Here is a 144,179-nt window from a genome sequence, read left to right as displayed (position 1 = left end):
GGTGACTCACAGCATCTCCGTCAAAATGTGTTACAAATGTAAATAGTCAACTGTCTCTGTTCAAGGAAAACAGGCATACTATTTACAACAGAAAGAATGTTAAATCTTATATGTGAAAACGGGCCTTGACTCATTCCTAATGGATTAAAAATAAAGAAAAAGGGGATAAAAACACGACAAGGATAATCCACTTAATCAGTCCGTACACATCAGCTGGGGAAGTAATTCTAAAACCTGACATTGAAACCATCCAAACTGTGCCAATTGTAAAATGAACGTCGTCATTGTTCAAACAACACCACGGAATCACCACAGAAACAACAGTGCTCTTTCTACGTCAAAGCATTACATCTCAAAACACAGCACACATGTGTGGTTTCGATTGTTGCCAAAATCCGACAAAAATTATGTCTTGTTTTAAAAAATAAGCACGTCGAAATAAAAACTCAAGACACAGAACCGTTGACATCAGTAAAATGACGAAGATGGATGACATCGCCTGAATGCCGTTCCGAGGCTTGTGTTCCAGGTGCTAATACCCATCATACGGAGGTGCTGACATGCACAATATCCACTTGGTTTATCAACTGTTTAAGACATTTTCTGGTTTTAAGCGTTTTTACTTTTATTTTGAAGCTGAACGTATTTTAAAATGTCAGTCTGAAATGTAACGTGTAATTTTTCCAACGTTATTGTCCGTAAGTAGGTCACGTCCTATCACGTCGTCTTTGATATTTTTGAGTTGTCATTAGGGAATTAGTATTGACCAGTGACAGTGGGTGGAAAAACACGCTCTGAACGCCATTTATGGATTTGATAAAATGCATATGAGCTATTAACAAAAGAACAAACATTGAATAATGTCTAGTTGTTTAATCAGCGCCACACCCGTGCCAATGGGCTTCACCAAAGTGGCAAACGTCTAAGACCTGCATCACTTCGGGCTTTCCACACACATCAAATGGCACACTGTGATATAACTGAAATATTTTTCAAACCGGCTTTCAATTCACTCACACACTCACTTATGTATATTTTCATATTCCATCGGAATCTATTTTAATACATGTACCAAGCGAAATAAGCTCACCTTCGTTAGGGCTAAGCTTCGCCTCACAGAATATGGTAATGCACTGTCACACACGTCGGTATCTCTGACCGGTTAAAGCAAATTATAAGTGATATTATATCTATTTATATATAAGTTAGATGACGATAGATATACACGGTACCTCTACTGGATAATGTGTTATACCAAACGCCGACGTGTGCCCATGAGCTCAAAGTGATATGGGCTGACACGATCGCCTGCAGCACACTAGGGCTAATCAACGGGGAGGTTATCCGTCGACTTATAATTATTTGTAAGGCAAATAGCTGCTGAAGCTTGTCGTAGCTGGGGTTATTTAATACGTCACTGATCAGTGTCATCAGAACCGCTATGCCGTGTCATCCTAGTGAAACATGTTGTATAACTTCACAGATAACGGCAGCTGTGAATTATAACTTATCACATACCCGACCTACTGGAGGAACCCGAATACAGCTGTTGGGGGAAAGGATGGATGCATTTTGTAATTTGGCAATTCGCGTTCGTTGAAAATATATCACCACATGAGTTAGTTATAGTGTTATTTTTTTAGTATACTGGACAGGCTATACAATTCACGAATGTTTAAATGTTAAGTATCCTAAACAGTGGCCTACTCTTCCCCCACCTTCGCTCTGAATCAGCATATGTTGGTCTTCGCAGGTTTGAAACGTAATACGAGAAACCGCATAAATACGTCTATATCATTCTCCGCGTGGCTTTAAAAATGAACGATAGAACTTGCATACTTTTTTTTGTCTCTCTGGCCTTAAACGTATTTCTTACATATTCTCCTCGAAAAAATACATCTTTCCGATTTCTACACACAAAACACATTCTGACGCGCTGTTCTATTTTGTTCGAAGGAAAAAATGGCACGGGGGGTTTCAAAATTGATTCTCTCGGAACAGATCTGGAGGACCTCGTAGCTCGTAAATTGTCCAAAATGTGACACCAAACCAACCAAAAACATGTTCGAACTGTCCTTCACCTTGCAGTGTATGTAGCTAGGGCGCTGGAACTGAAATACCTTGCTGATATAAAGGTGCTATTGTAGGACCATATCGGCAGTGAAAATGCTATTCAGCGGTATTTAGACACAAGCAAAGCTAGGAAATAGTTGTATTCTAACAGGAAGAATTGAATCGTTGGACCAGAAGGAGTATATTGTTAAAGGGGGCCTTGTCCGACTAATCCGAAGGTATATGCCGTAAACACATCGTGCGACAAATAGGCCACGATGTATAACATCACCAGTGGTCAGATGTCCCTTTGTCTACTGTCCGTAAACAACTTATAAAATGTATATAGATATAGTAAGTATATACGGCAGAACGTTTCACCGTTGGTGATTAACTCCCCGTGGTGATTGATAATTCCATATAAGAGTGTCGCTCGGGGATATATGGAATGACGAGATCATATTTCATAATTTCACGTTTTCCTTGTTTAATTTCTCATTTATCTTAAAAGTTGGTATTGTCTGACTAGGGCGTAAATGTAGGCCTAGGTAGGTGTGTGTTACACCTGAACGCGATATAGGTGTGTACGTTATTTACAATATATGCTTTACCTGTTTTGTTTTTTTGCTGTTTAACGTCGCAGTCGGCAGTATTACAGCTCTATGACGGCGGTCTGTAAATAATCGAGTCTGAACCAGACAGTCCACTGACTGACATCGTCAGAATCTATTCACGCAATTGGGACACGATGACCTGTATCAAGTCAGAGAGACCGCCTCCGCGGTCTTGTGGTAGAGCGTCCGCCCGTAGAGCGGAAGGTGAGGGGTTCGATGCCCGGCCGCGTATTACCAATGACGTTAAAAAATGGTACTTGTTGTTACTGTGCCTGGTGCTCGGCATTATTGGGGCCTGGTCGTCTCGAAGTCAGTACACTGTGCCTGAGTGTTAAACTGCGGCATGGTATCTCAGTGAGCTTGTACTATAAAATCGCCAGTCGGACTGGCACAGGCAACCACAAACACACGCGCGTACACGTCGCTATATAAGTGCAATAATCTTGAACGCGACGTTAAACCCCACCCCACCCGACCCCACCCCACCCCACCCCACCCCACCCCACCCCACCTCACCTCAGCTCGAGTCAGCGAGGCTGACCACCCGATCCCGTAGAGTCACCACTTACGACAAACATGGAAGAACGTGTAGATAGACTTTCATATAATGATGGGTATGAGTGGCTTAGTAGTTAAAGCGTTCGTCCGTTTCGACCTGTGTTCGATTCCCTACATGGGTACAATACGTTGTGATTGTAAACATGAGAAACCCATTTCTTCTGTCCCCACCCGTGATGTTGCTGTAATTTAGAGAAAAATGACGAAAAGAACCTTCATTCGAACTCGCTGTTACAAAAACCTATACAATCATGCAATCGGCTCACCACAATGTGATACACTTGTTCACTTGACTATCTAGTGCAGTGTCGACCCGGTGCCTGAGCGTTGCTTGATACTAAGTTCGTATTATTTTATTCTATAGTCGCCATTTCTCAATCCAAATGAGTATGCAATTTTAAGTGAAATCTTGCAATATCCATTTTTTATAATATAGGTGACGGAATAAGCCGAGTGGACCCGAATGCACCTTCCCGTAACCCGCACTACCACTAAGTTCATCACTCACCTATATCTACTCCGGTGTGTACAGAGATATGACGGGGAGTTTGTTGTTTAACGCCACACTCAGCAATATTCAAGCTATATGACGGCGGTCTGTAAATAATCGAGTCTGGGCCAGACAATCCAGTGTTTAAAATCATGAGCATTGATCTACACAATTGTGATATGATGACATGCATCAACCAAGTCAGCGAGCCTGACCACCCGATTCCGTTAGTCGCCATTTACGGCAACATGGGTTGCCCCTGCCCTATGACTCGAGACGATTAATGTGTTTTGTCAACACCACTAAATATCTGTCACAACTGATTTTGATGGAAAATTCTTTAAATAGACATAAACGACCTGTGTGTCTCTAAGTACATTTAGTGTCTGGGTGCACGGGTGGCCCAGCTGCCTAAGGCGCCGCAATTAACTGTGCAGAGTTGCGTCCCTTTGTTGTGTCATAGCAATTGATTCGCCTAGATTGGTTTTTAGATTGGCTATTATCACATCATCTCTACTATCTGCTGACTGCTAGAAGATAAACTAGAAATTCTCCTACAACGTTTAATACATCGGCGAGAGAAAAAAAATCATATAGCATTATATATATCTTTAAATAAAATAAAGAACATCTGTACGAGCTAAGGGTTACCGCATTCCCAAACTACAGTTGGTGTGGTCGGCTTAAATTATAATCACGAGAACAGTGTAAACCGCTTGGACAATGATCTAACAATCAACGTGGGTTTTTTCTGTTGACGGAAATGCTTTGGACACATGACCACATAAATGATGTTTGTATTTTTCTCGCGTGTACATGTAAGTTTCAATCTAACTGGTTGCGCCCAGACTTCTAAACAAACCCTGCCTTGCCACACACTCCGGTAACACAGTGTGTTCGCCTCTTCCAATATGGCGTTTAAACGTGTCGTAATCGACGCCGTCGAGAAACTTCACAGTTTTCTGCGAATGACAAAGTTCTATAAGGACTCGGTTTGACATTACGGCTCTCCCGTAGTCGGGGCCCTTGTTTGCAAGTTTCTCTCCACTCTGCTTGAATTGTTTGAATTCTTGGCGCGGCATATGGACTGATGGTTTTCTTCAGAAATTCGCCCCTAATCTAAAGAATAATCTTCGTGTTTGCGTGTTGCCCCGCCGTGGTAGCCGAACTTGAACTTGTGGTCTGACGGTTCAAGCATACACAGAAGGGGCGTATGCGTCTGTGTATAGTGGTACAGGCAAGGCACTTTTAGGGCGGACACTCGTCTACTGGCCATGCACGTGGAGCACATATAGGTATTTGGACGACACAAACCATTGTATTCCACGGAGGAGGATTCTGAACTTCGTGAGAACTGAATTGCGGGGCCACGATAGGCCATGATGTTGACGCCACTGTAATTAGCTATTGTCATAAATGTAATCAATTTCTTTTGTTTCATGTGTAGAAATGTGACGTAACTATTAATATTTAAAACTGGCTGGGTCTTTGTTTTTTATCAAGAAATGTGTTTTTGCGTATATAGTAGGGACTTTACACATGTCAAAAGCGCACATGTACAAACATGTTTTTCTCAAAAAGGCTTCATTTTTGTATGCAAGACACCTGGTTACATTTTTTTACTTTACCGGTGTCGTAATATTATTGAACACATGTAATATGAAATGTTCTGTGTTCAATGTTCATCATTAACATCATTAACCCCGCGGTCGTTTTGCTCGAATCTTTCTGAAATGACATAAATCAACACTCATTCATTCACTATTTCTTAGATGGTAACGATAATCATCAATTGTCATCAGTATTAGCATTGTCTTGGTGAGTGTTTGCATTAGGTCACGTTGACCGGTACTCCACAAGTAACCCGCTAACCACCATGACCCGCGGGAGAAGACGATGTCAGCCAACCCGGGTTTCTCTGCAAACATCACACTGCGCAACATATTCTACCGATGCGTTGCCCCTCTTTCAAGCTACTGACGTATTCCAAATATATTTACTGTTAAGTTTTCATGGAAAATTTGTTTTAAAAAAAGACCCTAAATTCTTTCCAAAATACATCTGAGGGGCAACGACGAAATGTGAAGTAAAAACTAAGTAAGAGTTTGAGATTCTGGTATTTTTGTCAGGTAAACAAATTTGCATTGAAAGCCATTGATGTTGAGTACAGCGCATGTTGGGTTTGAAATCCACGGAACGGATAAACTTTAATGAAAAGAAAACAGATTAACAATTTTGTTGTTGGTCTGAGATTGCTCCTCTATGGATCTCCGCCATTGCCTGTTAACCGGGCCCGCTTCGCTCGTGACACCGATGATGCGACAGGTATGGACGCTAGGAATTGTGAGTGAGTGAGTGAGTGTGTGTGTGTGTGAGTGTGTGTGTGTGTGTGTGTGTGTGTGTGTGATAACATGGGCTACATGCATTAAAATCCATTGACTTAGTTGATGATAATGTAGATATTATATTTAAGAGGTTCGGCTACGCTATTACTTCAGTGGAAGGAGAGTAAACCACACGTCACAGGGGTACTCATCTCACTGTGATTCAAAGCCCAGTTACTGCAAACCCAAATCGTCTTACATATATCAATCTAGCCATCCATCACCGATTCCCCCAATTACATGGAGACATTGTCTCAGTCCACATAGGACACAGACAAAAACAGTTAACTGCCCGTGTATCATGGTCCCTCACTGAGCGAGTGTGTTCGGTTTTACGTAGTTTTTAGCAATATTCGAGCAATATCGCGGCGGAAGATGCCAGACAAACGCCGGTTTCATAGTGCAAGCCCGCTGATATACCATGCCGCAGTTTACCATGGATACCTCTCTGAGAGCAGTATACTCCGAGCCGACTTGTTTTATCCCTGAGGGGGCGGTCGGGTAGCCTAGTGGTTAAAGCGTTCGCTCGTCACGCCGAAGACCCGGGTTCAATTCCCAACATGGGTACAATGGGTGAAGCCCATTTCTGGTGTCCCCCGCCGGTTCAAGGCGATTTGTTGTGTCATGTGACTGTCACGTGACCAAACCAGCACGCCTCAGATTCAGTTAATTGGCCCGAGACAGGCCGAGTGGGAATCAAGGTCTATTCCTTCACCAACTTGGTCAAGCTATCGGTAGCATTTATTTTTGGGGGTTTGTGCATAGTTCGAAGCATTGGTACCTCTGTCGCTACGGATGGCCAAATGCGCCCACTCCGTCGTCACATCCAAATGTTATAACGAAAGCTCACTTGAGCATTTCTTAAAGATAATGACAAAAAATGTGGACAGAGACCATTTTGAAACATTATCAACATGTTTTATCGTTTTGTTTTTAAAAAAGAATAAATGCTAAGATAGACATAACATAACCAACGGGGAAAAGAAAGCATAAAGTTGAAAATTATATTTGACAAAAATAAAATTACAAACGTTGTCGTAACGTTACTAGACTGACAACAGTCGCCTAAACATAAGGTCCCAAACACAACTATGATACCCATATCAAACACATCAACAGCAAATAACCATTTCTTATTTGTCTCATCTCAACCACCATCAACCATCGGTGTATATTTTTTCTTTTGTCCCCCAGTTTAAATGCAATTATTTAATTAAAAACATCACTGAAATACTTATTCTGTCTTTAAGATTTAATCGTACAATAAACGTGAAAACATTCAATCAATTGGTAGTAAATTTGTGAAATGTTATGCATATATACTTTATGGGTGGATGTATCTAAAGTTAGCTTCACCAGGTGTATAAGCAGTCTATATAACAGTGGGTCGATGCACCATGCTTCGCTAGGCGGGACATGCATCGGTCAATACCCAAACCATACCACCGTCATGTTCAGTGGTGCCGTTGCCGGGCGCCATGACGAGGCGTCACGTTCTTGTCCAAGTTAGACAACTGTGCAAAGAGGGTGTATGCCTACATCGTGGACATGTTGCAGCCAAATTGGTTGCGAAAAAAAAGCATTATCAATATTTTGACATTTGCACGATATCAGAGTACATCACGCAAGGAGAAAACCCGAGGTGCATTGACGTGTGTTCGTGTGTTGGTGCTTGATTTGTGTTTACTACAGGAACAGCCCGCTGTTTGTGACGTTATACTGCTCATCACTTGCTAGGGATCACCGCCAACATCAGTGGTCACAAATCAAGGGAAGATAAGCAACGTTGGCCCCGCAGAGACTGTGGACGGGTGACCGTTTCCGACAGCTCGACTCCTGGGAGTTTCTTGGGAATCGGTCCTCCCCCGCACTGAAGCACATGTAGCACATGTGGTGTCTCTTTAGGCAAGTGACATTGTACGACATGTGCCTCTGGTCACCCAGCAGTGAATGGGTACCCGGTAGGATTAGATGGTAATGTGACTGTTAACTGTTAACCTTCTAGTGCTTCACAAGAAGCTTGGGTTGTATACTCCCCAGGGTGCTGAGGATAAAAATCGAGGGCATACTGATCCATTGGCCGGGACAATTATAACGTAACGTGATGGGCGTTCAGTTAGTAAATGGAATTTGGATGATGTTTCCCCAATCAGAACGATACATCTGCGCCGCTCCCTTCCACCTACAAATATGTATGCATAAACACACAGACATCCATGTCCAAACGCTGAAATACGAGTAAGTATTGACGTCTATGTACCAAAAAGTGAATCGTTTACAGCCAAATCAGAAGAGTAGAAAAACTGTAAAATGTCAATAGTACAAAACAGAAAAACGCATATGTCTCAAAACAAAAGTGTGCATATCTCAACAGAGAAACAAATATGTAGAATTAAAGTCTATGAAAGTAAAATCTATCTTAGAGTTTCTACAACCATTTATAGTTTTGTGGGGGGCGGTCGGGTAGCCTAGTGGTTAAAATGTTCGCTCGTCACGCCGAAGACCCGGGTTCGAATCCCGACATGGGTACAATGTGTGAAGCCCATTTCTGATGTCCCCCTCCGTGATATTGCTGGAATATTGCTAAAAGCGGCGTAGAACCAAACTCACTCACTCACTATAACTTTTTGGCGTTCGGGGGTTTCTGCACGCGCGCCTCTGTCAGTGAGTCATGATTCACCCCCTCCCGACACTGGGTCGTTGTCAGCTTTATTATCATATACTTTTAACACAACAAAAAATGTCAAGCTAAACTTATTAATCGATCACTCTTTACCCGAATAACAGTGAATTTTAAGAGCAAACTTGACAAGACAAGATTATGTATCACCTTAACCCAAGTCAAAATGAATGTAGAGTCGCATGCGGAAGGCATTTACTGGATGAGTCAGTCGGTGAGTTTTGCATTACAAAGCTTGGGACAGTGGTTCGTTAACAGGTTTGCCCAGTTGTGTAACGTCTATTTAGTTTAACAGGGAGCCGGTATAGACTATTGTATCGTCTCAATGGTTAAACGCATCATCCCATGTTCTTTATGCGACAAGCAGTCGTTGCAAAGTTGCTGTCCCTTAGTCGTGTCAGGATCCATTTATCGTGTGTTTTAATCCTACATTCTTCGTGATTATAATATCCTAAATTTAACAGTTTGGGATTTCCTCCCACGTCAAGCGGAAACGTCGTGATATAGCCAATTATGATCTGTTCAAACTCGCCCAACGGCACTCACAATGAAATCAGAGATCACAACTCTTAAAGTATAATTCCGCTTTCAAACAAACATACGCAGATTTCATGTATTATACCAAATATTCAAATGAAGTATTTTTATGACGTTTTACAAAATGTTTTATTTAGTTTTGTCTACTCAAAAGAAGTATCCCAGTTGACTGAGGCAGGGGGATTAAACATTAAAGCAGAAAAATAGCCGCCTTATAATTTTTAAAACAACAGTACAATTCTTTTAATGAAAATAAATGTTGTAGACGTGCCATGAAGTTAGCATGTATTGTATGAGAATGAAGGGGGATCGTTTGCCTAACATTTTTTATATCGATTTTTAGGTTTAAGACGCTGACATGTTTTACAGTGAAATTTAAGGTTTTCACTTATACATTTCACTCGCCCTATAACACAACTACGCGGCTGTTGGGGCTGTTGACGTAACACATTCATGACATGTTTATGATTCATAAATGTTGAATGTCGTTGGTGTAGTCGGAGTTCCGCGATTACTTCAAATGAGACTCGAGAAACAGTAGTTCTGGAAATAGATGTTTAAAATTGTTGAATTCTGCACATAGCGATTCATTTCAAAAATAGATTACAAGATTTATCGAAACGTTTGCCAAGTATACCTGAGGACAACACAGCCGGTCAAAAACACGCCGGGAGTCTAACCCAGACTTAGCGTTAGTGGACGATGTTGTATTTACAAGCAAAACATCCACGATACGAAAACATCGACAAATGTATCCACATAGGGTCACGGTCAAACATGTTTCCATTGAGAAATTTCCAAGATCCATGGAGTCGTGTTTGGAGAGTCCATCCCTGGGTTGGGCGACTGCTAAATATGGTCAGTTGTACGCCGCTCGACCAGGGGGGACAATAGAGGGAGGGGTCCTGAGGCGTGAGGGCGGGTGACACCCTCGGCACACAGGGGAATATGAAGATGACATACACGTTGTACATACACTGCATAATTAGGTTACAGTTGACCATGGTGGTTGTAATTTGGTATGGGTAAAGAGCTTGCGCGATGCATGAGCCTTGGTACACTTTTAAGCGCTTAACACTTTGATGAAACCCAGAGCACAGTGTTTTCCCCATGGTATTCTGGATTGGAATTGATCTCCCATTCCGAGTTTAGCTTGTAGTGTCGGTTGGGGAATTAGGACTTAACTTGGCTGATTGTGTGCCATACTACCCCGACGGCCGGGATCGCTGCTCATGCTGTCAGCCACTGGTTTGTCAGACTCGATCACTGACAGAAAACCGTGGCGTGCCAGTAAAATAGGGACATTCAACATTCAACATTCATGTAGCATTCAATTTACACTATAAACACATTCTCTCAGGCAGACCACATTTACATGCCAAATGTTTCGGCTCCATAAACACGTTATAATGCAATATGCCCGAGAATGGGGGATGACATTGTACACAGAAACGATATAGGTGCGGTGTGTCATGATATAGAGCGACCCGACATATTCTTGATGACAACAGTGGCAAACTGCCTCATGTATATCCACGTACATTATAACACTAGACCCCTCGCTGCACAAAGCGTTCGTCTCGTCCCGGAATAACAATTTAGTCACGAATAGGATCCCCACTCCATTCCGCAAGGTCATCAAACATTCAACATGTTTTACAGTGAAACCTGACCCCCTTCACCTTCAGATGTAAACATGTCATGAGAAGTGTTTCTTTATCATAAATTACCATTAATATCCGTTAACATATGTAGGTAATGAGTAAGTAATGTTCAAAACAAGGTATTATTGTTGCATGTGTGTTATAAACACGCCGGTGCAGTAAGGCGAGGGTGAAAGGGCCGGCAGTGTATATATATATATATACCGTGTACGGTCGGCGGGCAAACAGGTAACGGCTACCTGTAATAAAGCTGACACACAACGCTCTGACTCACCTGGGGAAATACCTGTAATACTTATATACTTACAGACACATAACTGTCATATTCGTGTGTATAATATAGTCCTTAGAAGATCCGTCGATTCATCATGTTAGCCGATTTGCACTAACCTATAGCTCATAGCATCGCCTTGCTCTGTGTGTGACATTAATGTGTGTATAACTCATATTTTATTAAAATTGATTCACTGTGCTCAAGTAAGCGAAAATAATAACGTAACATAAGAAAGACCACCAGTGTTACATGGGTAGAGAAGTAACCATGTAACATCAAAAATACTTAATTATACTACTCAAAAGAAGTAAAAGAACATCCCTTTTTTATATGACTATGGTTAATCAGTCAATATGCAATTTTCACACTGACGATGGCCATAATAGAGCTATGTTTAGATTTTCATCCATATTTCTTTTTTAAAATGCGAGGAGGGAGCCGTTATAATTTTAGTTTTTAATTCAGTTTTTTCAAGGCACTTTTGAACAACATCCGTCAACGGAAATGATTCACTCGAAGGATAAATGTTTGACGGGTCTGCATATACTACTCAAATGAAGATAGGGGGCGGTCGGGTAGTGATTCAAGCGTTCAGTCGTCACGCCAAAGCCCCGGGTTCGATTCCCGACATAGGTACAATGTGTGAAGCCCATTTCTGGTGTCCCCCGCCGTGATATTGCTGAAATATTGCTTAAAAGCGGCGTAAAACCATACTCACTCACACAAAAGAAGATAGGGACAATCCGATTATTTTATACTACTATAGTTAATCTGTCATATGACTATAGTAGTAGTATACATCGTGTATTTCATCAAGTGAAAGCGGGAAACACATAGCGATTGTCTTCGTGATTTGTATGTATTTGGAAACAATCCCACAATGCGTAGCGGCTGTATGGTAGTGAAGCGTTCGAGGATTATATCTGTTAATTTCTATATCATGGCCTTAGTGAGTGGAATAGTACAGTCGCTAGCGCAGGGGCAATAAGGGACATCTAAGCCATATTGAAAAACAAGTATTTAGTCTCTTTGATACCACTGATCGGTGGCATGGCGCAGCATGCCTTACCATAAGCACATCTGGCCTTAACATAGGCTTCCAATAAACATGCAACCTTATCGTGTGGCATTGTATCTGACTGTACAACGCAGCATGCTCATGCAATAACCCAACAGAGGCATCCGTCTCAATTATCCTTGATTTATCAACAAAGGCGAACGTTTACTGGTTACTGCCCAATACAGCTAGCAGCTGTGGAATTTGGGAAATGTTGCGCTCTTTTGTGTATATTGGCGACTTCTGAGTCCCGACAAAAGGTACCTCGTTGACACGGCAGGTGTTGGGCGTAGGTCAGTGAACCTTGGATAGGGGGATGTGCAGGGGTAGGGGCGGGGTGTACGGGGATGTCACCCCAGTGTGTTTACAGCGTAGGGGTGGGGTGTTCTCTACAGGATGGATACAGCGTAGGGGTGGGGGTTGTCACCCCAGTGTGGTTACAGTGCAGGGGTAGGGGTGGGGTGTTGGGGGATGTCACTCCAGGATGGATACAGCGTAGGGGTGGGGGATGTCACCCCAGTGTGGTTACAGTGCAGGGGTAGGGGCGGGGTGTTGGGGGATGTCACCCCAGTGTGTTTACAGCGTAGGGGTGGGGGATGTCACCCCAGTGTGGTTACAGTGCAGGGGTAGGGGTGGGGTGTTGGGGAATGTCACCCCAGTGTGGTTACAGTGCAGGGGTAGGGTGGAGTGTTGGGTTGTTTCTTGCAAAACACTATACCGACTCAGTGAATCATAACGTGTACTTGGTCTGCAACGTCTAAAATATATATACGACAGCTACAGCTACTGCCGCCACCACGTCCATTAATTCAACACGACTTCGACAACTAATCATCTTATTAATCATACACGCTCTCAGTTCAACTGTACCTGGAATTCCTATTTCAATTTCTCTCAACGTAGATGTGTATATGTTTCATTCAATGTGTAAAATCACTCAAAGGACAGAAATTTTCACTTAGGAAATTAAAAAAAAGTCAAAATAATGAAGGCATTTTACACATAGCTGTAACATATATGTACATCGAAACCCCTTTATTAGGAAACCTCGCATTAAAAACTACTACTGTTTGGATATACATACATGTATCATTAAAGACGCATGTCACTGTTCCAAGGATTCGTTGATCAGTGCATGGGACAATGGCGATTGTTTCAATGATGAACGGAACAGGAAGAGAATCAGCAACATAAAGAATATGAGTGAGTGAGTAAATGAGTGAATGAGTGAGTGGATGAAGAGAGTTTAACGCCGCTTTTAACAGTATTCGAGTTATATCACGGAGTATTTGGGAGGAAAGTCCGAAGTGATTCACGTTTACCACCTTGGTGAAACCCAGAAACACTATCATTGTGCTGACAAACCTAGAAGCATAACTGGGACGAAGCGGGATTCGAACCAAGGATCATAGGTTACTGGGGTGTCGAGGGACGCAATTATGCATAGCGAACTCCGGCGCGTTAGACGACTGGGCCACCCCTGCCCTCTCATCAATACGTGTGCACACAAGATTAGGCTACCACGTAGAAACATAATTATACAATCAACATTTGGTGAGGATATTGCTTTTAGGACAAACACAGACACGTTATAAATTATGTTTATAGATAAGTAATGTTCGATAATTCACCAATGTTATTATGGATCATCAAATTATCATGTTTCTGAAGAGCGACTTTCACATGTCAACGGCGACATGAAGCTGGACGTTCGAAACACGGTGATTGTCCCCCAAATTTCATAAATGCAACTAAAAAAGCGAATCAATTATACAAAAGATGACAATACGCAATACACGAGAACAATAACGACAGCTATTTCTCGAACAGTTTCAATTTTTCATGTACTTGAATTGTGTATTCAAAATTTAACGATATTTAGCAATTAAATACAAAAGGAATCTGACAATTGCAAGCATGTTGTCGGCTGGCTCGCGTCAGATCACTGGAGAATGTTACAAACCTGTCATTCGGGCCAGGCCAGTATTGACCTTTGAGGAGGAAGCGTGTACGGCCGATGTTCAGAACAACCAACATTGTCAACAACTCTGACCTTCGGCCCTCCCAGCTGACCGTTGGTCAATAGATATTAATACACATAACCCTCACAGTGTCAAGACCAAGAGGCGTGTTAGCCAAGTCGTCATTACAAGACTGGTATATCCACATCCCTGCACTGTTTGATTTCACCTGGAACTTCGCGTCTTCATATTTAATAATTGGCCAGCTTGCCAAAGGAATTAACCATATTTACATTGTTTGTCTACAAATTACACTCCAAGGTCGCGGAAGAGTAAAATTGGCGCCTTTTCAATTAAGTGACACGAAGACACACTTGTGTTAATCTGTGCCCTGGATCTCCTCAACACCCCCCACCCCCACCCCCCTTCACCCCCACCCCCCACCCCCAACACACACCTCATGGGTTTATCAGCATTGTCGTTTGCTTGAAGGTTGGTGTCGTTATAGAAGGAAGGCATGGCTGTCAGACACTCATTAATAAAGATCTGATTGTCTTTAGATGATGACTCTTACCTGCTGACGGATTTCGTGTCGGGCTTGAAAAATTGTTGTTTTGTTCTTTAACGCCGCACTCAGCAATATTCCAGGTATATGACGGCGGTCTGTAAATAATCGAGTCCAAACAATCCAGTGATTGATATCATGAGCATCGATTCACGCAATTGGGATCGATGACATGCATTAACCAAGTCAGCGAGCCTGACCACCCGATCCCGTTAGTCGCCTCTTACGACAAGCATAGTCGCCTTTTACGGAAAGCATGGGTTGCTGAAAACCTCTCCTACCCCGGATCTTCACGGGTCGGGTTTGAAAAAAACCCAGAGATCGTTCTAAACAGAATTAAGGAAGGCCATGTGTTCTGATTAGGTGTCAATGCATGCTGTGTTTTGATAATAAAAACATCGATTCCGTATGATGATAATGATGATAATGATGATGATGTAAATGTTAGATGCTAATGATGAAATCGATTATTATCAGTGATACGGTGTCAATGAAGAAGGCGGCATTAGTAATGAGGACGGTGTTAATGAGGACGACGAAATTAATACAGATGGTGTAAGTTATAACTGTATTATTGAGGATGACGGTATTAATGATGACGACGATATGAATGATGATAATTGTAAGTTATGATGACGGTATCAATGACGACGACAGTATCAATCATGATGACGGGATTAATTATGACAACGGTATTAATCATGACGTATTTATGATAACGCCGGTATCAGTGATGATGACGGTATCGGTCATGACGCCCATTATGTCACGATAGATAAGTGTGAATAAAGAATTAACTGGAATGTTTAGCATTTGTTTCGTGACGAATACGTCCCACATAGCGACCGAAGTGATGAGGTATTCAACGTACCCCTCTTTTAATTTGCGATAAAAGGTGACTATACTTGTCGTAAGAGGCGACTAACGGGATCGGGTGATCAGACTCGCTGACTTGGTTGATGCATGTCATCGTATCCCAATTGCGTAGATCGATGCTCATGGTGTTAATCACTGGATTGTCTGGTCCAGACTCGATTATTTACAAACCGCCGTCATATAGATGGAATATTGCTGAGTGCGACTTTAAACAACAAACAAACACTTCCTTTCTAGAGGTATAAGTCTGTCTCTCTGTGCAGTGTCTAGCATATCGGCATATGCATGTTGTACCGGTTGGGCGTGTTGTGGATTGAAGGACAGCGTTTGTATAACACTAGCCACGTGCTGCGCGATGTCAGCTGATTGCCTTATCAACAAGCATGTGGTCAGAAGGGTGGACAACTTGACAACGGACCAAGAGATACTATTCCATACCCCCACGGAGTGCGATGCGGTAAAGGTATTAAAAACAAGGAACTTCCTCCATGAGAATTTGCATGTGAAAGGTGCACGGGTCGGGAGGTTGTGTGACCCATGACGATGTATGGGAACCGTGCACGGGAGGATACTGAATTTAAACCTATCACTCAGTTATATGTCTGAGCACAGGACTGACGAATGTAAAACTCACACAAATTACACGGCCATTGCTGATATCTTAGTCTATCGCCCAGTCCCTGAACCATAGTGTTTCCCGGTAGGGCAGGGACAGCTTACTCGGGTCCCCGGGTCGGGTGGGTACTGAGTAGGACCCGGTACCCAATTGACTACCCGGACACGTGGTTAGTCACGTGATTATATTGTTTAATGGCAAAAATTACCTTGGAACTCTATGGTTACGCTATAAGTGATAAATGTTCTCATTTCTTTCTGACTTTGAACACATTCCTTCTGACTTTATATGTTTGCATATGACAAAACATCAGTCAACGTAAGTGTATGCATGACCAGATCGGTTTATACGTGTATCTAAATTTATTTTGACAGGAGTATGGCGAAACTATTCCCAATCGGACGTGTTTTAACTATCTCTTCAGACCTACAGTGGGTACCCGGGTAGGGTCGGGTAATAGGGGGGTGGGTACCCGGGTAGTAAATTTTGACTCGACCCAGCCCTACTGCCCAGGCCTAACTGTAATGCTTAAAATGAAGCAAGTCTAGATTTTCCAAAGGTTCAGTCCAGGGCCCGCTTGCACAAAGCGATCTTAGCGCTAAGATGATCTTAACTCCCATACTTTAACATAGGCTTACTATAGTCTTAGCGCTAAGATAGTTTTGTGCAAGTGGGCCCTGAATCTCCCATGTCATGGGGGCTCGATTTAGATTTAAATGGATTCTTTGTTACTATCAAACCTATATTTTCAAAGTATAAGAGTTAGTCGATTGTTATCTGTCTGCTGAATTTTACGAGGTATGTTCTGCTGAAGTAGGATTATGATATGCTTTAACTGTAGGTGTGTATGATTAGGAGGTAAACAAACTGTATTTGCAATGTAGAGCCACGTTACTTGTAGATGTAACCGCGCTAAATTGAATTTGAAAAGAACGCGTGAGATTTCAAATGTCAAATGTTGCACAGTTGAACCTAGAGGTAAAGTGTCTTCATTGAAAACTCGGTCATTAAGTGTACCTCCATATGAGTTAACGTGTTAGCGAGAAGAGATAAACATATTTGACCAGAAAATAAGGTTCTGTTTAATATGCATTTACTTGTTGCTCTTCGTGATGTTTCACTGTGTCACTGCGCAGACAGAAAGTAGTTCCGGCATAAATCGGTATTTCACTCGAGTGAGTTAGAGATCGTATATTTCAGTATGTCATCACAAAATATACAAAAAATGATTCCATTAAACGACGAGGTATACAGATACTTTGAAATACTGAAACTTTGAAAAAAATGTGTTCAAGTGGTTGATAACAAGTTGTTTTTTTTGTTGTTGGTGGTTATTTTTGTGGTTTTTTTTGTGTGTCTCTCTTGCACTTGATCAAGTAAACATAAGTATGATAAAAAGGAGCTCCACGTGAAAATCCAACTTTGAAAGTCCGTGATTAATTAGCTTGGGTTTGAATTTCTTTATCTAAACTGTCGGGCCAAAGAAAGTGTACATTCGAAAACTGGATTTGATCAAATAATTACAAACGTAATCAATTTGTGACTAGGCTGAAAACAGTCGCTGAAACACAACAAACTCAAGGCCCAAAACACAACAATGACGCCACTATCAAGACATACATCCAATAACCATTTCTTGTTTGTTTCACTATTAGCCATCACCAAACGTAGATGTAAACTTTCTTTTGCCTGCCAGTTTAAATGCAATTATTAATTAGGTATATCACTGAAATAGAAACACAGCTTATTTTGCATTTAGAATTTAATCGTGCAATAAACGCGAGAACATAAAATCAATTGGTAGCACATATGTGAAATGTCATGCATATCACCTGAGATCAGCTTGAGTCAAAGACATTCTCATGTTTAAATATTCAAAATCGCTTCTTGAAACATTTGCTAATTCATTAAATTATGTAGATGTAGTGAACCACATGGAGCCTTACCATACCTTGTCCTTTATAACAACAATCTACAACTCGGAAAACACAACAGCTTCACACACATACAGGGACACTTAGACTGGGGATCGACATCATCCATGGTTCAATCTTTCACTGACACAGACATATCTAATTCCGTCGCCGAGACGTGGCAACTAATATATTTAGTGTCTGATAGTAAAACAATCATAGTCACTCAATCCCAACACTGACCATGTCGATGGAGTTCAGAGCTGTGTCTGGTGCTCCGACCCTCGCGTTGATAGGACAGTCACCATCCTCGCTCTTCGTTAGGCCCATGTAGGCATTGTACGGGCGCTTCTAGCGATAAAGGCCGGTGAAGTTGAATGTTGACGACAGGAAACACAAATTGTATGAAACACTACTTTAGGATTAAACTGGCACTAAACGTGGAATATTACTAATACGTGATTACAAATTTACTAACATAGAGATTCGTGAAAATGTCATTCACTGAGTAGTTGTCTCTTGTCTGTGATGCTATATTCATCACTGATTCATATTTGTACGTCTAGGTTTGTCAGCACTTTACCTGTGCTCATAGGTTAACATTTGTGACCTGCATTACTTCGAGCTTTCCTCACACTGTTACGGTCCTTGGACACGCCAGAAACTTATGAGTCGAATACCGGCTCGCCAAGATTATGTTTCTAAGTTTGTCAGCACCCGTGGGAGGCGGTCGGGTAGCCTAGTGGTTAAAGCGTTCGCTCGTCACGCCAAAGCCCCGGGTTCGATTCCCGACAGGGGTACAATGTGTGAAGCCCATTTCTGGTGCCCCCCGCCGTGATATTGCTGGAATTTTGCAAAAAGCGGCATACTCACTCACTGTGCTCGTGGGTTTCACCAAGATAGAACACATCTAAGACCTGCACTACTTCGAGCTTTCCTCACTCATGAAGCTGGCATGCTGTGATATGACTGAAATACTGTTAAAATCGGCGTTAATCCAACTCACTGTCATTTTAATCTTTTGCAAACGCATTACGACCTGAGAATTCAACTATATCGTTCAGACACTTGCACACAAGACAGTCTTTCGGTATTGTTAGCTCACGAAACGCAAGATACATAATGACTTTGTTATTTATGTTGGAGTGTAAGGTACGTAAGACATATGAAATTATATTTCATCATGGAGACTTTAGTTTCTTGTTTCACACCGCACATCACTATTTCATCTATATGATAGCAGCATGTAAATAATCGATTCTGCAGCGACAACCCAGTGATTGATATTATGAGCATTGACTCTTGCCGACGGATTACAATGACACTCTAACAGGTCACCGAGTCTGACCACCCCAGCCATTAGGTCGCCCCCTATGACAGCAAATGTTGCTGGGGGAAACGTCTACCCAGAATCCCCAAGGGGTATTGACTTCTATCGATGAAGCTACACTGAAATTTAATCATTTACAGTTCTAATTAAGAGATTGCACTTACACACAGTACGAAACAGAATGTAAAAATCACAGAAAATGGCTGCCAAATTGCAAATTTAATTAAATTTATTATTTAATGATGCGTTTGGCAGTATTCCCTCCCACGTACAATAACATCCAGAGTTTCCAGCAGTCAATGGGAGATCACTCTAACTAATTCTCGTGTTCCAGGTACGCACAGCGGAAAAATATTTTACGGGTGCTTCACCCTCAAACGACATTAACCAAACTTATTGTCTGTCAGCACAACAGCAGAAAAGACAAATGAGTTTATTCTGTGTAATGTGTCTACAATGCACATACGACCATTTGTTTTAAACGTTTACACACAGAGAGCGATTGCACCCAAACCCATACAGATAAGTCAAAAGAGATCTTGGACCCGAGCCACAAAGAGTTCGTAACGCTACGACTGACGCGACATTATAGTGTAACAGTTACGACAGTCGTCACGCTACGAAAGCTTTGTGGGTCGGTCCCTGTGTAGAATTAAATCAGCATCATACATTTCGGATATTAATATTGCTGAAAAATATACTGAACGATTCAAACATGGGGTCGAGAAGTCCTCTTACAACCACGGAATACACTTTACGACACCCGTCCCATATAACAAGGAAACTTTTGAAAAAGGGAGACCCACACCAAATGGCTTGGAATGACAGACAGGCGAAGCTAAACCCCCAGACTATGGCGGCTGGTAGTCCCAGGATTGTACTGAGCGCTGTGTACCAACAACGCATGCTCGCCGTGAACGCACAGCGCGCGCACTTCCACGTACAGTTGAACGACTTCACGTTATCCGGCTCGCCGAGAACATCTTCAAATGTCACCTGGAATATAGAAACGTGAGTGAGGTTTAAGATTGTGATAACAGGATATCAAACTGTTTCCTCCATTTCTCCAAGAATTGTAAAACGTATGGGTAAATATAAACTGCGCCTTGTACCACGTTGGTCGAATCTTGATAATTCCTTACCAAAGAAGCTGCCTTCGCTTCCTTTATTGTATAATTCTGAGACAAGATGATAAAAAATAACCACAAAATAATGATCAAATACATTTGTTTTGAAATACGGGGTATCTGATTACGTAAAATTGATACCAGAAAGGTGTGTGTCTTGTCCAATTAAGATACACCGTAAACTATCTAATTGTTTATCTATTCAAGACATTATTTACATGTTAAAAGCAGATATTTATGTTGTGTCGCATCTTCCCGAGGCAACGGCGTTAACTGACTATACAAATCCAGTTTCCATCGTTGTCAAACTAAGATAGGTTTCCAGCAAACGCAATGGTCGCCACTCTGCACAGCGGCCCACCCGTGTCCGCTGTTGATAAGAAACGTTGACCAGAACTCTATAAACATGACTGAGTCACTGACCACAGCAAAGTCATTCAGCTGGTTGATGTCACGATTTCCGTCTCCCGGCATCCCCTTTGGAATCTACGGCTATACCAAAGTCAGCTGCAATAATTATGATGATGATGGGTTCGGGTAAGAGTTCTGTTGTGTAAACACGCTCTGTAAAATACAAAACACATGGTTACAATGGTTTAATTTCAATCAATTTCAGAGGCACTGTAAAAATATTGCATTTTGTTTCATTACTGTCTCGGAAGAGAAGGGGCCATTGTGACCACGGATAAAGTGAACAAATAGGTCTCCATAATTACATTTGCAGGGAGTCTGTATAGTCTCTTTGTATAGTCTCCGTGACATATGTTATACCCCGTTCACATGCACAACATTTACTAACGTAAGTAATTTTGCACATGTGTAACTATATATGACGTGTGTATATGTAAATTTACTATGCGTTCACATGAAAATCAACTTAGTGTAAATAAAGTTTGTGACGAATATCATTTTGTGCTTGTATGCAATGCTTATAGTGATTTAAGAGCTGAAAACATTCCTCCTAAATATTTTACAACCCCTTCTAAAAATAAATTTAATGCTCTTATGTCATCCACTAACTTTAAAATCATACGAAATCTAGCAGTCTACGTTTACAACGCTTTTCGACTTCGTTCATTGCATACAGTCTAAATATTTATTTGTATATATGCATGTGTATGTGTTTGAATGTGTATGGATGTGGGTATATGTGTAAAATAGCGGTAATTCTTTTTTCTCCCTCTCTCTGTAAATAGTTCTGTGTAATAGGCCTACACTCAACACTCCTTGAAACCAAAAGAAATCACCGTCCGCTCAACTCTGTATATACGCATAAAAGTTGGCAACTGTTGACAATTTGTTTGGTGTTGGCAAAAGAACATCCTCTTACGTTAACATAAACGTTTACATTGCAACATATACACACAGTGCAAATTTACATTTACATTTGTACCTGCTCCAGACATGATGCAAATTTGCTCCTGGTGTAAATATAAACACAAGAGTAAACGCGTTCACATGTCAAGTATACTCACGTATGTATTTCTTCACACGTATGCACATATACACACATATGTGAACAGGGTATAAGATCCCGTCATCCTTAAATGCAATAATAATTACATGAAATTAATGAATGGGTAAGCATCCAAACCTACCTGCCTCCTAACGTTCAAGAAATGTGTAATCTAAAACGGTGGTATGACGTCACAGTGACGTCAAACACATAGTGGCGTCATACGCTTTGTCGTCGGAAGACCCATTTGGGAGCGACCATTTGATTTCGGGGGGGGGGGGGGGGGGGGGGCGGAAGTTGTTTTCTCAGCAAACTATTTTTTTCTGAAGCCATTTCTAACAAACTATTTTTTTGTAACATACAGCTGAACAAACTATTCATTTCAGATGGTAATTTTGCAATAAGATCTCTTCTAGATTGAAGAATCGTGTTGGCTCGTCAAAGTACGGTTGTTTTTAATCTTTGTATTTAACATGTTTTTGCTGTCAGAAATGAATCCAGAATGGAGTAAAATATTTTGAAATTAGAAGAGAAAAGCATGCTCAAATGTGGCGAATACGTCATCGGCGTCATATCTTCAAACTGCAATTAAAATGTCATATCGATCTACATCTTTACTCTATGAATAAATGCATTTGGTCATAAATTAAATTAATTTTACTCAATTAACAAATTGCCACAAACTCATCCACAGTACAGTCATCATTCCGTGTCAGGAGCTTCAATGTGTGCTTAGCTCCTCCCCAGCGCGTGACACCTTCGTTACACACTCGGTTTATAGAGAGCTCCGCGAAAGGGCTATGGCTGTGAGGAGCTTTCCGTGTGCACATGAATACTTCCGGTCTACAACCAGGACCTAACTTTAACGGCATGTCTTGAGTAAACCCAGGGATTTCATCCAGAATTTTCTTCATTTTATGGTAATTGACTTGAGCTATTTTATATATATTACATATTATTCTTGTTTAACCTTTGTTTTGTTATACAAGCGAGTTAACATGTCAAAAATCAGTGTTTTTGCGCTGCTGTTGACATGGTTGACACTTCGATCAAAATCTTGAAAGGTCTTGCCCATTCCCAGTGCACTGTTGTCAATAATCTACATGAAATTTCAGTTGTCGAGTAAAGGTACTAGCTATTGTTGGATTGAAGATTGACAATATTGCAAGATCAAACTCAAAATAATTCTTTGAACCAGTTGAACCAGTTTGAACCGTAATCTTGTTATGTTGCCATTGTTGGTTCACTGGTATGGCATACAACCCTATTCCTGTATTACTGTTCAATTCATTCTGGAACATAGCTGAAATCATCATGCTTGGGAGGTAGCTGTGGTGACCATATCCTTGCCCCTCCACTTGTTCTTTAGAGGGACAGGATGTCCGAAGCTTTGTTACCAACTCGCAGACGTCGTCTTACCATGTGACTAGACTTTTATCTGGTTTGTAAACAAACACACTATTTTTTTTTGGTTTGAGAACTGAATCAGAGATGTGACATCACCATAATCACACTTGGAAATTATGTCATGCATGATTTAAAAACACACAGAACTGTCGACGTACTGTCCCTTTAATGTCAGTGTTTCTAAATGTCACCAATGTATACCATTTCATTTCGCAGCTCACTTCTTTGACTACAAATCACAAAATTTTGGTTTTTTTCAATTTGATCACTTAAACATATAAACATGTCAATTGCTTACCTGTGTATGCGTATGCTTAGTTTTATTCAGCAAGGGTAACTTTGTTAAGGAATCCAGATAAAAAACAACCCACATTATGGGTTTTGGAAAATAGTATGGCAGCCACCACAAAACTACTGTAGGCCGAGCTGATACTATTAGATGAATAGATGAGGGGCTGCGGCAACCGCTGTCCTAGTATGTCCTTCTCAGATTATGAGAATGTGTTGCCATGGGCACAGAGTTGACGTCACACTAATGACATCTTTAGATCTTCATTTTGGAAAAGTCAGTTGTAACATGATGCATGATGACTTTGCATGAAGTGGTACAGAAATTCCCAGCTGTAGGCAGTGGTAGGCATGGTAGGTGAAAGTTAAGTCGTGAAACATGCCCATGATTAACTGGTCAGGATGGGAATTGATGCTGATGCTTTGAAATTGAGGACATTGGATGATTAAAAATATGAACCCGGATTCCTCCAGCTTGGATTGATTCAGATCAAGATCCTGATGATGCTTGGTCAGATCAGGCACCCTGTCTTCTTCAGAGTTCTCTGTGCCATCTTGTGTAGTTAACATGGTGAACATGGTAACTGTGTGCAAAGTTGGTGCGGGGGTAAAGAAAAATGGAATTGAAACCAGTCATAACAGTTGTATACTTCCTCAATAATAAGCATGATAAGATTAACAAAAACTGACCCATATTCTGACCTTAGTCAAAAGTGAACTGCCAACTCTCTACTTCAGAGGAATTTTGGAAATACTTTTGATATAATATGTTACAAGGAAACAAATAGCCTAACCATGCTAACATCTAGTCTGTGAAATGAACATATTGTACCGAAAAAACAGTTGTTCAACAATCTTAATAAAAATATAATAAAAGGGAGCCCAGAGACTCTTCATTTTCAGTAATCTAGACTTGCCAAACATTGTTGACTTGCATGGGCTGTATTTGCTATATATTTGTATCAGGGTCTGTAAGACAGACTAGGAAACAAAGTTTATTGTTTAATGTGAGCATGTTATGCTTGTTGACCCAGTTTAATAGCTTGCTCTGTCCTCCTCTGTTGTGGGTAGAGCATCTGCCCAGTGAAAGGAAGGTCAGTGGTTAAACACACTGGCTGTGTCATATCAAAGGTGATAAAAGATGATACCGGGGTACTTGTTACCCTGATGGCGCTTGGCATTAAGGGAATGAAACAAGGACTGGTCAGCCCATAGTCTGTATACTGTGCAGGCCTCAAGTTAACTATATGCAACCTATTAATCTATTAAAGACCATGGCAAGTCAGTAACACAATTGCAGCCGGGAGATAAGGTTAAGACAGCTAAAACAAAATTGTACCATGTCTTTGATTGCCACTTAGAAGTTGGCTGGACATGAAGACATGAAATGAAAGTTGTTATCCGTGAAATATTTCATGTCTTTTGATTTTGTGTCAGCAATTTTGTTATCATTTAGATTAATAACTGAGGTGAAACACCATTGGCTAGAGTGAGTAAGACTGATACTCTCATGAGAACCCATTTCTGTCTATAATCTCACCATTTCAGATATTTGAGAAAATATGAGACCGCACCATCATGCAAGGCTATCAGCAAGGTCAAGGTCAGTGGCCAGGAGGTTATGACAAAGGAGTGTCTCTGATCAAACAAAGTGGAAGGGCAACTGAAAACACACCTGAATGGTACAGAGGGAAGGAAACAGATTCCCCCAAGATGAGCATGGTAACCCATGCATTGGAGTCCCTGCAAGACATGCGTGGTGGTCAGAGTAGGAAACGCCCGGCGCGGGACTCAAGGGGAGATTCTAGAGCTAAGGATGCCAAGTGGACACGTTTTGACTCAGGGTAAATATTGTTGGTTAGTGTTCCTTGAATGAGATATCAGAAATAAAATACTTCATCCTCGCTTATCCAGTGTATTATGTTTCCATTCTGTTCGATAAATACTTGGACCGTCTTGTTTTGTAATAGAGTATTAATGCTGTCTCACTGTATTGTCAAGCCCTAACAAAACATACTGCCTGGTTTTAAAGGCATTATCTCCTTGATGTTTGTTGCAGAGGTCCACCAGACTCCACGGGTCAAGGTCAGGATAACAGCTGGAGGTGTACTAAGGTGAGTTCTTCACATTCGGGGGATGGTGGGTTGGCCTAGTGGTTAAAGCCTGGCCTTGGGATGTGAACCCCATACCTGATGCCCAGTGACGCCAGGGGTCACCAAAGGAAGAGGCACATAAGGCTTCCGTGTTACAGGTAAAGGTGAGTGAGTGAGTATGGTTTTACGCATATTTTAGAATATTCCAGCAATATCACCACAGGGGGACACCAGAAATGGGCTTCACATGTCGGGAATCGAACCCGGGTCTTCGGCGTGACGAGCGAACGCTTTAACCACTAGGCTACCCGACTGCCCCGTTACAGGTTAGAAATTCAGAAAGAAATTGTTGTGTCTGAATAAGTATACTAATATCATGAATATCCAAATTCATGTAATTTTATCTGATATCAACTTATAAGCAGCCCTCTAAGAGTATTTATCTCTTTCTTTTTTTCAGTGTAACAGTAAAAACATTGAAGGAAGGAACTATTGCATCCTTTGCTACTCATCTCGGGAAGTTGGTGAGTTGTTTGATATTTAATACTGACTGGCTCCGTGGGGTTTCCGGGTTAGAATAGATCCCAGCAACCTGTGCTGGTCCTAAGAGTGAGTGAGTGATTTGGGTTTAATGCCGCTTTTAACAGTATTCCAGTTATATCGCGGCATGTCAGCTTAATGTGGGAGGAAAGCCCGAAGTGATGCAGGTCTCAGACGCTTACCGCTTCGGTGAAACCCACAAGAACGGTATGGTGCTGACAAACATATAGAAACATATTTGGGGTGAACCGGGATTCGAACCCACAATCATAGGTTTCTGGCGTGTCCAGGGGACGCAACTCTGCACAGCGAATCGCGGTGCCTTAGACGACTTGGCCACCCTTGCCCCCATTTCAGTTTGGAAATGGTGGCCCAATTGGTGGTTAATGTCTGCGACCTGCATCATTTTGGGTTTTCCTACCACATTAAGCTGACATGCTGTGATGTAACTGGAATACCATTAAAATCGGCGTGAAACACATCTCACTCGCTCAATTTGACAATATTTTGCTTATATTTTCTTCAGGCATGAGGCTGAATCTGAATGAATACCCCAAGTAAACTATCAATGTCCAATGTGTATGATAATTGTGACAGTAAATAGTCAACATGGTCAGTGGCTCAAAATGGTATCTGGAGCCCAGTTGTGTTGTGTTCAATGTAGTATTATGCACAAGAAAAGATGGATTATAACTGATATTCATTTGTCTGTGTTCCAGGAGACCTACCTTGTGAGGGTCATCATCTACCTTCTGAGGGTCATCGTCTACTTTCTAAGGGTCATCGTCTACCTTCTAACATGTCTAAGGGTCATCGTCTACCTTCTAGGGGTCATGACCTACCTTCTAAAGGTCGTGGAAAGGTAAGATTATGAGAAATATTACCCACAAGTGTAGAATGACTGTGTGCATTAACTTTCAGATATATCCACATGTGCATTTTATCTATTTTCAATGCTGATTGGCCTGTTGTAGCCATATGACATCACAGTGCTTTAAAATCGATATGTTGTCATCCAGTGTTCATGTCGTCACAAATTGATAACATTACATCATCTGAACAATAGGCTGCCATCAGTGAAGTGTCCCTGTAGGGTTGACCATCTAACATGATTTTTCTTCATTTTGTCTCTTAAATTTACTTAAAATGTAATTTAGGAAAACGTAGTTGAAACTAGGAAGTAGGGAATATCTTTCCCTTGTTGTTTAACAGCATGCTCAGCAATGTTCCAGCTATATGATAGCAGTATGTGAATAATTGGCCCAGACAATCCAGTGATTGATATTATGAGCAGCGATCCATGCCCTCAGTGTCTGATGACATGCTGTCAACCAAGTTAGTAAGTCTGGCCACCCTATCCATCTGGTCGCCTCTCACCACCACCATAGGTTGCTGAGGACCTACTCCAACCTGGAATCCCCATGAGGGAGAACTAGAAGCAGGGGTCAAACAAGTTGGTCAGCTGTAACTAGTCTACATCTCACGTTGGACCTATTTATGTAAAATAGATAAGAGTTTAGGAGAGACAACTTGTCCCTGAAGATTTTGTGTCTGACTAATGGACTAGTGGACATGTCTATCCCTGTGAAGGACTTTAATATGTTAACATGTGGTGATGTTATTAAACACTGAATTATTTCTCTTTGTGACCGAAGGCTGACTAAAGTTTATTACCTATAATATTGGAAAAACAAATGTCACTGGCTTCCACAGGTCACATTTCACTTGTAAATATTTAATGTTATCACAATCTTTTGATTCATTCTTTCATTCCAAACTAGCAGCCATACACCCACCCAACCATCCATCCATCCATCCATCAATCCATCCATCAATTCCATCCATCAATCAATCAATCAATCAATCAATATGTCCATCCACCCATAAATCCATCAATCAATCCATCAATCATTCAATCAATCAATATATCTGTCCATCCTTCCGTCCATCTATCCGTCCATCCTTCCGTCCATCTGTCCGTCCATCAATCCGTCCATCAATCCGTCCATCTATCCGTCCATCTATCCGTCCATCCTTCCGTCCATCAATCCGTCCATCAATCCATCTGTACATTTGCTGTAGGTGCGTGAGGATAAGGCCAGCACGCTCTACGTGTTTGACCTCCTGCCGACAACAACAACACCTGAACTGTTCAAGTACTTCTCCCAGTGGGGAGGCATGATTGATGTCTACGTAAAGATAAGGGATGATGGAATGTGAGTACAACTTCTGATCAGGCCTGCGTGAAAGGTCGCACTGAAATCTGGGTTGAGTGTGTGAAAATCTGCGTTGAGTGTGTGAAATTGTCTCGTGGGTGAACAGGGGCACATTTTGAACAAAATCACTGCTGACCTGGTGGGCTAGCTAACCTTAATAGTTACTGGCCATTTTCAGATTACACAAGCTTAAATAAGCGATAGATCATTTTTCCAAAAATTTGATTCTACAATGTTATCAATAAAGTAAACCTAAATTGCAAATCATAAGTCAACTGTTACGAAGGAGGGGGGGGGGGGGGTCTCGCCAACCTCATATGGCTATAGATATGGACTCTCTTTTTCACTTTTGATGGTTGTACTAATGGTTGTTTTATTTTCATCAACTAAGAGGTTAATAAATCTCTGTTAAAATTTCAGCAAATTAGTCGTGGTGATAAGAATATTTTAGAATCTTTAGCCAGACCAAAACGTTTTTAGTCACAGGCGAGGAGGGAGGCAGTTTTTTTGCACACATTCATATGAAATCACAAGACTTTCCATGACCCTTACCCCTTGCCACATCACACAAGCACATAGATTTTAGTGATCATGATCCTAATATCTCTAGAGTGAATGATATGTTTATGCATTCTAAATCAGAGCTGGATGTGCAGAGTTCTAGTTGTAGGCTCTGCTAGTGTGACCTCAAACCCAGATTTACCCCATTTGACATCCATGGCCACAGCACACCATCTCCATACCGATGCCTGTCTGTGGTTTAACCTTGGCTTTCCCCACACATCAGTGTTTCCATAACCGATCATTGTCAGTAATTTACCTGTCAAATAGGCCGTGCCTGTCTGTGGTTTAACCTTGGCTTTCCCCACACATCAGTGTTTCAATAACCGATCATTGTCAGTAATTTACCTGTCAAATAGGTCGTGCCTGTCTGTGGTCTAACCATGGCTTTCCCCACACGTCCGTGTTTCCGTTACCAATAATTGTCAGTTATTTTCCTGTCAAATAGGCCGTGTCTGTCTGTGGTTTAACCTTGGCTTATCTCAGACATCAGACATCAGACACTGTTTTGAAATGGCACCTCACTGTCTTTCCACATTCCTGATTTTGAGTGTCAGCAAATGAGCAACATAAGTTTTGTTTGTTTGTTTGTTGTTTAAAGCTGCACTCAGCAATTATTCCAGCTATTTGACGGCAGTAACATGAGAAGTGAGAAATAAACACCTAGCATGTTCTTTCAGTTCTTCAGGAAAAGGCCTTGTACAGTACAGGCGCCGAGAAGATGCTCAGGCCGCTCTTGCTGCTGGTCCGCACTTCATCCAGAAGAAACAAATTATTGTCACGGTGAGCTCCAAAATACTTCTACATATGTACACGCTCTCCAGTACCCCATGGTTGTGGGCCCTAGAGATTGTGAGGCTCAATTGGTCCCAAGTACCCTGTGCTTGTCCCCCTGGGGGTTGTGAGGTAGAATCGGTCCCAAGTACCCCATGCTTGTCTCCCTTGGGTTGTGGGGTAGAATAGGTCCCAAGTACCCAATGCTTGTCTCCCTTGGGTTGTGGGGGTAGAATAGGTCACCAGTATCCCATACTTGTCTCCCTGGGGGTTGTTGGGTAGAATATGTCCAAAGTACCCCATGCTTGTTGTCCCAAGGGATTGAGGGGCTCAGTAGGTCCCCAGTTCCCTATGCTTGTCTCCCTTGGGGTCCCGAGTACCCGATGCTTGTCTCCCTGGGGGCTCAGTAGGCTCCCAGTACCTTATGCTTGTCACCCCACAACCCTATGCTTGTCACACCGGAACCCCATGCTTGTCACCCCGGAACCCCATGCTTGTCACCCCAGTACCCCATGCTTGTCTCCCCAGTACCCCATGCTTGTCACCCCACTACCCCATTCTTGTCACCCCAGTACCCCATGCATGTCACCCCAGTACCCCATTCTTGTCACCCAAGTACCCCATGCTTGTCACCCCACAACCCCATACTTGTCACCCCGGAACCCCATGCTTGTCACCCTAGTACCCCATGCTTGTGTGCCCAGTACCCCATGCTTGTCACCCAAGTACCCCATGCTTGTCACCCCAGTACCCCATTCTTGTCACCCCGGAACCCCATGCTTGTCACCCAAGTACCCCATGCTTGTCACCCCAGTACCCCATGCTTGTCGCCCCACTACCCCATTCTTGTCACCCCGGAACCCCATGCTTGTCACCCTAGTATCCCATTCTTGTCACCCCAGTACCCCATGCTTGTCACCCAAGTACCCCATGCTTGTCACCCCACTACCCCATGCTTGTCACCCCGGAACCCCATGCTTGTCACCCAAGTACCCCATGCTTGTGTGCCCAGTACCCCATGCTTGTCACACCGGAACCCCATGCTTGTCACCCAAGTACCCCATGCTTGTCACCCAAGTACCCCATGCTTGTCACCCAAGTACCCCATGCTTGTCACCCAAGTACCCCATGCTTGTCACCCAAGTACCCCATGCTTGTCACCCAAGTACCCCATGCTTGTCACCCCAGTACCCCATGCTTGTCGCCCCACTACCCCATTCTTGTCACCCCGGAACCCCATGCTTGTCACCCTAGTATCCCATTCTTGTCACCCCAGTACCCCATGCTTGTCACCCCGGAACCCCATGCTTGTCACCCTGGAACCCCATGCTTGTCACCCCAGTACCCCATGCTTGTCACCCCGGAACCCCATGCTTGTCACCCCAGTACCCCATGCTTGTCACCCCAGTACCCCATGCTTGTCACCCCACTACCCCATGCTTGTCACCCCAGTACCCCATTCTTGTCACCCCGGAACCCCATGCTTGTCACCCCAGTACCCCATGCTTGTCACCCCAGTACCCCATGCTTGTCACCCCACTACCCAATGCTTGTCACCCCAGTACCCCATTCTTGTCACCCCAGTACCCCATACTTGTCACCCCAGTACCCCATGCTTGTCACCCCGGAACCCCATGCTTGTCACCCCACTACCCAATGCTTGTCACCCCAGTACCCCATTCTTGTCACCCCAGTACCCCATACTTGTCACCCCAGTACCCCATACTTGTCACCCCAGTACCCCATGCTTGTCACACCAGTACCCCATGCTTGTCACACCAGTACCCCATTCTTGTCACCCCACTACCCCATGCTTGTCTCCCCACTACCCCATGCTTGTCACCCCACTACCCCATGCTTGTCACCCCACTACCCCATGCTTGTCACCCCACTACCCCATGCTTGTCACCCCACTACCCCATGCTTGTCACCCCACTACCCCATGCTTGTCACCCAAGTATCCCATGCTTGTCGCTTGTTGGTGACTTGGTTGATCATGTTGATTGTGGTGAACACCATGGATGACATGAATCTGGTCCAGACTCAATTATTTACAGGACATGTTATAGGAATAGGACTGAGTGTGGCTTCAGACAATACATTATAAAACAAAGACAGTTTTTGTTCATGTTGTTATTTATCAAAACTGAAATTTCTAATTAATAACCTTGTTTCTTTTTCCAGGACAAAAAGAAGGCAGGTAAGTTGTCCACAAATGGGAAGGTCGTGCACAATTGCTTGTAAACTCATGATTGATGATTGGATCATCAAAATTAATTGCTTCTAGCTTTAATCGGGGGGCGTGGGTGGCCAATTCATCTTAGGGGCCGCAATTTGCTGTGCAGAGTTGCGTCCCTTGTGCGGGCGGGCGGGCGGGCGGAGAGAGAGAGAGAGAGAGAGAGTCATGCAGTCCTGATACCATGGACATGGATACTGTATCCACTTTTTAACAGACTTACAACTTCCGTTTCAGACCCAAGGAAGAGTCTTACGAATATGGTCGTACGTATTTATTTCAATCAAAGATTTTATTTTATTCTTTCTTATACATAAAGAAATAATCAGTATCGTCAATAGTGAGAATTACTTCCCTTAGTTATGCAAGAAGGATGATAATGTTTTACCAATGAGGTACTGCTACCACTAAACAAAAATCGGGGAACATTCCATTATGGTTCACGCCAGAATGACCTTTCATTTCACCATTCATTTCACCATTCTGAGTGTTGCTTACCAGATAAGTAACATTCGGAATTTGTTTTCTGATCATGCAACCTCAAAAAGGGCATTAACAAACAAACAAACAAAAATGTGTTTTTGGACAACCATTGTCAGTTTACAATGTTATGCTACAATTTTCTGTTGTAGGCCTTACAGAAGTACAAGCTGTATGTGACCAACATACCTGCTGACGTGACTCAGGACGAACTGTTTAAGTACTTCTCCCAGTGGGGAAACATGTTCTCCTGCGAACTAGCAGGGAAACTTGGGAGGTAAGATGGCACATCATTCCCGATCATCTTCATACACAGCACGATTTAGGTTAGAATTTATCTTCAGCAGCCCATGCTTGTCGTAACAGGCCTCTAAAGGGATCGGTTGGTCAGGCTCGCTGACTTGGTTTGATGCATGACATCACATCCCATCTGCCCAAATCAATTCTCATGATTTCAATCACTGGATTGTCTGGTCCAGACTCGATTATTTACAGACCGTCGTCATTTAGCTGGTATATTGTTGAGTGAAGCCTTAACAGCAAACAAAAAACATCATGAGACTGCCTCTGTGGTCTAGTAGTTACAATGTCTGCCCAGATCTTAACAGATGGTGGGGGCACGGGTGGCCCAGTCGTCTAAGGTGCCGCCATTCTCTGTGCAGAGTTGCGTCCCTTGGGCACATCAGAAACCTATGATTGTGGGTTCGAATCCCAGTTCGCCCCGATTATGTTTCTAGGTTTGTCAGCACCATACCTGTGCTCGTGGGTTTCACCGAAGTGGTAAATGTCTTAGACCTGCATCACTTCAGGCTTTCCTCCCACATTAAGCTGACACGCAGTGATATAACTGGAATACTGTTAAAAGCGGCGTTAAACCCAACTCACTCACTCACTCACTCACTTAACAGATGGTGCTTGTTGTAAACGCTAAGGAAATAAAACAAGGACGGGAAAGCTCAGAGTTGGTAAACAGTATCCATGTTAAACTGCAGCATGGTATCTCCGTGGTTTAACACATTAAAACCAGTTTTTGTTTAGTACTTGTATACCGAGACACACATATATGCATACACATCGCTTTCATTTTGAATGTGACGTTCAACAGCTGTGCACATTATTTCCCCTCTCTCTGTTTCAGAGGCAATAAGTTTGGCTTTGTGTCCTTCACCAATGAAGAAGATGCTCTGAAATGTCTGAACTTTCCGAGCCACAGTATCCAAGACAGGATTCTGTATATACATGTGTCGGACAAGAGCAAGTCTGTGAGTGATATTTATTTTTCCGTTATTAGTCAAAACTATGACAAGATTTGTCTGAATATAATCCATGTCAGCACTGTAACTGGTAAAGTAAAAATCAGATGTGACATTTGCATATTGGGACCTTGTGGGGATCTGGGTTAGGATTGGTCTCCAGCAGCCTATGCTTATTGTTAAAGGTCACCATATGGATGTGGTAGTCAGGCTCTGTGACTTGTTTGATAGCATGTCATTGACCTGTTGACGCCTTCATATAGCTGGACTGTTGCTGAGTGCGGAGTCAAACAAGAAACAAAAAAACAAAACTTCATTTTTGGGTGGTTCACAGTATGAAATTTTTAATCTTTTGTCCTATGTCACGTTGTGCATTTCACCCTCACTCTGATCCTTGAGTTGGAACTATCCTTGACCCTGTTTCCGAGTTCCAAAAGCACCTCGACCAAGCCCATCCTCGCTGCAACCATGCCCACCACAGCCACCACCAGCTGACCACTAGCTGTTGCCATGTGGCTTTGATTGTGTTCTGAATGCTGTGACTTCTCCTGAGACTACATCAATCTTGGTCTGTTTCTTTAAGAGTCTTTGCATTTTGTGGCTGACTGTTCCAAAGTAGGCGAGGCTTATCTCAAAGAGTGCAGATTGTTGACGGGGAGATTTCTGAGTTTTCCTGGTGATGTTCTGTATTGTCTGTTGTACTAGCTTGACCTTTCTTGACTTGAGGTGGATGGTTGGAGGCAACAACATCCGTCATGATGCATCCTGAAGTAATTATTACGTGATGTATATAATACAGATCGTTGAATGTAAAAAAAACCATTTGCTATCAAAACTTCTGTTTGCCATCATAAACTGTACCGTATATGACCGCAGATAAGCCGACCCCGTAGATAAGCTGAGGTGTTAATTTGACCATTGAAATACGAAAGAAAATGATATGACCCGCAGATAAGCCGAATCAGGAATTAAAAGACAAAAAACACTGCGAAGTCGGACTGCAAGACATGTGCCAGTACTCGCAGATATTCAAAAATATAAGATGAAAAATGTTGTAATTATATTGAAAAAGTCATTAATATTTCTAATAAAGATTTAACAAACCAGTCATCCACTTTCATAATGTGGGAAGCTGTTTCTCGTGGTTTTTTTTAATCTCATAATGATCGTTATATGTTGCCATCAACAACCAAGCGCCATTTTGTGAATCGGTGTATATAGAATTATGAACCCGTGAGAAAATATATCAGCAGGAGCGAAGACTCACAGTTTGAATTCAGCATCGTAAGCATGGCGTTTTCGTTTAAAACTCATGATGAAAATGTCAGTCAGTTGTTGTTGTTGTTGCATTAGGTGTTTAAGAGGTCGCCTTCTGCCTAGGCAATTTCGGCTGACCTGTCCCTCTTTGGGACTCCTGTGTGTGAGAAGGGTTCACATATCTATTGTGATTTCGGTGTTCACATAATTTCTGTTTTTGCATTGATATGATTTCTATTTTTTTATATTGATATGATTTCATTTTTATCCTTGGCTGCTCTGTTTATATACGTTCGAGCAGCTGTCCATCTCTCAGAAATAGAGTTAGTTTGGCCTTCGCTATTGCATCTCTTGGCTTTAGGAGATCTATGACAGATAGCGGATCTAACTGCAATTCTTGTTTTAACCTAGCCCGGGCTGGGGCATGGTCTTGACATTCTAGTAACAGGTGGTCAATGGTTTCAGCCTGATTGCAAGATGAACAAACCTTGTCATAGTGCTTTTTGTGACCAAGTCTGAGGCGTGAGATAGCAGTTTCAATTTTCCTTTCATTTGAGTATGAGTTTGGCTTTTGTTGGACCTTGGGTTGAATTTTGTATAGCCATCTGCCGATCTTACTTGCGTCCCATTGGGCTTGCCATCTTTTTGCTATGGAGGCTTTGATTTTGCTTTTTATCTCTAGTTTACTAAAGGGAATAGGCTGTATATCCGCTTTGTCTAGAGCTAGCTTCGCCAGTGAGTCTGCTTTTTCATTTCCATGAATATCTATGTGAGAGGGGATCCAACACAGCTCCACCTGTTGCCCTTGGTCCGATAGTTTTGTATATTCGTATAGAATATTGTTGACTGTGTTTGGCCTGGAGTTTGAGTTTCTCCCACTGATGGCCTGAAGTGCACTTAGTGAGTCTGATAGGACGACTGCCTTTGCTTCCGGGAGTTCCGGTATGAGTTTGAGTGCATGATGAATTGCCTCCAATTCAGCCGTGAATACTGACTGACCATCAGGCAAGCGAACTGAATGTGCTTGGGGTTTGGAGCTGTGGATATGGATCCCGTAACCAGCACTGTTGTTGATAGGATTCTTGGATCCATCAGTGTATATATGGGCCCAGCTGTCCCAGGTAGTTTGAATTTTAGTGATAGCTACTGATCGTAGTAGGGTTGGGTTTTCTCTTTTAGTGACTTCTTATGTTAAAGCAGTGTCAACTTTGGGAGTTTGTAAAGTCCAGGGAGGGTGTAACCCTTTGTAGTGACTTTCTGGAGGCTGAATGTCATCGCAATTGTGACTTCAAATGAGTTCACGTACTAATATCCCAGATGGCTTTAGTGAGGGATTTTTTCGAGCTAGGGCTTCATCTCGAGCGTTTTTGTCTTGCCATATCTTTTTAACCAAAGGGTTTGATGTTCGTCCCCAGAACGATAATATTGCCTGCTCTCTTCTTAGTTTCAATGGGAGTTCTCCCGTTTCTACTTGTAGTGCTTCTAGTGAGGTGCCTGTCGCTGCGCCTGTGGCCAGCATTAGGGCTTTGTATTGTATTCTGTCTAGGCGCCTCAAGACAGTATTTGATGCTGAGTGAAAAGCCTCACAACCATAGTCAATTTTTGATCTGATAAGAGCTTTGTAGAGGTCCAGCTGAGTGTCCCTCGATGTGCCCCAAGATGTGCCTGAAATTGCCTGTAATACGTTCAGGTCTTTTTGACATCTGTTTTCCACATATTCTATATGCAATGTGAGGCGAGGTGTTTGGTGGCAATTGTGAGATCAATTGAACTCCACGTGTTGTGGACTTGGTCATAACGTGTGTGACTGCCGTTGTTCAGAGTTATGAGATTGTCGTCCTCAACCCATTTCTCTACCATTTTGCCGTATTTGCATGAATCATTCCTGTCTTCCCAAAGAGGGCTGTGGGCATTAAAGTCACCAAGGATTATCCCATTTTTGCCTACTATTTGAGCTAGTCTTGTTAGCTCTTCCATGTTCGTTTCATGGGTAACCCTGTGATATATGTTAGCTATGCGTAATTCGTTGCCATTTGCCAGTTTTAGGGAGATTACTTGGGTTTCAAGGTTTCCTACGTTTGCTTCAATATTCTTGGAGGTACAGCTGTCGTGGACAAGGGTGATTAGTCCTCCTCCCTTGTTGCCAGGCATAAGTCTTTTTCTGTCTTTTCTATATTGGGAGTACCCAGGTAGTGTGAATTTGGCTTTTTCACTGAGTTTAGTCTCCTGTATTAGAATGGCATGAGGCTTGATCACCTTTTTTTTGTGTCAGTCAGTAAAAATATACCAACTTTTATAACCCCTTTTACACCACTATTGTATGTTAATCCAATTGAATTAAATAAACTATCATACTATTAACACATTGAATGACCATCACTTACTCACAGGCTTCTCCAGTTTATTAATCTAATCTCTCGAAAACAAAGGAATTAAGCCCCTACTCCCAACAGGATCGCTAAGCACCCACAACTTGAAAATGTTTGTGTAAACAACATGACATTACCAATCGGCCCGTTATTATCAATGCTCATTTCCTTGTGTGCCGTGTTGCTTTAAACAACAGGAAGCAATCACAGTGGTCACCGTTTGTGACGTCACAGGAAACAGCTGATCACATGTTTTTGCAAATGGCGAACGGAATAACTCGCCGACTTGGTGTATAATAATTACTTTATTGATAATTTATAACAATAATGGCTCTAGTCGTGGCAACTTCCAAACTTTCGGGAAGTTGTAATCTATCGGACCGTCATTCAGGCGATGTTTCTGACAGATCAGGATCTGAAAAATACTATCATGAAAGTGTATCCCGTGGATAAGCCGACCCCTTTCTACAGAATCTTTTTTCTGGTCCTCAAAATTCGGCTTATACGCTCACTTCTTATCTGACATCTTGATGCAGAAAATTGATGAGGTGGATGCGATTACTCCGAATGTAATAGAGGTCGTATTCTTTGAATTATTAACAATAATAACTATTGTTTGATATTTGACACTTCTTCAGATGTATATTGATTGTTATGCATCTTCTGTTCCTTGATTTCAGATGCTGAAAACTGCCAACACTAATCCATTGGTGGGGAGAGCCCATGTCTGTAAGATGAAACTGTGATCACTTGAATAGATTGTACTGGATGTGATGTGTTAAGGTTCAAAATCATGTCAAAAGCACCCATGTCTGTAAAGAAGGGACAATGGTTTGGCCTCACCACTTGTATAGATCGTACTGGATGTGATGAGATTAGGTTCCCAGCCCCAGTGTCTGTAAGAGGGGACCACACTTGGGCCTCACTTGTATAGATTGTACTGGATGTGATGAGATTAGGTTCTCAGCCCTAGTGTCTGTAAGAGGGGACCACACTTGGGCCTCACTTGTATAGATTTTACTGGATGTGATGAGATAAGGTTCCCAGCCCAAATGTCTGTAAGAAGGGTCCTTAAATTTTGTTTCCTTAAACCATAGAATTGAATATATATGAATGTGTCAAATAAAACCTAGATTTGTTATAAAGGCTACATGTTTCTTTGTTCCAGATCCACAGGAAATACCATCTGCTTCAGCATCTCTGGAGGTTTGTACGTTCTCAAGTTTCTCATTCAACATGCTAAACGTGGGGTCTATATTTGTCTAGTGATGCACCTGCTCAAAACCTATGTGTGTTTGAAACACACATCACCTTCTTTCATACCGGTAGATGATCTGTCTTGTGCAGTGTTCCTGTTTTATCAGCCCCAACTTTGAACAAATACAAAACATATGCAAATTACCTGGTTTTAATTCTTTCAACATCAGTTTTTGAGTTTTGAGATTTGATCTTTAATGCCTTCGCTCATCTGACTGTGACTGATCTCTTTCGTCACAATGAGTGACGTGACATCATGATAGTGATGCGTGCAGTGTAGAACTTGCAAGACTTGCTTCAATTATTTTAGTGGCGCCACGATTCGCTGTGCAGAGTTGTGTCCCTTGGACACACCAGAAACCTATGATTGTGGGTTCGAATCCCGGTTCGCCACGATTATGTTTCTAGGTTTGTCAGCACCATACCTGTGCCTGTTGGTTTCACCGAAGTGGTAAACGTCCTGCATCACTTCGGGCTTTCGTCCCACATTAAGCTGACACGCCGCGATATAACTGGAATAATGTTTAAAACAGCGTTAAACCCAACTCACTCACTCACTCACTCAAAGGGACTGTATGTCTGCAGTTCTGTCTGTTTTCAAATCATGCATGAAATAATTTTAGATACAATTCTCATATAAAAACAATAAAGCTCCTCACAGTGATGCCAACAACAAAAGCGCTGCACAGAGTAAACTGGCTTCAGTAATGTTATTTTATTAGAGGCAAATTGAAATGAAAGCTCATGTGTTCTTTGGGATGAGTTACAAAATACTAATTTCCAGCTTGATTAGATTGGACATGCCTCGGCCGTATGAAGCCAATCACTCCCCTACCAGCCTACCCAGAGTTCTTGCAGCCAGCCTCAAACCTGTGTCACATCACTCACGTTTTTTAATTTGGACAAGTGTACAAACTTAGAAAAATATTACTTTCATTGAGAAAATGTCCTAAATGTGAAAAACTATCTTCACTTTTTTTATTTATCTTCCACATACTGACATCGAGCACGTGATGTGGTCACTTTGATGTATAAAGCTAAATTGTCATGCACCTCACTGTCACAGTTGTAGTATGTCTATATAATTATGCAAAACTACATATAAAGTAATCAGAATAAGTGCTGGTTAAGATGCTGCATCATTCAATGTCTTTTCTAACTCCAAAGAGATCATGTTTAATTTTGTCATGGTGGAATGGAAATAACATTAAATCTTTTCTTAAAATAATAGGGAAATATTTATGCTGTGGTTTTCTCTGTTGCAGCCCTCACAGAAGATCTCCCTGTTTGTGTCCAACATACCTACTGGCATGACTTCAGACGAACTGTTAGAGCATTTCTCCAAGTGGGGGAAAGTCGACTCATGCACAATAAGTTATCGGTAAGTTGATGCAGCATTCCACCGCCCCTGTGGTATTGTGGTAAGAGCATTTTCCCGGTCTGAGTGGGGTATACTTAAACAAGGATGGCTAGGAGTCGGTATAGTGTGTCTGAGTGGGGTATACTAAAACAAGGATGGCTAGGAGTCAGTATACTGTGTGTGAGTGGGGTATACTAAAACAAGGATGGCTAGGAGTCAGTATACTGTGTGTGAGTGGGGTATACTTAAACAAGGATGGCTAGGAGTCAGTATACTGTGTGTGAGTGGGGTATACTAAAACAAGGATGGCTAGGAGTCAGTATACTGTGTCTGAGTGGGGTATACTAAAACAAGGATGGCTAGGAGTCAGTATACTGTGTGTGAGTGGGGTATACTAAAACAAGGATGGCTAGGAGTCAGTATACTGTGTGTGAGTGGGGTATACTTAAACAAGGATGGCTAGGAGTCAGTATACTGTGTGTGAGTGGGGTATACTAAAACAAGGATGGCTAGGAGTCAGTATACTGTGTCTGAGTGGGGTATACTTAAACAAGGATGGCTAGGAGTCAGTATACTGTGTGTGAGTGGGGTATACTAAAACAAGGATGGCTAGGAGTCGGTATACTGTGTCTGAGTGGGGTATACTAAAACAAGGATGGCTAGGAGTCAGTATACTGTGTCTGAGTGGGGTATACTAAAACAAGGATGGCTAGGAGTCAGTATACTGTGTGTGAGTGGGGTATACTTAAACAAGGATGGCTAGGAGTCAGTATACTGTGTCTGAGTGGGGTATACTAAAACAAGGATGGCTAGGAGTCGGTATACTGTGTCTGAGAGGGGTATACTAAAACAAGTGTAATAATCTTCAACGCGACGTTAAACCTGATTTCACCTCACCAGTTAATCCTACAGAGACCCTTGATCTTGACACTGTGAATAATTAAGACCAATTTTTTACTGACATCCTGTTTGGGTAGTACGTAAACCACCACCTGCCCTCGGTCCTATTCCACACAATAAATGACATTCGGGGAATAAGCAACTGAGCTAACAACTGAAGGCATCTTCAGTGACTTTATTAAAAAGGTGTAAGGTGTCATAAGTTGTGGACACGGGAATCCAATAGATGAGCCGATAGAAAAGAAGCTGTAATGTATTTAAATATCTGAGCCGGAAGCAGGCAGACGGGGCGTCAGCCCTATCATTATGATTGTTAACATTTCAAATGCCTGAGACACCTGGAAACTGTTTTAACCCCAGTGAGGGGAATCATGTCAGTATGATTTGGTTTGTGTAGAGTTGCTTCCCTTGGAAATGTTAGCTATACCAGGATCTGCTGACCATGTGTTCAAAGATTCTACCTTATATGATCCGTGGTGTGTCAGCAGCCTACCCAATCTTGTGTGTCTCACCAAAGTGGAAAGTGTCTGCGAGTTGAATCATTTGCTCCCCAATTTAAGCTGACAAACCAAGATTCTTTTTAAAGCCGTATTAAACTCTTCTCACTCTGTTCCAGGAGCAAAAACAATGGCTTTGTTTCTTTCATCAAAGATGAAGATGCTCTGAAATGTCTGGATGCACCCCACATACTGCAAGACAGGAGGCTGTTTGTACGTTTGCTGGATGCAACCAAACAAGTAAGTATAAACATCCCCTTCTTGTCGGGACCGCCACTTCAGTTGTCTCGTGGCGGAGCATCTGTGTCAAGAGATCAGAATGTTGGGGGTTCGATCCCTGGCTGCGTGATACCAAAAGATGTACAAAGATGGTACTTGTTGTTACCCTGCTTAGCACACTGCATTAAGGGGCTAAAACTGTCCGGCTTGGAGTCTAGTGGGGTAGACTGTTGCAGAATACCCCAGTGGGCTGGCACTATAAAATTGAAATTCCCAGATTGGGGTTGGTGGGGGGAGGGGGGAGGATGGAGGAGAACTATGTGTTGACAATCATTGGAGTGTGTGTGTTGTGGGGGGATGGTAGTGATGGTGGTTATACGATGGATGCCATCTGTCTGTCTTTTCTCCGCCTAATCAGACATTATTACCAAGAAATTTGGAACCCTGTTAAGCTAAAAAAAATTAAAAGAGTTCATCCTCGGGCAATAGCTTTTGAAAATATCGAGCAATTTGGACTTAGCCTCTAAAGGGGGCGTGGATTTGGTTTTCGGAGCACAATTCAAAAATTGTTCAATATCTTTCAACAAAACTTTGCAGATATATCAAACGCAACCTGAAGTGGTGCCTTTTGCTACTTAGGGTAGAATTCATATATTTTCTGTTTCCATGGCAACAACTTTGACTTTGATTCTGTTCATAGTGGTGTGTTTGTCCAGCAATATCTCTAAAACTAATATGTACTCTTTCTTGAAACTGTGCACATACTAAAACCAGGTTGTCAACTGGTGCCTTTTGCTATATAGGGATTTTTAGAATTTATGATTTTGATTTTAACTCGGTTCATACGGTGTGCACCTGACATAGAAATACAAAGTTCCCAATCCCAATTCCAGGGTTTTGTTTCGATAGCTCAATAACTACTTTTGTATACGTACAAACATATTAGATGGAAATTCTTTCATAAAGTTGGTCTTAAAGTAACAGTCAGATGATTTTTTTTCTTCCGATGACTCTTGTTAATTTGGTCATAGTGGAATGGAAACAACTTTTCTTTTCTTTTTATAATTATCAAGGAAATGTTTATGGTATGTTTTTCTCTGTTGCAGTCCTCGCAGAAGATCAAGCTGTTTGTGTCCAACATACCTACTGGTGTGACTTCCTCCGAACTGACAGAGCACTTCTCCAAGTGGGGAAAAATCCACTCATGCACAATAAGTCGGCAGTAAGTTAAAGGGGAAGTGTACACGCAAAAATCACTTTCTTTCTTTTTCTAAACAAAACGCAATTTTAGAATTAGTTAGTATCTGTGTTTGAAAATATACACTAATTTTTTTTCACAGTGAAAGTAGGAAGCTCACAATAGTGTGAAAGTGATATGCCGTTATGAGGCCTTCGTTTAACGAGCGAAATAGGCCTGAGTTATCCCCCATAGATTATGACGTAATTGGTGCCAATTCAACTGGGTCCCTGTCTATTCTCAACGCAAAAGATATCAAGGACCAGTTTGCGGTAAAACAACATGGTCTACGACACACTCCGGCGCAGTGGTGACTCAGCATAACACAATTCTGGCTGGCATCTGAGATGCTAGAATCACACAGCTGTACCTACACCACGTGAAGCGGCTCTCACATAGCATGATGACGTCATAATGTTTATCAATTGGCACCAGTGACGTCATATTGCAAGGGGCATAAGCCATGGTGTTTTTGTTATGGAAATAGAACACTTGGTAAATGTGAAAAATATAAATCGTTTTAGTGCAAAAAATATGTTAATTAAATATTATGTTTTTATATTTTTGTCTATGACACTTCTATGTTAACACATTTGATGTGGAAAAAGTACAAGAAAAAATGGTTCATTTCCGTGTGAACTTGCCCTTTAATGCAGCATTCCATCGCCTCTGTGGTATAGTGAATAGAGCGTTTTCCCGGTGGGCGGAAGGTCAGGGTTCAGTTCCCGACTGGTTCATCAAAACACATTAAAAGATGGCACTTCTTGTAACCCTGTCTGGCGCGCTTCATTAAGGGGATAAGGAGGCGGTATACTGTGGGTGAGTGGGGTATACTGAAACAAGGATGGCTGGGAGTCGGTATAGTGTGTCTGAGTGGGGTATCCAAAAACAAACCACGCACGCACGCACGCACGCACGCACGCACGCACGCATGCATACGCCTTGCCTCACCTCACTCATTGCTTCCAATGAACAATTAGCTCAATTTTTCTAGATACACTAAAAAAATCTTAATATTCGTTGAAAGTATTTAAGTGTTCAAGTTAAAGTGCTGAAATCACATGCCCCATAATCGTCTCTCAAATTGGTTGATAGGCATTTCTAAGAAGTTGATGGATGACAAGGTAGACACAACTTTATGGATAACAACTTCTTTAATACTGTAAAAAGCAACGTTTCGGTATAGATGCTTATATATCTATGCCGAAACATCTATTTTTACAGTATTAAAGAAGTTGTTATCCATAAAGTTGTGTCTACCTTATCGTCTCTCAAAACAAACCTATTTGGGGGCGTGGCTTAAAGCTACCAGCACAGCAGTGACAAGTGTTTTCATTGGCCAATATGTTTACCACATTTATATATCTCGGGATTATGTTAATCCTACATACCACTTCTGTGGTCTAGTGGTAGAGTGCCTGCTGGTCAGCAGAAGGTCGGTGGTTCGATCCTGAGGGGCGTCATACCAAAAGACGTTACAAGATGGTATTACCATGTGTAACAACAAGTGTAGTAATCTTGAACGCGACGTTAAACACCATTTCGCCTCACATGTTAATCCTACTGAGACTCCTGATCTTGACATTGTGAATAGTTAACACATGATTAAAACAACAATTAACAATCTGTGACTAGCATTACTACTGACATCCTGTTTGGGCAATAAACCACCAACTGTCCTCGGTCCTATTCCACACAATGAATGCCTGTTGGGGATTAATCCACTGAGCTAACAACTGAAGGTGACATAAGTTGTGGATACAGGAATCAAATGGATAAGGAGACCTAAAAGAAGCCGCAATGTATTTATATATCTGAGCCGGAAGCAGGCAGAATGGGCGTCAACCCTATCATTACGATTGTTGCCCAGATCTTAACAGATGGTGGGGGCACGGGTGGCCCAGTCGTCTAAGGCGCCGCAATTCGCTGTGCAGAGTTGCATCCCTTTGACACGCCAGAAACCTATGATTGTGGGTTCGAATCCCGGTTCGCCCCAATTATGTTTCTGGGTTTGTCAGCACCATACCTGTGCTCGTGGGTTTCACCGAAGTGGTAAACGTCTTAGACCTGCATCACTTCGGGCTTTCCTCCCACAATAAGCTGACACGCCGCAATATAACTGGAATAATGTTAAAAGCGGCGTTAAACCCAACTCACTCACTCACTTAAACACTGGGAGCCCATTTTAACCCCAGTGAGAGGAATAACGTCAGTATGTTAGCTCTACCAGGATCTGCTAACCATGTGTTCAAAGATACACCTTCTATGATCCTTGGTTTGTCAGCACCCTACCCAATCTTGTGGATGTCACCAAAGTGGAAAGTGTCTGCGAGTTGAATCATTTGCTCCCAATTTAAGCTGACAAACCAATATTCTGTACAAAGCCGTATAAAACTCTTCTCACTCTGTTCCAGAAATAAAAACAATGGCTATGTTTCCTTCGACAAAGATGCAGATGGTCTTAAGTGTCTGGATGTGCCCCACATACTGAAAACCCAGAAGCTGTTTGTATGTCTATTAGACAAAAACACACCGGTAAGTATAGACATTCCTTTCTTGTAGGGACTGCCTCCCATGGTCTAGTGGCAGTGTCTGCCCAGAGAGTGGAAGGTTCGATCCCCTGCCATGTCAAACCAAAATACAGTCATGTCCCGTTAATGCGACATCCATGGTTGCATATGATTATGTCGGATTAACGGGTAGTTCGGGTAAACAAAATTTAGTAGTATTAACGTTCGTGATCGAAAATCGGACAACTACACGATAGATAAGGATTCAAACACGTAATAAAAAATATATAATAAATATTCTTATTCTTATGTTACATTGTTTGCGGAATTGTTTATTGTTAAGCAAGTTTATCGCTGCAGCCATTTTAATATGCAGCTACCAGCCGATTCGTCTCGCATCAAAACACGGGCTGTGTACTCGCGGAAAGATGACCACGGAGTACGCTGATCATTGTGTCGGATTAACAAGACTGATTAATGAGTGATTTCGGTAATTCATTGCAAATTAGGTGTGTCGGAGTCGGAGTGCGAGACTGTCGGATTTACGGGTCTAAATAGCATTGATTTAATCGGTTCCCATCATTAGTGTCGGATATAGCCGATTGTCGGATTAATGTGTGTCGGATTAATGAGACTTGACTGTACATTAAAAGATGGTACTTGCTGCTACCCTGTCTGGTGCTCTGCTCTTCTTCAAGTCTGAGCGGGGTAATCATGTTAAAATATGGCAAAGTATCTTAATGGGCTAGCCCTATAAAATTGAAATTCAAAGGTTGGTGTGGAGGAGAACGATGTGTTGACAATAACTGAAGTGTGTGTGTTGTGGGGTGGTGGTAGTTATAAGAATGGGCGACATCTGTGTCTTTTCTCCACCTGATCATAAGCAAGAAATTAGGAACCCTGTTAGGAACATTATTTTATGTTGTTAGCATGATAAATTGTTGGTGGCATTCTCACAGCTAAACAATTAATCCTTCAAATAAACAGAAGAGGATTAATCAAGATTACCTTTATATCATTATAATCCTATCTAAGTTCTCACTACCGCTGAGGACATCCCATGACAGGTCTCGTCAAAACGACCTATAGCAACTTTGACTGACCGATGAAATGCCTAACAGGAAGTTGACATTAGCCAATAAGAAATCATTTTCTTGCGCTTTGCTTTCAACAGAATTTTGAATGAGTCCTACAACCCGTAACAGTAGCTTTTCGATGTGCCATGATTAGAAGACATATAAACAGTATAACATATTAATATTAAGATTTCCTTCTTAATTATTTTATAACATGTACATGTTTCATTATCTATCGAGTAGTTGTCCAAATTTGGATCACAAAAGTTTTACTTCAGTTTATTTATCCAACGTAATTGTTATTCAAATATGATCATATTCATCTAACATTGTCTGATTGACAGGACTTGACTGTACTCATAAATAAAAACATTTTGATTCATGAGTGGCTTCTGTTTTTTTATTTGTTGGTTGTGATAATAAATCTTGTTGAAAAATATGCACTATTCATACATCTTTTTAGATCCGACAACTAAAATATATATTCTATATAACACCCAAGTACAAAGTTTCCAGCTTCAAAAAACTTTTCACCCGAACACATCCCAGCATCACCACGGTCACCACTTAAACCAGTGTGTCACTCACCAGCTGCTCACTGTAATCCCTTTAATGGCCATTTACAAAGAGTTCCAGTAAACTTGTCAAGACTGAGTTAAAAGATTTAATTTCTGATAGTGATGACACTTAACTTTTTTGTTAATACACATCTTCTGTTTCTTGTTTTCAGTTGGAAGAAGCTGCAAAAGGTAGGATTTTCTTTTCTCCACAATCCTGAGAATTGGGATTGACAATATACCTGTAATATGATATAAAATACCTTAGTTACCAATGAGGGTCCTTGCATAGAGCTACAGATGTTTCATTTGTTCCTACTACTGGCTAAAATCACTGGTTTGATTGTCTTGTCTTGAGTAATGGGTGGTCCCAGTGGGTATCATCTTCCTAAATCAAGGGAGTTAACTGACTATAAAAGTCCAGATTCCACCCTTGCTGAACTAGGCTGGTATTATGGAGTTACATTTTGTCTGGACTAACGAGTCTATTCATAGTTCAATCAAAATCGCGCACCGAAATCAATATCCAGTTCATAAACTGTCGATTCGATTTCGATCGATTGCAGGATTTGCAAAGCATATGCACCGCCAACTCATTGTCAGCAGATATTTTCCAAATTCTTTCATGTTTTTAATCAAGGTGCTCAAGTGATTTGATGCATTTCGCGATGTAAGACCCGTTTTATCACAATATAGATCTTGATTATCGATCAGATCGTCCTGACTGGGCGCCACCATTTTGTGTGAAGCCAACGCAAGTGATACGAGAGGTGGAATCTGCTTGGTCCATAGGAGAGGCTTAGAAGGGACATTACTGGTAATAGCCACTGGTGGCTCAACGATCGAGCTCAGTAATTCCAGGCCAGTTCGGCAAGGGTGGAAACTGGACTTTTAAAGTCAGTTAACTCTCTTGCCTCGGGAAGATGAGTGGCGATAGTGTTTCAACATGCTCCTGTTTGCCTGGCTTGCAGGCCATGGTGATACAGATGGGACATTGCTGTAGGCATGGCAAACACTATGATGTAAAAAGGTATTCTAAATGTGTCAAATTAAAAGATGAGATATGTTTTAGATGTTGCTTGTTTATTTTTTCCAGATCCAACAAATATGTCAGCTGTTCAAGAGGTATGTATGTTCTAAATTCTTTTTCATCATGTTCAGACAAAGATATATTTGGTGGTGCACTCCACAAACCCATACTTCTCCCATGGTTTATATGATCTCTAGGATAGGTCTTAACAGCGCAAATTTTAGGTTACCTCCATATAAGGTCAAGGTCATTGGAGGTCATATTGTGAAACATGGCTCAAATGAGAGGTTATTTTGGATTTATTCACCGGAAAGCAGAGAACATTCCAGTTATGTAAGATACGTGTGCACATTATCTTGAGGCTGTATAATTTGAATATGATGGTAATTTCTAGGGTGGGGTTTTATTTTGAGAAAATTCTTGATGACCTTCGATGGAGAAGGCTACCAGAAACCTTACTGCCAAAACATGAAATTTATGATAATACAAAACATGTCAAAAGTTATGGGTCTTTGACACGTTGAAGACTTTACATTGACGTTAGGACAATGTTACACTACACACTGATCAGACATTAGGGACAAAGATAAATATTGGTAGGTATTTGTGAAGTCAGCTGCTACCTGGTTTTGGTAAAGTAAAGATGGTTCATGGTATATTCAAGGAGAGGTGAGGATGGGGCTGCTTCTGTTTTTGTGTGTAAGAGAAACACCTTTCAAATTCGATGCTAAAAATGAAAAGTATCTCTGTCATATGTAAATGCCATGAAAGGCAAGTAAGATCGTGCCAGTTTAAACACCTTCCATGAATGTGTTGGTTTGGTGCACAGTTCCTGTAGTAGGGGGCGGATGGAGGATTTAAGTTGTTTTGAAAAAAAATGTTATTACAACAAATAGGAGGGGGGTGCGGCTGGGCACATGAAAATACGACACAGACCTATCTAAAAAAAATTCAAATAATTTTTATTTATTTATTTGAACATCATTTGAGGACTGGTTATTTATTTCAGAGAGAAAGAGTCATAGATAAATGTTCTGTATTGGGGAGGGCATACTAAAATGCTATGAGGGGGCGGGGGAGGGGTTCAGCAAAATACAGTCCAGGGACCAATCCAACCCCTAATGCCACCCTCAGACTTATATTTAGGTGAAATCTAACTCCCAGTAAAGGATTCTGTTATATATGCAGGAGTATTTATCTGTGCAGGCAGATCTTCCCTTGAGCGTACAACCTTAGCTTGTGAGAAACTCGGAAAATTAATAAATACTAATCAGAACTAATCAGAACTTTGGCTTGTACTTTGGTGGTCCTAACCCATATGCTGTTGTTCGTACATGGAAAGAGTTGTTTTACCATGTGGTTTATATGGTTGTAATGTATAATGGGTTTCGCTGAAAGAATATGAAATGTTAGAAATAATACAACGATGCTTCTGTAAGGAAATGGAAGGGTTTCCAAAACAAACACCTTATATTATTGCTCGACATGTGGTGAGTGTTATATCTCTGCAAAGATATATGGATCAGTGTGTACTTCTTTTGGGAAAACTTCTCAACACAAAAACAAGGTTTATCTTTAAACATCTATTCATGGCCAGGCTAGCACAGTGTCAATGTAAAGTAACAGTCATTGAAGCGTAAATGGGATATGATGTCGCCAATACTTAACATGTTACAGCTTGCCACAAAATGTAAACTGGGTGATGAAATAGACAACTTTGTATTATATAAATCGTGTATTATTCATAGGAAATCTTGGACCCAATTAGTTAATAAAGTGTATGCCACCATGATGCATTAACAGTAAAAAGAGAACTTCAGACCAGAGTGTCACTGTCAAGATACCTCGTCATCAGATCCGGTCGTGCACAGAGGTTAAGGAAACTTGCTAACTTACACTCAGATAACTTTGCTGACATTGTTCAGCTTGCACGCATAGGATCATCCTGTATACAGTCTAAAGAAATGCCAATGTGGCACATAATGATATTGTTAACCATGTTTTTATGTCATGTCAATTCAGCCTCCACAAACGAGACCTCCTTTTTAATAGAATTCGTAATTTTCTTGATGGTGACATATTTGTAGAATTATGGAGAGATGAAGATATTTTTATGTCTATTGCTTGGGGGTGTACCTGCTGAATGTGAAACACGTTTTGATTCCCATGTATGGCAGCAAATGATTCTCACCATATGTTATACAATAAGAAAGTGGGCATCGCTGTTATAACTATGTATATATACTGTTGATTTCCTCTACCATTAATTTAGCTCTTGTGGTGTAATAACTATATATATTATATATGCTTTAGTCTTAATATGGATGAAATAATGAATATCTAGCTAGCTAGCTCCTATCGGGGGATTCCCCTACCCAACCCCCCCATGTGCTCTAAGTGTGTCACATCATCCTGACAGCTGTATACATATAACATAAGAAACATTTTGAGAAAGACCAATGTTTCTTCAGCGGCTGTGCAAATGTAAAAACAATCAACCATTAGACTAGAGGACACAATAATGACCCAAACACTGCTGAGTTCAGTGTGGAACTTTGAAAATATTCTTTGTTTTTTTTTGCAATGGTACTTTGGTACCCTCGGTATCAAATGCACAGGGGTTAAAAGCCAATTGTGGGTTTTTCCCCAGAACTGAGTAAAAGCACCTGCCCCATTCTCAACCTGGTTCCCAAGTTCTGCTGCACTTTATGCTTTTGTCCAGATTAAGACTGAACACTCACATCCATCATGTCGGTATTCCAGTGACAACACATTGCATGCCTGATGTTCAAGACTATTCTTGTTCAAAGCCCTGCTGCTAGTGTATTGTCTTGATGCATGGTTTCTGTCTGTAGTGTTATATTTTCATAAACTTTATGCAGTGGTTTACTCTCTGAAATTCTCTGTGAGTATGTCAACTTTTTCACAAAAGTTTTAGGGGGTGATGGGGATGTGTAAAAAATGGAGGTATTAACGTGTCATCAAACTTGAATGTGCAATAACATTTTGTAAATGTGCTTTTTTCTGTTGCAGAAAAACAAGAAACATCGCCTTTTTGTGACCAATGTGCCTGTTGGGACCAACCTAGGGGAGGTGTACAACTACTTCGTGAAGTGGGGAGATCTGGATTACTACGTACTCAAACCAACTGGCGCGTAAGTGCAGTTGTTGGTATTGTTAATACACCAGCAGAAGACCCCAAGGTCTACCTCTACCTCTATTTCATCATTGCCAAATTGCTGCATTTTGGCTACAATCACACTGTAACTAAATTTTCAGAATTTCATCAGGAGTCTGTCAACTACACCATGTACACACAACTAGTTGTCACCACATTAGCAGCAATCAGTCTACAGTGGCTAATTGACTAGAACTCAAATATATAAAACCATGTCAAGGTAGACACAATTTTATGGTTAACAACTTCTTTAATACTGTAAAAAGTGATGTTTCAGTATAGATCCTTATACTGTTGTCAAGCAAGACTGAATGAGGGACATTGTACAAAATATATGTACTAGACAAAGTGATTAGGAAGATAGAAGTGACAGATTGTGTCATTCTAATAGCTCCAATATGGCCATTATCACAGCCAACAGAAGATCCTCTTCACCAAGCACCTTGATGTGATATCCTACGTCAACCCAGGTCGGACATATTTCACAACAATCTATCTTCCATCTGACCACTTGGAAGCTATCACACAGAGGTTGCAGGGTGCCAGCTTCTGTCTCTAAAGGCATTGCTAAATCCTTGAGACCATGTTCATCACTTTTTACAACAAAAGATGGAAGAAGTTCCTCCAGTGGAGACGATAACAGGGTCTGGGAGATAGAACTGTAACTACTGTAAACAGCTTTATTTCTGCGCCGTTAAAATATTGCAAATACCACATCAAAGACAATACTGCGACGAGATATTTTTGAGAGTTGCTGTGTTGAGATGACACCTCGATTACCAAACAATAGACAGCTTCTCTCCGAAGCTAGTTAATCTGATTTGGCCGGAAAGTTGACCAGTGTCATGAAACCGATTCACGCAAGATGGCTTGTTTCCTGTGTTGACAAAATTGCAAAGGACACTGACGAAATCAAGCGAGGTTGGAAGAAGGCAGGATTACTGTGAGGCAACGGTGACACTAATTGGTCTGTTTCCACTGTCATTTGTGATGTATTGTGTGACCATTCTGCATTCATTTGTGTTTTTAACTTATTGAGTAACTTGTGGTTCTGGTTGATGATTTCAACATTTGATGACGTGTTGCAATGAATAAAGTATGTATGTATTATTTATACTTATTTTTGCGTTTTTAATTTTTGGGATTGAGTCTCGTTCGCAAAACTCGCAATAATAAAACGGTCGCAAAAAATTCCGTTTACAGTATTCCTCTGGTGGCAGACTTTTTGTTACATCTGTGTCAAGATAAAAAGCTCCAACATGGCACAATAGAAGGCTATAGATAGGCACTACACTCTGCATTATATCTTGATGGATTGCCTATCAGAGATCATCTTAAGATAATAAACTATTGCAGTCATTTCTAATAGAAGATGTAAGATCACCCTGGACATTTCCGAAATGGAATCTATTATTTTGTCTAACAGCCCTTCTAACAGAACCATTTGAACCAATGGCTCATGCTACATTCATGACATTAATCCATGAAGCAAGGAAAACTACATTTCATCTTGCCATGGCCACAGCAGCCAGAGCCTCGGAACTCCACGCCTTAGACTATTCAACTCTTACCCTGATGTTGAGTACTACTGCAGGAAGATCACTTCCGAGACTTTGTTGCCAAGAATCATCTACTTCTACACACTATGTGACAGTATACTGCCCCTGCATTATCCCCAGCAGTTGATCATCCAAATTGTCTTGTTTGTCCTGAACTCAGTTTCTAGTTTAAGGCTAGAGAACCACACAGGGCACCCAGGAAAAGACTTTTTTTCTCCTGCAAGACTTTCGCAACAGACATTACCAAAGCCACAGTGGCAGGATGGCTAAAATCTTTAGCTAAAGGTTATTGTTGAGCCCAAGATTCAACTTCTTTTCTTGCATCTTTATCAGGCCATGAAATAAAAGCCTTGGCTATGAGTCTTGCGTGCTGGAATACAGTATCAATAGAACAACTAGTATCCAGCTGTCAGTGGGGCTCACACTATGCTTTTATGTGACGTTCAGCCAGACCTTGAAGGGATATACTCCCTAAGTCCTATTGTGGCAGCTCAATCAATCATCTGTCAATAGTTTTTCCCTTATTCTATGGAAAAGCCAGAGGAGCAGAGATCTGCAGCTTCAGAAGGTAGCCTCACCTTCTTATTTATCTTGCTTATTTATCTTGTTTATTTATCTTGGTTATTTATCTTGGTTATTTATCTTGTTTATTTATCTTAGTTATTTATCTTGGTTATTTATCTTTGTTATTTATCTTGGTTATTTATCTTGGTTATTTATCTTGTTTATTTATCTTGGTTATTGAGTGCAGAGCCATAGCCGGAAGTGATGTAATAGCTGGAAGTGACAATCAGAAGTAATTTGTAACTAGAAATGACATCTTGTTGGATGGAAAACGGGAGGTAATGTCATAACTGAAAGAGCAATAAGACCGGAAGTTATGTCACAACTGGAAATGAATCTGAGGAAGGATTTTAGAACATCTAATGATGTCATTTACATGAATAACATCAAATAAAAATGGTAATTGTAGTGATGTTACCGCATATTTGTTTTGAGAATGTTTTCAAGTCGTCTGGAGATGATTATATAGCTGATGACACCTGTTAGGGTTTGGAAACAACCACTATTGGATGGAATCACAAGATTAATAGCTACTGTCAACTACACTGGGAGTCCACTAGAGGCAGGGCCCGCCTGTCCCTCTGGTGTATTCTGGCAATGATGTAAAAGAGGTAGAGGATTCATAAGCATTATAGAAACAATAGTTATTATTGTTAATAATTCTAGGAATACTCCTTCTTTTACATCAGAAGTACTCCCACCCTCCTCCCCATTCATCTGCTTCTAGTTGCCAGATGTTTGGAAAGAAGTGAGGATTTTCCCGCCTTTGTGCACTGAAGAGCTGTAGGGGGATTTGTGCTACAGTGGTGACAACTAGTTGTGTGTAGTTGACAGTGAAGAGGACTTCTGTTGAAAATCTGAAGAGTTAGTATCAGTGGTGTTGGCTTCATGATTTGTATAGATTGTATTGGATGTGAAGCTTTTAGGTTAAGTGCACCTCATGTCTGTTAGAGGGGATGAGATGTCTATACGAGGGACCGCCTCCGTGGTCTTGTGGTAGAGCGTCCGCCCGGAGAGCGGAAGGTCCGGGGTTCGATCCCGGGCCGCGTCATACAAAAAGACGTTAAAAGATTGTACTTGTTGTTACCCTGTCTGGCGCTCGGCATTAAGGGGCTAAAACAAGGACTGGTCGGCTCGGAGTCAGTATACTGTGTCTGAGTGGGGTATTCGTGTTAAACTGCGGCATGGTATCTCAGTGAGCTAGCACTATAAATCGGCATCAGTCCGGACTAGTACAAGCAGCCACACACACACATACACGTGCATGCACGTCGCTATATAAGTGCAATAATCTTGGACGCGACGTTAAACCCAATTTCACCTCACCTATACGAGGAACTACAATAGGGTCTCGTCACTTGTATAGATTGTACTGGACATGATGAGATAGTGGATAGAATACGTTCTCAGCACCCATGTCTATGAGGGGACTATGTGACCCCCTAAGACATCCATGTCCCTTATGACTGTTACCTATACCGACTAATCTTTCTTTCCAGAAATAAGCTGATGGCGATTTTAACCTATGTGAACGAAGAGGATGCTCTGCGATGCCTGGATGCCGTTCACACTCTGAATGGCAGTCAGTTGTCTGTGCGCTGCTCCGTCAGTAAAGGGGTAAGTGAACCAATTCTTTTCTCAGGTAATCTGGCTTAAAGGACAAAACGAGAGGATATGTTTGAAGTCTTTTTTTATGTCTAGCAGCTTTTTTTACATGTTTTTGTCTTCTCTAATATCCATACAACACACCCAATGTATTCTGTTTGGATTTAGGGGCAGAATAGGTCCCCACAACTGCATGCTTGTCTTCATGAGGAGATTCCTGGTCCCCAGTACCACATGCTATTCTCCCTGTGGAGATTCCAGGGCAGAACAGGTCCCCAGTACCCCATGTCTGTCCCTGTGGAGATTCCAGGGCAGAACAGGTCCCCAGTACCCCATGTCTATCTCCCTGTGGAGATTCCAGGGCAGAACAGGTCCCCAGTACCCCATGTCTATCTCCCTGTGAAGATTCCAGGGCAGAGCAGGTCCCCAGTACCCCATGTCTGTCCCTGTGGAGATTCCAGGGCAGAACAGGTCCCCAGTATCCCTTGTCTATCTCCCTGTGGAGATTCCAGGGTAGAGCAGGTCCCCAGTACCCCATGTCTGTCTCCCTGTGGAGATTCCAGGGCAGAACAGGTCCCAAATACCCCATGTCTGTCTCCCTGTGGTGTTTCCAGGGCAGAACAGGTTCGCAGTATCCCATGTCTATCTCCCTGTGGAGATTCCAGGGCAGAACAGGTCCCCAGTATCCCATGTCTGTCTCCCTGTTGAGATTCCAGGTAGGACAGGTCCCCAGTACCCCATGTCTGTCTCCCTGTGGAGATTCCAGGGCAGAACAGGTCCCCAGTATCCCATGTCTGTCTCCCTGTTGAGATTCCAGGTAGGACAGGTCCCCAGTACCCCATGTCTGTCTCTCTGTGGAGATTCCAGGGCAGAACAGGTCCCCAGTATCCCATGTCTGTCTCTGTGGAGATTCCAGGGCAGAACAGGTCCCCAGTATCCCATGTCTGTCTCTGTGGAGATTCCAGGGTAGAGCAGGTCCTCAGTACCCCATGTCTATCTCCCTGTGGAGATTCCAGGTAGGACAGGTCCCCAGTACTCTGTGTGATCAAAACTCAATTATGATGTTCATCTCTAGCAAAATGGATATTGCGCTATGCAAATTTTGTCATAACTGTAATATTCCTTATCGCTGGAATGTCTTGTTTTCACTTCATGAGTATTTGCACACATGATTTCGTGATTCTATTTCAACTGGCAAGAATTTTTAGCAGAAAATGATATAATTCAAAATAGTTATCATTAAGTGTTCTGACAGCTTGAAAAATAAGAAAACAACCTTTGGATCCCTTATATGGCTTTTTGTCTTTTATACAAAATAACTTGTCTGGCACATTTACATCCCTTTAGCATGTTTAGTGTTATATCACTGTGTGAAGGTGAGATTCTGTATCCATGCTACTCTGGTGCAGTCACCTGAACTAGGTGAAGTATTTGTGATTGAAAATAAAATTATGGTATTGCAATCTCATTAAAATCAGATCTTAGTTCTCTCTACCGCTAAACAAAGATCTGAGGACATCCCATTAGGGGTCACGTTAGAACGACCTTACATACCTTACCAATCAGAGCGTCCCTTACCAGATCATGAAAGTGACAGTCGGAATGTGATTTCGAATCATGCATCTTCGAAAACATTAACATTGGGTATTCCGAACGATAGTTACGAGCTTAACGACTGAATCCATACAATATAGACTATCTAGACTATCTAGACTATCTATTAGCCATTCCAGAATGTTCTTTTGTTCAGGTTTCAAATTTTTAATCAATATTTTGTCAAAATATGTTTTGAAACGTTGTCACCAATTTGAAATTAGTTCCGTAAAGCACGAAACAGCTGCCTTCTGATTGGCTAATGTAGACTTCTTGTCAGTCATTCCATTGGTCGGTCAAAGTTCACACAAGGTCGGTCCGACGTGACCCGTAATGGGGTGTCCTCAGATCTTTGTTTAGCGGTAGCGAGAACTAAGATCTGATTTTAATGAGATTGATGGTATTGAAAACAAAACTGATATTTGTCACACCCATACCATTATAAGATTTACAACGAAAATATGAAAACTGCAGTTTATGTATAGTTCATTTTTTATTTATTACAGGTGCAGAAACCACTTAGAGGTAAGAAAATAGAGTTTTCTGTTCATTTCATATAGATGCCTGTGGGTATTCAGGGACAGAAACAATCTCAAAGGATACTAAGATCTAATTTGAATGAGATAAGGACAGCAAGAAGGACCCAAGTCGATTATTCGGTCCCCAGACTGATATGGATTGGGTCTGCCCAAATGAATCTAATATGGCCACCACAGCAGCCATATTGAATAACCTTTTTTATTGCCATTACTCAGTCATTTTTTTCAAAATGTAATGAAGTTTGGTATTTGTTTAAAAAGTTGTGAGATTCAACACATATATAGATCATTGAATTTTTCAGTTGTTTTTACCATGCTCTTAAATTCTCTCAAAATGCATATTTGGCTTTGCATTCACTGACAAATGTCACGTTAACAAATTATTCCAAGAAATGAGAAGATTTGAAGCTCACTAACTACTCTTGTATACAGACAGATAGATTAGAGAGAAATTCTCTCATCAAATTTGACTTACTGTAACAGTCAAATGATTTGTTCTTTCAAATTTGTGTGGCCCGGAGAGATTTGTCATCTTCTGATGACTCTTGTTTTGAAAATGCAATCTATCAATCTCTGCCCTGCCTGTTACAAGGGTTATCAGAAAGTGGATGAGGGAAGAACCCAGTGTTTAACAGAGCCCAGATTAGCTTTTGGTTATTTGGTACTTTACTCAGGGGTTTGATTTTGATTGGTATTCAGTTTTAGAGGGTACTCAATTTTTTGTACACATCTTGACATTTTGGTAATTAACTAGAAAACAAAATAGTGTTTATTCCTTATACAGGATATTTACCATTCCCAAACACACAAGCGTGATAACCTCTTTATCATACGATGTCATTCTGTAATTCTGAGCTTGAAAATCGCTTTCCCTCTCTCACAAACATTACTAAAACATTGCGAGTTTTCCTGGAATGCGTGCTTTATATTTATTAAGTCACAGGGCAAGTGATGTGTCAGTCGGACAGTGACAGTAGCCAATATAGTTCCAACTGAAATCTGTTTCTTATACAGTGGAGAAGCAACATATACGCAAAACAACATTTGTCTTCTCTTGCCTTTCGCGGCAATCCATTGGTCTGTCCACTAGAGTAACTGCCCTTTGTCAAAGGGAAGCTACTCTAACCCTAGTCTATGAGACGTCATGGCCACGGTCAGACGTTGTTGACAGTCAGCCTGTCCTGTCATAACGTTAAGCACAGTAAGATGTACACACAGTGACAAAACGAAACGAGGTATCAATTCAAACATATTTCAGCTACATCAAACTATTTCAATTTGTGGAAAAGGTTTCAAGCTGCAGAGGGTGACAAGCACAGATATGGCTTCTGATCCCACTTGGCTAGGCCTAGTGCCCTCGCAAAATTGTTTCGAAATTTATGTCTCCAAAGTTACCAAACCTTATAAAATGCCTTAGCTACGTCACAGTTGGACACTGATTTTCAGTATGTTAGACTGTTCTTTTGATAATGATAGCAATTATCACTTTAGTTTATCCACATTCCCGATGATTAATTCTGACTCAATCGCCGAATGACAAGGGCTACGCCATGTTTGTTTACAAACACTGAAAGTAGTCTCTACTTGACCTTTGATATTTGCATCTCTATCCGCATCTGTCCTCAACGGATATTGTTTTTTCTCCTTTGGCTTTATCCTGCCGGGAAACCTACCCATTATATGATAATAATATATACACAATCATTTTATCTAATATTTGTGACCTGTGAAGATCCGGGGAAGAATAGGTCTTCAGCAACCAATGATTGCTGTAAAAGGTGACTATGCTTGTCGTAAGAGGCAACTAATGGGATCGGGTGGTCAGGCTCGCTGACTTGGTTGATGCATGTCATTGTATCCCAATTGCGTGGATCGATGCTCATGATGTCAATCACACGATGTTCTGGTCCAAACTCAATTATTTACAGACCGCCTTCATATAGCTGGAATATTGTTGAGTGCGTCATTAAACAAAAAAAAAAAACCAAAAATCTAATACTTGTATTATGTGCATTAGGTTTTTTTTCAATTGTGTGCTTATAGTTTTTGTGATACAAGAGTATTGTGGCTGTCCTACAGCTGTGATACTGCTGCATTATTGCTGTAGTGTTGCTGTGATACAAGTGTAATGTGGCTGTGATACAGCTGTGATGCATTACATTATTGCTGTATTGTGCTATATAGTTGCTGTAATGTTGCTGTGATGCTACAGTATTGTGGCTGTCCTACATCTGTGACATTACCATGTTACTGACTATAACACAAAGATACATTCATGCTTCATGCTTTGTGAACAGCTTCCGACTCTCATAAATCTGATGTCACCCGGGATGCTCCTGCTAGACCTGCAAGATCTCCCAAGGATGCTTCTGCAAGATCTCCCCTGGATACTCCTGCTAGACCTGCCAGATCTCCCCAGAATGCTCCTGGTAGACCTGCCAGATCTCCCCAGGATGCTTCTGCTAGACCTGCAAGATCTCCCCTTGATGCTCCTGCTAGACCTGCAAGATCTCCCCAGGATGCTCCTGCTAGACCTGCAAGATCTCCCCAGGATGCTCCTGCTATACCTGCAAGATCTGCCCAGGATGCTCCTGTTAGACCTGCAAGATCTGCCAGACCCTCCAGTCCTGTGAGTCACTTAGTCATTGCTTTAACCAAGCTTGAAGTTCTAGGTTACTTTCAAAGGTGTGTCATGTATACAAGTCTTGTATATTCAGTAACATTGTTACCAGAAGACAAGGGGGAGTTCATATTCAAAGATACTGTTACCAGTAGGTAAGTAGAAGTTCATTTTCAATAACAGTGTTACTGGTAGACAAGAGGATGTTCATGCTCAATAAAATTGTTGCCATTGTTATTTCTTCAATTCAACAACATAAAATATTGTGAATATTGACGTCAGTCAATGAGAAAGTGGCATTTAGACCAGAGTTTTCATGTTCTGTGTTTTTGACAGTTTGATATATTTTCATTGTTTCCGTGGTCTTCTGGATAGAGTGTCTACCCAGAGAATGGAAGGTCGGTGGTTAGATACCATGTCAGCATTATTCCAAAAGACATTAATAGATGGTACTTGTTGGTACCCGGCCTAGCACTTGGCATTAATGGTATAAAACGAGGACTGGTTAACTTGGAATTGGTATACAGTGTCTGTGTGGGGCCATAAATCCTACAAAAGTCCACACTAGTACAAACAGCCACACACATCCATGTGCAGGCACATTGCTATTAAGTGCATTATTACAGCCATTTCACCTCACCTCACCTCACCTTACCTCACCTCACCTCACCACACCTCACCACACCTCACCACACCTCACCACACCTCACCACACCTCACCACACCTCACCACACCTCACACATGTTTTGGTGATCGTCTCCGTGGTCAAGTGGTAGAGCGTCCGACCGAAGAGTGGAACGTCTGGGGTTTGATCCCCAGCCGTGTCATACCAAAATACGTTAAAAGATGGTACTTGTTCTTACCCTGTCTGTCCCTCGGCTTTAAGGGAGTAAAACAAGGACATGTCAGCTCAGAGTCGGTATACTGTGTCTGTGTGGGGTATTCATGTCAAACTGCAGCATGGTATCCCAGTGGGTTAGCACTATAAAATCGGCATCAGTCACACACACACACGCATGCACGTCGCTATATAAGTGCAATAATCTTGGACACAACGTTAAACCTCATTTCACCTCACCTTATTGTGGCATACTATAATTTAAGTGTTGTGTTAGACATTTTGGGTTTAGTCAATATAGTGATGATCAATTGTTTGTGTCTATGTTGCCACTCAGTGCTAGTTCTGGAGTCCATCTTCTATGCCAGTGATGAACCCATCTGTTTTCCTCTTGGCGGATGTGGGTATGAATTTGAGACCTTTGGCTAGGAGGGTTTCATGTGCTTGGGTCAGGGCTTTGCTGCTCAGGTTGCCTACAGTTTTGAATGTGCCTGGTATTATTTCTGGAATGAGTTGGTCGTTTGTTGCTTTGCGTTATAAGCTCTTGGAACTTACGGAACTTTGGTCTTTTGATGGATACATGTGGCATTTCTCTCTGATAACTTTTTGATCTTGTTGGTGGTAACAGGGTTTTCTTCAGCCGAGTGTCCTGTATATGAACTTTGAAGTAGCTAGAAGAAGCAAGGAATAAACAGTGACAAAGAATAAACAAAGTTGTTGTCCATAAAAAGTGTGAGGATCTGGTTGTCAACCTAGCTGTGGTAGAGTTATGTTTCCTGGCGTCAGGATTTGTTGTCAACACAGTTGTGCAGAGTTACTTCCCCTGGCTACAGGAGCTGATTGTCAACTCAGATGTGCAAAGTTATGTCCCATAGCAACAAGATCTGTTTGTATAATGTAATTAAGACAGAAATTATGACAATTTCATAATGATACACTTCTCTTCACATTTCAAACATTGTATGTGCCTCTTTGAATAGCATCCACATAATTGTTGCTACTTTATATGTTTACAGGATCCAATTACTTTCTAAAACCTAAAACATATGTCAGCTAACTCCAGCTTTACATGCTTCAATGTTGTTTCTTCAGGGGCAGTCATCAGAAGCCTTTCAATCTTGGAGGAAACAAAGGTACCATGAAACTGTCCAAACACGAAGATTGCCTGAAACTGTAAAATCACAGAGATTGCATGAAGTTAGTCATCCACAAGATGCTATTGAGCCACAAAGGTTGCCTGAAGATGCCGAGTCACGAAGGATGTCTGAAGATTTCCCGTCACGGAGAATGCCTGAATGTGTCCAACAACAAAGGTTGCCTGAAGATGCCAAATCACGAAGGATGCCTGAGAATGTCCAGTCACGTAGGATACCTGAAGATACACATCCACAAAAGTTACCCAAAGTGTACCAGCCAAGGTTGTTGCCTGAAGATGTCAAGCCAAGAAGGCAGTCCAGCCCAGAACCTTTTGTTCCAGGTTTGTCACCAGCAGACAGTGTCTCAGGCACACCACCATATATTCCATTAGGAACTGAATATGATTGCAATGTTCCTGGATGTTTCTATAAAGGAACATCATTGCAGTTTGAGCGTCACTGGATTGAGCGACACGAAGCAAAGGTTCTCTATCTCATCTGTTCATTCTGTGATGTGGGATGTATGGATGCAGATGATCTTTGTGAACACCTGGATTTCTTTCACGGTGTTGAGGACAAGATAGAAAAGTCAAATTTCCTACAAAAGGCTAAACGGCAGGAGAGGGATAACATTCACTATGTCATGCCAGGCAATGTGACAAAGGAAAGATGTATGAGCGCTGCAGAGCCTTCTCAGCATGAACCAACCAGATTAAAACCTCCACCCACATTAAAAGAAGATGCTAGAGATATCCACAAGTTCACAGAATGCACGTTTACTGGCACTATGGATGAGTCCCTTAACATACAGAACAAAAAACATGTTTCTGAACTCACTCACCTTAGGTGTCCAATATGCCCTAAAACATTCAAAAAGAAAGCAGCTCTTCAGTTTCATGTGAAACATGTGCATCCGAACATAGAGATGTACACTGAAAAAGAACCAGAAGATCTTGAAGCCAACTTTGAAGAGTCTCAGAACTTAAGTCTTGAGAGTAGTCAGCATGAAACTGAAGAACAAGTAGCCAGATCCCGGACACACATACAAACAATTTCAGGTATGGGTTCAAGAAGTATTCATGATGGAAACAGGTCTACAAAGAAAAAGCGCACAGCTTCATCCAGTCCACCATTGCAGTCTGGCCAGAATGTGCCAAGGCCCAACTTGGTACCCAGCTTGCCAACCCAGCAGTCTGTTCACAGGTTTGATCCACCACCTATGGCAACCCATGTGCCACTTCCTTCACAACAGCATATTCAGTCTCAACCAACAATTGTCAGTGCTCCGCCATTGATGGACAGACACCCAGTCCCACCTCCTACAGATATACCCACCCAACAAGCAGTTCCTTTACTAGGGGTTGTAACACCCTTCTATCCCTCCACAGCATCAGTCCCCAACCCTGTGCCACCTCCCCCTAGACCTTCAGTCTTGACGCCTCAGCTTGCTGTAGCAAGCCCATTACATCTTCCAGCATATCCTCAGCCATCTGCTTCTGGGATTGCAAAAACCTTTACTCAAAAAACAGTGGCCGCTGCTTCAAGGCCTGTTTTGGATACTCAATCACACATAGTTCCTCCTGTAAGCTATTCTCAAGCTCCATTTCAACCCCAAGAAAGTGCACAATCACAGCAAGCTCCAATAATGGCTCCACCACAGCCCCAAGTTGGTGCTACAGTAACTTCTTCAGTTGTTCCACAAACTTATCCTCAAGCAGTTACTCCACCACAACTCCCACTGACTGGGCAAGTAATCAGTCAATCTCTGCAACATGGAAGTGCACCTCAACCTGTCCAACCACAAATGTCTCAGCCAGAGGTACTAATGAAACAACCACCCATTGATTCCCAGTCAGTAACAATGCCAAGTGCAGATCCTTGCTCCACTCCTCCACTCAATCCTCTGGATTTAATCAGTGTTTACAAGGGCTCCAAAGAAACTCAGAAAAAGTCAACAAAAGATGTACAGAAAAGGTCTTCAAAACAGGAGAAAACCAGCAATGAACCACAGAATGGATTCCACATGATGGAAAGATTAGAGGATGCTAATATTGAATTAAGAAGAAGGCTTAAAGAGGATGTGGGAGAAGAAGAAGAGGATGATAAAAAACATGAAGAGCCAAAGGAAACGTTGAAGGAGTTTTCAGATAACAGTGGTCAGTCAAGGAAAGACCTCCAGCAAAGGACAGATCCCCATGGTCGAACAAGTGAAGACATTCAGCAAAGGACAGATAAAGACTCTAGGGCAAGAGATAAATTTCAGCGAAGGACAGATTATGGTGTAGATACAGATCCAAAGGAAATGTTGAAGGAGTTTTCAGATGAAGAATCAAATGTAAATTTGGAAGTTAAAGGAACATTAAGCCAAGCACATGAGGATATGAAAGCAAGAGCGCAAACTATTGCTCAGAAAGTGGTTGGAGACTATAGAAATGAGCAAGTAGCGGGGAAAACTACAAACATATACACAAAGGCTGCAACTGTGTCACCTGCAAGTAATCAAGGACATTCTAAAGAAGGGAAGATAAAACCAGGCCTTGTTGACAATAAGGTCTTAGGTCAGTTGCTTATGAAGTCCATTGGCATGGTGAAGTATCAGTCAAAGAGAGCTAATGTAGATGCTGATTTAATTAGAAAAGGTATTTCATGGGCTAAAAATGAGATTATAGATATGCTTAAACAAGATGAGAAGATGACATTGACTGAAACAGATGAAGGAAGTAGAGAGGCAGGTTTTCAGCAAAGAACAGATAACCGTGAATGGTCAAGAAAAGAATTTCAGCAAAGGACAGATAACTGCCCTCGGTCAAGGAATAAATTGCAGCAAAGGACAGACAACAGTGGTCAGGCAGGTGAAGACCTTCGGCAAAGGGCAGATAACCATAGTCAGGAAGGTGAAGACATCCAGCAAAGGGCAGATAACCTTGGTCGTGCAAGTGAACACCTACAGCAAAGGGCAAATAATCACCCTTGCTTAAGGAATAAATTTCAGCTAAGGACAAACAACCGTGGTTGGTCAAGTGAAGACCTCCAGCAAAGAACAGATTACCGAAGTCATACAGGTGAAGACCTCCAGCAAAGGACAGATTACCGAAGTCATACAGGTGAAGACCTCCAGCAAAGGGCAGATAATCATGGTCATACAGGTGAAGACCTTCAGCAATGGGCAGATCACCGTGCTCGAACAAGAGAAGACGTCCAGCGAAGGACAGATAAACACGCTCGGTCAAGCAATAAATTTCATCAAAGGACAGATAACCGTGGTGGGTCAAGGGAAGAATTTCAGAACAGGAGAGATTGGAATGTAGAAAAAGAGGAACATGTGGAAGTGTACATGGATGAATATGGGAATGAAGATGAAGAATATGTTCTGGCCTATGTGGATGAAGATGGAGTTCATGTGATGGATGATGGTTTTGTGATGGGAGAAGGAGGTCCTGTTAAAAAGAGAGAGCAAATGGGTGAAGAAACTAATGACATGTATCATGGAATGGACCAAGGGTCAAGGAGCAATAGAATCAGGGAAGAGTCAAGAAGTCATGGTCAGAGAGGCTATGGAGGGGGAGAAACAACAAGTGGTCACAGAATTCTTGATGAAAGAGACATGCAGATTTACGAGAGGTGTCAAGAGGAGTACATTGAGGACGATAGATTTTCTGAAGAAGAGTATTTGGAATATAGAGAGGATGACAGAATTAGTAGCAGTAGTAGCATTCACAGCATGAGGAGGAATGAGGATAGAAGGTCACAAAGGTTTGAGGAGCAAATGCCAAGAGAGTCTGTCTTGGATGAAAGAAGACAGTTTAGCCCTCCCCTCAGCAGGTATAGAGAGGGACGGGAAGATGAATATGAGGTCTTTGAAGAGGTGGATAGTAACCAAGTTTCCAATGAACACTTTAATGAAGGTCATGGACCATTAATTGAAGAGGATGAAGGATATGTACATAATGAGAGAGTTAACTATGGGATGTATAATGAGTATAAAGAGGATTTTGATAGAGTCAGGACATGGAGTGCCCAACAGGACAGCACTTGGCGAGGGGTTGGATATGACAGAGATAGAAGATTCTCAAAACGAAAGTGATAGTTTCAAGGCAACTCAATGACAAGAGCTGATTGAAGACAAGGATCCACAGCACATGGCAAAAGTTTCAATACAAATGAATCGTATTGAAAGTGGTATTGAAAGAAAGAGAGGTCAGGAGATTTCAAAACTCACTGAACTTTTCAAAGAGGATGACTCATGAAAAGGACTTTGTTGATGGTGGTACCACAAAATGTCAAAAGATGCATTGCATCAAGTGGAGAGACAAGGATGACAGCTCCAAGACAAAGGGTCAGAGCTTCAAGAATGAGTAAGTCACCTTAAAAAATAAGGACCAGATCAGCAGAGGTAACGAGAAGGAAAGGTGGCAATAAGACCGAGGGAAACAAGTGGAAGCAGTTTGAACAGGAACATGATGATATCAGTGAGGGTGATCTCAGTGGAGATGGTAGCCTCGGTGAGTTTGGCTTGGATGACTTTGTTGTCATGGATGCAGTGTGAATTGGAAACTTTGTTGATAATCATTATGAAGATACATGCTTTTGAAATGACCAGATGCCATTGCCCATCAGAACAGCTGTTGGAGGTCCTTCGAGGGGCATATTGTGGAAGAATATGTGACCGATAATGAGAATATTTTGCAGCAGGCAGTACTATACAAGCTGTGGAACCAAGGCCAGAGGCAACAAAGTTCTCTGTACAACAGTCAGACATTCTGCTGTTACTGAAGATGTCTGTACATTTTCTTGGAGATGATGAGGACATTATGATTACAGTGATGACTTGTTGGTGCAGTCCATGTAGAGTTTGTCATGCTGAGAACCAAGAATTCCGTCAAATACTCTACCTCTATTACATTGCAGACATTAATTTCCATTTTGGATGTCATAACACTATTAAATCTTTAAGATTTTCAACAGATATCCTCTTCACAGCCAAACTATCTTCTGATTCGTTTTGAGGTAAAGCCTTTACTCAGGCTTAATACTGTGCTTGCGTGAATCAGGAAAACATCACTTGTGTGTGCTGAAGTAAACATCAAGAAGCTGTATCTGGTGATTTGACCGTCTCTGTGGTGTATTGGATAGAGCTGCTGCTAACCATACTGACCAAATTGGAAGTGGTAAATACCTGTCTTCCACGTGTCTGCAATACACCTAGTCTAGACTACTCTATTGACGTAGCCCTTAAACTCATTGCTTTGTGGTTTAGATAGAGCATCTGCTGGCGAAAGGAAGGTCGGTGTTTCAATGTTTAAAGGCAAAGAATGATACTTGTGGTTTTCCTGCCTGGCGCTCAGCATTAAGGGAATAAAAACAGGACTGGTCGGCTCAAGTCTGTATACCGTGTCGGAGTAGGGTTTCCATGTTAAACTGTGGTATGTATCTCGGTGGCCTAGCACTATAAAATGGGCGCTAGTCCAGACTACTACAGGCAGCCACACACACAATTAACAATTCCACATTACAACAATCATCAGTTTCTTTCAAAATTGAACTGATACATGTCTTACACTGTCAGTTATTCATATAAATATGCAACAAACTTAAGGGGTTGGGATTTGCTCTATTTGTCTTTGACTAAATGTCTTCTTGATCCAATCTCAGTACTCTTCTCTAATTTCCTGGACTGAATGAGATGAGAATTCTGAGTTTATATCATGGAGTCAGAAGAATATCAATGATGAAGATGTGTTCAATGATCTTTTTTTATTTTAACTGATAGGTTTTATGTCAGTTCTCTTTCATTTTACTTGACGTAAGAGAAAGACTTATACAACAATGAATAGGTTATTGATCAATATGAGCTATTCTTCTATAATAAAATATATTGAATTTCAGACTGTTATTGAATTTGTTGTCATTTTTTTTTTACGGCCAAACCAACTTGTCTCAAGGTCATTTTCTGATCCTCTGCGTTGATATGCATGGATATAACAGTTCAGAAGATTTTACCTCACAAGTATACTGTAGGTACTTTAATGCCTTACGTTGTCTTGGCTAATTATGTTATTTTGCACAGAAAGACTGCATATAAAAGTAAAAACGAGTTTTTCTTATCTTAGTATTATGAAACGTTGGTTTATGATGCTCTGACCAATCACCTGCACTACATGTCTGTGGCCAGCTAAAGTGTAATAGTGCTTACAGCTGAAGACAGCACATAGAATGGGACAGTTTCCTGTTAGCATTATTACAAAATGTAAAATAGGTCTCGCGTGGATTTAAACCTATAAAAGGCAACAAGAAATTATATACTAACCCCCAAAAAGAAACTGCATAGCAAACAATGAATACAGTAAATGTACTGCAGAAATTTATTCAAAAGCAATGTTATTGCATGAAACAAAATGTGAGTCGTCAGTGAACATCACACGTCTTCACCAGTACAGAGGGTGGCTGACATGTCTGGACCATTGTAGATGTGCCCGGCAATGACGTAATGTCATAATAGGACGAATAGCAGGTCGAGCACTTAGGCCGTAACTTCTTAAGCGGTTAGTATAGAAGACATTGTTTAAAAAGGGATATAAATAGCAGAGTTCCGGAGATTCTTTATGCATTCGGAACACTGTGGGCGAGGAAAATGAAATATCTCTGATTGTTTTATGTTATACTACTCAAGGTCAAATTGTGTGCATCTGTTGAAATAGCCTAAGACAATATTGCGTGAAAACATGTTTAACGAAAAGGTCTGTTATGTGCCACACAATGCTGACGCGTGATCAATAATCAGTCGGATCAAACATCAAAATAGGAGTATCAGACCAAAACTGAAACGTAAAAAGATCTATAAAAAACACCCTAAATTGTCAAAAAGAAATACCCTAAGTAGCGGGTATGTGATCGTGATGCGAATACAGCCTGACACCGTGGTCTCATGCTCCCTGTTGTCTGGATTGTTGCCAAGGGAAGATTGTTCACTTCTTCAGTGACAGCATTGCAAGTTCCTTCAGAGTTGCCAGAAGTACAGGGCGATCTTCATCTCGTTCCACATTTGTTTGATGGGGTTCAGATTGGTGACATAACTGGCTACTTCATGCGGACAATGGTCTACTGCTATAAGTTGGCATCAACGCCCTGGCACGATGAGGTTATCGTCCATAAGGATGAAAAACCGTCCGATTACACCAGCATACTGCCTCACGAACACATCCCTAATGTTATCGGTGTTGCGCACACTTGCCATCTTGCGCCGCTGTAGGACATGTTCTTCCAGCTCTTCTGATCCCACCCCATATCAGGACATTCAAACACAGATTTCCAAGCACCAATGTAACAAACTAAGGTGGAACTTTTAGAGATTTTCCTGTTCTTAATTAATGAATACAAGGAATATCTTACTGAGGACGCCAGTATATCATATGAGCTATTGGAATGATTGCACATGAGCCATTTGTTGACATTACACACTACAACCTCGGCTCATGTTCACCTCAACCACAGGTCACCTTAGTCTAATAGTCTGAAGTTACGCCCGTTTCACAAAGCAACCGTAGCTCGATCTTAATTCGGTGTGTAAACTTTAAGGCAAAGGTTGCAACCACAAGGCTGTATGACATCCTGAGATGAACCATTATTCGATATGCTGTCTGACACGACATTTAAAGATTTCTTTGCCTATTTGTGACAGTGATACTTCAATTTTTAATTCTGATCAGATATTATCAGTACATTCCCTGGTATTAGCACATGTTTAAACTACAGCCTGCATTTACGAGTTTATTGATACCGTTTTCATGGGGTAAAAGTGTTCACCTCCAAAACAAGTCACTTCACGGCAAGTTTAAATATAAAATATATTTTAATTCTTTGTTATGGCTCAAATAATGGTTTTCCATGCCTCCTATTATTAATTGGCTAGTGTTATGAATACACGTGCTTCTGAAATTATGCACAGGTGAACATTAGGATACATTCGTCACCACTCGCCCCTTTCCGTAACCTGCAACAAGACTCGTCCCCCTATCGATGAATGTTATGTGCGAAAATACTACAAACCAATCAGAATGTGCGTATGAAAGGTCAATATATATTTTTTATTTTACATATGTCTTGCATTTAAAAATAGAAAGGAAAATAACATTCAAGAAACACCGCCTGTAATTGCACACAATTACCGTTTTGCTGAAGGTGAACCGCAGAGCCAATTTCTTTACTGAATACCACACAAGACTACTGTCTAAAAGAAAACAATGTGTGGTCCCTGGATAGGGAAAGGAGATTCGATGAGGATGCGAATACCAGCCAAGAAGTAATAGCACCACGTTTTATTTGTTACCTTTTCGTTGAAGGTGAACTACATAACCTATTTACCGAACGTCACCGCCGTCATATAGCTGAAATATTGCTGAGTGCGTCGTTAAACAACAAACAAACAAACAAACTGAATGGCATGGGATGATGCCTTTCCATCCCTAGAAATGAGAATATCAGACAAGAAACAAAACGGTAGCATTCCAATCGATCTTCCCACTATGACCGCGATCCTCAGCATCGCGATCCCAACTGAGAACGACCCGGTTGCCAATGGCGTGACGAACGACCTCCAGCATGGCGGCGACCACGCCACGACTGTTTTCCTAATAAAAGATTTGCAATTGCGTCACAAGAACCTTAGTGCAATAACGAGCTGAACTCATCGGACACTGTAATTTGCAGGAAATAGAACAAGATCCCCTGCAACAAACTAGACCTGAAATCCGCCATTTCAAAACACACACTCAAGAACCAAGACCATAACATGATGTGGGAAGCCACCAAAGTCCTGTCTACCAACAACGACTGGCAACAAAGATAACTAATATATGACTAAGATGACTTCAAGAAGCCATTGACATCAGGAGACACCAGCCAGTCATGAACCGTGACCAAGGGAACCTGTCTGCCCAGTGCTTGGGATTTATTGCTTTGATCTTTGTCGGTGGTTATTATCAAGTTTGCTTCCATTTGTCTGTTGTCGTTTCCATTCTTTTACTGTTTCGGTGCTAATTACCCCCAGCCTGTCCATTGCCTATTACCAATCAGTGATAAGTTAAGTGTTGGCTTCCTTTTTTTTTCATTGCTAATCGGTCCAGACTCGATTATTTACAGACCGCAGTCATATAGCTGGAACATTGCTGAGTGCGGCGTAAAACAACCAAGCAACCATTGCTAATCTCCTAACAGCGCCAATTATCTGTTGGCTCCTCCTTGTTAAGGTTCCACTTTTGTTATCTTATCACTTTTGTTGTTCTTAGAAGTACATATATACTCACATGCAAAAGAAACGCAAGTATACATGTTATTTATTTTCAACAGTAAAGACAAGAAATACTAGTAGGGCAAGATTGACAAAAAAATTGACTGAAGACAGTTTAATGGATTAAAAGGCAGACGACATAATTGGGTTTTTTCAAATGTTAAGGGCTTACACAGTTTCGGGTCAATACCCAAAATGTCAGTCAATACCTGGTGTGACCACCATTAGCATTGATCACTGCCAAACATATCCTGTACATTGAGTGAATCAGACGATTTGTGAAGGCCCTAGGTGTCCTCCTGCACACATCCAGAGCAGCTGTGCGTAGTTCATCGGCAGTTGTAGGGACTGGGCGCACATTGTGCAGACGCCTTTGAACCTCATCCCACAAGTGTTCGATGGGGTTCAGATCAGGACCGAGGGCTGGCCACGGTTGCAGAAAGGCCATGGTAGCTCTGGCAACATGGGGACGAGCGTTGTCCTGCTGGAAAATGTGTTGTTGATGTTGTGCCAAAAATGGAACAACGTGGGGTCTGATCACTTGGTCGATATACCGCTGAGCAGTTACGCCGTGTCCCAGATCTTGACCAACATTCAGAAAGCACATGGGTCCAAGTCACGCAGTAAGTCCAATCCCTGCCCATATCATGACGCTAGGTCCACCCCATGGATCCCTTTCCACAACGTTTCTGTCAGCGAAACGATCACCTTGACGCCGCCAAATTCTGAATCTTCCGTCTGCATGGGAGACACAACAGTGACTGTCATCAGAGAAGATGACACGCCTCCACTCACGATGACGCGATGACCCTGTGCCCACTAAAGCCGTGCTTGTCGATGCCGTGGTTGGAGAACAGGGCGACGTGCTGGTCGGCGACTTCTGAGGTAGTTGGAACGGAGACGTCGGATCACAGTGTCCCGGCTAATGTGTCGATTATGTGTTCCTATGGTCTGTCGAGCACTTTCACTTGCAGATAGGAACGGATGTCGCTGGTGTTGACGGGTAATCTGCCGATCTTGTCGAGGTGTGGTGACCCTAGGACGACCGCTCCGGGGAAGGTCATCTGTGGTCTGTGTAGCATTGTATTGATGCAGGAGACGGTAAATTGTGGTTATGTTAACGTTGAAATGACGGGCGACATCTTGGACAGACTCCCTAGCTTCCAAACGTCCAATAGCCTGGTTTCTCTGAATTTGAGTTAGGCATGGCATTGTTGACCAAGGAGTGGTAGGTCCAAGAATCGGCCACAGTTTTATACCCACTACAGTTACTGACAGTTCGAGCATTTTTGATTTCGCGAGAAAAGGGTGCATGATACCCACATATTCATTGAAATGGTGCGTTTTGGCGATTCGTTTTTTATGTTGCGTTTTACTCGAGGCTTCCTAAATGCAACCAAAAATATAACACCACCAGGCTTCACTACATGCTAAAACTCGTAACAATTTATGGTTCCGTGTTTGTTACCTATTTGCTTAAAACCACTTGCGTTTCTTTTGCGTGTGAGTATATATGTTCTCTGCCCCATAGCATTTATTCACCTGATGAGGGTGTAAGTATAAGTTTCTCATAATAATGAAGTTGACCTCCATAAATTCACTACCTTAGAAGAACGGAATTAGAACATTGCACGAGGATAGGGCCTTGAGGGCACACACAAGGACGGGACCTGGAATAGTTCTCTAATATGAAGCTGTCATTGTATCGTTTACTGTCCAGGCTATTCGGGGAAACGTTTGACATTCAATGTAAGGCTTTCCTAAGATGGACTTGCTATTACGAACGAACGCTCCTCGTGTAGAAACTGGGGCTGCAGAAAAGTGACTCGACTTAGGGAGCAGTGAAGGCATCTTTGCATAGACATGGCGCGAATAAGGGAGTGCATGACATTTATTTTGTTGAATTTATTATCCAACGAGGGTCGAATAGAGTTTTCGTTCTTGTTTGAAGTAGTTATCGTGTTCATGCGCCAAAATGGAGACCTTCGAGAGGGGCACGACATTCGTCACCACTCGCATGCCTCCATAACCTACAACAAGGCTCGTCCCCATCTCGAAGGCCGCCATGTGTCGAAACGCCGCAAGCCAATGAAAATGCGCGTCAGGATATGGGTATTTCGCTCAATATTATCCCGAGTATTTAATTTGGCAATACACTTTATTTATAAAATAAGTGGGAAAATGTAGATTGTCGAGTCCACAGCCAGTTTATATAGAAAACAGAATTGTTATATTAATGGAATAATGTAATACATAGTGTGGGTCTTAAATGACCTAGGGGCATGGGTGGACCAGTCGTCTAACGCGCCGCGATTCGCTGTGCAGAGTTGCGTCCCTGGGACACGCCAGAAACCTATGATTGTGGGTTCGAATCCCGGTTCGCCCCAATTATGTTTCTAGGTTTGTCAGCACCATACCCGTGCTGGTGGGTTTCGCCGAAGTTGTAAACGTCTGAGACCTGCATCACTTCGGGCCTTCCTCCCACATTAAGCTGACACGCCGCGATATAACTGGAATACTGTTAAAAGTGGCGCTTAACCAAACTCACTCACTCACTCATTTGCCTAGAAGATGGAAGGATTTGTGTCAACCACCGACAAGGAGAACATTGTTGCATTCGGGATGTCGAACCGTTTGGATTTGGCAGCATCTATAGCCCAGTCAATGTGGCATTATTAGCCCTAGTCAAGGTGGCCTCTGTATAGTCAAGTCAACGTGGCATCATTAGTCCTATCAGTGCAACAAGTCAAGGGCGATCTGGTTATTTTGGAAGGAAACATCACTCGACAGCATTAGATTGGCCAATTTCTCTACCCTGCTACAGGACAGGACACGCCCTGTTTCAACAAGATAACACAACTTCTTGCCTTGGCCACCAAAATCAACAGACGTATCACCTACAGATCTCTTGTGGGATCAGCTTGACCGTCAAATTAGAGCACGACCAGGCGGCCCTTATAACAAGGATCAGTTACCACAGATCCCGTGAAGATACCGGGGTAGAATATGTCTTCAGCAACCCATGCTTGCCGTAAAAGGCGACTAACGGGATCGGGTGGTCAGGCTCGCTGACTTGGTTGATGCATGTCATCGATCCCAATTGCGTGGGTCGATGCTCATGATATTAATCACTGGATTGTCTGGTCCAGACTCGATTATTTACAGACCGCCGTCATATAGCTGGAATATTGCTGAGTGCGGCGTTAAACAACAAACCAAATCATATAAAAAATGTTAGCACAGGCCCAGTGAGAAGAATGGTGTTGAATCCCATTTCTTGTGTTCAGACGTATCACATCTTCTCAAGGTCGTGTTGGGGCGTGCATTGTATCCCGTGGTGGGCATCACAATACTGACTGACACTGGTGACATTCCGAAGGTTAAGAGGACGTTTCATGTCCTGATGTCTTGATGGTTGATCGAATACTGAACAACTGACCTCATCCTCCAAACTGTGGATACAGTGCCTTCTTTTTCAATCTCATTCATGGTATAACTTGTAATGATGTTGATATATAATTCATATCGTTTGACAATAAAGTATGTTTATTTTGTATTTTTTCTAAGTAAGGGTAAATGATGTTTAATGGGAATTGCACATCACAGTCAACAGCTGATTCAGTCATATCACAGCGGGACAAGTTTAATAACCTTGTCCAAGGACATGGCGACTTGCATGATGCGGCATCTTGAAATGGGAGATTTGAAATGATTATTAACAGATAAGTGTTAAGGCATTCTGTCTATCATGCTCATGTCTCGGTGTCAAAGATTATGAATTTGCTCACGTAATATTCTGTATTGATAGGGGGCACGGGTGGCCCAGTCGTCTGAGGCGCCGCGATTCGCTGTGCAGAGTTGCGTCTCTTGGGCAAGCCAGAAACCTTTGATTGTGGGTTCGAATCCCGCTTCGCCCCGATTATGTTTCTAGGTTTGTCAGCACCATACCCGTGCTCGTTGGTTTTACTGAAATGGAAAACGTCTTAGACCTGCATCACTTCGGACTTTCCTCCCACATTGACCTGACACGCCGTGATATAACTAGAATAAAGCGGTGTTCAACCCAATTCACTCACTGTTTTTTTCAAGAAGATGGCGGCTGTGTTTTTTATTTACAAATAAATATGAGCTGTGTTTTTATTGTTTGATAGTCATTACTTAGAAGTTGACGGATGACAAGATAGACACATTTTTTATGGATAATAACTTCTTTAATACTGTGAAAAGCGACGTTTCGGTATAGATCATTTTACCACTGGTATAAGGTATAACGGTATAAGGATCTATACCGAAACGTTGCTTTTCACAGTATTAAAGAAGTTGTTATCCATAAAAATTGTGTCTATCTTGTGTTTTTATGTAACCCCAAGAAATCAAATGGACCACTCCTAATGGTCCTAATTAGCAAAACAAACAAAATGCCACAAATTAGTCTGTGAGAGTACTCTTTATGAGAGAAACACAAACTCCAACACAACACAGTCATCTTTCTGTGTCAGGAGCTTCCATGTGCACCAAGCTCCTCCCCAGCGCGTGACACCTTCAGTCGAGTAGAGAGCTCCGCGAACGGACTATCGCTGTGAGGAGCTTGCTTCTAGAAATGCGTACTTCCGGTCAACAAGAAGAGCGCGTTCATGGACGTGCTTCGAGTAAATACAAGGATTTCATTCAGAATTTTGTTCATGTTATGGTAATTGACATGGCTATTTCCTTGTATACATGACATACGATTCATGTTTAACCCTTGTTTTGATGTACAAGCAGTTTGTTATTCTTGATAAGCTTCTCGAATATCAGTGTGTTTGTTTGCGCTAGTGACGGCACTGGTGTTGAAAGATGGAAAAAGTGTTGAAAGTCCATTCGCAGTGCATTGTTGTCAATAACCTGAATGTAATTTGAATTGTCAAGTCGAGTAGTTGAGTGGAGGTACTAGCTATTGCTGGATTGAAAGTTGACACAATTGCAAGATCAAACTTAAAATAATTCTTGATTGCAACATGAGGGAGTAGTGCACTCTACCGGGCGCAATTTTACAGATGCAATTAGCGCTGTGGGGGCTCAAACGCGCTTCGCCGGCTCAATGAGTTAATTAGCCGACGATCTACCACTGGACCACGAGCGCTATCACATGTAATCAGTGCTCGTTTGACGAGTCATTAGCACCCCATTAACAAGCATGCGTAATTCAGTAAACAATGAATTGCGCATACGTGGGGCGTCAAGGTCTCCCATTCATTTTTTCGTGAAACCACAACCGCCATTGTTTATGTTAACATGACTGACCATTTGGATTAACGGGATTAACGCTTGAAAAGGTAAGAATTTATGGCTAACCCTTGCTCAAAGCAAGCTAACCCTAAGGAAGAGGTGTTGGATCGTAAAGACGTGTAAGTTTCCCTATGATCGAAAAGGGTGTTGGATGGTAAAGACGTGCAAGTTTTTGGAACGTGAAGCTAGAGTCACCGGAGCGTGAGGCATGGTAATGGTATAGCAAGACAGCGGTGGCACTATAGCGCAGTAATTGAGTGGATAATAGAGCTCGGGCTGCGCTCGGCAAACTGTCATAGTGGCATACCTTGTCATAGTGTCCGAATCCACTGGTCCCTGAAGATGGATGACGATATTACTGAAGCGCTGGAAATTATATTTAAATAGACATGGTACATCAATCGCCATCTTGGTCGAAGATAAAATCTGGTGTTTCATTTCAATTAAACTGAAATGTTGGATGTCATTCTTTCCACATATGCACGGCATGTTTCATTATTTGTTACCTATATTGGGTGATTTTGTCGAAATTTTGGCTGAATTGCAGCTGTTGAGAATAGAAGTAAGCATTCTTAAGTTTGTTATCACTCTGTACTTCTCGATGTGTCACCAGGGCCTATGTGAAAAAGCCACTACTATCATTTGGATTAATAATTGATGTGAAACACATTTTGCTGCATTACGGCATTCCATTTATCAAAGAATTAAGTGTTAAATAATCTCACCATTTCAGATATCCAGGAATATATGAGCCCACACCATCATGCAAGGCTATCAGCAAGGTCCAGGTCTGTGGCCAGGAGGTTATGACAAAGGAGTGTCTCTGATCAACCAAAGTGGAAGGGCACCTGAAAACACACCTGAATGGTACAGAGGGAAGGAAACAGATTCCCCCAAGATGAGCATGGTAACCCATGCATTGAAGTCCCTGCAAGACATGCGTGGTGGTCAGAGTGGGAAGCGCCCTGCAGAGGGCTTGAGGGGAGATTTTAGTGGAGTTCCTGATGTCAAGAGGTCACGTTATGACTCGGGGTAGGTTTTGTTGGTTAGTGTTCCTTGAACATGTTGAAGCAGACACCAGAAAAGTTGAATACTTCACCCTCGCTTATCCAGAGTATAATGCCCCAATTCTGTTCTGATAAGGTTTTTAAATGTATATGTAGTTTTAATGCTGTCTCACTGTATCATCAACATTGATCAAGTCATAACAAAACATGTTGCATGTTTTTAAAGGCATTATCTCCTTCAACCTTGATGTTTTTTCAGAGGTCCACGAGAATCGCTGAATCAAGATCAGAATGACAGCTGGAGGTGTACCAAGGTGAGTTCTTCACATTTGAGGGATGGATGGCGTTGCCTATTTGTTAAAGCATGGCCTTGGTCATGTTGGTTTGAAGCCAATATCTGGTTGACTATTGCTAAAAGCGGCAAGAAAGAAGACTCATTTTCATCAAATTCTGTTGCAATGGAGATTCTGAGCTGAATCAATAGCAAGTCAATATAATTGTTAATTTTGTTCATATTATACATTTATATACCCAATAATTCCTTTTAAGGGCCCTTACAGGAAATAAGAGGGTAAAGGAATAAAATTGTATAGTGCACTTTACTTCAATTACAGGACCTTTATATTTCTTGTCAAGAATTTGGTACAATCAAAATTATTCACCTTCCAGAGGCAAGGAAGTTAACTGACTGTTAAAGTCCAGTTTCTACCCTTGCTGAATTGGACTGGAATTTCTGGGGTCAATTATAGCGCCACCAGTGGCTATTACAAGTTATGTCCCTCCTATTGACGGATCAGATTCCCCATCTTATATCACTTGCATTTGCTTCAAACAAAATGGCGATGCCAATTGTAGACAATCTGATAGATCTATTTTGTAATAACGATCTTTCTTCCCTTGATTGTAAACATGAAAAGGTTTGGAAAAAATCTGCATGATCTGTTGACGCTAAGTTGATGGTACACGTTTTGAAAATCCTGCAATCGACCCGAAATCTGCACTGCAGTTTACGGAACGGATGTCAATTTCGTTATGCGATTTTGATTGTACATGTACGATGCATAGACTCGTTTGGACAGCCTATCTATAATTTGAGCCTTGTTCGGGGTAGAGACTGGACTTTATCAGCTTATAGTCAGCTAACTCCCTTGCCTCGGGAAGATAATATTATCGTTTTTTCTTCTTCCTGTCTTTACATTTGTACGTACTGGATGCACATTTCTGTATTGTGTAAAACCCTGATATACTGCACTTACCCAGATACTTGTAGTTCCTCAATTATGGCTTATTGTTCCCCAACCATCATTAATGGTGGTGCTGTTCATATTGAGTTTACATGAGGATTTGCACTGTTTTTCATTGGCTTGAATTGTAAAAACCCCGACAAGTTTATTTTATCTAATACATGTACAAGTAATAGCTGATGAGAAGACTTGAAGGGATCATGGGCAGATAACTCCTGATTTGTAACCCAGGGCAGGGGGTGCCCAGGGAAGAAAGAGGCAAGTTGTGAGTTTTGTGTTACAGGTTAGAAGTTCAGAAGGACATTGCAATGTGTTGTGCCAGAATAAGTATCATGAATATCCAAATTCATGTAATTTTATCTGATATCAACTTTTAAGCGGCTCTCTAAGAGTATTTGTCTCTTTCTTTGTTTCAGTGTAACAGTAAGAACATTGAAGGAAGGAACTATTGCATCCATTGCTACTCATCTCGGGAAGTTGGTGAGTTGTTTGCTATTTAATACTGACTGGATGCGTAGGGTTTCGGGATTAAACTAGATCACAAGCTACCTAGGCTGGTGTGAGAGGCAACTAAGTGGATCGGATGGTCAGGCTCAGTGACACTTGGTTGATAGCGTGTTCTCGTACCCCGACATCATGGATCGTTGCTCACAATATCAGTCACTGGATTGTCTGGTTCTGACTCAGAGATTTACAGGCCTCAATCTTGTAGCTGGAATATTGCTGAGTTAGGAGTTGAACAACAAACAAACAATACAACTTTGAGTATTTTGGCCTCTTTGATTATTCTGTTTGACAGCAACTGTTTTCAAAGTCGGTTTCACGTAACCAGACCAATTCATTGTTTCACTTACGACCCACATGTCTTTATCACAGCTGGAAACAACTGTCATGAGACTCCGATATCATGTATATCACATGTGCCCGACAAGTTTATTTTATCTAATACAAGTAATAGCTGATGAGAAGACCAGAAGGGGTCATGGGCAGATAACTCCTGATTTGTAACCAAGGGCAGGGGATTACCCTACATTACATAAGGTTCCTGACAAGCTCGGGTAAACTTGGTAACCAGCTCATCTTCCAAACCTAGGTTTTTAAGCTGTTCTCTTCCAAACCTGGGGTTTAAAGAAGATCACTTCTAAACCTGCTTTGAGCATGTTGAGGTTTTACATTTCAGTTGTAATACCTAGGTTTTCAGTTAACTTTTTATTAACTTGGCTCTTGATGTGAACACAATTGTGTTTGATGATTAGTTAAAAGTTGCTTGAAAATTCCATGACATGAATCAAACCTGCAACCTCACATATCGTGTTAAGTTTTGTAACCCACTGTTTTCCCACTGAGCAACCGAGGCAGGTGATGAGTGGTTGTTGAATTTATCATGTCATGACTCCAGCTAGTCCATGCTGCAGGTGGTTCTCTCTCGAATGCTTTGATCAAATTCCGTTTATGCCGCGACACACTGTATTGTTTCTCTATACGGTATCTCAGTGTTTGCCTATTTCTTCAGGTATTTGAAGCATTTAGACAGTGATAAGTTGGATAAACAAGCCTCCGAGGTTTTTGTTGAAAATGTAACTCCTTGATCTCGGAAAAAGCCCTCTGGACTTCAGCCCTTGGGCTTTTCCCTAGATCACGGTTTTACATTTGCAACAAAAACCTCAGAGGTGTGTTTTATCCTATGCATAGACAATGGGGAATCCTAGCTGACTTTGTTCATGTTGTTTGGAAAATATGCTTTATTGATTATTGCCGATCCTTTGTTCAACAACAAAGATTTGAGGTGCTTTATTTGCAGATCCACAGGGCCTAAATAGTCATAAATTACCAGTCCAAGCCTAGTTTTACCATTTAAAAAACCCATAAACTACCAGTTAGGGCTCAATTTAGCTATTAAAAACATGCACCAGTGCAACCTATTATTGAAAAATGCAACCTAATATTTATGTCTACATGCACCAAGTCCCCAAAAAGTAAATTTGTGCTTGATTTACCCTTAGGTATCCACACAACGTCAATCTTTCAACAACCTCAGCATCTCTAAGTTTTGTTTATTCTACTAAGTCACTAACTGCTGTAGTGTCGGTTTCATGATGTATGACACAGTCATTAGAGATCTGTGGTTTTACTTATTTAGACTAGTTTATGCATCTTTGTTTCAACTGTGATAAATGTTTGGGACCATTGTTTAGTCTGGTGCAACAAGCCCACATGCACGTGGTACAGGTTAAATCAAGTTCTGTAAATCGAGCCCCAAATCGCATAGATCAATGCATGGTATCCAACACTGGATTGACTGGTCCAGACTTTTATACAGACTGCCATGATGTGGCTGGAATACTGCTGAGTATGGCATTAAAACAACAAACAAACAAACACTCACTCAATTTGGAAATGTTTTGTTGACATTTCCTGCAGACTTGAGACCCGAGCAGGTCTTGATAAATCTCTGAGTAAATACTCCAAGTAAACAATCAATATCCAATGTGTATATAGTGTGTGAGTACAGGTCTACATGGTCAGTGGCTCCAAAAGGTATCTGGAACCCTGTCATCGTATTATGCACAAGAAAATATGTTTTCTAATCAATATTTATTTGACAAAGTAGATACAATTTATGGATAACAACTTTGATACTGTAAAGGCAACATTTCGGTTTGGATCCTTATATGTTTCAGTATAGATCCTTATACCATTGTCAAGCAAGGCATAAGGATCTATACCGAAACGTCGCCTTTACAGTATTAAAGAAGTTGTTATCTATAAATTGTGTCTACTTTGTCATCCGTCAACTTCTAATTAATGCCTATCAAACGATATATATTTGTGTGTGTTCCAGCAGAGCCACCATCCAAGATTCATGCAAAGGTAAGATTATGTATGAAAAATATTACCCTCAAAGGTAGAATGACTGTTTATAACTTTCTGAAATTTTCACATGTGCATTTTAGCAATTCTCAAAACTGATCATGCTGATTGGTCATTTGATGCCATTTGACATCAAACTGCTTCAAAATATTATATAATGTCATCTCGGGTTCATGGCGTCACAATCTGATTACACTATGCCATCTGTCATGTTTTTCTGTCATTTTCTAACTTAATCATGTGTTAATGTAAATTAACATAACCTACTTGAAACTCATAATTATGGATTATCTGTCCCCCATTGTTTAACGTCACTCTCAGTAGTATTCCAGCTATATAATGGCAGCATGTGAATATTTAAGTCTAGACCAGACAATCCAGTGATTGATATTATGAGCAGCCAGCCATGCCCCAAGAGTATGGCATCTTCCCGAGGCAAGAGCGCCCACAAACCCATTTATCAAAGTCTAGATTCCATCCTTGCCACATCAAGCTCAATTTTCTGCACTAAATATGATAGTCCAATCAGAGAAAGTTTCATAATATCGACATCTGGGTTCTGAAAACATGGCCTTTGCAATAGCTTGTCGAATTTGTGCTCAAGTTTCTTTCAACATTTAAGCGAAGATTAGCATTTTCTAGCTCTTTCCAAGTTTTAAGTCAATTCACCTAAACTGGAACACATTCGTATAGAAATGATTTACTGTGTGCTGTCTTTGTTGACACGAATATGTCTTTTCCATCTCAACCACTCAATCATGATGTCAATGATTGCCTTGGTTTGTCTGGGCACTACTCGTGATCTACGAGAGGTGGTGCCAAGACCAAACCAAGTAAAGTGGGCTTGATGTGGCAAAGGTCAAAACTAGCTAACAGATATATGCTTGTGAATACACTTGCCTCGAGAAGATGGGAGTATGATGACATGCTGTCAACCAACTTAGAAAGCCTGGCCACCCAATCCATCTGGTTGCCTCTCACCACCAGCATAGGTTGCTGAGGACCTACTACAACCTGGAATCCCCATGGGGTAGATCAAGAGGCAGGGGTCAAATCCAACAAGTCTGCATCTCACATTGGACCAGGAGTTCATGTAAACAGATAGAGTTAAGGAGAAATCAACTTTGGAGAAATCAACCCTGAAGACTTTGTCTTGTACTAACAGACTAAAGTTTATTACCTATATTAAATATTGGTTAAACAAATGTGACTGGCTTCCACATGACTCATTTCACTTGCAAATATTTAATGTTATCACAATCTTTTGATTCATTCTTTCATTCCAAACTCCCACCCATCCATCCATCTGTCGTCTGTATGTCCGTCCATCCATCCATCCATCCGTTCATTTGCTGTAGGTGGATGACGAGAAGGCCTGTACGCTCTACGTGTTTGACCTCCTGCTGACAACAACAACGTCTGATCTGTTCAAGTACTTCTCCCAGTGGGGAGGCATGATTGATGTCTACGTAAAGATAAGAGATGATGGAATGTGAGTACAACTTCTGATCAGGCCTGCGTGAAAGGTCGCACTGAAATCTGCATTGAGTGTGAAATAGTAAAAAAATACTGCTGGCCTGTTGGGCTAGCTTGCTTTAAACATGTTAAAAAGTTACCAGCCATTTTCAAATTACACTAGCTTAAATAAGCAATAGTTCATTTTTACAGAAATTTGATTCGACATAGTTATCAATATAGTAAACCCAAATTGCAATCATGAGACAACTATTATGAAGGGATGGGGGGTGGGGGGGGGGGGTACTTTTGATCTGTCAACCTCAACTGGTTATGGATATTTTTAAAAATTCACTTTTGATGGTTGTACTAATCTACAGAAACAGGGACTATGTTTTATTTCGATCAACGAAGAGGTGTGCACAAATAAATCTGATATCTGTCATGATAGGGATATTTAGAATTTAGAATCTTTAGCCAGACCAAAAACATGTTAGTCACGGGCAAGGAGGGAGGCAGTTATTTCACACATTCATTTGAAATCACAAGACTTTCCATGACCTTTACCCCTTGCCACATCACACAAGCACATAGATTTTGGAGATCATAATCATAATATCTTTAGAGTGAATGATACGTTTATGCATTCTAAATTCTAGCTGGATGTGCAGAATTCTAGTTGTAGGCCTAGCTAGTAGGGCTGGGATGGGTAACTCTGTTACCGGGGTTGGATGGGTACTGAGTAGGACTGGGTATCCACAGGACTACCCGGACCTGTGGTTAGTCACGTGATATATAGTTTAATGACAAAAATTATCTTTTACTCTATGGTTACACTACAGGTCACTAATCATGCTAATATTCGCATTTCTTTCTGACTATGCACCCATTCATTCTGACTTTTCATATGGTTGAATAAAGATATAACTTAAGTCAACTTATGTGTATGTATGACCAGATCGTTTAATATGTGTATCTAAATATGTTTTGCAAGTGCTGTGGTAAATAAAAATTCCCAATCGGACATTTTGTATTTCTTGAGACCTACAGTGGGTACCCGGGTAGGGTTGGGTAATAGTGGGGTGGGTACCTTGGTAGTAAATTCGAACTCATCCCAACCCTAATAGCTACTGTGACCTCAATCCCAGATTTACTTCCATTTACGATCATTGTCAGTAATTCACCTGTCAAATAGGCCATGACTGTCTGTGGTTTAACCTTGGCTTATCTCAGACATCAGACACTGTTTTGAAATGGCACTTCACTATCTTTCCACATCCCTGATTTTGAGGGTCAGCAAATGAGTAACATAAGTTTTGTTTGTTGTTTAAAGCTGCACTCAGCAATTATTCCAGCTATTTGACGGCAGTAACATGAGAAGTGAGAAATAAACACCTAGCATGTTCTTTCAGTTCTTCAGGAAAAGGTCTTGTACAGTACAGGCGCGGAGAAGATGCTCAGGCTGCTCTTGCTGCTGGTCCTCACATCATACAGAAGAAACAAATTCTTGTCACGGTGAGCTCCAAAATACTTCTACATATGTACACGCTCTCCAGTACCCCATGGTTATGGGCCCTAGAGATTGTGGGGCTCAATTGGTCCCAAGTACCCTGTGCTTGTCCCCCTGGGGGTTGTGGGGTAGAATCGGTCCCAAGTACCCCATGCTTGTCTCCCTTGGGTTGTGGGGTAGAATAGGTCCCCAGTACCCCATGCTTGTCCCCTGGGGGTTGTGGGGTAGAGTATGTCCAAAGTACCCCATGCTTGTCTCCCTTGGGTTGTGGGGTAGAGTAGGTCCAAAGTAACCCATGCTTGTCCCCTGGGGGTTGTGGGGTAGAGTATGTCCAAAGTACCCCATGCTTGTTTCCCTGGGGGTTGTGGGGTAGAGTATGTCCAAAGTACCCCATGCTTGTCTCCCCGGGGGTCGTGAAGTAGAATAGGTCCTCAGCACCCCATGCTTGTCCCCCTGGGGGTTGTGGGGTAGAGTATGTCCAAAGTACCCCATGCTTGTCCCCCTGGGGGTTGTGGGGTAGAGTATGTCCTCAGTACCCCATGCTTGACCCCTGGAGGTTGTGGGGTAGAGTATGTCCAAAGTACCCCATGCTTGTCCCCTGGGGGTTGTGGGGTAGAGTATGTCCAAAGTACCCCATGCTTGTCTCCCTGGGGGTTGTGGGGTAGAGTATGTCCAAAGTACCCCATGCTTGTCTCCCTGGGGGTTGTGAAGTAGAATAGGTCCTCAGTACCCCATGCTTGTCCCCCTGGGGGTTCTGGGGTAGAGTATGTCCAAAGTACCCCATGCTTGTCCCCCTGGGGGTTGTGGGGTAGAGTATGTCCTCAGTAGCCCATGCTTGACCCCTGGAGGTTGTGGGGTAGAGTATGTCCAAAGTACCCCATGCTTGTTTCCCTGGGGGTTGTGGGGTAGAGTATGTCCAAAGTACTCCATGCTTGTCTCCCTGGGGGTTGTGAAGTAGAATAGGTCCTCAGTACCCCATGCTTGTCGGCCCTAGGGATTGTGGGGCTCAATTGGTCCACAGTACCCCATGCTTGTCTCCCTCGGGATTGAGTGGCTCAGTATGTCCCACTACCCCATATTTGACCATGGATCTGTCCTTGTAACATCAATCCCGTCCGGACTTTGCATGACATGTGGCCGGAATATGACTGAGTGTGGATTCAGACAACATATATATAATGAAAAGAATGTTTTTGATTTTAGTCAAAACTGAAATTTCTAATGAATAAACCTTGTTTCTTTTTCCAGGACAAAAAGGGGGGAGGTAAGTTGTCCACAAATGGGAAGGTCATGCACAATTGGTGGTAAACTCATGATTGATGATTGGATCATTCCAACTGATAATAATTAATCGTTCTGCGTACATTTTGTTTTCTAGATTAAGTTCAGTAAAACTTGTAATCCTTATAAAAAAACAAAACGCAAATATTTACTTCAGCACTTACATGGTTCAAAAAGGACACTGGCCTTCTTCTTTCTTCCTTTTTTTCCAAGTTCTTTGAAGTAAGTTGTGAAGAAACCTTGTCAGAAAACAGACATGTCACATGTGAGATAGAGTGAGATAGGAAATGTATATGAATATGCAATTTTTTAATAAGATTTTCAAATACATCATTTCTGTTAAATTTATAAAACGCCACATATACTTTGATTGGCATTCTAGACGTTGGTCAGAAAGTATGTTGTATGTTTGAATCACATGTTGCATGTTTGGGCATCATATGGGTAAAATTAAATACAATAGTTTGAAAATAATTAATATTTGTGCATTGATTGATTAAAAAGGCAAATTCCGCATTTTTTCTTCAATTCTGCATTGTCTAATATTTTCTGCAAGTCTTTCTGTGGATGTAGAATCTTACCTATTTCTATGTTTGTCTGCATGGGTGTCCTTTAACTTCTCTTGAAAAGTATACCGGTATATATTAGCAGTCAAATTTATGTAGAGATGATACTAGAGATGTGTATAGGCTTATACATACCATGACTACATGGATTTAAGCCCCGGGCTTAGTTACAGATTTTGCTTTTTTGAGCCCAAAATGGTGATCCAGGGCTTTAAAGCAAGAAATGACAAATACATGACACAAATAATGAATATCTCAAGTTTATTAAAATAATTCTCACAAATGGAATAAGAGAGCAAATGATTTTCTTTTTCCATTTGAAAAATATGAGTTAAGTACACCTTCAAAATTGAAATGACAGCTGTCAAAAAAGTAATAACAAACCAATATGTGTGTCTGTCATGTGTGTTTAAACTGTAACCGGAATATCACCTACATGTAAATGTCATGTAAATGTGGAAACCTCTAACAGCACTTAAAGTGCGACATTGTTGGGCTAACAAATTAGGGGAAACAATTCTGAACAACGTGCAGCCCCGATACTGTATCCAACTGGAACACTTGTCAACTTTCTCTGTTTCAGATCCATGGAAAAGAAGAGACGATATGGACGTATGTATTTCTGTGAAACAAAGCTATTTGTTCTTTCTTATCATGCTTATCATTGGCCAGTGGGTGATTGACAGCTTGTGCCTAATTGCTGGACTAGCAGATAACTAACTATAATAAAATGCACTGAAAGAAATTGAAAGCTCACTTATGATGCTTATGAGCATAAGGACAAGCATCCATCAGATATTGCTTGAAAGGGTTATGCAATGACTGGCTGTACGACTGATTCTGTCAGAATCTTAATGAGATTGAAATATTGTTGCTTTAAAGGATACCCAAGGATCTTGCACAGGTGTGCCTCTTTCCTATGTTATACAATGTTATAAATCCCAATACACCCTTGTGGATTCCAGGTAAAAATGTTGGTCCCCTGCGTTCTATGCTTGTAAAAAGAGTGACTAAATGGATTGGGTGGTCAGCAGCGAGGATTTGGTTTGAAAGCATGTCATTGTTTCCCAATTGCATGGAGTGATGCTCAGGATGTCAATCACTGGATTGTCTGATGGATGCTTGATTATTTACTAACTGTCATCATGTAGCTGAAATACTGCTTTGTGTGGCGTTAAACAGAAAAAAACAGATCTCAATAACTTCACACCAACAATAATTAAAACAAAGTGTTTGTGACGATTCAGTGTTTTGATCAGAGCTTTTTGTTTTACAGAAGCACAAACTGTATGTGACCAACATACCCCTTGAAGTGACTCAGGACGAACTGTTTCAGTACTTTTCCCGGTGGGGAACCATATTCTCCTGTGAAATAGTGGAAACAGAGCGGTAAGATGATACATCATTCTGGATCAACTTCTTAAACAGCGAGATAGGGGTTAGAAACGATCTTCAGTGACCAATGCTTGTTGTAAGAGGCAACTTACAGGGTCAAGTGGTCAGGTTCGCTGACTTGGTTGCTGCATGTCCTTTTATCCCAATTGCATAGATAAATGCTTAGGATGTCAATCGCCCAGATGTTAAAAGATGGTGCTTATTGCATGTATTGTAACCCAGTCATGCGCTCAACAGAGTATAAAGCAAGGACTCGGCAGCTCGGAGTCAGTATACGGTATCTGAAACTGGGTATCCATGTGAAACTGCAGAGTCTTGCACACACTCGCACGCATGCAAGCAAGCAAACAAACAAAAACACACACACACAAAAACAAAATCACACACACACACAAAAAAACACACACACATACACACAAACACAAACACAGTCGAATGTGACGTTAAACTCATTGTCACATTACTTCATCTTTCAGTTCCAGAACCAATAAGATTGCCTTTGTTTCCTACTCCAATGAAGGAGACGCTCTGAAATGTCTGCAGTCAAGCCACCATTTGCGAAACAGGGAGCTGTCTGTACGTGTGTCGGTCAAGAGCAAATCTGTGAGTTCATAGTCCTTTTTATTCAATTTGTCAATGCTATAAGCAGATTTGAATCACATATTCATTTCATTATAATCCATGTCAGCATGTGACATTTTGATTGAATCATTACCTTCATTTGGAACCTTGTGGGGATCTGGGTTAGAATTGGTCCTGAATATCTATCTGGACGTTCTTGGTGTCAGGCTTGGGTATCTGCTCCCCACCTTCCAACCGTGGGATGAATGCATAGTGTGAGATAGGATAACCAACCCCGCATCACAGTTATGCAAGCCTGTTTACAGTTACACTCTATGAAATTGAATGAGATGGTAGGTTAGGTCAGGTAATCAGGTAGTGTACGGTCATTATGCACTGGTTTACAGCACAGGGTCCATGCATTGCAACAGCTGGTGGTGGCCATGGTTGTTGAGGTGGGGTTGGTTGAGGTGGGGTTGGTTGAGGTGGGGTTGGTTGAGGCGGGGTTGGCTGAGGTGGGGTTGGTTGAGGTGTTTTTGAAGCTTTGAAACAGGGCCAAGGATTGTTTCCACTAAAGGATCAGACTGATGGTGAAATGCATAGTGTGAAATAGGATAGAAAATAGATATATATGTTAGTATATATATTTTTTAACTTATCCTGCATTACTCCTTATTGCATTTACTGTTTGTGACAAAATCAGTGGGGTCTTTGCATGACAGGGGGGGACCCATTTTCAACAGATGTTTAGGAAATGAATGCCACCACTATTTATGGAAAAAAATGGTTACATTCAGAGATGACTGACATTCACTCAGGACCCACTGTAAGACGTGTGTGTCATGATAGGGGATATAGGTAATTCTTATTGGTAATCACACGATAAAATCTTCAGATTTTTAACAGAAGTTCTCCTCAGGGTCAACTATCTGTTGTAAGTTGTGCACATAATAGTATCTTTCTACCCAAACCTCATGCACTAAGGTGAAAAAACCTCGCTTCTGTCCAGTTTCTGACGTCTAGATGCAGAAAATTGGGGAGATGGATGCGATTACTCCTGACAGTTAGTAGTCTTTGAATTATTAACAATGATAAATATTGTTGAATATTTCATTCTTGTTCTGATATATATTGCTTGTGACATGTCTTCCGTTTCTTGATTTCAGATGATTAAAGATGCAAAAGGTAGGATTTCAATAAAACACTGGAGGGGGACCCCATGTCTGTAAGAGGGGCCTACGATAAGGCCTCATCACCTGTATAGAGTGTAGTGGATGTGATGACATTAAGTTCACAGCTCCTCATGACTGTAATATGGGACTATGAACTATCATGACTATTGGAGGCGAGGCCTCCAAAGATTGGTCCACATCACTTGTATAGATTGTTCTTTCTTACACACCTGTGGATGAAAAACCTATTTGAGAAACTGATATCAAACGTGTGTGAGATCGAATTCCAGGCCAGTGATTGGCTACTCCATGGTGATGACCTAAGGTCAGATTTTGACGGACTACTTTCCTTATCGTAAGTCATTCATAAGTTACTTGTGCTTCAGTCGAATGTTCACCGTCTGTTGAATGTTATGGTTTTACAGCCTTATCCCCTGACTTACTTCAAAGTCGAATTATATTCAAAGTACATCATGCACACAAATATACACTTCACGGTTTTGAATTCTGTAGGAAATTCCCTTTTCTGTGATATCATTTAGGCAAAGCAAAACTACTCCATGTGACCTCTGAAAATTAGGGCATTAATTATTTACAATATGTTTAGAAATTTAGATATCGGATATTTACTCAAAGAATTGAATTTCAAAATCACATTTTCACAAGACGCCTATTACATCGCATATTTTTTCAAACTTCCTCATACATTTTAGAATCAAATGACAAATTGTCTTTGTCACCAATACAAATTATCAAGATGAAATCAAACAAAATAAATTAGGTGTGGAAACAAATGCTATGCTCAGGAAACTACTTGTTTGAAATGTAAACAAAGCAAAATTCACATTCTCCACTGTGTAGCATTCCCTCCTATGTTCTGAACTTCAGAGATCCTTTCGTCTGATTGTTGCATTTATTGGCTCACGTGTTTGAGTATATCCATGGGTAGAGTATTGTAGCACGAATTACGGAATTAAAAATATATACATTACAATGATTAGGTAAATTCAACAGGATGGTGAAACGTTTCCGTCCTGTGTGATGCCATGACTGACGCAAAATCACACACAACTACAACGGTGGTTACCTGCATTTCCCAACTTATTCTCTTGGTTACATTGGAACACATAAAAGCAAATAACACTACGCAGATTGTCAGATTGTATCTGATTACTTACATGACACATTTATGTATGTATGATCCCTCAATCAACGTAAATCCTTCTCTGAAAATCCCACATAGTGTTCACACCATTTTGTAAAAGTGGTTCATATGCAAGTAAACATTATTGTACATATTGGGTCATTTCTTTGAGGTGAAAATTATTAACTCGGCATCATTTTGATCTTATGTGTGCCATTAAACTTAACTCATTCATAGATCTTATCTAGTTTACAATCCACAGATATTAGCGAAACCTTTTCGTGCAGGGTCACATTATTTATGAGTTGTAAGCATTAGGTCAGGTGATGTAAAGACTGTTGCGTTATGTATTAATGCACCACTGCGTTCATGAGAGTACAAAATGCACCTATTCGATGCTAAAAAGGTGCAATTTTAGGGTGTGTAAGAAACAGATTACTGCAGTCATGCATTTCAGATACCATTTATCTTACAACTTGTTTCAAAGCGTATCTAACTAGCTTTCGCTCGTTAAATAGGTTCTGATAAATGGAAAATGACTGACACTTGTGTAGTAATCTCTATGGACGTAATGAGATTAGGTCCCCAGCCCCAATGTCTGTAAGAAGGAACTACGGGCCTCATCACTTGTATTGATTGTACTGGACATGATGAGATTAGGTTCCCAGCCCCAATGTCTGTAAGAAATAACTACAGGCCTCATCACTTGTATTGATTGTACTGGACATGATGAGATTAGGTCCCCGGCCCCAATGTCTGTAAGAAATAACTACAGGCCTCATCACTTGTATAGATTGTACTGGACGTAATGAGATTAGGTTCCTAGCCCCAATGTCTGTAAGAAGGAAACAGGGCCTCATCACTTGTATAGATTGTACTGGACGTGATGAGATTAGGTTCCCAGCCCCAATGTCTGTAAGAAGGAACAACATCCCATGTAGACAATCTGGACCTTTAGTTACCTCACTCCACAGAATTGGAATATATGTTATTGTGCAAATATAAACCCCAAGGTTTGTTTTTTTAGTTCCAGATCGAAGGAAAACAGCTGCTGCTTTAGCATCTTTGGAGGTTTGTATGTTCTCAGTTCTCTCTTTAAACATGCCTAAACATCTATCTGTAAGGTGGTGCACCTGCTCAAACATGTCTGTCAAGGTATGAACATGCTCAAAACACACATCACCTTGGTTATATACTGGTGTATATGAGGTGGTGCACCAGCTTAATACACACATCACCTTGGTTATATACTGGTATATATGTGGTGGTGCACATATAGCAAAACCCTTAAAAATGGCAAATTTCTATTTGTCCTTATGATACCTTAAGTATTGGGCAGTCCACCTTAAGAAAAGGGCAGTTTGGCATGGACTACAGGACAAGTGCTAATCTCTAACACTGGTATCTGTGTAGTGGTGCACCAGCTCAGTTCAATGTGTGAAGCACATTTCTGGTGTCCTCTGCCAAGATATTGCTGGAATATTGCTAAAAGCAGCGTAAAACTACTGTAAACAGCTTTATTTCTGCGCCGTTAAAATATTGCGAATACCACACCAAAGACAATACTGCGACGAGATATTTTTGCGAGTTGCCGTGTTGAGATGACCTCTCCATTACCAAACAATAGACAGCTTCTCTCCGAAGCTAGTTAATCTGAGTTGGCCGGAAAGTTGACCGGAAAGGGATTGCGACCAATTATCAAATACGATAATTGACTCAACTCATTGTCATGACTGTGAGTTTAAATGCAAACAAAATTGTGGACAAAATTGCAAAGGACACTGACGCAATCAAGCGAGGTTGGAAGAAGGCAGGATTACTGTGAGGTAACAGTGACACTGACTGGTCTGTTTACACTGTCATTTGTGATGTATTGTGTGACCATTCTGCATTCATTTGTGTTTTTAACTTATTGAGTAACTTGTGGTTCTGGTTGATGATTTCAACATTTGATGACGTGTTGCAATGAATAAAATATGTAATTATATGTATTATTTATACTTATTTTTGCGTTTTTAATTTTTGCGATTGAGTCTCATTCGAAAATTTCCCTGTTTACAGTAAACTCACTCACTCCTACACCTAACAGACCACTCATCACTTACTGCTGCTGTGCAATTGACCCTCTACCTTGTTGATAACATTCCCACAGATAACAGACCACTATTCACTTGCTGCTATTATGCTATTGACTCTCTACCTTGTTGATAACATTCCCACAGCTAACAGACCACTATTCACTCACGGCAGCTGTGCTATTGACTCTCTACCTTACTCTACCTCTCTCCCAAATTTAACAGACCAGGTGCATGTTGACACGAAAACCAAGTTGCACCGAACACAAACAGGTTGTACGCTGGTCCCATAAATTTATCAACATTGAAAAATAGGCCAGTCTGCTGTCAGTGTGAAATACATTTATGATGCATAACTGTAAAACATAATAGGAACATGAGCACCTGATCTTGAAGTCCCCGCAGTTTGATGACATTAAGGCAAAGCAAGAATGACAAATTACATGTAACACAAGGGTGCAGAAAATTGGGGATGTGGGAGTGATTACTCCTGATTACTCCAAAAATTAACAGTGAATTGAATTATTAACTATTGTTTGATATTTCGCTCTTGATCATATATATATTGCTTGAAAGGGTTATTCAATGACTGGCTGTACGACTGATTCTGTCAGAATCTTAATGAGATGGAAATGCTGTGGCTTTAAAGGATACTCAAGGAACTTGCTCATGTGTGCAGCCTATTTCGCATGATCCTTTGCCCAGTATGGCATCAATATGGTTCCAAGCATTACTTCATGATGTACAGTGTTGTAAATCTCAATGCACCCTAGAGGATTCCAGGTAAAAATATCGGTCCCATGCGTTCTATGCTTGTCAAAAGAGTGACTAAATGGATTAGATGGTCAACAGCGAGGATTTAGGTTGATAGCATGTCATTGTTTCTCAATTGCATGGAACGATGCTCATGATATCAATCACTTGATTATTTACTCGCTGCCGTCATGTAGCTGAAATACTGCTTTGTGTGGCGTTAAACAGAAAAGAAACATTAGTGTTTGTCAAGATTCAGTGTTTTTATCAGCTTTATTGTTTTACAGACCCACAAGCTGTTAGTGACCAACGTCCCTCCTGACGTGACTGAAGACGAACTGTTTGAGTACTTTTCCATGTGGGGAAAATTATTCTCCTGCGAAATAATAAAAAACAAAGAGCGGTAAGATGGCACATCATTCCAGATCATCTTCATACACAGCGAGATCTTGGTTAGAAACGATCTTCAGTGACCAATGCTTGTTGTAAGGGGCAACTTACGAGATTGGTTTGTCAGGCTAGCTGACTTAGGTGCTGCATGCCATTCTATCCCAATTGCGTAGATCAATGTGTAGGATGTCAATCACTGGATTGCCATATCCAGACTTGATTATTTACACACTACCATCACATTGCTGGTACAGTCAAGTCTCGTTAATCCGTCACTCATTAATCAGACAATCGGCTTTATCTGACACTAATGATGGGAACCGATTAAATCAGTGCTATTTAGACCCGTAAATCCGACAGTCTCGCACTCCGACTCCCGACACACCTAATTTGCAACGAATTACCGAAATCAGTCTCGTTAATCCGACACAGTGATCAGCGTACTCCGTGGTCATCTGCCCGCGAGTACACAGCCTGTGTTTTGATGCGAGACGAATTGGCTGGTAGCTGCATATTACAACGGCTGCAGAGATAAACTTGTTTAACAATCAACAATTACTGCTTTAAATAAAGAAAACCGGATAATTCACATGCTTAGATTACCTCAATCTTATTAAAATCAGATGCAAGGTATCGTTATCAACGAGGACATCCCATTACAGGTCACATCAGAACAACCTTTCGCGAACTATGACCTACCAATGAAATGACCAACTGTAAGTCGACGTTAGCCACTTAGAAAGCAAGTGTTGCGACTTTCATTCCAGACTATGCTTGTTAAAGTATTTTGAATCGGTTATACAGGCCGTAACAGTTGTTTTGCGTTAAACTTTAGAGGTTGCATGATTACAAAACATATTCCACCAACAGTGTAACATAACAATATGAATATATATTTTATATTTTTTATTACGTGTTTGAATCCTTATCTATCGTGTAGTTATCCGATTTTCGATCACGAACGTTGATACTACTAAATTTCGTTTATCCGACATACTCTTTGATCCGACATAATCATATGCAACCATTGATGTCAGATTAACGGGACTTGACTGTATATATTAATGAGTGGCATTAAACAAACAAAGGAACATCATCACTATCACTCTATGATTTCAGTAATCTTGAATGTGAAGTTAAGCCCATGTTCACATTACCTCATCTCTCAGTTCCAGAATCAGAAACAAAAACAGTAAGCTCGCCTTTCTTACCTACACCAAGGAAGAAGATGCTCTGAAATGTCTGCAGTCAAGACACAATTTGCGAGACAGGGAACTGTTTGTACATGTGTCGAGCAAGAGCAAGTCTGTGAGTCATATTGTTTTTTTTTTATCAATATTAGTCATATTTTAATCCAAGGTTCATTTGATTATTATCAATGTCAGCACTAAAACTGGTAAACATCAGATGTGACATTTTGAATCTTTTCCTTTGGGACCCCTTGGGGATCTGGGTTAGAATTGGTGGTTGTAAGAGGCCACCAAGTGGATCGGGTAGTCAGGCTCTGTGACTTGCTTGATAGTATGTCATCATATGCACCTTGGTGCTGTCATATAGCTGAAATGTTGCTCAGTGCTGCCTTAAACAAAGAATAAAAAGCAAAAAAAAGAAAAAAAGCATCTGAGGTTGTTCACAATATGCAATGCATGGATCTTGTGCTGCCTGGTCATGTTACCAAGAACACTTGTTATTTGAGTTCTATAGTCCTTAGCAATGACAACAGAAAGAGGGAAGTTTGTGGCAGTTATAAATTGACTTTTTTAGAATATGACCCCGAGAAAAGATGTAGCAACTGTCATGGCTTTGATCATGGCCTAAAATAAGGAGAGATCTCTCTGAAGATGACTTTACCATCTTTTGAAGCATGCACGATGTGAGAGTGATTGGAAGTCTGGCATATTAATTAGCTAGCTACAATCTCATCCTCAGCATCTTATCGAAACAATGACTTGCGACATGAACTGCATAGGGATTTGATGATCTTGACCTCTGGCAGACATTCAACCAAAGGACTGATTGGACACTGGATCAGAGTCCTAGAGAATGTGATGAACTATCTCACCGACCAAAGACAACACAGGGTTGCTCACAGACTGACGAATTTGGATTGGAAGTGGTTCAATGATCGGTCAGATCATCAGGATCGACGTACATCAAGACAATGATGTGCCTTTCTCAGGAGGCCTGATTTATGTTCAACAGTTCAATGATAGGGATCGGGATGGTCAGCTGTCTAAGGATAAACATCAGCATCAAAAAAGGGATGATAATAAAGATCAATCCAGGAGTGGTAACCAGGACAATTGACAAGGAGACAACGTAAGGAACGTTCACTGAACCTTCACCTTGAGGATGAGCGAAGATGCAATGATTATGATGGGGTTCGTCACCGATCTCAGGATCGATGGCCTTATCTAGAAAGGGAATGTCATCATGATTGTCAAATGCAACCTACACCCTGTGAACATCTTTCAACACAACGAAGGAGGTGCTTTCATAGGGGATCCCCTTCACCGAAGCTTTGTTCAGGGGAGCGGGAAACCACTACTACAAGTCACCAGATGGTGGTGTTAACATGCCACATATTGTCACAGAACCTTTGTTGAGACACCACCAAACTTTCGGATGAACTCGATTGCATTTCTACGAAAGATCATAAAAACGGGAAACTGCATGGTCAGTCTAGACCTACTGGATGCGTTCCTTCATGTGCGTATCCATCTGGATCATCGAAAGTATCTTCCAAGGGATACGTTATCAATGGTGGGTGCTCCCATTTGGCATTTCCACGGTTCCATTGGTTTTCACCCACACCACAATACGTATCACTCAGTTTCTCCACTGCGACTGGCTCATCATTCAAGAAAAGGGACATAATCCCCACACATGGAGTCTAGATCATCGGAGCATTGTTCATCACCCAGGCAGGTTAAAGACACAGTCACAAGTACCATGGACCCCTCGGAGACGTTGCAATGAATCTGCCATCAATACTGAAACCCAGAAATAGACCTGTTCAAAGCCATTGCAATACTCAACTACCAAGATTTGTCTCTCCAATACCAGACTCAAAAGCATGGGATCATAATGCTCTAGCCATCTCTTGGGGTGGTCTGAAAGCTTATGCCTACCCACTGATAGGACTTCTACCTCAGGTTCTTTAGAACATCTCCGACACCAAGAGACTTCAATTTATTTTCGTATCGCCCTTCCGGACAGTTTACCACACTCATAAACATAGCAGATCGAAGACATCATCTTCTACTGTATAGGGACAATCTACTTCTTCAGCCACATTCAAAGCAACGTCATCCATCAACCACATGTTCCATGTCTGCATTTGGCACATCTGCAGAAATCCTTGCTAAAGAATATTAGTAAAGAGTGGCATGATCAATCACAGCTGCATATTCATTCTGTGAATGAGGCTATCTACAATAATAAGGGAAATGTGTTCAAAGAATATTGCACGATTGGAGAAGACATTCGTTTCCCCTCTACATCATCACCTATCTGATAGCTAAATATCTTCAGTACTTAAAAAGTTAAATAAAGCTGAGGTTCAACACTTTCAGCTTATTTTGTGGTGATTGATTCTGCTGCAGTTTTAGGCTTCAGTGGGGGTGGGGGTGATGATCACTTGACAGTCAGTGATATGGAAGTGGGTTATGGTATCCATGCATCTATCCTTCATCAAATTAAATATCATACATAAGAAGACACAGTGATTTTTAAGTTGCCAAAATGTTGGGGCCCTTATGGGCCTGACTGCAACAGAATCATTTGGGTCATTGTGTGAAATGGGCAACCAATTTTTAACAAAAATGTAGGAAATGAATGCCACCAATTTTCTTTTTGAATAAATGTTCAATGTGAGACAATGCTTACCCATATTGTGAGAGCAGAGATGACTGACATGCACTGACGACCTACTGTAAGACATGTGCGTGTCATTATTATGCTCCTCTCTAGAATAAATATGATGCAGCAGCCATATTTCTTGTGTTATAGAAATAGAAAGCAACAAGTGTTGAAATGTCGTCTCTAGAATAATAATATGATACTGAAGTTTTACCCTTTATCATGCTTATGATGTGGTATGCTAAAGAGTCCTTATTATTTGCTCATAGGAGGATAACTGACTCTCTCCCTTCCCACAGCAAACAGACCACTATTCACTAACTGCTACTATTCTATTGACTCTCCACCTTGTTGTTGGTAACATTCCCACAGTTAACAGACACTGCTACTATTCTATTGACTCTCTACCTTGTTGTTGGTAACAGTCCCACAGTTAACAGACACTGCTACTATTCTATTGACTCTCTACCTTGTTGTTGGTAACAGTCCCACAGCTAACAGACACTGCTACTATTCTATTGACTCTCTACCTTGTTGATAACATTCCCACAGTTAACAAACACTGCTACTATTCTATTGACTCTCTACCTTGTTTTTGGTAACATTCCCACAGTTAACAGACACTGCTACTATTCTATTGACTCTCTACCTTGTTGGTAACATTCCCACAGTTAACAGACACTGCTACTATTCTATTGACTTTCTACCTTGTTGTTGGTAACATTCCCAAAACTAACAGACCACTATTCACATACAGCACCTGTGCTATTGACTCTCTACCTTGTTGATAACATTCCCACAGCTAACAGACCACTATTCACTTACTGCCATAGCTGGTTGTTATGGTGGGGGATATTGATAATTCTTATGAATACAAAACCTCTTTTATGACATTGCCAGAAATGCTGGATTTCAGCTGTCATCACACTATTAAATATTCAGATTTTTTAACAGAATTCCTCTTGAGCGTCAACTATCCATGATAAGTTGTGCAAGTAATAGTGTCTTGCTTCCATCACCTCATGCACTGAGGCTGAATAAAAACTGATTTCTTACCAATGTCACTGTAGGGTTTGAATACTCCTGATGTTTTAAAGGTAGTATTCTTTGAATTATTAAAAATAATAACTATTGTCTGATGTTTCACACAGTCCCATTATCATGATTATAATCAGATCTTTGTAAAATCTGATTTTAATGAGATTGAAATTTCACACTTGTTGATATATTTTGCACATCTTCTGTTTCTTGATTTCAGATGATGAGAGCTGCTGAAGGTAGGATTTCATTAAAACACTGATCCTTTGGAGAGGAGATCCTATGTCTCTAAGAGGGGACGGTGTTTCGGCTTTATCCCTTGTATAGATTGTACTGAGTGTGCCCTGCCCCAATGTCTGTGAGAAAGGACACTGCTTGGGCCTCATCAGTTGTTCTATCCCTCTGGTCCTCTAGTTTATATTCCTCACACCACAACTGAATATATGTGTCAAATGAAAAAAACTAGATTTGTTGTCAATGCTACTTGTTTCTTGGTTCCAGATCCAAAGAAAGTAGCATCTGCAATAGCATCTCTGGAGGTTTGTATGTTATCAAGTTTCTTTTTCAACATGCTCAAACATATATTTGTCTTGTGGTGCACCTTCTCGAAACGTGTGTTTCACTCACACATCACCATGGTTTGATACTGGTATCTGTGAAGTGGTGCTCCAGCTCAATACACACATTACCTTGGTTATATACTGGTATATATGTGGTGGTGCACCAGCTCAATACACACATCACCTTGGTTTGATACTGGTATATATGTGGTGGTGCACCAGCTCAATACACACATTACCTTGGTTATATACTGGTATCTGTGTAGTGGTGCACCAGCTTAATACACACATCACCTTGGTTATATACTGGTATCTGTGTGGTGGTGCACCAGCTTAATACACACATTACCTTGGTTATATACTGGTATCTGTGTAGTGGTGCACCAGCTTAATACACACATCACCTTGGTTATATACTGGTATCTGTGTAGTGGTGCACCAGCTCAATACACACATCACCTTGGTTATATACTGGTATCTGTGAAGTGGTGCACCAGCTCAATACACACATCACCTTGGTTATATACTGGTATCTGTGTAGTGGTGCACCAGCTTAATACACACATCACCTTGGTTATATACTGGTATCTGTGTAGTGGTGCACCAGCTCAATACACACATCACCTTGGTTTGATACTGGTATCTGTGTAGTGGTGCACCAGCTCAATACACACATCACCTTGGTTATATACTGGTATATATGTGGTGGTGCACCAGCTTAATACACACATCACCTTGGTTTGATACTGGTATCTGTGTAGTGGTGCACCAGCTTAATACACACATCACCTTGGTTATATACTGGTATATATGTGGTGGTGCACCAGCTTAATACACACATCACCTTGGTTATATACTGGTATATATGTGGTGGTGCACCAGCTCAATACACACATCACCTTGGTTATATACTGGTATATATGTGGTGGTGCACCAGCTTAATACACACATCACCTTGGTTATATACTGGTATATATGTGGTGGTGCACCAGCTCAATACACACATCACCTTGGTTATATACTGGTATATATGTGGTGGTGCACCAGCTTAATACACACATCACCTTGGTTTGATACTGGTATCTGTGTAGTGGTGCACCAGCTTAATACACACATCACCTTGGTTATATACTGGTATCTGTGTAGTGGTGCACCAGCTCAATACACACATCACCTTGGTTATATACTGGTATGTATCTAGTTGTGATAACATTGAACTCAACCAATGACATTTCATTCAATGTTTTGGCTAACTCCACACAGTTGTTTAATTTTGTCATGGCTGAATGAAGATTACATTTATTCATTTTTAGATCAATATTTTTTATGCTATGGTTTTCTCTGTTACAGCTCTCATTGATCACGCTGTTTGTGTGCAACATTCCCACAGACGTGACTACAGAACAACTGTTAGAGCACTTCGCCAAGTGGGGGAATATTTATGCATGCAGAATAGGTGGACATTATGGCCGGTAAGCTGGTGCAGCATTCCACTGCCTCTGTGGTCTAGTGGATAGAGCATCTGGAATGCAGAAAGTAGGGGTTTAAATTTGCAACTGGTTCATATAAAAAGACATTAAAAGATGTAACCCTGTCTGGCACTGCAACAAGTCTTTTTACTGGGTTAGGGTTCGGGGGGGGGATAGAGAGAGAGAGTTGGAGGGAGAGAGAGACACACACACACACACACACACACACACACACACACACACACACACACACACACACACACACACACACACACACACACACACACACACACACACACACACAGGTCTGAGCAATGCATGAATCTTGTGCTGTATTGGTGTTGTAGTTTTTGATGAGTAATTCAGCTTATAGTGGCTTTAGCATGGATGCCAAGAAATGGAAAGTGTGTGAAAACAGCAAAAGAATGTTTTCTGCACTGGATCCACACTCTAGTTTATGTGATTGTCGCGGCTGTTGTACAGAGTCCAACTGATGCAGTCAATGCAAAGATCTATCAGAAGCTGAATTTACTACCTACAGACTCAAGTGTGAATGATGAAAAAGTGACTGACATTCCAAGTCAATCTCGGTAGAACATTGGCCATCGTCTGCTATGAAGACAAAGAGGACTTCATTAAAGGCAACAAGATTAGCCTCCTCTGAATTTAATCTTCAGGATTGCGGCACCCATGGGATGGAGTCTGTCGACGCTTCACCAGAACTAGACAGCGACTTACAGACGCTCAGCCCCGAATAATTGAGGATCAGGAGTTGGTGCATCTGGAAACATGGTTTCGGCATACACCCCCAATGATCCTACAATCCTCTCGATGACAGCTGGAATGATGTCAACTTTAACTGAAACTTTCTCCAAGATAAAGTCATCAATATCATAATTGAAATTACCAAAGGCCTCCCTTGAATTAAATTCAGTGTCACAGGGACCGCAAAGTTTCACGGAGTGACATGGTGCAAAGGACTCTAAGACAAGTGTTCTTCTGTCAAAAAACATTGCTACTGGACAATAAAAATGTGTGACGGAAAAGACAAAAAAACTAACAACTTTTGACACTTTGACGATATGATTGACCATTACCATGATTACCAGGGTCTTCATGATTGTTGTCATTCCAGATGCAGGTAAAACAAACCCTATCACCCAACTAATCACTGATTGTCTTGGATATTTGGACAAATGCTATTCATAAGCTGCACATGTATTGTACACCATGGGACTATGTTTGGTTTCATCTTACACATGATGTGGAATGGTTTTTAACACTGCTCTTATTAATCACAAGAAACATATTTCATGCTCGTCCAGAGAATACAGGTGCAGGACTAATTTGTGTATTTTGGACTGGAATGAAAACATAGATTGTGACATTTTATGAAAATGAGCACCATCACCGGAGAAGAAAGGCGGACGGTTTTTAAACTGGAAATGTACGCGTTTGTTGAAAAGTCTTTGAATCGTTAGTTGGATATTCTTTACCATTAATAGTGAGTGTCACATTGCACCAACTTGTGTCTTTGTTGTCAAACGGTCCATGTGGGAAATGTGTTTGTTATCATGACTTCATATTGTCCTGTCAGATCACTCACATAAGCTACATCCACTAAGAGTGCGGTAGTTCCTACCGCAAATGCGGCTTTAAGAATCTCAAGGCAGCTGAAAGGTTCTACACTTGCGAGTTACTTAGCTCCTATAAACTTGATGATAGCTACTAGTACAAATGTTTCCAGAGTAGTGGAACTTCAATCCCCAATACGATCGATCGTACAAACTGGTGGATCAGTCATCTTGATTCAGGCCACAAGCTTGGGACTTGAATATCATCTTGTCATTTATCATCTGAAGATTACGAATTTGGTTGATGAAAACTTGGAGCATATCAAAGTCAAGATGATCTTCCTGTTAGTATTGGTGTCCTGAACCATGTGTGTGCTAACCTCTGCTTTCGAGTAATGTTATGCTTGGATGGTTGACCCTTAGGGTGTTGTCTCTTCTAGTTATCCCCCGCCGCGCGAAAGCGCGAAGCGGGGGATATAGTATTCACGACCGTCCGTACGTCCGTCCGTACGTCCCACCTGTTTGTTGCCGCGATATCTCAAGAACTAAACACTGGATTGTCTTCATATTTGGAACTATGGTGTATATACAGACTCCGCAGACACCAGTCGGTTTTGGTGACCTTGACCCCATTTTCAAGGTCACAGCAGGCATATCTGCTTTTGGAGTTGGAAAACGGTGTTGCCGCAATATCTCAAGAACTAATCTCTGGAATGTCTTCATATTTGGAACTATGGTGTATATACAGACTCCGCAGACACCAGTCGGTTTTGGTGACCTTGACCCCATTTTCAAGGTCACAGCAGGCATATCTGCTTTTGGAGTTGGAAAACGGTGTTGCCGCGATATCTCAAGAACTAAACACTGGATTGTCTTCATATTTGGAACTATGGTGTATATACAGACTCCGCAGACACCAGTCGGTTTTGGTCACCTTGATCCCATTTTCAAGGTCACAGCAGACAAATCTGCTTTTAGAGTTGGAAAACGGTGTTGCCGCGATATCTCAAGAACTAAACACTGGATTGTCTTCATATTTGGAACTATGGTGTATATACAGACTCCGCAGACACCAGTCGGTTTTGGTCACCTTGATCCCATTTTCAAGGTCACAGCAGGCAAATCTGCTTTTGGAGTTAGAAAACAGTGTTGCCGCGATATCTCAAGAACTAATCGCTGGATTGTCTTCATATTTGGAACTATAGTGTATATACAGACACCGCATACACCTGTCAGATTTGGTCACCTTGACCCCATTTTCAAGGTCACAGCAGGCAAATCTGTTTTTGGAGTTGGAAAACGGTGTTGCCACAATATCTCAAGAACTAATCGCTGGATTGTCTTCATATTTGGTACTATGGTGTATATACAGACACCGCATACACCTGTCAGATTTGGTCACCTTGACCCCATTTTCAAGGTCACAGCAGGCAAATCTGTTTTTGGAGTTGGAAAACGGTGTTGCCACAATATCTCAAGAACTAATCGCTGGATTGTCTTCATATTTGGTACTATGGTGTACAGGCGGGGGATATTTCGTCACTCTGTGACAAATACTTGTTCATGCTTGATCAATCACTGCGGTCATGGATGGTTGGTTGAAGTGTTAAAAGTGATGCCAAGCTGTACATAGATACATGCATTGGTCAGACCACTGATAGTGATGGTAATTTTGGTTATGGCTGGGAAGTGTTTGGGTGAGGTGTTTTTTCTAAGCTGTAGTATTTGTAAACATTTAAAGCTGTAAACATTTGTAGTATCTTTTCCACTCCAAGATCTAAAAAAGGATGAAATGCAGGGTGTGAGATAGGAAAAAGTTTTATAAATACACAATGTATTGTAAAATTAACCATAATTAAAGGGATCAAACAGTTGAAAATCTAATTTTTAGAAGATATGTAAACTGAAAAAGATGATTTTTACTTTGTTGCAAATATCTTTTTTCCTAGATACACTAAGTCAATTTCCAAGAGAGAAAGTATCATAATATTTCTAGAAAGTATTTAAATGTCCAAGTGAAAGTGCTGAAATCACACCCTGCATAATCAGCTTCCGAAACAAACTTATTTGGGGGCTTGACCTAAAGCTACCGGCACAGCGGTGACAAATGTTTTCATTGGCTGATATGTTTGTCTCGTTCATATATCATATGATTCTGTTAGTCCTCCAGAAATAACAACATTGCATACATTGTTGAATATGTGAAATGACCTTTGACTTGACTTGTGAATAATTAATACAACCCTTAACACTCTGTAACGAGCGTTTTATTACTGACCTCCTGTTTGGATAAAAAACCATCAACTACCCACTGTCCTATTCCACATAATAAATGCCTGTCAGGGATTTATCCCCAGAGTAGATAACTGAAGGCATCTTCAGTGTAGCAAATGTTAAATTTGGGATAACACTTTCTTAGTAAAGTACAGATTCTCGTATTTTAAGGGGGTTGAGTCCTGTCCGGGATTCAAACCCACACTTCCCAGAGTGGTACCTTATCGCCAGCACACAAAGTCAGTGATCTAACCCACTCAGCCACCGAGGCTTCCACAAAAATGAAAGTCCGACAACTGGTAGTCCAGATCACATACATTTTGTACCCCTCTGACATGTGTAAACTGGCACAGTTCCCATGGCCCAAAGCTTTGAACACACAATGCCATTTAGAAAGTTGTCAAATATAACAAATGTTATATTTGGGATAACAATTTCTTAGTAAGTGTCATTACTAATAAGTCGACATAGAAGTTTTGGACACAGGAATCAAATGGATAAGCAGGCAAAGAGAAAGGCTGTAATTTATAAGTAAATCCAAGTAGGAAGCACGCAAACTGGGGGTCAGTCCGATCATCATGATTGTTGAAATTGCACAAGGCATCAGACACAGGAGGCCGTTTTAACCCCAGTGAGGGGAATCACTTCAGTATTATCTGTTTTGTGCAGAGTTGCTTCCTTTAGAAGTGTTAGCCACACCAGGATTTGCTGACCATTGTGTCTAAACATCTCCCTTATATGATCCTTGGATTGTCAGCACCCCTTCCCAATTTTGTTGGTGTCACCAATGTGAAAAATGTCTGTGAGTTTAATCATTTGCCCCCAAAATTAAGCAGACAAATGGTAATTCTGTTCAAATCAGCATAAAACCCATCTCACTCTGTTCCAGAAACAATAACTTTGGCTATGTTTGCTACAACAAGAAAGAAGATGCTATGAAAAGTCTGAATGAGCCTCACATTCTGAAAGACCAGAAGCTGTTTCTGCGCGTGTCGGACACAGTCAAACCTGTGAGTATACACACTCAAACTTTGAGGACCAAATTAAACCTCAAGATGGGGGATGAGATGAGAACAGCGTGTTGACAATCATTGAAGTGTGTGTTGTGGCCGTTGGGTGGGTCGGGGTTGTGATGGTGATGGTTGTAGGAATGGGTGCCATCTGTCTTTCTTATGTCCACCTAAACTAACATCATCAGCGAGACGTTTAGAACCCTGTCACACCTAGAAGACCAGGACAAGCTTCATACAGGCTTAAAAGGCCTTCAGTTCTAAGGTCACACGTAAAAAAGCCTAACACTCTGACAGCTAACAGACCACAATTCACTTGCTGCTTGTATGCCATAGCATGTTGTTTTGGTAGGGGCCATTGGTAATTCTTATTTTGACTGTCTTCAAACGATAAAATCTTCAGATTTTTAACAGAATTCCTCTTCAATGAGTTGTGCAAGTAATAGTATCTTGCCACCCAAACCTCAGGCACTGAGGTGGAAAAACCTCTCTTCTCCCCAATTTCTGACATGTAGATGCAGAAAATTAGGGAGATGGATGCAATTACTCCCGACAGAGTTAGTATTCTTTGAATTATTAACAATGATAAATATTGTTGAATATTTCTGGCTTGTTTTTAAATAGTTAGCTTGTTACGCATCTTTTGTTTCTTGTTTTCAGATAAATACAGATTCAAAAGGTAGGATTTCAATAAAACACTGGAGGGGGACCCCATGTCTGTAAGAGAGGCCTACGAAAAGGCCTCATCACCTGTATGGATTGCACTGGAGGTGATGAGATTAGGTTCCCAGCCCTAATGTCTGTAAGAAGGAACTACGGGCCTCATCACCTGTATAGATTGTACTGGATGTAATGAGATTAGGGTCCCAGCCCCAATGTCTGTAAGAAGGAACTATGGGCCTCATCACTTGTATAGATTGTACTGGAGGTGATGAGATTAGGTTCCCAGCCCCAATGTCTGTAAGAAGGAACTAGGGGTCTCATCACTTGTATAGATTGTACTGGACGTGATGAGATTAGGGTCCCAGCCCCAATGTCTGTAAGAAGGAACTAGGGGTCTCATCACTTGTATAGATTGTACTGGACATGATGAGATTAGGGTCCGAGCCCCAGTGTCTCTTAAAGAAGGAACTACAGGCCCCATCACTTTTTACATCCCTCTGTAGACAATCTTTTCCTGAAGTTTCCTCACGCCATAGAATTGAATATATGTTATTGCGCAATCATAAACCTAGATTGTTATAGATGGTACTTGTTTCTTAGTTCCAGATCGAAGGAAAACAGCATCTTTGGAGGTTTGTATGTTCTCAATTCTCTCTTTCAACATGCTCAAACATATGACTGTCTTGTAGTGCACATGCTCAAACATTTGTTCAGTGATGCACCTCCTCAAACATGTCTGTCTGGTGGTGCACCTGCTCAATTTACACACAATAATAATAATAATTGCAAGCAATGATACGGGCTCCATGTTATGCTGACATATATTAGCGGAAGTGGAAGTCCATTCTCAGTATCTAACTATGGTTATACAGAGAACTAGAACAATGAAACCAAGTTCTTAATGGCCCTAGGTGATTACCATTAGGGCATTGTTCCTTGTTGTCTTCTAAGTAACTTCAAATAAGGATATGTGCACGACTAAATGATTGCAATATGGTCTTTATTGTCAATGTGATTTTTCACTGGTCTGTTTTGACTGAGAAAAAATTGTCCATTTTGGTGCTAGTCGAGTTTGGCATTATTGAGGGAGGTAACTCTGTTTGCCCCTATGGCAATTGGAGCAAGCATTAACCATCACTTCAACCGCCAGGATCAACAGCTGTAGCCGAGAACACTATTTACCTATCCTCTCATTTACTTGTTCTCAGTGAATATAGTATTTAGGCAGTTATGCACTTCATGGGTAGTCACCATGTGGGTGAAAAACTGCCGATTTGACTTTAAATCTTAACTCACTCACTCACTTCATGGGCAAAATGCAGTTACCAGATACAGCCCGCTACCAGCCACTCAGTTACCACACTACAGTGCTACTACTATCTCACTATACTGTTACTTTGGTTCATACAGCCTGCTACCAGCCACTCAGTTACCACGCTACAGTGCTACTACTATCACTATACTGTTACTTTGGTTCATACAGCCTGCTACCAGCCACTCAGTTACCACACTACAGTGCTACTACTATCACTATACTGTTACTTTGGTTCATACAGCCCACTACCAGCCACTCAGTTACCACGCTACAGTGCTACTACTATCACTATACTGTTACTTTGGTTCATACAGCCTGCTACCAGCCACTCAGTTACCACGCTACAGTGCTACTACTATCTCACTATACTGTTACTTTGGTTCATACAGCCTGCTACCAGCCACTCAGTTACCACGCTACAGTGCTACTACTATCACTATACTGTTACTTTGGTTCATACAGCCTGCTACCAGCCACTCAGTTACCACGCTACAGTGCTACTACTATCACTATACTGTTACTTTGGTTCATACAGCCTGCTACCAGCCACTCAGTTACCACGCTACAGTGCTACTACTATCACTATACTGTTACTTTGGTTCATACAGCCTGCTACCAGCCACTCAGTTACCACGCTACAGTGCTACTACTATCTCACTATACTGTTACTTTGGTTCATACAGCCCGCTACCAGCCACTCAGTTACCACGCTACAGTGCTACTACTATCACTATACTGTTACTTTGGTTCATACAGCCTGCTACCAGCCACTCAGTTACCACGCTACAGTGCTACTAGTACTACTATCACTATACTGTTACTTTGGTTCATACAGCCCGCTACCAGCCACTCAATTACCACGCTACAGTGCTACTACTATCTCGCTATACTGTTACTTTGGTTCATACAGCCTGCTACCAGCCACTCAGTTACCACGCTACAGTGCTACTACTATCTCACTATACTGTTACTTTGGTTCATACAGCCTGCTACCAGCCACTCAGTTACCACGCTACAGTGCTACTACTATCACTATACTGTTACTTTGGTTCATACAGCCTGCTACCAGCCACTCAGTTACCACGCTACAGTGCTACTACTATCACTATACTGTTACTTTGGTTCATACAGCCTGCTACCAGCCACTCAGTTACCACGCTACAGTGCTACTACTATCTCACTATACTGTTACTTTGGTTCATACAGCCTGCTACCAGCCACTCAGTTACCACACTACAGTGATACTACTATCTCACTATACTGTTACTTTGGTTCATACAGCCCGCTACCAGCTACTCAGTTACCACGCTACAGTGCTACTACTATCTCGCTTTACTGGTACTTTGGTTCATACAGCCCGCTACCAGCCACTCAGTTACCACGCTACAGTGCTACTACTATCACTATACTGTTACTTTGGTTCATACAGCCCGCTACCAGCCACTCAATTACCACGCTACAGTGCTACTACTATCTCGCTATACTGGTACTTTGGTTCATACAGCCCGCTACCAGCCACTCAGTTACCACGCTACAGTGCTACTACTATCACTATACTGTTACTTTGGTTCATACAGCCTGCTACCAGCCACTCAGTTACCACGCTACAGTGCTACTACTATCTCACTATACTGTTACTTTGGTTCATACAGCCTGCTACCAGCCACTCAGTTACCACGCTACAGTGCTACTACTATCACTATACTGTTACTTTGGTTCATACAGCCTGCTACCAGCCACTCAGTTACCACGCTACAGTGCTACTACTATCACTATACTGTTACTTTGGTTCATACAGCCTGCTACCAGCCACTCAGTTACCACACTACAGTGCTACTACTATCACTATACTGTTACTTTGGTTCATACAGCCTGCTACCAGCCACTCAGTTACCACGCTACAGTGCTACTACTATCACTATACTGTTACTTTGGTTCATACAACCTGCTACCAGCCACTCAGTTACCACACTACAGTGCTACTACTATCACTCTACTGTTACTTTGGTTCATACAGCCTGCTACCAGCCACTCAGTTACCACGCTACAGTGCTACTACTATCACTATACTGTTACTTTGGTTCATACAGCCTGCTACCAGCCACTCAGTTACCACGCTACAGTGCTACTACTATCACTATACTGTTACTTTGGTTCATACAGCCTGCTACCAGCCACTCAGTTACCACGCTACAGTGCTACTACTATCTCACTATACTGTTACTTTGGTTCATACAGCCTGCTACCAGCCACTCAGTTACCACGCTACAGTGCTACTACTATCTCACTATACTGTTACTTTGGTTCATACAGCCTGCTACCAGCCACTCAGTTACCACACTACAGTGCTACTACTATCACTATACTGTTACTTTGGTTCATACAGCCTGCTACCAGCCACTCAGTTACCACGCTACAGTGCTACTACTATCACTATACTGTTACTTTGGTTCATACAGCCTGCTACCAGCCACTCAGTTACCACGCTACAGTGCTACTACTATCTCACTATACTGTTACTTTGGTTCATACAGCCCGCTACCAGCCACTCAGTTACCACGCTACAGTGCTACTACTATCTCACTATACTGTTACTTTGGTTCATACAGCCCACTACCAGCCACTCAGTTACCACGCTACAGTGCTACTACTATCTCACTATACTGTTACTTTGGTTCATACAGCCCGCTACCAGCCACTCAGTTACCACGCTACAGTGCTACTACTATCACTATACTGTTACTTTGGTTCATACAGCCCACTACCAGCCACTCAGTTACCACGCTACAGTGCTACTACTATCTCACTATACTGTTACTTTGGTTCATACTCCAATGCCCTTGACTTACCTTTTTTCAAAATAAATTTTGAATTATCTGCCCAATTGAGCCTATGGCACTGGGATTTTTGTGGTATCTACTTCACATTGCTGCAGATATTGCTGTTGTTTTTGGAGTGATTCTTCACACTGGGTGTTGAGGTAGCTCTGGTACAAAATAAGGCAGAAAAATAATAATAAATCAGATGAGTGCAATCAGGTGCTTGCCTTTAAGGCATGGAGCAATAATAATAGGCCATTAACATTGCGCATATTTCTACACCACAGAGGGTCATGCTCAAAGTGCTATTATTACCCAGGTCACTTTATTAGTGTGCACACAACAATCATTCTCAGCTCCCTGGGGAGTGTACAACCCAAGCACTAGGTTAACAACCATATTGCCATCTCATCCTACCCGGTTCACTGCTATTGACTCTCTATCTTGTTGGTAGCATTCTCACAGCTATCAGACCACTATTCACTCACTGCTACTATGCCCTAGCATGTTGTTTTGATAGGGGAAATGGGTAATTCTTATTTGTCATCACGCTATAAAAGCTTCAGATTTTAAACAGAAGTCTTCTTCAGTGTCAACTATCCATAATAAGTTGTGCAAGTAATAGTATCTTGCTACCCAAACCTCATGCACTGATGCCGGAAGAACCTCACTTCTGTCCAATATCTGACATCTAGATGCAGAAAATTGGGGAGGTGGATGCAATTACTCCCGACAGAGTTGGTATTCTTTGAATTATTAACAATGATAAATATTGTTGAATATTTCATGCTTGTTCCGATATATATTGCTTGTTAAATATCTCCTGTTTCTTGATTTCAGAGGATTAAAGATGCAAGAGGTAGGATTTCATTAAAACACTGGAGGGTGACCCCATGGCAAAAAGAAGGTCTGAAGAAAAGGCCTCATCACTTGAATAGAATGTACTGGATGTGATGATATTAAGTTCACTGCTCCCCATGACTGTAATAGGGGACAACGAACTATTGGAGGCGAGACCCGCAAAGATTGGGCCATCACCTGTATAGATTGTTCTTGGTGTGCTGATATTAGATTCCCAGTCCCAATGTCTGAAAGAAGGAACAACGGGCCTCATCACTTGTTACATCCTGTAGACAATCTTGTCCTTTAGTTTCCTCACACCATAGAATTGGAATATATATGAATGTGCAAATATAAACCTAGATTTGTTATGAATGCCATTGTTTCTTAGTTCCAGATCGAAGGAGAAGAGAAGCTGCTTCAGCATCTTTGGAGGTTTGTATGTTCTCAGTTCTCTCTTTCAACATGCTCAAACATCTATCTGTCTTCAGTGAACCTACTCAAACATATATCTGTATGGTGATGCACCCTCTCAAACATGTCTTTCCAGTGGTGCACCTGATCAAATATATATTTGTATCGTTATGCACCTGATCAAATATATTTGTCTGGTGGTGCATCTGCTCAAACATATATTTGTCTGGTGGTGCACCTGCTCAAACAAATATCTATCTGTTGTTCACCTGCTCTCACACATATTTGTCTAGTGATGCACCTGATCAAACACATTTCTATCTCTGGTGCACATGCTCACTCACATATCTGTCAAGTGATGCACCTGATCAAACATATATTTGTCTGGTGGTGCACCTGCTCACACACATATCTGTCTGGTGGTGCACCTGATCAAACATATATCTGTCTAGTGGTGAACCTGCTCACACACATTTGTCTGGTGGTACACCTGCTCACACACACATTTGTCTGGTGGTGCACCTACTCAAACATATATCTGTCTAGTGGTGAACCTGCTCACACACACATTTGTCTAGTGGTGCACCTGCTCAAAATATTTATCTGGCGCTGCACCTGCTCAAACATCAATCTGTCTGGTGGTGCACCTGCTCAAACATATTTGTCTTGTGGTGCACCTGCTCAAACATATTTATCTAGTGGTGCATCTGCTCAAACACATATTTGTAGTGGTGCATCTGCATAAACATCTGTCTGTCTTGTGGTGCGGGGTAGAATAGGTCTTCGGCAAAACAATGATAATTATTGTTGAATATTTCATGCTTGTTCCAATATATATTGCTTGTTAAATATCTCCTGTTTCTTGATTTCAGAGGATTAAAGATGCAAGAGGTAGGATTTCATTAAAACATCGGAGGGTGACCCCATGGCTATAAGAAGGGCTGAAGAAAAGGCCTCATCACTTGAATAGAATGTACTGGATGTGATGATATTAAGTTCACTGCTCCCCATGACTGTAATAGGGGACAACGAACTATTGGAGGCGAGAGCCGCAAAGATTGGGCCTCATCACCTGTATAGATTGTACTGGATGTGGTGATATTAGATTCCCAGCCCCAAACTTTGTGAGAAGGAACTACAGGCCTCATCACTAGTTACATCCCTCTGTAGACAATCTGGCCCTTTTGTTTCCTCACACCATAGAATTGAATATATATTATTATTCAAATATAAACCTAGATTTGCTATGAATGCAATTATTTCTTAGTTCCAGATCGAAGGAGAAGAGAAGCTGCTTCAGCATCTTTGGAGGTTTGTATGTCCTCAGTTCTCTCTTTCAACATGCTCAAACATCTATCTGTCTTCTGTGAACCTACTCAAACATATATCTGTATGGTGGTGCACCTTCTCAAACATGTCTTTCCAGTGGTGCACCTGATCAAACACATATTTGTCTATTGGTGCATCTGCTCAAACATATATCTGTATGGTGATGCACCCTCTCAAACATGTCTTTCCAGTGGTGCACCTGATCAAGCACATATTTGTCTATTGGTGCATCTGCTCAAAAATATATCTGTATGGTGATGCACCCTCTCAAACATGTCTTTCCAGTGGTGCACCTGATCAAACATATATTTGTATCGTTATGCACCTGATCAAATATATTTGTCTGGTGGAGCATCTGCTCAAACATATATTTTTCTGGTGGTGCACCTGCTCAAACAAATATCTATCTGTTGTGCACCTGCTCTCACACTCATATTTGTCTAGTGATGCACCTGATCACATTTCTATCTGTGGTGCACATGCTCACACACATATCTGTCAAGTGATGCACCTGATCAAACATATATTTGTCTGGTGATGCACCTGCTTACACACATATCTGTCTGGTGGTGCACCTACTTAAACATATATTTGTCTGGTGATGCACCTGCTTACACACATATCTGTCTGGTGGTGCACCTGCTCAAACACACATTTGTGTGGTGGTACACCTGCTCACACACATATTTGTCTGGTGGTGCACCTGCTCAAAATATTTATCTGGCGCTGCAACTGCTCAAACATCAATATGTCTGGTGGTGCACCTGCTCAAACATATTTGTCTTGTGGTGCACCTGCTCAAACATATTTATCTAGTGGTGCATCTGCTCAAACATATTTATCTAGTGGTGCATCTGCTCAAACATATTTGTCTTGTGGTGCACCTGCTCAAATATATTTATCTAGTGGTGCATCTGCTCAAACATATTTATCTAGTGGTGCATCTGCTCAAACATATTTGTCTAGTGGTGCATCTGCTCAAACATATTTATCTAGTGGTGCATCTGCTCAAACATATTTATCTAGTGGTGCACCTGCTCAAACATATTTATCTAGTGGTGCATCTGCTCAAACATATTTGTCTTGTGGTGCATCTGCTCAAACATATTTATCTAGAGGTGCATCTGCTCAAACATATTTATCTAGTGGTGCATCTGCTCAAACATATTTATCTAGTGGTGCATCTGCTCAAACATATTTATCTAGTGGTGCATCTGCTCAAACATATACCAGTATCTGTCTGGTGGTGCACCTGCATGAACATCGGTCTGTCTTGTGGTGCGGGGTAGAATAGGTCTTCGGCAAAACAGTGGTAATTATTGTTGAATATTTCATGCTTGTTCCAATATATATTGCTTGTTAAATATCTTCTGTTTCTTGATTTCAGCGGATTAAAGATGCAAGAGGTAGGATTTCATTAAAACACTGGAGGATGACCCAATGGCTATAAGAGGGGCTGAAGAAAAGGCCTCATCACTTGAATAGAATGTACTGGATGTGATGATATTAAGTTCACTGCTCCCCATGACTGTAATTGGGGACAACAAACTATTAGAGGCGAGAGACGCAAAGATTGGACCTCATCACCTGTATAGATTGTACTGGATGTGGTGATATTAGATTCCCAGCCCCAAAGTTTGTGAAAAGGAACTACGGGCCTCATCACTAGTTACATCCCTCTGTAGACAATCTGGCCCTTTTGTTTCCTCACACCATAGAATTGAATATATATTATTATTCAAATATAAACCTAGATTTGTTATGAATGCCATTGTTTCTTAGTTCCAGATCGAAGGAGAAGAGAAGCTGCTTCAGCATCTTTGGAGGTTTGTATGTTCTCAGTTCTCTCTTTCAACATGCTCAAACATCTATCTGTCTTCTGTGAACCTACTCAAACATATATCTGTATGGTGGTGCACCTTCTCAAACATGTCTTTCCAGTGGTGCACCTGATCAAACACATATTTGTCTGGTGGTGCACCTTGGCCTGATCGAACGTATATTTGTCAATTGATGCATCTACTCAAACAAATATTTGTCTGATGGTGCACCTGCTCAAACATATTTATCTGGTGGTACACCTGCTCAACCATATTTGTCTGTCGGTGCACCTGCTCAAACATATTTATCTGGTGGTGCACCTGCTCAAACATCTATCTGTCTTGTGGTGCACCTGCTCAAACATATTTATCTAGTGGTGCACCAGCTCAAACACATATTTGTAGTGGTGCACCTCACCAAACAAACATTTGTCTATCCTTGAAGATCTGGGTTAGAATAGATCTTCAGCAAAACAGTGATAAATATTGTTGAATATTTCATGCTTGTTCCGATATATATTGCTTGTTAAACGTCTTCTGTCTCTTGATTTCAGAGGATTAAAGATGCAAGAGGTAGGATTTCATTAAAACACTGGAGGGTGACCCCATGTCTATAAGAGGGTCTGAAGAAAAGGCCTCATCACTTGAATAGAATGTACTGGATGTGATGATATAAAGTTCACAGCTCCCCATGACTCTAATGGGGGACAACAAACTACTGGAGTCGAGACCCGCAAAGATTGGGCCACATCACCTGTATAGATTGTTCTTGGTGTACTGATATTAGATTCCCAGTCCCAATGTCTGAAAGAAGGAACAACGGGCCTCATCACTTGTTACATCCTGGAGACAATCTTGTCCTTTAGTTTCCTCACACCATAGAATTGGAATATATATGAATGTACAAATATAAACCTAGATTTGTTATGAATGCAATTGTTTCTTAGTTCCAGATCGAAGGAGAATAGAAACTGCTTCGGCAACTGAAGAGGTTTGTATGTCCTCAGTTCTCTCTTTCAACATGCTCAAACATATTGGTCTGGCTGTGCACCAGCTCAATAGACACATCACCTTGGTTTGATAGTAGTATCTGTTTGTCGTTGCACCAGCTCATTTCTCACATCACCTTAATTTGATTACCAGATCTGTCTGGTGGTGCACCAACTCAATACACACATCACCTTCCTTTGATACTGGTATTTCAACCATCTTTCATGTCGCAAGCTTATCCAAAACATATTCAAACAAGTTTGTCCATGCCATAGCAGTCACAAAATTGTGAGAGGTGGGTGTTGGTGCCCAGAAAATGTATGTCTCTCAGGACAAAGGAATGAGCAATCCTTGAAAAGCCACATGTACATCTGTTTCTCAGTGTATAGCATTTAGCAAAATACAGCAGTCAAACAAAACGGCCGCTGTTACTCTTCCTCCGCCATGTTCATCCCATGGCAAAGCTATATCGTGCCCCACGCCGTCTATTCAGGTTGGTAGCATATAGCATGTAGCACAACCAACATGATAAGCACACTATTTCATGGCTTACAGTAGTAGTGGAAACAAGTTGCAACTTAAAAAAACCTCAACTCATAATACCAATGGAGGGCACGGGGGCCCAGTCGTCTAAGGCGCTGCAATTCGCTGTGCAGAGTTGCGTCCCTTGAGCACGCGAGAAACCAATGATTGTGGGTTCAAATCCCAGTTTGCCCCAATCATGTTTCTAAGTTTGTCAGCACCATACCCGTGCTCGAGGGTTTCACCGAAGTGGTCAATGTCTGAGACATGCATCACTTCGGGCTTTCCTCCCACATTTAGCTGACACGCCGTGATATGACTGGTATACTGTTAATAGTGGTGTAAACCCAACTCACACACTCATAAAACCAACGATACCGATCTTTGGCTTTGTTTACATGTGTTAGCTCTGCCCCACAATGCACTTGTGGAATGTTTCAAGTCACGTAATTTAAATTGAAGCAAATTGATATGAACACTTAATTAAAAAATTCTCCTCAGTGCTGCATGTTTTTATTGATAACCATGCTTAGCTGAACGAATAATGAAATATGAAGTATTTGACTAATATACTACCCAGTTTAGTGATGTATAAAATGTAAATTTGTCTCTTAATGTAAGGACGTTGAGATGCCCAACTCTAACACTGTATTCATGCGTGCGTGCATGCGTGATTCCTGTGCACCCTTTAGAGTTGAGTTGATTGGTTCAACTGTTCAATCAGAAGGCAGCTTTCTCATGCTTTACGGCACTTATTTCAAATTGGTGACGACGCTTAGAAACATATTTTGACAAATTCTCAATTAAAAATTTGAAACCTGAACAAAAGAACATTCTGGAATGGCAAATATATGGTCTAAATTGTATGGATTCAGTCGTTAAACCTGTAACTATCGTTCGGAATACCCTTTGTTAAAGTTTTCGAGATTGCATGATTAGAAATCACATTCTAACTGTCACTTTCATGATCTGGTAAGCAACACTCTGATTGGTCAGATGAAAGGTCGTTCTGACGTGACCCCTAATGGGATGTCCTCAGATCTGTTTTGCAGAAGTGAGAACTAAGATATGATTTTAATGAGATTGTTCCATATCCGACTGACTTTTGCTAAATTTTACAAAAGTCCATGTTGGCTTACATAGTAGTTGTGCTACACACATTTCATTAAGAAAAAAATTTACTCGTCGTTGTCTGTCGTACAATGAAACACTGCTGTTGTACAATAAACAACGACAACAGGTCATTTATTCTTTATGAGATGTTAACAGTATGTATAGCCTCTTTATGGATTTTGCTAAAATGTACAAATTTTAAGAATATTTACCCGTATGTTAATAATGACGACTCCCTCAATAGAATCCCAATCTCAACCATTTTATGCAAAGGAGGGTATTTCGCACATATTCTCGTAATCCTCAGGTCGATTAACTATACCTTTTCTCCCAATGCCGATGTCATATCTCTCCTGCTTTTCAATACGATCATTAGGCCATCTCCTTTATCTGTGTTGCCCAGCTACATCTAAGGGGAACAACTCACAAGACAATACCGTCTCAAAAATAATGTTGTCCAATAAGTCATTACGTCAGTAAGTTGTGAGAGCATGTTTAAATCGCCATGTTCTATCGTCATGTTTTTTTGCGATTTATCGCATAGCTATCTTATATATACCTGTAATGGATGTGTGTAAATTATAATCATGTGACAAAATAACAACGTTCGTGCATATACAGGGCCATGCTTTGTTTAAAGGCTGATAAGATTGTTTCCTTTGTTCAGATTGAAAACCCACTGAAAACATTGATCTCATCCAATGCTGCTTTTTTCAATGTCTTCGCTAACTCCAATAAGTTAATGTTTAATTTTGTCATGAAGGAACGAAGATAACATTTGATTTTTAAAATATCAGGGTCATTTTTATGGCATGGTTTTCTCTGTTGCAGTCCTCACTGAAGATCAAGCTGTATGTGTCCTACATACCTGCTGGTGTGACTTCCAATGAACTGTTGATGCACTTTTCCAAGTGGGGGATAATCCTCAAATGCACAGTAGAAGGACTTATTGGGCGGTAAGCTGATGCACTGCCTCTGTGAACTAGTGGACAGATTGTCTGCCCGGAGGTTAGAAGGTCAGGGGTTCAATTCCAGACTGGTTCATACCAAAAGACATTAAAACCATGGTGCCTTTTTAACCCTGCCTGGTACTTGGCATTAAGGGGAGAAATCAAAGATGGCTTGGAGTTGTTGATATACTATGTCTGAATAGGGTATCCAAAATCAAGGACGTTTATGAGCCAGTATAATGTGTCTGAGTGTGTAATAAATGCACGCACACATGCACGCACACACACGTACATGCACACACACACACACACACACACACACACATGTAATAAAATAATCTTGAATTTTGACAATTGACCCCATGTCAACTCACCTCACCTGGATCATCAGTTGGCCATGGTGGGCTGACCTGCTGACTTGTCTCAAGGTTAAGAAAATGTGAATTTTTAAAATCATCCTATCCCTTCTACCCATTTGCCACTCCTGGTTGTTAAGCAGATCAACATTCGATACCTGCCATATCCCGATTACCTCTCGGTGTCTGAATACTATCGATATACGCTCCATAGGAGCAACACCAGGAGCAACATTGCAACGCAGATCAATATTGACGCTCATCACACCCTTGAGGCACCTCCACTGTTCATAGCACAGATGCTCAAAGTGTCAGATCTCTCGGAGGAAGAATTACACAACTGTATCATCGCGTTTTGTCAGTAGCGTGACCGGCTATCAAAGTAATTTTATCTGTTGATACTGTGCTTGGACCTTCACCTCCTAAGAAACCTAATGAATTACTTTAATGGCAGTACGATTAATTTTAGCAGTCAATCAGACCATGATGTCAATCACTAGATTGTCTGGTCCAGACTCGATTATTCACAGACCGTTGTCGCGTAGTTGGAATATTGCTGAGTGAGGCGTTAAAGAAAAAGACAATAAACCACCAACTGCCCTCTGTCCTATTCCACACAATGAATACCCGTCAGGGATTTATCCCTTGGGAAAACAACTGAAGGCATCTTCAGTGTTGTTACTAATAAGCCATAAGATGACGTAAGTTTATTGACACTGGAATCAAATGGATGAGCAGACAAAGAAAAGGTGTATAAAAAAATCTGAGCCAAAAGCAGGCAGAGCGGGTGCCAGCCCGATCGTCATGATTGTTGAAATTTCATGATGCATCAAACACTGGGAGCCCGTTTTAAGCCCAGTGTGGGGAAACAAGTCAGCATGAATTGTTTTGTGTAGAGTTGCTTCCCTTAGAAGTGTTAGCCACTCCAGGATTTGCTGACCATTTTGTCTAAACGTTCTGCCTTATATGATCCTTGGTTTGTCAGCACCCCTTCCCAATCTTGTGGGTGTCACCAAAGTGAAAAATGTCTGAGTTTAATCTTGTGCTCCCAAATTAAGCAGACAAACTGAAATTCTGTTCAGTGCAGAGTAAAACCCATCTCACTCTGTTCCAGAGACAATGGCTATGGCTATGTTTGCTACAACAGTGAAGGAGATGCTCTGAAATGTCTGAATGAGCAACACTATATGAAAGGAAGGAAGCTGAGTGTACGTGTGTCCGACGAAAGCAAATTTGTGAGTATATGCATTCCTTTCTTATGGTCATAGCTGTGAGCAGAGCTGGAAGAATGAGCTGATAACATTCCCACAGCTAACAGACCACTATTCACGTACTGCACCTGTGCTATTGACACTCTACCTTGTTGATAACATTCCGACAACTAACAGACGACTATTCACGTAGTGCTACTGTGCTATTGCCACTCTACCTTGTTGATAACATTCCCACAACTAACAGACCACTATTCACATTCTGCTACTGTGCTATTGACACTGCCTTGTTGACAACATTCCCACAACTAACAGACCACTATTCACTTACTGCTCCTGTGCTATTGACACTCTACCTTGTTGATAACATTCCCACAAGTAACAGACCACTATTCACATTCTGCTACAGTGCTATTGACACTGCCTTGTTGACAACATTCCCACAACTAACAGACCACTATTCACTTACTACTCCTGTGCTATTGACACTCTACCTTGTTGACAACATTCCCACAACTAACAGATCACTATTCACTTACTGCTCCTGTGCTATTGACACTCTACCTTGTTGATAACATTCCCACAACTAACAGACCACTATTCACATTCTGCTACTGTGCTATTGACACTGTCTTGTTGACAACATTCCCACAACTAACAGACCACTATTCACTTACAGCTACTGTGCTATTGACTCTACCTTGTTGACAACATTCCCACAACTAACAGACCACTATTCACATTCTGCTACTGTGCTATTGACACTGCCTTGTTGACAACATTCCCACAACTAACAGACCACTATTCACTTACAGCTACTGTGCTATTGACACTGCCTTGTTGACAACATTCCCACAACTAACAGACCACTATTCACATTCTGCTACTGTGCTATTGACTCTACCTTGTTGACAACATTCCCACAACTAATAGACCACTATTCACTTACTGCACCTGTGCTATTGACACTCTACCTTGTTGACAACAATCCCACAACTAACAGACCACTATTCACTTTCTGCTGCTGTGCTATTGTCCCTCTACCTAGTTAATAGCATCACACGGCAAGCAGACCCCTATTCACTTACAATAGGCTGTGCTGTTGTCTCTTCACTTACTCGCTTGTATGCCACAGTGTGTTGTTTTGGTATGGTATATTGGTAATTTCATCACACTATAAAGTCTTCAGATTTTTATAATATGATGAGCACGTAATAGCATCTTTCTACTCACACCTCATCAATGTGCAGAGAATTGGGGAGGTAGAAGCAATTACTCTTGGTAGAGGTTTTGTTCTTTTAATTATTAACAATAATAAATATTGTTTGATATTTCATGTTTGTTCCTATATATATTACTTGTAACACATCTTCCATTTCTTGATTTCAGATGATTGAAAATGCAAAAGGTAGGATTTCATTAAAAGGACTCATCACTTGAATAGATTGTACGGAACATGATGAGATTAAAGTCATCAGCTCCCAATGACTGTAATAAGGGACTAAAAACTATTTGAGATGAGACCCCCAATGATTGACCCCTGAAGATCTGGGGTAGAATAGGTCTTCAGCAACCCATGCTTGCCATAAAAGGTAACTGTGCTAATCTTCAGAGGCGACTAACAGGATCAGGTGGTCAGGTTGGCTGACTTGATGTCAATCACTGGATTGTCTGGTCCAGACTCGATTATTCACAGACCACCGTCATATGCTGGAATAATGCTGAGTGTGGTGTTAAACAACAAACAAACTTAATGTGATGAGATTAGGTTCCCAGGTCCCATCAGTAAGAAGGGACACTGCTTGGGCCTCATCACTTGTTACAATCATCTTGTCCTTTAGTTTATATTCCTCACACCACAACTGAATATATAAATGTGTCAAATGTAGAAATAGATGCTACTTCTTTCTTTGTTCCAGATCCAAAAAAAACAGCAGCTGCTTCAGAATCCCAAGAGGTTTGTATGTTCTCAGTTCTCTCTTAATTCATTGCAAATATTTTTCAGGACTTCGATCCTGTAAAACAGAACCCAAAACGTGCCTCTTCCTTCTCTGGGGCGCCCCCAGCCCTCAGCTACCAACAGAAGTTGTCCCTGATCCCTTCATTCATTTCTCATTGCACACAGTGATAGACGTACTCTTGGGAATTGAATTCTGTATCCTTGTGTTTTAAGATTTGTTGTCATTCTGTACCTGTTTTAGGAGGATACTTCTTCATATTGTGTGGGAATATTTCATTTGGCATGCAAATTTTGAAAACTTTAAGGCCACCTGGTGTGTTGGAAATACATTTTCCCATGTAAAAGGATTCCTGTCTTTCTATTCGCCTTTGTACGTTGTTGTTGTCATTTGTGTATACAACAGTGTGCATCACATGTCACAGGGGGAAATCTTGCAGTTATCAACATATGGACTGTCGGGAGTCTGTGTGTGATTAAGTCCAACATGCTGAATGTAGCACGTTATCCACATAGCAGATTGAAGTTTATCTCAAACACGTCAGGATGAGAAAATCTCAGCAAGCTAGGAGAGATTTGGCCAGATGGGAGGCAGCAACCGTGAATCGTTTGTGGCTTACTGCAAAACGAAATGTTCAGATCCGATGAAGGTCACTCCTACTCTGCCTTCGGTACGTATGTGGCAGATATTAATACCATCTTGGCGGCTTCAAGGTCCGTCCAGATTAGTACAGCACTGGAAATCACAGCCATGTTCAAGAGCTTCAGACTGCAAGATCAGAAGAAGCACAACATCCCCATAAAATCAGGGCACATCCACGATTTCACCGCATACCAACTGTAAGGTGACGGATGTCATCAAGGGGTGTTTTTGGTGCACTGACTGTCCCACATTTGCATCACTGATGTTGGCGCTGTACATATGCAGCATACCTTTCATGAATAATTATTGTCTGGCATTCCTACATTTCTGTTCACCTCATGAACAATGTTGGATGATGTTGCCAGATATTTTCATTGTGTCACACGTGTCTCAAATAAATATTCAAAGGGATTTGTGAAGAGTGCACCCACTGAGCATAGCCTAATCCAGACGCAATCCGAGTGGTTACCGACGCCGCAAGTTGCAAACCCCACCTCCACCTGTGAGATAAGCATTGCAATGTGTTGTGTCAGGATAAGAAATAGTGCACATGTATTTGATTTTTCATGACATTAGTATACTTATCCTGACACAACACGATTCAGGCCCTCCTGTCCGTCACTGATCTGACGTTCAAACAAAGCACTGATGAGAAGTAAGTGAATGGATCAGGGACAGATAACTTGTGTTACTAATCGGGGTGCCCCAGAGGAGAAAGGGGCATGTTTTGGGTTCTGTTTTATAGGAACAAAGTCCTGAAGGGAATTTGCAATGTGTTGTGTCAGGATAAGAATACCAATATCATGAATAATCAAATTCATGTAGTTTGTTTAAGATATCAGGGAAATTTTAATGCTATAATTTTGTCTGTTGCAGTCCCCACAGAAGATTACGCTGTTTGTATCCAACATACCTTCTGAAGTGACCTCCGATTACCTGTTAGGGCACTTCTCCAAGCATGGGAAAGTCAGCAGCTGCAGAATAGTTGGAAAAATTGGGTAAGCTGATGCAGCATTCCACCGCCTCCCAGTGTATAGAGCGTCTGCCTGGAGGGGCTCAATTCCCAACTGGTTCATAACCCTTCTGGCCCTCAGCAGTAATGAGATAAAACAATCACAGCTAGGCGTATACTGCAGTATACACACACACACACACACGCACGCACATTCTCCAAGCTTACCGACTCAGGGATTGTAGATGACTCTACTGTGGCCCATGCCCACAACTGCCCTAGACCCTTTTGACTTGGTTACATCCTCTGACCTACAACTACCACCTTTCCCTAGACTACCGACACCCGGAGACCAAGTTGGTGGCAGCCAAACTCGCCATCAAAACCCTTTTAGTCAAGCAGGTTATTTGGGAACTCCAAGATAGGGTGGGTCTTTGCCTTTTCTTGGTTCTGGTGATCAAGATTGAGGATGACAATAGATCCTGAACAGGTCCTTCTTTATCCCTCCACCAAAAATTCAGATGGAAAAATACACTCGACACAACATCAGGGGGATTGGCCCTTCAGCATCGACTTCCAAGATGGGGCCCATACACAGTAGATCATTTGCGTACCTACACATGCTAACTCATCATTCGTCCCCGAGATATCTCCGGTTTGCAGTCTCCGGCCACTGCTATGAGTCCCGGGTACTTCCGTTGGGATCTAGATTGCCACAAGATTGTTAACCTGGAAAATGGCACCAATCCTCAGTTTTGCCCATCTTCACGAATTCTTGGACAATGTTTTAGCAGCCAATCAGGATCTGCTGACCATTGTGTCTAAAGATTCTCCCTTATATGATCCTTGGGTTGTCAGCACCGTTACCCAATCTTGTGGGTAAACTCCATCGTATGATGCCCCCCCCCACCACACACACACACAAAAAAAGCTGCCAAATTCAAATTCTGATCTGATCAGCATAAAACCCATCTCACTCTGTTCCAGGAACAAGGACACAAAGTATGGCTTTGTTTCCTTCGACAATGATAAAGATGCTTTTAGATGTCTGAATGTGACTCACAAACTGAAAAACAACTGGAAGCTGCATTTACAGGTGTCAGACAAAAGCAAACCTGTGAGTATGCACTAGGGCTGGGACGGTTAACTTGGGTACTCAGGTTCCCTAGTATTCACATTTCTTTCTTGAGTATTTGTACCTATGAGCAGACCCGTGAAGACCTGGGGTCTTCAGCAACCCATGCTTGCCATAACAGGCAACTATGCTTGTTCTAAGAGGAGACTTGTGGGACCGGGTGGTCATGATATTAATCACTCGATTGTCTGGTCCAGACTCGATTATTTACAGACTGCTGTCATATAGCTGGAATATTGCTGAGTGCGGCGTTAAACAACCAACAAAACAAAACAAACAAAATGTTGTGGGTCCTTATCTCGTGTATATCGTTGTCAAGAAAGACAGCAAAGTACAGGCTTTTTCAATATCAGAATATCAAAAGGTCGATCCCTTACACTCAAATATGTGTATCATTTATTTCTGGAGGAGAACTCAAACCATTTGATATTTTTATTATGAAACTTTGCATATGTATCAAACACATGCTGAAGTGGTGCTTTTTGATGTGTCCATGGTAACAAGTTGGACTTAACCAAAGACAAGTTGTTTTCACTTCAATAACATAAAATAAGAACAAAACCTGATCTGTTGTGTTCATTTCTTGATCATATATCCATATTTTTTAAAATATATTTTCCATGAATCTTTATACCAATATCAACAGAGTATTTAAATTGCCATGCTGTTTTGGATTTTCTACAAAAAGATCTACACAAATGTCTGAGAGCTGTTTCCATGATTACCGAATAACTAAATTGAGATGTACACCAATTGAATTACTGTTAAAGGAACAACAAAACCAACATGAACAAGCATACTTCTTTGCAGTAGGTTTAATCATTTTATAGTGCTTTAGTTTGGTTGTTTACAAAAGAGTGCAGAGAACTTAACCTGAGTTAAATAATTGATACAGTAATTTTTATTCTTCCGGAGTTACCTTCCCTTTCTCCATAAAAAAAATCACCGCTATATCAATCAACTAAATTCTAATGAGCCCCACTTGCTGTGGCCAGTGACAGGCTGTTACCTTGTTTGTTATTACATATCTTCTGTTTCTTGTTTTTAGCGGGACAAAACTGCAATAGGTAGGTGTATTATTATTGGCAGATCTGTAAACCAGTAATGTTATATAAAAGTCCCTTAGTTACCTTTCATCTAGCTTGTATAGCACCAACAAATGTTTCCTGTTTTTGTACTACTGGCTAAAAACCCTGGTGGGATTCTGGCTATTTTGTCTTAAGAGCCAGCTAAGATTGGAGATTGGGTGGTACCAATGAGGAATAGTGCAACAATGTGCTCCTGTGTGAGACAACTCCTGTGTGCCTGGCTTACAGGCCGTCTTGATACAGAGTGCTCCTGTGTGCCTGGCTTATAGACCGTCTTGATACAGAGTGCTCCTGTGTGCCTGGCTTACAGGCCGTCTTGATACAGAGTGCTCCTGTGTGCCTGGCTTACAGGCCATCGTGATACAGAGTGCTCCTGTGTGCCTGGCTTACAGGCCATCATGATACAGAGTGCTCCTGTGTGCCTGGCTTACAGGCCGTCATGATACAGAGAGCTCCTGTGTGCCTGGCTTACAGGCCATGGTGATATAGCGTGCTCCTGTGTGCCTGGCTTACAGGCCATCATGATACAGAGTGCTCCTGTGTGCCTTGCTTACAGGCCGTCTTGATACAAAGTGCTCCTGTGTGCCTGGCTTACAGGCCGTCATGATACAGAGAGCTCCTGTGTGCCTGGCTTACAGGCCATCATGATACAGAGTGCTCCTGTGTGCCTGGCTTACAGGCCGTCATGATACAGAGAGCTCCTGTGTGCCTGGCTTACAGGCCGTCATGATACAGAGTGCTCCTGTGTGCCTGGCTTACAGGCCGTCATGATACAGAGTGCTCCTGTGTGCCTGGCTTACAGGCCATCATGATACAGAGTGCTCCTGTGTGCCTGGCTTACAGGCCGTCATGATACAGAGAGCTCCTGTGTGCCTGGCTTACAGGCCGTCTTCATACAGAGTGCTCCTGTGTGCCTGGCTTACAGGCCGTCATGATACAGAGTGCTCCTGTGTGCCTGGCTTACAGGCCATGGTTATACAGAGACCTCCTGTGTGCCTGGCTTACAGGCCATGGTGATACAGAGTGCTCCTGTGTGCCTGACTTACAGGCCATGGTGATACAGAGAGCTCCTGTGTGCCTGGGTTGCAGGCCATGGTGATAGAGAGAGCCCCTGTGTGCCTGGCTTGCAGGCCATGGTGATACAGAGTGCTCCTGTGTGCCTGGCTTGCAGGCCATGGTGATACAGAGAGCTCCTGTGTGCCTGGCTTACAGGCCATGGTGATACAGACAGCTCCTGTGTGCCTGGCTTGCAGTCCGAGGTGATACAGAGAGCTCCTGTGTGCCTGGCTTACAGGCCATGGGGATACCTAGAGCTCCTGTGTGCCTGGCTTACAGGCCATGGTGATACAGAGAGCTCCTGTGTGCCAGGCTTGCAGGCCATGGTGATACAGAAAGCTCCTGTGTGCCAGGCTTGCAGGCCATGGTTATACAGAGAGCTCCTGTGTGCCTGACTTACAGGCCATGGTGATACAGAGTGCTCTTGTGAGCCTGGCTTACAGGCCATGGTGATAGAGAGTGCTCCTGTGTGCCTGGCTTACAGGCCATAGTAATAGAGAGTGCTCCTGTGTGCCTGGCTTGCAGGCCATAGTGATAGAGAGTGGTCCTGTGTGCCTGGCTTACAGGCCATGGTGATACAGAGAGCTCCTGTGTGCCTGACTACAGGCCATGGGGATACCGAATGCCCGTGTGAGCCTGCCTTGCTTGTTTTTTCCAGATACAAAGAATATGTCAGCTGTTCAAAAGGTATGTTTGTTTTCAATTCTCTCTTTCAACATGTTCAGACAAATATCTGTTTTGTGGTGCATGCCACGGACCCACCAATTCTTCCATGGTGTACAATGTTTTTTATCTCTAGGGTGGGTCTAAGTCAGCCATGACGTCAAATATAATGGTGTCAATTGTTAAGTAATTCATTATATTTTATAAGGCGAGAACTCCATTAATAATGGTGCAACATTTGTCAAATTACACTTAAACAATCAGGTGAATGTGGGAATTATGAAGGCTAATTTATATTCATTCATGAAATGAAATGAAGGTGGAAATTATTTAGTGAGTGAAAGAGCAACATTGATTACATCTATATATGGGGACAGATATATATGTAGATATATCAGTTCCATTTCTTCAAATAATTTCATTCACCAACATGTATCAGACTAGAGGACACAGTAATGGCCCAAACACTGCTGAGTTCAACATGGAACTAACTATGAAAATACTGTTTGCTTTTTGCAATGGTACTTTGGTACCCTCGGTATCAAATCACAGGGGTTAAAAGCCAATTGTGGGTGTTTCCCTAGAACTGAGTAAAAGCACCTGACCCTTTTCACAACCTGGTTCCCAAGTTCTGCTATTGAATCTTGGTAACTTCACTTTATGCTTTTGTCCAGATTAAGACTGAACACTCACATCCATCTCGTAGATATTCCAGTGACAACACATTGCATGCCTGATGTTCAAAACTATTCCTTACTGAGAGTTCACACCATGTGCACTGATCTCATTAATTTACTCAGACAACAGGTACTGTGGCAACAAGTGAAAGGGTTACAAGGTAAATGTTTGTTTAATGATTAAAGTTAAACTGATGGTGTCGGAAGTCGATTACCCCACAGTTTAACCGATTTCCACAGTATCTTGAAAGATGTTATTGTGAGGGTCGACTGTACCAGTTTGCAAAACGATCTACTTTGTATGGGCCCCATCTTCCAGTCATCCAACGACATGACAAGTGTGTTATAGTCCAGTAGTTAAAGTGCTCACTTGTCACGCTGAAGGCTTGGGTTTGCTTCCCGACATGGATACAATGTGTGAAGCCCATTTTTTGTGTGCCCTGCCATGATACTGCTGGAATATTGCTAAAAGCGACGTAAACCCATACTCACTCATTCACTCCAATGACATGAAATGCAATGAGGATTGTACAAGTTCAAAATCCTTCTGCTGGTGTTTCTTTGTGCATAGTTTTTGTAGTGTCATGATTTCATAAACTTTATGTAATGGTAGTTTTACTCTCCGAATATCTCTCTGAGCATGTCAACATTTTCACACATGTTTTAGGGTGGGTGGGAATCTGTTAGAATGCACTATTACTTTTTGTAAATGTGATTTTTTCTGTTGCAGAAAAACTTAAACCGTCGCCTTTTTGTGAACAATGTGTCTGCCAAGACCACCCTGAAGGAGGTGTACGACTACTTTGTGAAATGGGGTGAACTGTCTTACTACACACTCAGACCAACTGCAACGTAAGTGCAGTTATCAGCTTTGTTAGTACTCCATACAGGTATGAGGAAGTGTTTATACAGTTGAGTAGATTAGAATGTATAGTGACACAAAAGCGGTGATATTAGGGAGATATCTTAACAGGTGAAGCCAGTAGTATAGACACAAGATTATGAGCGATTGGGATCTTTGATGAATTGATGGTATGCATTGATGGTTGGAGTCTTGTTTGATGTTGAATTTTCTGATTTTGAAGTCTTTGAGGTTGGTTGTAAGAGCTTTCATTTTGTCCCACTGGATGCTGTGGTTGGGGTTGTCATGGGTATGGTCTGAAAGAGCTGACTTGGAGTGAACTATTGAGGCAGAGCTTTGGTGTTTAGGTTTTGATGGGCCTTGATGTTTCACCAATGGAAGCTTGTCCACACACGCACACGCACACGCACACGCACACACACACACACACACACACACACACACAGAATTAACAGCAAAGATAATGGTTCATGGGTCGGTGATAGAACTAGAATACTGTTCACAGCAGCATTGGCTTCATCACTTGTATAGATGGTGTCTAGCCGGGAGAGCCACATTTCAGAAATGGCTATTGCCGGTAAAGCCACATTTTCAGCTGAGTGCATTTCGCCTATTCTAGCAGGTAATTAATTAATCCGATTACCGATACCTTTATATGAGTGTCCCACATTTAAATTACTAAGCGCGGAACTCCCAGACTGAGGGAGGCGACCAGTTCCTACACCGTGTTAGTGACGACATCATCATCTTCACTACAGACAAGAACATTGAACATTTGTGTACTGCAGACATTGTATTTTGTGATGGTACATTTTATGCCTGTCCCAAGATGTTTGATCAGATTTATTGTTTACATGCTGAGGTGTTTGGCCATATGTTTCCATTAGTTTACTGTTTGTTGTCCAATCGAACAAAAGTTATGTCAACATGTTTCAGTACCTATGCGATTTTGCTAGTAGAGGAGGTCTAGAGTTTGCCCCACTTACAATTCAGTTGGAGTTTGAACGTGCAGCTCACAATGCCGTGACTGAGGTATTTCCTGGGACATTAGTTAGAGGGTGTTTCTTTCACTTCACCCAATGTATCTGGAGGAGGGTGCAGAAAGAAGGTCTGGTGTTGGACTATAAGGAAGATGAGGAGGTGAAGAAGCTGGTGACAAGAGCTGCTGCCCTCCCTCTAGTACCTCAAGACAAAGTAGATGATGTGTGGCTTGATGCCATTGCTGACTCTCCTGCTGGCCCTAAAGTGACTGCCTTCATGGACTACGTGACAACCTGTTGGGTTCAAGGAGGGGCCTTCATGCCAACCATTTCGAAAACCAAGGCCACCGTACCAACAATCACCTGGAAGGGTTGCACAACAAGATAAAGAAACTTGCCAAGAAGTGCCACCCGAACATCTACGAGGTAGTGAAGCTATTTCAGCGAGAGCAGTCACTCAAAGAGGTTGCAGTCCTTAGACTCTCACACCAGTGATCAGAACCTTCACGAAGAAAGAAGTACAAGGCAATCGATGCACGTATTTCGTCCCTCAAGATCCAGCTCCTGAACCCACACCTGAGTGAGATGGAATATGCTGACCACGTGGGCGACCTCCTTCATCTGCATTATGATATTCATATGCTATTCATATTCATCAATGTAAAGTTTTGATGAATATGTTATCCTTGTTGAATAGAAAATGAGAAAACAAGACTTGTTTTGTTATATACGGTAACCTGTTAGAATCACAAAGCATGTTTTGACAGCATAGCCGCGAGAGCCACATTATACAATAACGCAACCATAACCATTGCCGCGAGAGCCACATCAATTTGGGCTATCTATTTTCGAAATGTGGCTTTGCCGGCCTGTAACCGTATAGATTGTATTGGATGTGATGATTTTAGGTTCAGTACACTGCATGTTCGTAAGAAGGGACAATGAGGTTCCTAGCACCCTGTATAATAGGGAACCGCCAAAAAAACAGAGAAGCCAATGTCCCTTATTACTGTTTCCTTATGCTGACTAATCTCTCTTTCCAGAAATAAGCTGATTGGGTTTGTAACCTATGCGAACATGGAGGATGCTTTGCAATGCTTGAATGCTGTTCACTTTCTGAATGGCAATTATTTGTATGTGCATTGCGTCACTAAAGAAGTGAGTAAGCCATTCTTTTCTCAGGTAATCTGGCCTTAAAGACAAAAATTGAGAGAACATCGTTGCAAGTTTCTTTTGATGTCCAGCTTCTTTTTTTACATGTTTTTATCTTCTCCACCATGTATACAACACTCCACAACACTCCACCATGTATACAATACTCAATGTATTCTTGATTTTGAGCTCCCCACTACTCAATACTTGTCTTCCTGTGGAGATTCCTGTGTCAAACCCATACAATTATCAAATTTCTCAATAATTGTATGGAAACTTCTGTTTGTGTATGAAGGACATTGTTTACTTTCATGCTGATAATATTTTTTTATTATTACAGACGCAGGAACCACCAAAAGGTGAGAAAAGTGAGTTTTGTGTTCTTTTCATATAGATATCTGTGGATAGTCAGGGACAGAAACAGCCTCATTAAAATCATATATGTATCTTTATGCTCGCTACAGCTACGTAAAAAGGTCTGAGGACATGCCATTACACAGGTAACAATCTTTCGCAAACTTTCACTGACCGATAAAATGTCAACAGGAAGTCGACAAGCTGATCAGAAAGCAGCTTTATTGAGATTGAATGAAGTGCTTCCCATGGGCTATCGAAAGTCTCTTCCATTTGAAATGTTTATCCCTCTGTCTTTCAGAATGCCCTGCGTTAACCTTTTCATGGTTTCATTATTTGAAAACACATTTGGACTTTCATTTTCACACACTTATGAGCAATGCCTGATTGGTTGGATGAAAGGGTGTTCTAGCTGGCATCACCTGCAATGGAAGGTCTTCAAATCTTTGTGTAGTACTAAGTACAAATTAAAAGAGTACTATCATCTGATTTTAATGAGATTGTGACTGTAAACAGTATCTCATGTCTAGTATTTGGTCCTGACTCATATGGATTGGGTCTGCCCATATGAATCTAAAATGGCTGCCACTGCAACCTTTTTTGTGGCTGTTTTTTCTCAATGTAATGAAGTTTGGTTTTTAGTGTAACTAATTATGAGATTCAACACATATGTTGCTCTTGTTTTGACCACTCTTATATTCCCTGAAAATTCTGTTTCACTGACAAATGTACCGCTACATTGTTGTAATATTGTGTTGATATCGCTGTGATAATGTCTGAATATTGTTGTAATGTTAAGGTTGTAATCGTTGGGATATATACTAATACATCAAATAGATAACACATGTTTTTATAGTTGAATTTAATTATAAGGATTGACTGTGGATTTTTTTCAGTCATTCAGGTATGAATCGAAAAACAGTGCAAACTGTAGGAAACCATGTAGCGGATTCTTACAAAAGTTTACACATTGGTTTGTGATATTCCCTAAATATTGTTGTAATGTTGTTGTGACAGTTGTTATATACTGTTACATAGCTGTAATATTGTTGTAGTGAAAACAGTATGGTATTACATTGCTGTACCATTGCTCTGATGTATTTTAAAATATTACTCTAATATTACCATAATATTGCTGTGATATATTTTTTAAATACTGTGGCGAAATATAACTTTGTATGGATATCACAGTAGTTTTTCTGTGATTGCTGTAGATACTGTGATATATTGATGTCATATATTGATTTAATGTGGCTGTGATACAGATATGATACTGCTTCATTACTGCTGCATTGTTGCTACTATACAAGAGAAATGTGGCTGTGATATTGCTGTAATGCTGTATTGTTGCTACTATACAAGAGAAATGTGGCTGTGATATTGCTGTAATGCTGTATTGTTGCTGTGATACAAGAGTAATGTGGCTGTGATATTGCTGTAATGCTGTATTGTTGCTACATTCATGCTTCATGCTTTGTGAACAGCTTCCGACTTGCATAAGTCTGATGTCTCCCAGAATGCTAGACCTGCCAGATCTCCCCACGGTGCTCCTGCTGTATCTGCAAGATCTGCTAGACCTACCAGTCCTGTGAGTCTTTGCTTTAACCAAGCTTGAAGTTCTAGACAACTTTCAAAGTTGTGTCGTGTGTACAAGTCCTGTATATTCAATGACATCGTTAACAGTAGACAAGGAGAAATTCATGTTCAATAACATTGTTACCAGTTGACAAGTGGAAGTTCATGTTCAATAACATTGTTAACAGTAGACAAGTGGAAGTTCATGTTCAATAACATTGTTACCAGTTGACAAGTGGAAGTTCATGTTCAATAACATTGTTACCAGTAGACAAGTGGAAGTTCATGTTCAATAACATTGTTACCAGTAGACAAGTGGAAGTTCATGTTCAATAACATTGTTACCAGTTGACAAGTGGAAGTTCATGTTCAATAACATTGTTACCAGTTGACAAGTGGAAGTTCATGTTCAATAACATTGTTACCAGTAGACAAGTGGAAGTTCATGTTCAATAACATTGTTACCCCCCCCCCCCCCCCCCCTACACACACACACACATTGTTTTTGATTGATTATATTTTGTTTTGAGGATGAACTTTTATTCGTTTTATCCAGTTATATATGATTTGAATAGAAACATATGCAGGCTGCAGATGTTGTATGATGTAATTATGTTGTCTCAAGTAATATGGCAATTTTATAGTGATACTATTTTCTTCATGTTTTGAAAATATTATGTCCCAGTTCTAATTGCGTCTGCATAATGAAATGATGCAATAACTTTCTAAAACCTGAAATATGTCAGCTAACTCTAGCTTTACATGATTCAATGTTCTTCTTTCAGAGACAGACATCTGAAACCTTTCCATCTTGGAGGGAACAAAGACACTGTGAAACTGTCCAACCACAAAGATTCCCTGAAACTTTCAAATCACAGAGATTGCATGAAGTTAGTCATCCACAAGATGCCATGGAGCCACAAAGGTTGCCTGAAGATGTGTCACGAAGGATGCCTGAACATTTCCAGTCACAAAGATTGCCAGAAACCTTCCAGTCAAGAAGGATACCTGAAGATATACATCCACAAAAGTTACCTGAAGTGTACCAGCCAAGGTTGTTGCCTGAAGATGTCAAGCCAAGAAGGCAGTCCAGCCCAGAACATTTTGTTCCGGGTTTGACACCAGCAGACAGTGTCTCAGGCACACCACCAAATATTCCATTAGGAACTGAATATGACTGCAATGTTTCTGGATGTTTCTATAAAGGAACATCATTGCAGTTTGAGCGTCACTGGACAGAGCGACATGAAGCAAAGGTTGTCGATCTCATCTGTCCATTTTGTAGTATGGGATGTGTGGACGCAGATGATTTTTGTGAACACCTGGATTTCTTTCACGGGATCGAGGACAAAATAGAAATGTCAAAATTCTTACAAATGGCTAAACAACAGGAGAGAGATAACATTCACTTTGTCATGCCAGGCAATGTTACAAAGGAAACCTGTATGAGGGTTGCAGAGCCTGTTCAACATGAACCAACCAGATTAAAAGCACCACCCCAACAAAAGACAGATGCTGGAGAATGCATGTTTACTGGCACTATGGATGAGTCCCTTAACCACTGGAACAAAAACCATGTTTCTGAACTCATTCACCTTAGGTGTCCAATATGCCCTAAAACATTCAAGAAGGAAGCATCTCTTAAATTTCATATCAAACATGTACATCCGACAATAGAGATGTATTCCGAAAAAGAACCAGAAGATCTTGAGGCTTACTTTGAAGAGTCTCAGAACTTTAATCTCGGAAGTAGTCAGAATGAAACTGCTTTTCATGATTTGCAAAGAGAAGTACCCAAATCCCATACACCCACACAAACAATTTCAGATGTGGGTTCAAGCAGTATTCATGATGGAAACAGGTCTACACAGACAAAGCCCACAGCTTCATCCACAGCACCATTGCAGTCGTTCCAGAATGTGCCAAGGCCCAACTTGGTACCCAGCTTGCCAACCCAGCAGCCTGTTCCCAGACTTGATCCACCACTTCTGGCAACCCATGTGCCACTTCCTCCACTACAGCTTATTCAGTCTCAACAAACAATTGTCAGTGCTCCGCCATTGATGGACAGACACCCAGTCCCACCTCCTACAGATATACCCACCAAACAAGCAGTTCCTTTACTTGGGGTTGTAACACCCTTCTATCCCTCAGCATCTGTCCCAAACCCTGTGCCACCTAGTGTAAGACCTTCAGTCTCAACGCCTCAACCCGCTGCTGCAAGTCCATTTGATCCACCAGCATCTCCTCAGCCATCTGTTACTGGGATTGCAAATACCTCTAGTCAAAAACCAGTGGCAGCTGCTTCAGGGCCTGATGTGAGTGTTCAACCACACCAACCTCCTGCATGCTATTCCCAAACTGGACTTCAACCCCAAGAAAGTGCACAATCACATCAAGCTCCAATAATAGTTCCACCACAACCCCAAATTGGTGCTCCAGTAGTAGAAGATATACAGGAAAAGTCCTCAAAAGAGGAGGAATCCCAGAGTGAACCAAAGGTAACTGACATAACAGCAAGTGCTGAATTGAAAAGATCTCTCCAGCCTGGTTCCGTTCTTGCTCTGAGACCAGAATGGACAAAGACATTGAAGGTTACACGCCCCGAAACAACAACTCTTGACAAAACTGATTATATTAAAAAGAATAGCTTCGCAGCCCCAAGTATAGCGACTCCAAAGTTTGATGGAACAGACCCAGATAGTGTCCGAAAGTTCTTACTTTGGAGTCATATAATGATGGAAAGATTAGAGGATGCTAATATTAAAGTAAGAAGAAGGCTTGATGCAGATGTGGAAGAAAGTGATGATGATGATAAAGAGCATCTTCAGCAAAGGAAAGATAACCGTGGTGTGGCAAGGGAAGTATTTCAGCAAAGGACAGATGGCCATGGTCGGTCAAGGAAAGAATTTCAGAACAGGAGAGACTGGAATGTGGAAAAAGAGGAACATGTGGAAGTGTACGTGGATGAATTTGGGAATGAAGATGAAGAATATGCTCTGGCCTATGTGGATGAAGATGGAGTTCATGTGATGGATGATGGTTTTGTGATGGGAGAAGGAGGTCCTGTTAAAAAGGGAGAGAGAATAGGTGATGAAACTAATGACGTGTATCATGGAATAGACCAGGGGTCAAGGAGCAATAGAATCAGGGAAGAGTCAAGAAGTCATGGTCAGAGGGGCTATGGAGGAGGAGAAACAAGAAGTGGTCACAGAAATCTTGATGAAAGAGACATGCAGATTTACAAGAGAGGTCAAGAGGTGTACATTGAGGACGATAGATTTTCTGAGGAAGAGTATTTAGAATATAGAGAGGATGACAGAATTAGTATCAGTAGGAGAAACAGCAGTCACAGCATGAGGAAGAATGAGGATAGAAGGTCACAAAGGTTTAAGGAGCAAGACTCTGTCTTGGATGGAAGAAGACATTTTAGCCCTCCCCTTAGCAGGTGCATTGAAGGACGGGAAGATGAATTTGAGGCCTTTGAAGTTTCTGATGAGCTCTTTGATGAAGGTCATGAATGTTTTGTTGAAGAGGCAGATAAACAAGGATCCATTGCACGTGGCAAACGTTCCAAAACAGATGGATCAGTGAGAAGGAGTGGTAAAGAAGGAAAGAGAGGTGGAGGAAAGGACATAGTCTATGTTGGTACCACAAAATCTCGAAAGATGTGTAGCAAGTTGACTGATGACGAAGATGATCATGAGCATTCAGCAAAGGATAAAGGTACTTGTATCAAAGATAAGAATGGAAAGTTTCAGAATAGACACTTCATGAGAGGTAAAACTCAGGGAGACAAGGATAACAGCTCCAAGACAAAGGGTCAGAGCTTCAAGAATAAGGAAGTCACCTCGGAGCAGGTCAGCAGAGGTAACAACCTGGAAAGCAAAGGTAGTGATAACACTGAGGGAAACGAGGGGAAGCAATTGGAACAGCAAGATGATGATATCAGCGAGGGTGATTTCAGTGGAGATGGTAGCATCTGTGACATGGATGACTTTGACATGGATGACATTGACATGGATGACATTAACATGGATGACTTTGTTATCAAGGATGCAGTGTGAATTGGAAACTCTTTAGCTAATTATCATGAAGATACATGCCTTTTGTAAAGGGCATATGTCTTTTGCTAAAGCCCAGAAGACAAGCTGGTAGAAGTGAGGGTGTTCTCAGTGGAGATGGTAGCATCGATAAGTTTGACATGGATGTTGTGTAAATTATAAACTTTGTTGATAATCATTAAGAATATACATGCTTTTGGAAGGAGCAGATGTTTGTTCTCCTATACCCATCAGAACAAGCTGTTGGTGATCCAACGTCACTTCTTTCCTTTGTGTGCTGAGGTAAACATCAAGACCTAATGTTTGGTGATTTTCTGCTGGATCATGGTACAGAAATCCATTCTCACCATTTCTTTACTCTTTGAGGATTTGTCAAATGTTACTTTTATTCAGAAATCTATAATGCCACATCCATAATTGATGTAATGCTAGACTGACAAGGCAAATAACTGTAGGAAGTTGTATTTTTGATTTTGCATCATCATTTCAGCCCTGCCCCTAGTTCTTCTGATGGACAGCATTTTAGTGATTGTTTCTTTGTAAGATTTGTTTATATGTTATTTCACATTTTGATATACGATGTGTTATGTATTTCTTTATAACCTGCTGCTCTTAAGTACTGCAAGGTTGCATCCTCTGTATCATTGGTTAAATTATGATCCTTGGCCATTCAACACAATATCTGTGGGCTTTTATGTGCCACATAGGCACGGCTCCCACTTAACATGCCATGATATAACTGAAATACTCTTCAAAGAAATGCACCACTTGCTTTTATTTTTTATGGTCTCTTTTTCAAGATTTTGGTCACTAAATTAAGTGAGTGTAAAGGCAGATGACTCTGGCTGCCTTGTTAAATGTGAAATTACCTCCCTTTTTCACAATCACAGAATTCATACCTCCAAGAGCTGGAAAGGCGTTGTATTGTGTTACGTGTCGACTTCAAAATTGATACAATAAGTTAAACCAGAAATCTAGATCTAAGAGAGAAAATTCACTGTGAATCCAACAAAAAACAAAGAATTGTTATACAATAAACAATTGCAGTACAATATGAACTAGGACGGCATGGAAAATAATTTACGAGGAATGACGGATTATATGTCCCAAGTGAAATGAAAGATGTTGTTTCAACATTAATTTCACGATGGACAAAAAATTCCTCATCACGAGTAGTTTCTTGTTTTTTACTCATCATCCGCTTATGAATAAGAAGCTGTAAAGAAAGAGGGGAAGTTTCATTTCATCATATTCATACGCATGTGAAAAACAGCATCAGATTTGTGGTATTTTACCTGATCACATACAGTCTACACTCAACATTTAGATTCTGCAAATGCGAAATAGTTCTATTGAGCGGTCTTAATTCTTTGACAATTCAAGCAATATATAATGAATTTTGGAGAAAAATATGCATTTTGATTGATTTATAATGGTAAAACAATGAATTTAAAATGACTTGGCATTGGTGTTAATGCAAAATTCAAACCTGTGTTGACAGTGTGCCATCAGTTGCCTCAAAGTCACAAGCTCTCATGACTACGAAAAAAAACCAACTCGTTTGGACATTCTCAACAAAAACAATCTGTGTAAACTAATTCTGCAAAAAGTAAGGTTTTTTCGACAGACTCTTTCAAGTGAGCATATATCTAACTTTGTCTTTTCGTTGTCTTTTAAACTCTCGCCCACTGTCATAGAATTTGTTTTAAACCATGACTATGCTATTGTTTCATTGTAAGGTATCCCAATAAGTTGGTTTTTTTAATACTTTCTTGAATGTCTTTCATTTAGTTTAAGATGAGGTAATTGTGCTAAAACTGCTCAGTGGCTATGTTATGTTCACTATTCTTCCAACCAAATTTCCTTCAATCTTAATAAGAGTTTCACTTTTATCGGGAACAGGAATGTCGACACTGTTGTTTACGTGTAGGGAAAGTGGACAATGTAGTCAATCAGATTTTCTCTTCTTACAAATCTTAATTAGTTTTTATGTTTTGTGTAGTCCATTATCATAAACATCATGTGTGAATGATATTTTATTTGGATTAATAACAAATATTTTAGAACACCATATGTTGCAGATTTTACATGACAAACCTCATACATCATTTGTGGAAAGTGACAAATGAGAAAAAGTAGTTCCATCAAAGTGTCATTAACCAATGAAGTTACAGGATTCCAATGTTGACATATTTGTTTTTAATAATGCACATGCCTTCAGTCTTCTGTTTCACCCATCAGGGTTGAAAATATTGATCTGTAGCAACTAGCAACAACTAAGGAATTCAGAAGATTCTGATATGACACCACCAGTTTAAAATCAGCATCCCCATCATCATCATCATCATCATCATCATCATCATCATCATCCAATCTATTCATTCTTGTTATACAGTACTTATTAAAGAAATCAGGCTAATATTTCCCGTGTCAAGCTAAAAGTTTGTTGTTTTAGTTGATTTCCAAGAGTTTACACCCTAAGGGCTGTGGTCATTGTAAAGAAATCACTCAATTAATTGTCGGTTTTAGAAACTGACATGAATTTTATTTTTGAAAAGAAGAATTAAAGATATTAATGGTGTTGTTCTTTCATTCCAGAATGAACATTTACAGATTTGCATTTGTAAACAAAGTAACTATAAAAACAACTCCTGAACAACTTCAGTTCTTCTTTCTGCATTGTGACTACCTCATTAGTGTAGTGGGGGCGGTCGGGTATCCTAGTGGTTAAAGCGTTCGCTCGTCACGCCGAAGACCCGGGTTCAATTCCCGACAGGGGTACAATGTGTGAAGCCCATTTCTGGTGTCCCCTGCTGTGATATTGCTGGAATATTGCTAAAAGGGGCGTAAAACCCTACTCTCTCACACACTCACTCACTCATTAGTGTAGTGGATAGAGCAAATACATCATTGCTCAGTGGTTCGGATAGTGTCTACCCAGCGTCAGGAAGGTTGGTGTTTGTTACCCTACCTGGTGCTTAGCCTTAAGGGAATAATAGAAGGACAGGTGGGCTCTGTATACTGTGTCTGAGTGGAGTGTCCATGTGGTATGGTTTTTTTCTGTGGGCTAGCACTATAAAGTCAGCATTAAAGTCTGGACTCTCTCTCTCTCTCTCTCTCTCTCTCTCTCACTCACTCACTCACTCACTCACTCACTCACTCACTCACTCACTCACTCACTCACTCACTCACTCACACACACACACACACACACACATGACAATATTTATAAGTTTCTTTTAAACTGATACATGTCTTACACTGTCAGTTATTCATATAAATATGCAACAACCTGAAGGGTTTGGGATTTGCTCTATCCGTCTTGGACTATATGTCCTTGTGATTCTATTTCTGTACTCTACTCTAATTTCCTACATATACCAAAAGAGATGAGAATTGTGTGTATATCAACAAGTTTATCATGGATGGTTTGTTTGTAATTCATACGAGCTATGTTGGGGATAACACACCCCTTGTTTCATGCTGCTGTTGACATTGAACTCTCCAGATAAATAACAATTCACAGATACCCTTGATCTGTTCTGGTGGAGAGACTTTATATCTAAATAAAATATACCCTTCACCCTGAGTTTCTGTATTTTTTACCAGAGGCACTCTCTGTTTACCCTGTCAAGGCTTTCATGGCGTCAATTTAACAGACAACATTTAGAGATTTTTCTATTATTAATAATTGAATACAAGGAACATACATATTCAAAAGTATTCCTCTTACTGAGGCAGCCAGTATATCATATGTGCTATTCTAGGAATGATTGCACATTAGCCGTTTGTTGACATTACCAGAGCTGCAGATTAGCAGTGTATTTGCGTAAAGTACCCCCCCAAAATATTCAAAACCCAATTACTTTCAATTAACTTGTGTACAATTAACTTGTGTATGTGTAAACGCATGCATTTAATGAAAAACTCAAATGTATAAAAACAGCCTGCCTAAATACCCAAAATGAAGCTTTTTTCACAAAGGAGCTGGTTTCCAAAATACAATTATGATATCATTAACCCGACAAGGGTTGTGTCCAATGGTTTGAGAGAGTTGTCGATTGAAAGCCTTAAGAAATACGGATAACAGTTGTTAAATAAAGTATATCGGTATATGCGCAAGCATTGTTTGTATTCTACATGATTAAATATACTTTCAAATATGGCACAGACAGTTGCTCATACTTTGTAAGCCAACATGAAGAGCACTTCCTGAAGTAAATTGAAGTAAATCAAGCAAGGATTCGTCCAACGCCGAACGTCACTGCTGTGACGCCACATCGCTCCATGTGGTACTGACACCAAGATAGTGAATTCCTAAAGTAATTAGCCCTTACTTTGGGGCTGAGAATTGAGAATCTGCAGTCTGCCGTTTCAAATCACAATATGAAAAAGTGTAAGGTACAGGCGAATGAAAATGTCAAAAATGACTCATTTGTTACAGACTCACTCTATGTTAGCAGTATACCTACTTTCCATTGTTTTTTTAATTTAATGTTGACACATTTGACACTGAATATCAAAAGTTACCGACGCGTGTTAATGTCGCTGTTGTTTGTTGAAAATGTTTGTTTGTGGGAAATTATCTCTCTACATACAATCATAGAAAAGAGCCCAGAGACTCTTCTTCGTCAACCTGAAACTGAAGACATCTGTAGACTTCTGTAGGTGACCCCCGTGAAGATCCGGCTAGAATAGGTCTTCAGCAGCAACCCATGCACGTAAAAAGCGCCCATGCTTGTCGTAAGAGGCGGCTAGTGGGATCGGGTGGTCAGGCTCACTGACTTTGGTTGATGCGGGTCATCGTATCCCAATTATGTGGAACAATGCTCATGATATCAGTCATGGATTGTCTGGTCCATGCAGACTCGACAGACCGCTGTCATATAGCTGGAATACCAGTGAGTGCGGCGTTATTTCGCTGGATGAGACTTTCCCAAACGTCACACATGGCATCGTTAACGGGACTCTCAATATATCTGTTTCGTCCTCTCTATGGAAATATGGTAATTTAGAAACCCGTGTTTATGTCCAACAATTATTAACGCTGGATACGTCCAGCACGTATTGCTGCTGTTTACTTTCGTTAAGACGGGTTTATAGCAAACTGAAACTATATCAGAGAAGAAAGACCGACTTCATTCTTGTTCAACACTCAAATGTTCTCCAAAATGTTTGTGTCCAAGGCATGAACATCTCGCATGCGTCACTTGGTTTTCAAGATTGTATTGATGTCCTATGCTCAGTAGCCTTAAGTCTATTATGGATGGGGATTCAATGAAGAAAATCAACCACTGACACCCCGAACTTTGTATTTCTTACCTGAATAGATATGTCAGTTATGTGTAAGATGCAATGAACAATTTTGATACTTATCAGATTGAAAATACCGTTCCAATCAACCTGCAATGTAAACTGTTTGAGTCCAATCTCCTTTAAAGGACTTAATATTTTGTGTCTAGTAAACCCCAGCTTGTACTATCTTGCTGGCTTAAAGATAAGCCTTACTTGTTTTGCGTCCCTCTAAACTTGCAATGTACAATCTTTTATCAAGGGTGCAATATTTTGTGTCTGGTCCGTCCCTGGACTCCACTCTTGCTTGGATGAATCGATATGCAGAACGATTGTTCGGAACGATTCGGCATCCTGGTCAATATAAGATCAGACCGTTGCATAAAGAGGACTCTGTCGGGCAATAAGGTTGCATGAGGTCTTTGCACTGGCTACTGTACAAAATCGACATGCAAATTAAATAGTGATTAGACACCATTACCAAAACCAAGGAAGAAAGAGCTATTCCACATCAGATAAACACTTAGATCAGACTTCCAGACGACTTCAGCTGACACAACAACTGCCTTTCTACGGTATCTGGGGTATCATTGGGTGTGGACAGCACCCGCAACTCATTCTTACGCTTCACCATGAATGCGGAAGGTTATACTTTCCCCGCTACTCGGAACATTCTGACCAGCAAAATACACCCCTATATCTACTGACCACATTCTTCACGGGGAAGTCCAGCATAGCATGGTTTTCTCAGAATGGAGCCCACGTGACCACGGATAGTTGTAGTGTGTAACCCATGTCCAGGCACCTTGGTCGTCTGGGTATAACCTATTCTTGGGTAGAAGGATATGTTTACACTACACCAAATTGTGGAGTGTAAACGTGTTAATGTAGTGCCCATTTCTGAATGTCCATAAGCTGAAAAGATTCCCTCGCGATGATACAGTTATATATGGTCTTTTAAAGTGACCCATCGTCGATTCACATTAAGATCGCGCATGAATAACTGTAGTTATATGAGAACAGTCGGGTATTCTTTAACTTCTTTTGAGTAGTACATGTATATACTAACAGACAAAAGTAACTGTGCTTCATATAAAGTTAGAAATAGATAATCCATCTTTTGATATATATTCGTGACGACCTCTCCTTGACTTAGATCTCCCTGCATAATGAATACCTATTCTTCCTTCAGCATGTCCCTACGAGCGCCATCAGCACGGACAAACAGTGTCTAAAAGCATTGTATTTGAAGTAATGTGGGCTATAGATAACTTGAATCAATAACTGTTATACATCGGACCTGTTCGTTTTCGTATATGTACGTATTGATTGTTATACTTTCAGCACTTATTATAAAACACAAATTTAGCAGTGTGTCATGAAGAGGGAATCAAGAGTACCCATCAAGGAAATCGAACCCACGTTTTCGCGAAACGAGTGGACATTTTAACCACTAGGCTACTCCACTGCGTTAATATTATTGGTAAACAATATTGCAGATGACGGATTCAAGTCATCGGTAAAGTGTATTTTTCATTGCCTCTGGGGTCAACAGTAACGATATCTACAGTGGATCTGGAGGTGACGTGATATGGGATTTATCGTTCTGCTCAAAATTCACTATTTCATATTTCATATTTCACTTATATATTACCACGTACATGCGCATGGCTGCTTGAACAAATCCGGAATGATACCGGTTACATCGTGTTGACACCT

At 41.3% G+C, this 144,179-nt stretch overlaps 2 protein-coding genes across 4 annotated transcripts; both read left to right on the top strand.

Moving 5' to 3' along the window:
• The first annotated feature begins 22,996 nt into the window (after positions 1-22,996).
• Positions 22,997-67,730, top strand: LOC139445103 (uncharacterized). The gene is made up of 24 exons (XM_071226193.1): positions 22,997-23,074; positions 25,398-25,693; positions 25,909-25,963; positions 26,403-26,466; positions 27,202-27,344; positions 28,565-28,698; positions 29,940-30,042; positions 32,218-32,233; positions 32,507-32,535; positions 32,902-33,026; positions 33,888-34,011; positions 38,309-38,357; positions 38,797-38,834; positions 40,151-40,266; positions 41,762-41,882; positions 42,968-43,083; positions 45,513-45,633; positions 47,415-47,433; positions 48,338-48,366; positions 51,305-51,426; positions 55,072-55,189; positions 57,277-57,295; positions 59,607-59,938; positions 61,861-67,730. Exons 2-24 carry the CDS (start codon positions 25,428-25,430, stop codon positions 65,986-65,988), a joined length of 6,387 nt encoding a protein of 2,128 aa, XP_071082294.1. The 5' UTR covers positions 22,997-23,074; positions 25,398-25,427; the 3' UTR covers positions 65,989-67,730.
• Positions 67,731-75,792: 8,062 nt separating this feature from the next.
• LOC139444607 (uncharacterized) lies at positions 75,793-140,735 on the top strand. Of its 3 annotated transcripts, none has more exons than XM_071225512.1 (42): positions 75,793-75,880; positions 77,192-77,490; positions 77,725-77,779; positions 79,126-79,189; positions 81,555-81,580; positions 82,939-83,072; positions 84,448-84,550; positions 85,794-85,809; positions 86,976-87,004; positions 87,669-87,781; positions 88,264-88,390; positions 89,515-89,533; positions 91,692-91,735; positions 93,780-93,895; positions 95,052-95,190; positions 99,002-99,020; positions 99,283-99,320; positions 100,692-100,813; positions 105,548-105,668; positions 106,329-106,347; positions 106,932-106,963; positions 111,306-111,324; positions 111,697-111,740; positions 112,592-112,610; positions 112,987-113,030; positions 114,436-114,454; positions 114,831-114,874; positions 115,423-115,441; positions 115,816-115,859; positions 118,325-118,449; positions 119,914-120,034; positions 121,400-121,418; positions 121,930-121,967; positions 123,487-123,608; positions 124,550-124,679; positions 125,746-125,764; positions 127,500-127,528; positions 128,912-129,033; positions 131,067-131,181; positions 131,516-131,543; positions 133,014-133,117; positions 133,890-140,735. In XM_071225512.1, the coding sequence occupies exons 2-42, from the start codon at positions 77,222-77,224 to the stop codon at positions 137,169-137,171; spliced, it is 6,111 nt and encodes a 2,036-aa protein (XP_071081613.1). In that variant the 5' UTR covers positions 75,793-75,880; positions 77,192-77,221; the 3' UTR covers positions 137,172-140,735. The 3 variants fall into 3 exon arrangements, with proteins under 3 accessions (XP_071081613.1, XP_071081612.1, XP_071081614.1); XM_071225511.1 differs by having other exon boundaries at positions 81,552-81,580; XM_071225513.1 differs by lacking the exons at positions 114,436-114,454; positions 114,831-114,874 and having other exon boundaries at positions 81,552-81,580.
• The last annotated feature ends 3,444 nt before the right edge of the window (positions 140,736-144,179 follow it).

Source organism: Haliotis cracherodii, unplaced genomic scaffold, assembly GCF_022045235.1.
Source record: "Haliotis cracherodii isolate W230 unplaced genomic scaffold, xgHalCrac1.p SCAF_6, whole genome shotgun sequence".
Classification (NCBI taxonomy): domain Eukaryota; kingdom Metazoa; phylum Mollusca; class Gastropoda; order Lepetellida; family Haliotidae; genus Haliotis; species Haliotis cracherodii.
Note: the sequence above shows the minus strand (reverse complement) of the source record. Positions and strands in the feature narration are given on the sequence as shown.

Coding starts and splice junctions, on each gene's coding strand:
- LOC139445103 (XM_071226193.1), top strand. CDS start 25,428: ATGCAAGGCTATCAGCAAGGTCAAGGTCAGTGGCCAGGAGGTTATGAC. Junction 32,536..32,901: donor AGAGTCTTACGAATATGGTC/GTACGTATTTAT, acceptor TTTCTGTTGTAG/GCCTTACAGAAGTACAAGCT. Junction 38,835..40,150: donor CTGCTTCAGCATCTCTGGAG/GTTTGTACGTTC, acceptor TCTCTGTTGCAG/CCCTCACAGAAGATCTCCCT.
- LOC139444607 (XM_071225511.1), top strand. CDS start 77,222: ATGCAAGGCTATCAGCAAGGTCCAGGTCTGTGGCCAGGAGGTTATGAC. Junction 100,814..105,547: donor ATAGGTGGACATTATGGCCG/GTAAGCTGGTGC, acceptor ACTCTGTTCCAG/AAACAATAACTTTGGCTATG. Junction 127,529..128,911: donor ATATGTCAGCTGTTCAAAAG/GTATGTTTGTTT, acceptor TTTCTGTTGCAG/AAAAACTTAAACCGTCGCCT.